Source organism: Physcomitrium patens, chromosome 3 (genome assembly GCF_059467195.1).
Source record: "Physcomitrium patens ecotype Gransden chromosome 3, ASM5946719v1, whole genome shotgun sequence".
Lineage (NCBI taxonomy): Eukaryota > Viridiplantae > Streptophyta > Bryopsida > Funariales > Funariaceae > Physcomitrium > Physcomitrium patens.
This window is the reverse complement of record NC_143412.1, coordinates 18,748,586-18,892,764: the sequence shown is the minus strand read 5'-3', so window position 1 is coordinate 18,892,764 and position 144,179 is coordinate 18,748,586. Positions and strand designations below refer to the sequence as shown.

The following is a 144,179-nucleotide window of genomic DNA, read 5'->3' as shown; positions in this document are numbered from 1 at the left end:
ATCTGTTTAAATTTCCTATAGAAGAAAAAATTATAGATGCTATTATTGAAAAAAATAAAAATAGATTTGTAACTATTATAGATCTTTACAAGCTTATAAATATTTTTAGGATAAAAATCTCATATATTTTTAATATGAATCATGGAGATATTATTCCTACATCTATGGACGAAGTATCATAGACATACATAGGTACTCTAGTAAATACCTATATGATTAAGTAGGAATAGATAAAAATAAATAAAATTAGATTAATTTCATAAGACCTTCTTGAGAAGCTTTTTAGAAACTTCATAGATGCTGCTTTGACTTTACATATGTTTGTAGTTGATTGATAGGTTAAAAACTTAGTCAACAAGTTAATTGCAAGTTGATAGCTTGTAAAATAAGCTAATTATGTAGTCACATATAGAAAACTTGCCTTGCAAGTTAATATACGTGTCTTATAAAGTCAATAAGTTTTAGAGGTCCTATAGGACATTGCCACATAGCTTCTAGTTAAGAGTATACATGGAGGCAAGAGTGAAGTCTTCTTCATTCTTGTCAATGCCTTTCTAGTCTTTAGTCTTGTTCTAAGACTTTTTAGTCTTCTTGTTTTTGGCAATAGCCATTCTAGTTTAATATTATATCATCTTTGAGTAACTTTCTAGTTCCTTTCAGTGATACATTAGTATATTAAAGATTTTTTTTTCTCTAGATTCATGTCTTTGATAATTTGATAAGAGTGCTAACTTACTGTTTTTGTCTTGTTTTAGAAGTGTGTAGATTATTCCACTTCTATTGTTGTATTTTGGAGGTTGTGGACTATCCACCTTTAAACATTTATTTATTTATTTATTTATTTATTTATTTTAATTGTGATCTTTTTCTTAAAGAGAGTGAATTATCCCTCTTTGTGAATTTTTTTATTAGTGGTTGCAGATTATCTTTCTCTAATTTAATTTTTTAAATTTGTTTGAATTGTCTATAGGAGAAAAGATTGTGGATGCTATTCTTAGTGAAAGTGAGAATAGATTTTTAACTATTATAGATCTTCATGAATTTTTCAACACTTTAAGAGTGGAAATTTTACGTATTTCCAATGTGATTTATGGAGGTACTATGCCTATGCCGATGGAAGAAGTTCAGAGTCTACAATAAGAAGTTATATAGTTAAAAGAAACAAATAGATTGACTTCATAACCAAATCTAGAGAATTTTTCTTCTACAAGTATGATGGGAACAAGGATTAATATGCTTGAGAAGTTTGATGAAACAAAATCAAAATTTCAAAGATTTTTATAATAACTCAAGCTCTATTTAAGATAGCAACTTTTCCAATATCTCGATGGATTTACTCAAGTCAGATTTGTAAAGGCACTTCTATCAAGAAGTGCTCTCTCTTGATTTGCACCTTCAATGGAAAAAGATTTGAGATTCTTTTATGTTTTGAATTCATTCCTAGAAGTATTTAGAACCATATTTGGAGAAAGTGATAAAAAAAAGAGTAATAGAAATCAAATTCTTATTTTTACAGCAAGGATCACGGTTAGCTATCATATATGCTATTGAATTCCAAAATCTTTCTTGTAACATGGACTAGAATAGAAAAGCCCTTATCAATCAATTTTGATATGGGTTGAAGGATAGTTTCAAAGACTTCTTACTAACAATGCCAAAGGAAAAATCATTAGAACAATTCATTGCTGAAGCCATTGCATGTAACAATTGATTATTAGAAAGACATTAAGAAAAAATATTTGGTTGGAGAAGAAAAAATCAAATAATAATTGCAGCTCCTAAATTTTCAAAAACTTATTCATCAAGGCCAAAACCAATGGAAATTGATATGATACATTTTAAATCCTTCACACAGGAAGAAAAGAGTTGACAACGTCAAGAAAGCTTATGTTTATATTATGGAGAAGCTAAACATACTGTTCAATATTGTCCAAAAAAACAATGCAATTGTAAAATGAGAAGTACGATTGCCAAAAAAGACAATGTGTCAAAAAATAAGTTGCTCCAATTACAATAGAGACCATGAGGCTAGAATCATATACAATATCTAGTAAAGATCCTATTCTCTCCTCAAATTGCTCACCTTGTTTTACAATAGAATTCTATTTAGGACCAAAAAATCACAAAATCTTAGCCTTGTTGGATTCAAGAGCCTCAATCTATTTTATAGATGAAAACTTTGTTTAAAAACAAGATATATTTTTAGTTAAGAAAATCAAACATATGCATATAGAAGTAATAGATGCACATTTATTATCTTTTGAGGATCTTACATATGAAACTATTCTTATAGAAGTAGCAACTAGTTGTTACAATAGTTTAATAATATTTAATATAATTAAATCTCCTTTTAATCCAATTATTTTAGGTTTATCGTGGCTAAAAAGATATAATCCTTTAGATAGAATAAATTTCTTGCAATCTTGGTTTTTTCCATAGTTTAGTCCAAGGTCTACCTACGCAAGTAGAAATCCATAAGTCTAGTACGTTCAAACCATTATTGGTAGGTAATAGAACTTTCATGCATGTCGCAAATAAAACAACATCTTTTGCTATATATGCCACGTCCATTGCTAATAGTGAGAAGATTTGAAGTGATATTCATGGCCAATATCAAGATTTTAAAGATGTTTTTGAAAAGAAAAATACAGATATTCTTTTAGAACAACATCTTTATGATTGTTCTATTGATCTTCAAGAAAAAACTCAACTACCATTTGGATCAATTTATAGCCTATCACAAAATGAATTGGCTATACTCAAAGAATACATTGATGAAAATTTGGCTAAGAACTTTATATGCTATTCTAAATCTCCAATCAAGGCTCATATCTTATTTGTGAAGAAAAATAATGGATCTCTATGGATGTGTGTGGATTATCAAGGATTTAATAAGAACACCATCAAGAATTTGTATCTTCTAAATTTGATTTCAAGACTTCATGATCAATTAAATCAAGCAAAGATCTATACAAAAATAGATCTATAAAGAGTATATAACTTGATCTACATCAAATAAGGAGATGAATAGAAGACTGCTTTTTAAACTAAGTATGGATATTTCAAATATAATGTCATGCCTTTTAGACTCACAAATGCACAAACTATTTTTTAACATCTAATAAATGATGTCTTTTGTAAACTTCTTCATGATTTTGTCATATGTTATTTGGATGATATTTTAATCTATTCTAAAAATACAGAAGAGCATAAACTTCATGTTCATTGTGTGTTACAAAAACTAAAAGATATAAGATTATATGCAAATATAGAAAAGTGTGTATTCTATACTATTCAAGTTGACTTTTTTGAATACATCATTTCTAATGAAGGCTTTATGATGGATCCAAAGAATTTCCAAATTATCATAGGTTGAAAGATTTGAAGAAAAGTAAAAGATATTTTTTGGACTTTGTTAATTATTATTGAATCTTTATCAAGATATTTTCTCAAGTTACAGCTCAATTTACACATTTGACTTGTAAAGACAAAATTTGAGTGGAATAAAGAAGCCAAAGCATTGATTGTTGTTTTGAAGAAGGAATTTATTTTTACACCAACTTTTTATTGCATCGACTTTTTTAAGATGTTATTTATGGAAAAAAATGTATTAGACTTTGCCTTTAGTATAATATTGTCATAAATGGGAATACATGATAAATTCCATCCAATAGCTTTCTATTCCAAGAAATTTTCAACAGCCAAGATTGACTATGAGATCCACAACAAAGAACTTCTTGTAATTGTGGATTTATTTTAAGAATGGAATTATTATTTAGAAGGTGCTTCAAGTCCAGTCATAGTATATACAGATCACAAAAACCTCAAGTATTTCATGTTGATACATGTTTTGAATCATTGCTAAGTCCATTAGATCATGCCATTATCAAGATTTGATTTCAAGATCACATATCTACCTAAAAAATAGTAAAATTTATCAAATACTATTTTTAGATACTCTTATCTTATACCAAATAAAAGAGATATATCTTTTGATTAACAAAGAATAATGTTCTTTAAGCCAAAGCATTTTCATCTTCAAGCAATGAAATCAATATTAACTATTGATTTGATCTTTGTCAAACAAATTCAATCACATATGTCCTCTAATCTTCTTGTTCATGATATCAAGAATCTTTTTTTTAAGTCTCATGATGTTTTAAAGTTTGAATTCAAAAACAACCTATTCTATTTTAAAAGACATTTATATGTTCAGGAGGGAGAAGCTTATTTATTTGTTCTTCAAGCACGTCACAACTTTCTAGTAGCAGGACATTTTGGATACAATAAGACTTTAGAGCTTATATCTAAAGATTTTTGATGGTTGTAAATATAGAAGGAGATAAAAGACTTTTTTCACTCATGTGATGTCTTTTTAAGATAAAAAACTCCTTGTCATTGATCCTGTAGACTTCTCAAACCATTGCCTATATCTGAACAACTATGGTCTTTTATTTCTATGGATTTTATTATAAAACTTCTAGGTTCAAGTTTATATAGCTCTACATTTGTAATTATAGATTGCTTCACCAAAATAGCATATTTTATATCATGTATAAAATCTATTTTAAGTAAAGAAATAATTAAACTTTTTATTGATAATATCTATTGCTATCATAAATTGCCAATGGATATTATATCAGATAGAAGGACTCAATTTATATCAAGATTTTAGAGAACCCTATTCAAACGAAACATGTGAATCAAGTTATAGAGCAGTATTTGAGATATATCATCAATTATCATGAAGGTGATTGAATAACTCTTTTGCTATTGATAGAGTTTGTATATAATAATTTGATATATTCTTCTACTCAATAAATACCTTTCTTTGCTAATTATAATTATCATCTACAATTCGATACTTTTGACTTTTCAAAAGTTGATAATCTTGTGGCAAAAGATTTAACAAATTATTTTTCAAAACTATATATACAATGAAGACACAATTAAAAGAAGCTCAAGAATGACAAAAGATCAACTTAGATGCTTATTGCAAGGAGCAACCACAATTCAATGTAGGTGACAAGATATGGTTACTTTGTCACAATATCAAGACTACTCATCTTTGTGATAAGTTGGACTATTATAGGTTGAGACTTTTTTCTATTTGTGAAGAAGTCAATTTTGCTACTTATCAATTACATCTACCAGAGTCTATGAAGATCCATCTTATATTTATTATGTCTCTTTTTGAGCCATATAAGATAGTGAATATCTCGAGAAGAAGACAAATGCTACCTCCTCCTATAGAAGTGAATAATAATCAAGAGTTCGAGGTAGAAGAAGACTTAAATTTAAGGCAATACCAAAATAAGTTAGAATATCTTGTTCATTGGTGTGGATATGATATTAGTGAATGCACATGGTAGTCAGAAAAAAAATCTTTTAAATGCGGCAAAGAGAGTTGAAGCTTTTCATCAATGACATCCATCAAAACCAAAATTAACAATGACAAATCTTTGTTATAAAAGAAATAAGATTAAAGAAAGATAATATTCTATCCTCTATCTTTCTTTGTAGCTTCTATATATTTGTGATTCTAAAGAGATGGAAAACCAACAACTAGTAGATTCAATTCAAGAGCTTTCATTTATGGACTTACTAGATGAAATATTTTCATTGTCACAACCTTCAAGTCAATAAAATTGAGATGAAGATCCTCAAGAACAACTTATCCTTTCTCAAATAGATGGCAAAATATAACGTGTTTGGTATCATGACCTTAGAAGAGAGTCCCAATGTTTGGTGATTTTATTAGAGATAAGAACAATTCTTGATAGTATTTCAAATGTTTTATTTGAAAAAAGTTGCAAAGGCTTCAACAATGATCAAATAATAAGGTAGTCTTCTTGCTTTGGTATGGAATACTATTGATGGATGAGAGGACATATCAACCATCTTTGAAGTAAATAAAGATCAAAGTATGTGACAAATATAATTTGTGACATCTTAGATTTCTTCAACAGATAAAGACCACTGATCATAGAATTCATTCCTAGAAGGGAGGATAATATCATGGATATATATAGGTATTTTAATAAATATCTATATAATTAAGTAAGAATAGATAAAATTAGATAAAAGTAAGTTAATTTCATAAGATCTTCTTGAGAAGTTTTTTAGAAATTTCATAGATGTTGCTTTAACTTTATATATGTTTGTAGTTGATTGGTAGATTAGAAACTTAGTCAACAAGTTAGCCATGTGTTGGTAGCTTGCAAAATAAGCTAATTATGTGGTCACATATAGAAAACTTACCTTACAAGTTAAGATACATGTTTTGTAAAGTCAACAAGTTTTGGAGGTCGTATAGGACATTGCTTCATAGCTCCTAATTAAGAGTATATATGGAGGTAAGAGTGAAGCCTTCTTCACTCTTGCCAATGCCTTTCTAATCCTTAGTCTTATTTTAAGACTTTTTAGTCTTCTTGTTTTTGGCAATAGCTATTCTAGTTTAATATTATATCATCTTTGAGTAACTTTCTAATTCCTTTCAGTGACATATGAGTGTATTAAGGATTTTCTTCCCTCCAAATTTATGTCCTTGATAAGAAGTTAATAATAAAGTTCAAAGTTTGTGCCAAGAAGTTGTTTAATTAAGAGAAGCAAATAGATCAAGTTTAAAACTAAATTTGAAGAATCTTACTATTATAAATATAAAAGAGATAATGATAAGTATATTAGAGAATTATGATAGAAGAACATCAAAGTTTCAAGGATTTTTACAACAAATAAAGTTATATCTAAGATTACATCTTTCTCAATATTTTAATGGATTTATTTAAGTTGGATTCATAAGAACACTTTTCTTTGAGAGTATTCTTTCTTAGTTTATACTTTTGATGGAAAAAAATTCACAACTATTCTATAATTTGAATTCATTTTTGGAAGTGTTTACGGCTATATTTTAAAAAAATAATTCAAAAAGATAATAGAAACCAAGCTCATATTTCTACAATAAGAATCACATTCAATTATTACATATATTGCTAAATTCCAAAACCTTGTTTGTAATGTGGATTGAAATGATAAAGCTCTTATTAATTAATTTCAATATAGATTAAAAGATAATATTAAAGATTTATTATTGACAATGACAAGAACAAATTCATTAGAATAATTTATTATTGAAGCTATTGCATGTAAAAAATTGTTTCTTTGAAAGATGCCAAGAACAAAGATTTGGTTGTAGAAATATAAGTCAAGCCATGGTGACACCTTCTAAGTTTTCAGAAGCTTACTTATCTAAATAAAATCCAATGAAAATTGATATAATTTATTTTAAACTTTTTACTAAGCAAAAAAAGACTTATTATTGTTAAAAAAGTTTATACATATATTGTAGAGAATCTAAATACATTGCTCAATATTATAAAAAAAAACAAAAAAATCACAAAATAAGGAGCATGGTTGCTAAAAGAAATAAAGTATCAAAAAATGACTTTTTCTAGCTAGAATAGGGACTATCCAGCTAAAATCTTGTATAACATCCAATAAAGGTCTTATTTTCTCCTCAAATCTTTTACCTTGTTTTATATTAGAAGTTTTTTTAGGACCAAAAAATCACAAAGGCTTAGCCTTATTAGATTTAAGAGCCTCAGCTTGTTATATAGATAAATTTTTTGTGAAAAAATAAGAAATATTTTTAATTAAAAAAATCAAATTTATTTATGCATATAGAAGTAATATATGATTTTTTTTGTCATTTGTTCATATTATACATAAAATTATTTTTTTAGATATAGCAACTAGTGGTTATAATAGTTTCATAATATTTAATGTGATTGGATCTACTTTTAATTTAATTATTTTAGGATTATTGTGGTTAGAAAAGTATAATCTTCAAACAGATTAAAATTCTTATAACCATATTTTTTCCATAGTTTAGTCCAAGATTTTTCTAGGTATATAAAAAATCCATAAGACCAATATAATCGAAACCATTATTGGCAAGTACAAGAATTTTTATGCATGGTGAAAAAAAATGATCAACTTTTGCTATTTAAGTTATACCTATTTTTGATAGAAAAAGATTCAAGTAATATTTCAAGCCAGTATTAATTTTATTGAGACATTTTTGAAAAAAAATGCAAAAATTCTTTTAGAGCATAATCCATATGTTTGTTCTATCAATCTTCCAAAAAGAGCTCAACTATCATTTAGACCAGTTTATAGCCTATTACAAAATCAATTGATTGCACTTAAAGAGTATATTGATAAAAATTTGATTAAAAACTTCATATGCCATTCTAAATCTCTAGCTAGGGCTCCTATCTTGTATGTGAAGAAAAAAGATGGATTTTTGTGGATGTGTGTAGAGTATCAAAGACCCAATAAGATTATCATTAAGAATAGGTACCCTCTATCTTTAATTTTAGGACTTCTTGATCAACTCAATCAAACAAAGATCTATACAAAAATAAATCTACAAGGAACATATAACATGATATGCATTATAAAAGAGATGAATAAAAACTATATTTTGACCATTTATAAAAATATTTTAAATATAATATCATACCTTTTGGACTCATGAATATATCAACTGCTTTTGAATATCTAATAAATGATATCTTTTGTAGGTTTCTTGATGATTTTTTTGTGTATTATTTAGACAACATCTTAATGGTGTTAAACTTTGTTATATGTGATTTTTTCAAGAATTGAATATTTTGGATACAATAAGACTTTGGAGCTAATATCAAGAGATTTTTAGTAGCATCAAATGTCAAAGGCAGTTAAAGACTTTATACAATTATGTGACATTTTTTTGAAGATCGAAAACTCCTTGTCATCAACCTTATGGACTTTTTGTCACAGACATACTCATGTAAGCCAATAATTACATATATAAATAAGTAGAAGAAAATAAAAGTAGATAAAAGTAAGTTAATTCTATAGTATTTGATATGGAAGCTTTTTAGAAGCTTCATAGATACTGCTTTGATTTTATAGATTTCTTTAATTAACTTTTTGGATTAGAAACGTGGTCAACAAGTTGGCTATGTGCCACACATGTTGTTAGCTTGAAGATCAAGCTAATTATGTGGCCCACACGTAGAAAAGTCTTGCCTTGTAAGTTAAGGCATGTGTCATACAAAGTCAACACATATTCGAGGTCCTATAAATCGTTGCCACGTAGCCCCTAGTTAAATAGTATATATAGAAATAAGAGTGAAGCCTTCTTCACTCTTGTCAACTCTTTTCTTGCTTCCATTCTAATTTCAAGGATCTCTAGTTTTCTTGGCTTTTGACAATAGCCATTTCAGTTTCTTTCTTAATATATATATATATATATATATATATATATATATATATATATATATATATATATATATATATATATATATATATATATATCAAGTTATTTCTATTTTGTCATCTTTTTTTGAGAGAAGTCTCACTTATTTATTATTCTTTATCATATTCTTGTCCTTGACAAATTGACAAGAGTACACTTACAATATCAGAGCTTTTTCTAATCTTGATTAAGAGTGGATTACGTCTTTTTCTTGATAAGACATAAGCATATTAGAAGTTGTAGATTACCCTCTTCTAAACTGATATTGTCCTTAGTATTTTCTTTGATCTAAAGTCCTATCTTCTATTTGTCTTGAGCGATATTAGATATCTTCTCTTTTTTAAGTATTATCATGACAGAACTTGCTGAAATGAAGAGTGCAATGGCACAAATGCAAGAGCAATTGAAGAAATTAATGCTTGCGATGCATCAACTCAATTTACCACCACAAGAAGCAACAAGATTGGCAAGAAGTGAAGATATAGAAGTGATTGGAGCTGCTTCAACATTTGCACCAAATCATATCCCTTCTCCTATCGTAGAACGCCCTTTCAGTATTAGAGAATCAAGAATTACCCTATCCAAGAAGTTTGATGGCACTATATCAAAGTTTAGAGGATTTATCAATCAAGTACAATTTATGATTGAACTTCAACTCCAAAGCTATCCAACTCCAGGATCGTAAGTTAGATTCATTGATATGCTTCTTTTAGGTTCAGCATTATTATGGTTTTTATATTTTCTTGAACAATGAGATTCAATATTGGATAATCTCGAGGCTTTTTTGGCAAAGTTTAGATCCATGTATGGAGAACATGATGTAATTCGTATTGCAACCAATAAGATCCATATTTTATGACAAGACAATCGATCAATAACGTTGTATGTTTCACAATTTTGACAACTTGTAACTAATATCAAGTAGGATGATGCTGCACTTATTAGCCAATTTTTCTACGGATTACAATATGAGGTAAAAAAAATTGAGACTCAACTTACCTGATCCTCAAACATTCACTCAAGCAATTGATTTTGCTATGAAATGTGACAATCATCTTTTTGGATTTAGATCTGAGAACCATACAAATGGACCTCAATGTTACTATAATTCAATAGCAACACCAACACCTCTTCAACACATACATTTGAAAGTAGAGGATATGGAAATTGATGCAGTACATTTCAAATCTCTTACTAAGTAAGAAAAGACTCGTCGTCGTTAAGAAGGATTGAGCTTATATTGTAGAGAACCTAAGCACAATGCTCAATATTGTCCAAAGAAGCGACGCAACTATAAAATGAAGAGTACGGCGATCAAAGAAGATAGCATGTCGGAAAATGAATTTGTCCAGTTACAATAGGGACCGTGCAGTTGGAACCTTGTACAATGCTTAGTGAAGGTCCTATCCTCTCCTCAAAACCCTCTCCATATTTTACAATAAATATTATTTTAGGACCTAAACATCTCAAAGCCTGTGCCTTGCTAGATTCAGGAGCCTCATCATGTTTCTTAGATGAAAAATTTGCTAAAAGACATAACATATTTTTAGTAAAGAAAACTAAACCTATTCATGTAGAAGTCATAGATGGTCGTCCATTATCTTCAAGAGATGTTACTCATGAAACTCTTCCTATAGAAATAACAACTAATGGTTATAGTAGCTTTATAATATTTAATATCATTAGATCTCCTTTTAATCCAGTCATTTTAGGTTTATCATGGCTAGAAAAATATAATCCTAAAATAGATTGGACTTCTCGTAGTCTTAACTTTTCTGAAAGTATAACTAAGAGTATAGTTAATTAAGTAGAAATTCATAAGTCTAGTATAATTAAACCTATATTTGTAGGTACAAGTGCTTTCTTGTATGCTGCAAAAGAAGGATCACCTTGTGTCATTTATGCCACACCTGTTTCTACTGGTGGAAAGACTTCAAGTGGCATTCTAAACCAATATCAAGATTTTAAAGATGTATTTGAGAAAAAGAATGCGGATACTCTTCCAGAACATCGTTCCTATGATTGTTCAATTGACCTTTAAGAAGGAACACAACCACCATTTGGACCAATCTATAATTTATCTCAAAATGAGTTGGCTGAACTCAAGGAGTACATTGAAGAAAATTTGGCTAAGAACTTCATATGTAAATCCAAATTTCCAGATAGAGGTCCAATTTTATTTGTGAAGAAAAAAGATGGGTCATTGTAGATGTGGATTGATTATCGAGGATTTAATAAAATCACTATAAAAAATAGGTACTTGCTACCTTTGATATCTTGACTTCTTGATCAGTTGAATCAAGCTAAGATCTATATAAAAATAAATCTATGAGAAGCATACAAATTGATACATATCAAAGAAGGAGATGAATAGAAGACTGCGTTTCAAACAAGGTATGGACATTTTGAATACAATGTCATGCCTTTTGGACTTATAAATGCACCAACAACATTCCAACATCTAATGAATGATGTTTTTCAGGAGTTATTAGATGATTTTGTTGCCTGTTACCTAAACGACATCTTAATCTATTCTAAGAACTTAGAAGAACATGAACTTCATGTTCGCCAAGTATTACAAAAACTAAGAGATGTAGGACTCTATGCCAAGATAAAAAAGTGTATATTTTACACTACTCAAGTCGACTTCTTAGGATACATCATTTCAAATGATGGACTTATGATGGATCCTAAGAAAGTTCAAACTATTATGGATTGAAAGATCCCAAAAATGGTAAGAGATGTCCAATGCTTTTTAGGATTTGCCAACTACTATCGGATCTTCACCAAAAACTTCTCTCAAGTTGCAGCTCCACTTACACATTTGACTTGTAAAGTCAAACTTCAATGGAATCAAGAAGCAGAAGTAGCATTTGAAGCTTTGAAGATAGCCTTTGTTTCTGCATCAATCTTGTATCGCATTGGTTTTTCTAAGCCATTTTTTTATAGAAACAGATGCATCAGACTTTGCTTTGGATGTTGTTGTTGTGATGTAACATGTTTAATAAGTAAAAGATTGAAGAAAATATCATGTTTTGAGGATCTCACTTCAAAAATATTGTAGCAAATTATCTTGGAAAAATAGATATTAGTCAAAAGGTAGAAAAATTAAAAGTGCTAATGCTGCCTATTTGCAAATTATGCTTCTATTTACTTTATAAGGCCATAAATAAGGCAAAACAAGGTAGATTAGAAAAATAAAGGATATAAGCATATGTAGGGAGGAGTTAGGAGTGCAAATTAATAAAAATTACTTCAAGAAGACGAAAGTTGATACCCGAAGAAGGCTGGTTATGAACTAGGGTCGAAATAAGAACAAAACCGAGTCTTCACGATGACTTTGGGATTCTTTGGCAGATTGGAAAGTAGGATTTGATAGAAGATTGGATAGGGTTTCTATGGGCATTGATTTTGGGTGATTTGGAGTTGTTATGACTTTGTAAGAGCTTTGCAAAGTCAAGGTTTGTTTCGGATGACTTGGATTTTATGAAATAAAATAGGATTTACGTTTTGGGTGATTTTGAGAGTTTTTAGTAGATCTATGGATGAAATTTTGTGGGTTTATGGTTATAGTTTTTTTCAATATGTGTTGTGAATTTGAGCTCGATTTAATCGTTGAATTGAAGAATATTGAGATTTAAGTGGGTCAAGGTCTGAGAAGGTAGAATTTAAGGTCCAGTGAGGGTTTTTAAGATTTCTTACAATCTATTAGTTGGATTGGAGTGAAACTTATGTGAGAAGATATTAGACTTTTTTTTTTTATGTGTATGAGAATTTTGAGATCTATCAAACTGTGCAAAAGAGAGATATTGGCTCTGAAAAACTGGCATCAAGATTGGAGAAGGAGGCCGACGAATACCCGAGCATATTTTTGAGGTTATTGTCAATTTAATCACTCTAATCCTTTTCAATTTTTTTGTGCTTATTTTCAAATTAGTTTTTAAGAAGTGTACAAAATGTGAATTAAGATCAATGATTTATTCATTCGTTATTAAGGTTTAAATCTATTATAGGAATTACTAGGATTTGGTTTAGGATTTGGTTAGGATTTGGTTTAGGGTTTGGTTAGGATTTGGTTTAGGGTTTGGTTAGGATTTGGTTTAGGATTTAGGATTTAGTTTAGGATTTAGGATTTAAATTAGGATTTGATTTAGGATTTAGGATTTGATTAGGATTTGGTTTAGGATTTGGTTAGGGTTTGGTTTAGGATTTAGGATTTGGATTAAGGTTTGGATTAGGGTTTGGTTTAGGGTTTAGGATTTGGTTAGGATTTGATTTAGGATTTAGAGTTTGGTTAGGATTTTATTTAGGATTTAGGATTTGGTTTAGGATTTAAGATTTTATTAGGATTTAAGATTTAATTATTTTTGGCCTAAAGTTTGAATGAAGTCCAATAGGATTTTAACTAGAATTAAATTAAGATTGAATTGAGATGTATTTGAGTGATATTTGTCAACCTTTTAATATTTCTTTAAGAATTTTTTATTGTTGTTTGAAATTTCTTTGAGGTTTTTTTGAATTTGATTAAGCTTGCTTAGCATTATTATGGTCTAATTAAAGCATTCATAGTATTCTATTAGAATTAGGATTTTGTTATTACAATTTCCATTCTTCTTTCTACAGCCAAGTGCTCAGAGCATTTTCAAGCAACACTTCACGTATTACGACATCGTATTGTCACAAATGGGAGAAAATGATAAACTTCATCCAATAGCTTTTTATTCCAAAAAATTTTCAACTGCCAAGATTAACTACGAGATCCACGACAAAGAACTTCTTGCAATTATGGATTCGTTTCAAGAATAGCGCCATTATCTAGAAGGTGCTTTTAGCTTAGTCACAGTGTATAGGGATCATAAGAACCTTGAATATTTTATGTGAGTACGTATTTTGAATCGTCATCAAGTCCGTTGGAGTATGTCTTTGTCAAGATTCAAATTCAAGATCACTTATCGACTAGGAAAATAACAAGGTTTGTCAGATGTATTCTCTAAACGATCTTATCTTGCACCAAAAGAAGGAGATGTTACTTTTGATCAACAATGAATAATTCTCTTAAAGCTAGAGCATCTTCATCTTTGAGTAATGAAATCAACACTATTTGTTGATTCAACTTTCATTAAGCAAGTTCAATCAAGTATGTCTTTTGATCCTCTTATTCGTGATATTAAGAGAAATCCTTCAAAGTCTCATGATACTTCTAAGTTAGAATTCAAGAAGAATCTACTATATTTTGAGGGATGCCTATATATTCCAGAAGGTGAAGTTCAATCATGTGTTCTTTAAGCTCGTCTTGACTTTTCAGTAGTAGGATATTTTGGGTACAATAAAACTTTGGAACTAATATCCATGGACTTTTGGTGGCCACAAATGTGGAAAGCAGTCAAAGATTTTGTATAATCTTGTGATATTTCTTTGAGATCAAAAATTCCTTGTCATTGACCTTACAGACTTCTTCAGCCATTACCCATTCCAGAACAACCATGGTCTTCTATTTCTATGGATTTCATCACGAATCTTCTAATCTCAGGTTCTTATGACTCTATATTCGTGATAGTGGATCGTTTTACAAAGATGGCACATTTTGTACTATGTACAAAATCTATCACAGGTGAAGAAACAACTAAGCTCTTTCTTAACAATATCTATTGCTATCATGGATTACCCAAGGATATTACATCAGATAGGAGAACTCAATTTGTATCAAGATTTTGGCAGACTCTTTTCAAGATTCTAAAAGTGGATATAAAACTATCTTCGACATTCCATCCTCAAACTGATGGAAAAACGGAGCGTGTTAATCAAGTTTTGGAGTAGTATTTATGATGTACCATTAACTACCATCAAGATGATTGGACAACTCTTTTGCCATTGGCAGAGTTTACTTACAATAACACAATACATTCTTCTACAAAACAAACTACTTTCTTTGCTAATTATGGTTACCATCCATGACTTGATACTTTTGACTTTTCAAAAGTTGATAATTCTACTACAAAAGATTTGGCAATTCATTTGTCAAAGCTACATGCAACGATGAAGGCGTAGTTAAAAGAAGCTCAAGAACAACAAAAGGTCAATGCAGATGTCTATCGAAAGGAACAACCACCATTCCACATAGATGATAAGATATAGTTACTTTGTCGCAATATCAAGACCACTCGTCCTTGTGACAAGTTGGACTATCAAAAGATTGGACTATTTTCTATTTCTCTACAAATCAATCTAGTTGTATTTCGTTTACACCTACTAGAGTCAATAAAAATCCATCCAATATTCCATGTGTCTCTTCTTGAACCATACAAGACTATGGATATACCAAGAAGAAGACAAGCTCCACCTCCTCTTATAGAAGTGGACAATAATAAAGAATTTGAAGTGGAAGAAGTCTTAGATTTAAGGCGACGCGGAAATAAATTGGAATATCTTGTCCATTAGCACGGATATGATATTAGTGAACGCACATGGGAGCCAATAAAGAATCTTGCAAATGCAACAAAGGCGGTGGAGGCTTTTCATCAACGACATCCATCAAAATCAAGATAAAACCTTCTTTATAAAAGAAACAAGATTTAGGCAAGATAACATTCTACTTTCAATCCTTGTTTGTATCTTCTTTGTAGTTGTGATGCTCAGGAGATAGATAACCAACCACTAGCGGATTTGACTCAAGAGCCTTCATTTATTGATTTACTGGACAAGACATTACGATTGTCACAACCTTCAAGATAACACAATCGGGATAAAGATCTTCAAGAACGACATGTTTTTCTTTGAATAGATGGCGAGATACAACGCGTTTGGTATCATGATCTTGGAAGGGACTCTCAATGTTTGGTGATTTTACTAGAAGTAGAAACAACTCCTAACAATGTTCCAAATATTTTATTTGAAGGAAGTTATGAAGGTCTCAACAATGATCAAATAATTGAGTGGTTTTCCCGCCTTAGTATGAGATACTGTTGATGGTTGAGAGGCCCTATCAATCATCTTCAAAGAGAACAAAGATCAGAGTATGTGGCAAATATAATTTGTCACATCATAGATTTTCTCAACATATGATGACTAATCCTCATGAAACTCGTCTCTAGAAGGAGAGGTAATGTCACAAATATATGCATGTAAGCTAGTAATTACATGTATAAATAAGTAGAAGTAAGTGAAAGTAGATAAAAGTAAGTTAATTTTATAATATTTGCTATGAAAGCTTTCTAGAAGCTTCATAGATGGTGCTTTGATTTTATAGGTGTCTTTAATTGACTTTTTGGATTAGAAATGTGGTCAACAAGTTGGCTATGTGCCACACATGTTGTTAGCTTGAAGACCAAGCTAACTATATGGCCCACACATAGAAAAAACTTGCCTTGTAAGTCAAGGCATGTGTCCTACAAAGTCAACATATATTCGAGGTCCTATAAAACGTCACCATGTAACCCCTAGTTAGATAGTATATATAGAGACAAGAATGAAGCCTTCTTCACTCTTGTCAACTCCTTTCTTGCTTCTAGTCTAGTTTCAAGGGTCTCTAGTTTTCTTGGCTTTTGGGAATAGCCATTCCAATTTCTTTCTTAATATATATATATATCAAGTTATTTCTATTTTGTCATCTTTCTTTGAGAGAAGTCTCACTTGTTTATTTCTCTTTATCATGTTCTTGTCCTTGACACTTCTTCAACCATTATCTTTTTTAAAACAATTATGGTCTTTTGTTGCTACGGATTTTATCATAGATCTTTCAGTTTTAAGTTAATATGATTTTATACTTATGATAGTAGATCATCTTATTAAAATATTATATTTTATATCATATACAAAATCTATTATAAAAAAAAAAATAGTTAAGTTTTTTCCTAACAAAATCTATTTCTATCATGGATTATGTAAAGATATTATATTAATTAGAGAGATTCAATTTGTATCAAGATTTTATAGAATCTTTTTTAAGATTTTAAAGATAGATATAAAATTATCTTTGGCTTTTCATCCTCAAATGAATGGATATATGGAGCTAATAAATTAAGTTTTGGAGTAGTATTTAAGATGTATCATCAATTAGCAATAAGATGATTGGATAAATCTTTTGCCATTGGTAGAGTTGTCTTATAGTAATTCAACTCATTCTTGTATGTAACAAATATATTTCTTTGTTAATTATGGTTATCATCTATGATTTGATGATTTTGACTTTTTAAAAGTTGATAATTCTATGGCAAGAGATTTAACAAATTATTCTCTAAGCTATATATAATAATAAAGGCATAATTAAAAGAAGCTTAAGAATGACAAAAGACCAATAGAGATGCCTATTGTAAAGAATAATCTCAATTCTACATTGGTGGCAAGATATGATTACTTCATCATAATATCAAACTAGCTTCTTTTGTGACAAGTTGGATTATCATAGGCTTGGACTATTTTCTATTTCTAAAGAAGTCAATTTAGTTGCTTATCAATTATAAAACTATTAAAGTCTATCAAGGTCCATCCCATTGCTGTAATATAAGACAATTAATAGATAAAAGAGATGAAGAATCTATTATATTATAGAAGTTCTTATTTCAAATATTATAAAAAATTATCTTGGTAAATAGACAATAATCCAAAAGAAATTTGAATTAAAATTTTAATTACTATCTTTTTGTAAAGTAGGATTTTGTAAAATTAGGAGTTGATTGGAACAAAAATTAATTCAAAAGAGCAAAATTTGATATCCAAAGAGGACCAGTTATCAACCTAGGTCGAAATCAGATCTCGAGACACAAAATCAAGAATTTACAGCAATTTGAAGAGTCTTTTGTAGATAGAAGAGTGGAGTTTGAGAGAAAACTTAATAAATTTCTTTAGACATTGATTTTGAGTGATTTGAGTATGTAATGACTTTGCAAGAGCTTTGCCAAGCCACAGTTGTTTTGAGTGACTTTGGAATTTGTGAAATAAAAAGAAAATTATGTTTTGGAGAATTTTGTAAGTTTAGTAGTAGATCTACAGTTTAAATTTTGAAAACTTATGAAAGTAGTTGTCTAAAGTATATGCTATAAGTTTGAGCTTAATCAAACAATTGAATTGACGGTTATTGATTTTTAAGTAGGTTGAGGTTTTAAAAATTGGACTTTGAGAGGCAATTAGGATTTCTAAGATCTTGAGCAATCTACTTGTGTGATTGGAATAAAATTTATGTATAAAAATAATAGACTTAAATAGCTATACAAATAGGAAATTTGAGAAAAATTGAATAGTTTAATAAAGAAATATTACTATTAGAAGTTCAACATTCACATTGGAATAGGAGGCTAGCCAACACCCGAATAGAATTTAGGATTTTTCTTCCATTTGATAATGCAATCATCTTCAAAATTTGTGTACTTGTTGTCAATTTTGATTTTGAAAGTTGTGTAGATTTTTTTGTAAGATCAATGGTTTAATTGTTAGCTATTGAGGTTCTAAACTATAGTAGAGTTAGATTGAGTAGGATTAGGATTTGATTTAGGATTTAGGATTTATCTAGGATTTGATTTAGGATTTGGTTTAGGATCTAGGATTTGATCTAAGATTTGATTTAGGATTTAGGATTTGTCTAGGATTTGATTTGAGGTCTAAGGTTTGTTTTAGATTTTAGAGTTTGTCTAGGATTTGATTTAGGATTTGATTTAAGATCTAGGATTTGTTTTAGAATTTAAGATTTGTCTAAGGTTTGATTTAGGATTTAATTTAGGAATTAAGATTTGATTTAGAGTTTGATTTAAGATCTAAGATTTGATCTAGAGATTGATTTAGGATTTAAGATTTGATTAAAATTTGATTAAAGTCCATTAGGATTTTAAGTGGGATTAAATTAAAAATTTGTTGAAATTTATTAAAGATATATTTGTGATTATTTTAATATTTTTTTAGGACTTCTTAAGAATTTTTTTAAGATTTATTGTAGATTTTTTTCAAAATTCCTTTAAGATTTATTATTATTTCTTTTGTAAATTTTTAAAGATTTTTTTTGAATCTAATTAAAGCTTATTTAGTATTTTTAAGATTTAATTAGAATTTATTTAGTATTTGATTAGAATTAGGATTTTGTTGTTGTAATTTCCATTCTATCTTCTACAGCCGGGTGCTTAGAGTACTTTCGAGGAAGTCTTCATGTAATACAACATAATATTCTACATATCTCTTCTTGAGTCATAAAAGATAGTAAATATTTTAGAAAGAAGTTAATTGCCACCTCCTCCTATAAAAGTGGATAATAATGAAAAATTTGAGGTAGAAGAAGCCTTAGATTTAAGGAAATACTAAAATAGATTAAAATATCTTATTTATTTGTATAGATATAATATAAGTAAATGCACGTGGGAGCATATCAAGAATCTTAAAAATGAATTAAAAAAAGTTGATGATTTTTATTGATGACATCCATCAAAAAAAAGATAAAGAATAATAAGATCTATAAAAGACATTGCTTGTAGAACTCATCTCTAGAAGGGAAGGTAATATCATGGACATATATATTTACTTAGATAAGAAGTATTAGATAGAAAATAAATATAAGTAGATTTGATATTATCTTATGATGAAGCTTCTTTGAAGCTACATAGATGCATATTTGATTTTATACATATTTTTAGTTAATTGATAGATTAAAAACTTGATCAACAAGCTAACTTTGATTTATATATATTAGTAACTTGTAATACAAGTTATTGATGTAGTGTACATATATGAAGCTTGTATTACAAATTAAAATATTTGTCTTGTAAAATTAACATATATAGGAAGTTTTATAGAACATTGCTATATAGCTCTTAGTTAGATAGAAATTCTTACTCAAAAAATAAAGAATCATATTGCTTTAGCATTAATTTGGGATTTTGTAGATTTTTTATTTATTTATTTTTTATTTTATGTTAAAGCATTCAACTCAGCCAATGAAGCATGGCTAGCCTTTGAAAATATATACTTTGTCAGTGGCATAGTCACTGAAGCCCACCTATAAAAAAAATTCATCATACAAAAGATGAAAGTAAAAAAATCAACAACTCAATATATATATATATATATATATATATATATATATAATTTCAAAAATCTACTTTAACAATGTAATTTTGTAAAAGTTATCATCTCTCCTCAAATAAAATTTTTTACTCTCATAAAATCCATGCTATTTCAATATGGCACTATAATTCAAATAATTTACATAATAGAAATTATAACACTCTTAAAGTTGATTTCAATTTTCTTACAAGAAGTAGCAATGAAAGACTCTTCTTTTGACTCACATGCCTTTTGTGAGTATAAAATTCACTCCTTAATTCAATTACAAGATGGCTTCAATTAAGAGTTTTTTATAATGGGTGATATAAAGTAAAAGTAGTAAGAATAAGAAAAAAATAAGAAAAATACAAAACAAGTGGAACAAGTGTAATGAAGCAATTATATACTACAAAACTAGTCATAGTCTATTTATTAAGTTTTTACCTAATTAAAAGTAAAAAATAAAATTAAAAAATATTTTTAAAAAGTTTTTTTTTTTTTTTTTTTTTTTTTTTTTTTTTAAATTTATAATTAAATTTTTATCTTTTCAATGGTATAAGAACACATGTAAATCCGAGTTACTATGAGTAAGTTATGAAGGTTTAAAAAATAATAAGTAAATGAATGAAAAGTTAAATAAATAATTTTATTTCAAGGGTAACTTGCTTAAGAGATTTGGAATTTGAGCCTCACCAAGGCTCATAAGTAGTATATATGGATTGTCTAAAGACGCCTTGAAGCCTTAGTCTTGTCTTCCTACCTATACCTAAGGTGCTACAACCCATATGACATTTGTATACCTCCCTTCCTACAAAGACTAGACTAGCTGCTGGTCTTCCTATTTTCTACTAGTAAAACTCATTTTTTTCATTTTTAACTTCATCATAGTGTTTAAAAATACCTTATTAGCCTGTAAACCTTGTATAGCCTTCAAATCTTGCTTCATTTCGTCATAATGGCTTCAAAGGTGGTAAAACTCATTTTTATTGAAGTCTTGGAAATTGCTCTAAAAATTCCTAAAAAAATATAAAAAATACTGAAAAAATTCTCAATTTCTATAATATTTTAATAATAATAATATAAATTTAAAAATATAATTTCCTATCTTGGTGATTTTTTATAATAATAAAATTAATTTAAATCTACTATAAATCTTGCTTTTTATATAATTAACTAAAAAGACATGAGGTTCTTTCTCATGTTTCTTCTAACTACTAACTAAAATTTATAGTTTTTTCTTATAAATAATATATATAGATAGGAGGCCAATATAAATATTGGCCTTAATAAATATTCTTCAATATTCAATGATAAATAAAAAATACTAAACCAACTAAGATAATTGCTTCAAAGACTTACTAAGGCTCCATTTCTTCTCCACTAATAATATTTTCCTTTATTTAACATCCTCTAAGTACATCTTCACCTAAAAATTATAATTTTGGCACTATACATGTATTCTTTTGTCTTAAAACAACTAGTGAGTCAATTTGATGATTCACACCCTCTTTATAGGATGCAAAGAAAAGACTAAATGACAACCTTACAAATCCATCCAAAAGAACCATTAGCTTTTAAAACTTCAAAACAAATCCACAATTTCTTATCCACATTACAAGAAAATAAGGTATTTGGATTTTAAATGTTTCAAAAATAAGAGAAGAGTTACTACAATTTTAATAACAACAAATCATGATAATAAAAAAAACAAAAAAATATGGAAGCAAGAAAAAATAGAGGAATTAGCTCCGACTATTGTATTACATATTGTTTTGTTTGAAAATACATTGGATACTTGGCTGTAGAAGATGAAGTTGTGTTTTACAAATATTGAAGAAACTTTAATAGATTTCATCCACCTAAGAAGAATAAAATTTAAATTTAAATTAAAAAGTGCTTAAAGTCAATATAAAGTACTCAAAAACATTTTTTATATTAACCTCAATTATACACAAACTCCAATTACCTTATCACTTTCAAAATTAGGTGATTTTGATTTTTTTAGAAGTCCTAATCATAGTGAGTGAATTTTAGTAAGTTGTAATTCCTAATTTGATTGTCTAATTAATGAAAAATTTTAAATAAAAATATTAATTTAAGTCTTGTACATTCTCAAAAAAATTCAATCTAATTCAACTTACAAATTGTGAAAAAACATCTAAAAAAGCCACATAGATGTCACTTTGCCGCCAACTTGAAAGTTGATATAGATGTTCTAATAGCAATTTCTTTTTTTTCAACTATTATCTTTAGCTTAAAATTGGTGTATAACTTGATATTCAAGTCTTCTAATACTATACCAAATTTCACATTGTGACAACTAGTAGAACTTCAAATATCATAGGAACCCTATCTGACTTCAAACTACTAACTTCTAATATTCTCTTCTATCAAAATCTGAAAATCTCTCAATCCTTCTATTAAATTAACAAAAAAATTTATGCACTCTTAGTACACACAATCGACCAAGTATTGGCAAATTTTGAATTATAGATGTAATACCAATTGCATGAATTAGCTAAGAATGCTAATCCTAATTGTATTGCATAAATCCAAAGTCACGAATATAAATTGTGATTTTAGAAAATAATTGCAAAGTCATTCCAAAACCTATAAAAATAAGCCTTATGCTTCTAAAACAAGGTTGAAGCTAGCTCTCTGGTCTTACTTGTTGATCTCCAAATGCCTCCATACTTTCTCCTAGGTATTAATTTTAGTGGCTTAAGATTTCATTTCAACCCTATCCCACAAACGGTCAATCCTCAAGTATTAATCCAATCAATCTTAGGGATTATTTAGCCTAATTCTATCTTTAATTTAATTTTAATATAAAATATATTAATTATTTATCTCTTCTATTCTTTTTTTATTAATATATGGTCTTTTTAAAGTAATAAAAGAGTTTCTATAGCCTAGAAGATAAAATTATCAATCAACCTTTAATCTATTAGCTATTAAGATAAGAAAATAAATTAAGAGGCTTTTATGAAGCCATGTTTAAATATCTTGAATTATTATTGAACTAAGATGATTATAAATTATTTAGAAATTTATTTTTGATTATATTTTCATGGTATAGTTGTATTACAATCCGACATGGCTTTCTATATCCATGTGTATATTACTTAAATATTTTGCTTAGAAAATTTTCCTAAGCTTGGAACCATCAAAGACATATAATGGTTCATTGATACTTGTACCATCCATGACTTGATATATGATAAAAGACAATTCATCAACTTCAAACTGTTTGTAAATGGTGATAAAAAAAATCTATTTTAGTAATGATACAACCTTATCTATCTATGACTAAATAGAAGTAGAGATTTTAATGGCAAATGGCGAGATACTTTGTCTCTCTAATATATTATATGTATCATATTTTTGTATTTTTTACATCTTCTTAATTTGTCACTGCATATAGTACTAATAAAGGCCTCATGGTACAACCTTCTCGAATGGTGCTCCCTATTCTTGATCATGCATGGTGGCCACCTTAGCTTTTTCTTGCAATATCTTCCACTACTAAATGCAACTTTGTATATTAGATAGTGGCTATTGTCACGGCCATAATCATGTAAGCTAATAATTACATATAGAAATAGGTAGAAGTAAGTAAAAGTAGATAAAAGTAAGTTAATTCTATAATATTTAATATAGAAGCTTCCTAGAAACTTCCTAGACGCTGCTTTGACTTCATAGGTATCTTTAATTGACTTTTTGGATTAGAAACATCGTCAACAAGTTGGCCATGTGCCACACATGTTGTTAGCTTGAAGATCAAGCTAACTATGTGGCCCACACATAGAAAAACTTGCCTTATAAGTCAAGGCATGTGTCCTACAAAGTCAACACATATTGAAGGTCCTATAGAACGTCGCCACGTAGCCCCTAGTTAGATAGTATATATAGAGACAAGAGTGAAGGCTTCTTCACTCTTGTCAACTCCTTTCTTGCTTCTAGTCTAGTTTCAAGGGTCTCTAGTTTTCGTGTCTTTTGGCAATAGCCATTCTAGTTTCTCTTTTCAATATACATACTTATTATTCATATTTTGTTACTTTTCTTTGAGTGAAGGCTTACTTGTCTGAATTGTTTTTTCATCGAGTTCTTGTCCTTGACAAATTGACAAGAGTACACCTACAATATCAGAGCTTTGTCTAATCTTGATTAATAGTGGATTACCCCTTTTTTCTATCCAATCATCTATTTAATATCATCTTTGAAGAAGATTCCAATCTTTTTTTTTCAATAAGTTGCAACTCCTTGCTAATCCACATGTATATGAATCTTTGAGTTAGAAATCCCAAAGGCTTTCTATTGCTCTATATATGCCTTTTGATCAGCATCCACAATTCCTTTTAGAGCTATTTTAGCATCTTATTATTAATAAATCTATGTCTATGACTTTACATACACACTTATTAGCTATTCTACTTGTATTTACTAATTTGTATCAATATCCACTTGATACTCAGCCCATGTATGCTATTCTACCACAAAATATTATTTTTATTTATTAAATTCTAACTTTTTATCCTCATCATCGACTACTAAGTTCTTGCTATATATCCTCAATTTCAAATAATGACTCTAGTGTAGCCAAAATGCCCCTAGCATAGATTGATGAATTTTTATGTTATGTCTCTCTTGTCTTTAAATTTTTTCTATGCACAATTTAGACTTATATTTGAAATTTTCTCCAAAGAATACCTTCTATTCCAACTTCATCTATCTCTATAGCATTTTGTCTAATCTTCTACTAGCTTGGCCTTCATGCCTTTTTTAGGTAATTATATTCATGAGCATTTATTTTTATTTTTATCTATAATGTTCTTTTTTTTTGATAATTTCTTGTATGATATTTTTATACCAATCTATGAATTGTATCAACAAAGAGGTATTTCTTTTGCAAGCTCCATCCAAATACTATGATCTTTGTTCTCTTTGGTCATGGAGTCCTCTATCTCAACCTTCTAAAACAAAACAAGCCTTCCTCACCCTTACTATACTACTTTTGGAACCAACTTTCTATGCATAAGCAATGATATCTTCTAAGAGCCACTATTGGCAATCTATCATAGTTGAAGAACTTAATTTCCACATGGTGAATAAAAAATAGATTTTTTTGGCCTTCCCTATGCATCAAAAAGTGATAACTTCTAAGTAGATTTTCAAACTATCAATTTTAGTTTGAAAATCTTCAAGCATGTATCGACCTCAATAGCCCCTAGGATGCACTTTTTAGCATCCAGCTATCTAACTTCTCCTACCAAAATTGCATTAAGTATTACTTTCTTCTATGCAATTGCCTTGGACTTGTTGAATTGGGCCAACTTGTGCACTTGCCCAAATCTATTCTTTACAATCGGTGTTCTTGTATAATATATGAATACCTCCAACAGTGTCCATGTTTGCACTTGTAAATATATTTTTTTGTTATTTCTATGGTACTATCAATCTATACTTGGAGTATTGATGCATCTTTGCTATTCCACACCTTCTTTACAGCTTTACAGCTTCAGTGATGTCAACTAGGCAGTTGAAATCGATCAACACCGCTCGACTTTTGGGTACATCTTCCTTCTATCCCATTGAGCCATTAGTTAGAGCTCTACATGCCAAAAATTGGCAGTCTTTAGTATTGAAGCTGAGTATGTTGCCATGGCGATAGTAGTGTCCGAGCTCATGTGGCTGCAACTACTCCTCCACAATCTTCACTGTGCTAAAACCCTAAAAACTCCAACCCTTGTGTACTGTGACAATCAGTCCGCATTAGCATTAGTAGATACTATTTGTTTTCATTCTATTAGATACTATTTGTTTACAAAGTACATCTTTACATGCTACCACTTCATACACCAACTTGCAGCTCAAAACAAGGTTGTGTTCCACTACTGCTCCACACACCATGCGTGTCGACATCCTCACAAAATCACTCTCTGGGCCAAAGCTTGCCCAACACTAATCCATGCTTGGCCTGATTGGAGGAGAAATCCCACATTCATGATACTTTGGTTAAGCGGCCGTGTTGGAAACAATCACAAACAATAACCAAACATAACTAACTGAATGAGAATGAAACATCGCACACTGTCAAAGGAGCGCGACCTAATCAGTTGCTCCTCTGATAAGGTAAAAACAATGTATACTCATTTTAACAATTAATTTGATTATTAAATTCAATCTAAAACCCTCAGATTACTTACTTCTAATATACTGCCCGATTTGACACTAGAAATGGCGAAGGATAATTGTTATTGAATTGCGCACAGTTGAAAAACACTCCCACTTTGTCAAAATTTACCTCAGGGGAGCTCTGACTCGTAGCAATGTTCTCGTTGCTCGGACGTAATGAGACAATGTTCAAAGAACGGTTAGAGGGTGAAAGAAAGATATAGTGTCGCATTTTCTAGCTAATTCGTGGTCTAAATGATCACTGCGAAGAAAAGTTCACACATTACAGAAGCTGCACCTAGCTTCGATGCGAATTTAGCATATTCTCGAAGAAATCTTAAGGATTTATTGTCTCTAGTTTATCAGTTGGTACGTCCTTCCTCTCGTGGCCCCAAACTTGCTATCAATAATGGCACTGTGTCCTTGAACAAGATGGAATCTCCCGTCTCGTAAGAAACTTCACAGATCGGGTCTAAGAGCATTTTTAGACATATCATTTTACTTGTATTGATCTTCGTTGAGGAATTACTTACAATGTTGAGTATGAGGCTTTGTCAAATAGGCTCATGATGAATAATTCCAATAACTACGTTAGATTTTCGTAATTTCAATAACTTCGTTAGATTCAAACATGATACATAAACTTCTTCAAGGGATCGAGAGCAGGAGTGATAAGTTTCATGATTTAAGGAGCATACTGTTAACTTACTTTTGGACTTTTACAAGCACAAGTCGATGTATTCCATCACGAATGGGAAACCGCTCTTCTTCATTTCATCTTTGCTTTTCAAGTAGGATCCGGCTATTAATGTTACTCATTCTAACCAATGAATGATCAGTCCTTTCACAGCGGCTGTATTGTTCTCCTTGACTGAAATTCCAAGGGTCGATCTAACATACTTGGGCATTCTCAAAGCAGTTGGGGTGAAGTCTTTCTATGATTGTGAGATGTTCTCGCAAAAGAAAAGGTTTCAATATCAGAACAGCTTGACTGCGTTGGAGAAAGTGTGTAGATGTGCTGAAGAGCAAGACGAACACTACACGACCACCACAATTTCGGTCCATGTCTTTGGCAAGGATTCACGTTGAGCATCGCCAGTGCTGGAAGCCAAGCGTCTCCGTAGAGCCAAAAGTGCGGAATTGTCTTTCATGCGCAAGGTACACATGGTCAACCATACTGCCTGTTTCCTCGTTATTAGCGGTGGTAATTTTCGCCCCAGATAAATTCGAAAAGATAGAATATGATCAAAGATGACAAAAACAAGATGAATACAGCCACGGTCTTAAATCAGCTACAAAGTTACCTGATCATTCCTAGGCCACGAACCTTCAAAAAACAATTTTCGAAATGGCAATACATCCTATGAAACTATACCTCAATCCCACGAATTGCGAACAGTTAAGTAACTCCAGAGTCGAAGTTTGCACTTGATTGGAGATCTAGTAACTTAGAGGTTTCACATCATTTTCTTCCTTGGTTTCAAAAGTGCCCAGTAGCTCATCATCCTTCTCACTGCTGGAGTTCAAGTTCGAGTCATGCCGTAGTTTTTACAAACAGTCTTTGCAACGCTGTACGCAAAGATCACCCACATATCCCACAGCGTTGCGCATGGGTGCATTCGTAAAGTTTTCACAAAAAAAAATTCCTATTTTTTTGGTCTCCTCGTGGCTGTTCAATCGGAGAATATGATGTCAGTCTCAATCTTGATCAAGAATGGTGTGCTTCTGAAAGGTAGGTTGCCTGTCAATTTTCCATGACATTCTGCGGATGTTCGAGTCACATTTCCTTCCAGTGGCTTCACAGCTCGAAATAATTTAAGGAATTAGTGCAACACATTCCTGGTCTGTGGCAGCATCAGAGTAGAAGAGAATGTTATGATCACCTGTAGTTGTCGGCAATTAACTGGGACCTAGATTTAGTGATGCATCTCATGTTACAATGCTGAGAAGGGGTGAATCTTAGCGTCCATGGTACTTCCGTTTGAGAGTAAAAAAAGGTAATGTAAACAACATGAGCACAGAAAGAATGACAGAGTCAAACAAGCCACTGGTGAATGAACCGAGTATGCAGGAAACGGTTGGAGCTTACGAATTCTTAGATGGATCTTGCCCAATTCTTAGTTACATACTGGAACACACGTAAGTCGAGATTAACGTCTGGAACTACCCTCCTGAACTAATCCATGTAGCCGGGGGGTTTTCACATCGGAGCGCTATAGATGTTGAGATATTGATATGGTAAAAGACTTAGAGAAGCCGGGAGCTGAAGGAAGCATCCTCTGATCTTCTCCACAACTGTAACAGTATAGATATTTGAGGTAGAATATTTTTGTTGGGAATGTTGTTGGATACCAGGAGCAGAGTACCTTTACTCCACAGATGTCCATTCTTCTTTGGGGATGGGAGTCGACGAACAAGTGAACAGGAAGATTTCTTTTCTTTGTGATGGTTTGGCGGCGTGGGTTTAATGATCATGGATGTCAATAGCGGCGACCAACAGCAAGCTCACTCAACACACCAACAACAGGAGCATTGACATAAGTCGCGGGCTCCATTTGAGCGTAGTTGCTGCGGGAATCGTAGATGTTATCGCCCTGGTCGGGACCACCAATCACAGCTCCCGTGGCGACGTTGGGATTCGGATTCCACGAGTTGAACCAGTTGAAACCTAGTTTGCACTCGATCTTCTGGGGGCTAGTTCTGATAGAGGGCAGCGATGCTGCGCGATGGTGCACTCGTGTGGGATTTCTCCCAAAGCCGATCATGTAGGACAAGCCCCTCGGGTTACGCCCCAGCATGTAGTCCACCTGCCGCTGGGCTGCGGAAAAGAGCTGGGCAGCGGTTACCTGGCGCCCTCCGCAGTTCACAGTTCTCCGCGCTGCAGAGAGATATCGTGCGTACGTTGTGAGCAGGAAACTGGAACTTGTCACATACTGCATGTTAAGTTGGCCCATTGTGTACAACATACCACCCGGTGAAAACTGCAATTGGGAGCTCCAACTGATGCTCCGTGGCAACACGGCGCAAATGTAGCTATCCGCGCGGTCATTATATCCTTGCAGCCCGTTCACGCCTTGCATAACAAACTGAGCAAGCAGCACTTGCGCTCCAGCGTATTTGTTGTCCCAGCTGAACTGGTTGACAGACTGTGTGCTGCCACCGAGGGCATTGCCGTTGCGAATCAGGTATTTCAGATAGCCATTCTCACGGGTAGCCCTATACAACCATGCGGCGCCCCACACGAGCTCATCCATGTACCCCGAGTAGGAGCAGTAGAAGGGGCACACCACTCCTCCGAGCACGTCGCTGTACTTGCCTCGGTATCTATCCGCGAAGGCGAACACCTACTCCAATTATTCAACGAAACATTGTAAATACAAGATCGTTTGAACCGAAAGACAGATTTAGAATAAGTTGGATTTGGGAAGTTTTTCTGGGTCATACTTGTCTGGCCCTGGAGAGGAGGCGCGCAGAATAGGCATTGTCGATGTCCCGAAACGCAATCGAGGCCGAGGCTAGCGCAGCGGCCGTCTCACCAGCGACATCGGATCCAGGGCGGACCGCGTCCACTTTGTATGCATTTCGGGGCGTGTCCATCTCCTCTGGTCTCTGCCAGCACTGGTGGTCACTGTTGGGATCGCCAACCTGCACCCAGAGCTCATTGGGACGCGCACTGGCTTTTAGTAGATAATCTGTACCCCAACGGATGGCATTCAGTGTGTTCCCCCGCTGCCCGGTCATCCTCAACGCATCGCCAAACTCCACCGCTCCCCAAGACAACATGGAGACGCTGAATGCCATTGGAAGCCCGAACTTAACGTTGTCTCCCGCGTCGTAGTACCCTCCACTCAAATCAACCTGCACAAGAGTCCACCATCGTCAAGGTCAATTTTACAATTTCAGCAGAGGTCCAATTTCGCGGATAAAAAGTGTACAGGCACATGAATTTGCAATGAAATTGCTGCGTAAAGTTTCTGCCTCTACTTCTGGAAGAATCTATTTAGCATACATTGTTGGAGCGGCCATCGTTTAGTGCCGAATTCCCCCTCCACCTGAGCCGCTGCCAGCTTGGGAGCCTCCCCGATCGTTGAAGGTCGAAGAAAATGATGGACTTGTCCAGCGCGTCTGCGTAATCAGCTCTCGAGAACGCCAGTGCCATTGATACCAAGCTCGGCCATGCAAGGGCTGCCACGACCAGAAGGTGAAGATTCGACAGCCTCATGTTGGTCAGATCTGATCTTCCAAGCAATGGACTGGAGACCAACAGTCTCTTGAGAGGATTGTGGTGGAATAGATCACCTCGGCAACCACCAATCCGATTATGGTAGAACCTGTGAATACTGCGCTGTGACATGAACTGGACACTTATGTACGTATGCATTCTGCGATTGGTGTCGGTCAGATTTGCTGAATTGCAGGAACTCGGCGTTGGGACTGATTAAATCAAAGGAGATGGTACGTTCCACATCCATCTGCTTAAGATAATATTTTTGGATTACTGTATTATCTTTTAACACCTAATGACATATCCAGAGTTCAGAAGTCGAATCCTTCGAGGAATGGTTAGATCGATGAATGCAACCACAATGAGACCACTCAGAGTACCTGTTGCTTCCCGTTGACCTAAGTACCGGAATTTCATGACTTTCAGATTAGTTCCCCCGAGAATGTGCCGTCATGCTAGTAAGATTTAATTTTCATATTAATAATATTAACTTTGGAATTTTTTTTGACTTTAGAAGATTTTTTGATATCACTTGGAATGGTTTTAGGAGCTTGGAGGAGTAATTTATCATAAACGCATGTTCTAAGAACCAGAGGTGGCCCTCGGATGCGAGAGCAAGGGGTCGCCAGTAAATGCGGCAGTGAAAGTTGATCCCAACAGAAAATCGCGCACGTCGAGCTTTTCGAAAAGGGTCCACTTCCCAATCGATCAATTCCATCTGCTATTCCAGGGAACAGATCTCCACATCACCTTAGCTAGTGAGCCGCAATTTCCAATTTGCCACCGAATACCCCAACCGATGCAGTTATGACCTGCAGGACCCTGAGGAAGGTATTGTTGGTAACTCGCTGCTCGGAGTAGGTTATAAGATTCTCCGGAACAAAGTCAAGTAGCGGTGCAAAATTGAGTACTTATTTTGACCGCATAATCGTGCTGAGCCTACCCCGAAACAGTCTCGAAGTCTCCATGTCATGATCCACGCCGCAAAGCATCTGGAAGTCGCTGGTACTCGACTGCGAAGTAAAGCAATTTAGCATGGACGGCGTTGACAGACTGCGCAGAGCGCAAGCAGATGTGTCGTCGGAGAAGGAGGAACCTGCTCAACACAATCCAGGACACAAGCCTGCGGCACAATTTACTGCGCACAGACCGGCCGTTGTCACTGCAAGGTCAACCGCCGAACTCCGGGCCTAAGACGCCGACATCACCGAATGAACTTCGAACCCGATCGACTCGAGGGTGGTCTAGATTTCGTGTTGCGGTTGCAAGTCGTCGTGTGATCGTGGATGGTATTGGAGGATTTGCGTGCTCCAGTGGTCGATGCGATCTCCGCCGCACCATGTCGATGGCGCGACCTGAGACCCCGTTACCGCGGACTCAGAAGTGCTCTTTCGGTGCAATCTGTCTAGATCCTTCGGACAACCCTAGGATCGCCTTTTACTTTATTCCTTCGGCGAAAGCATACTTTTTATTTAGAAGATAGAATTGGATTTTTATTACTTTAGAGGAATAGGGAAGTTGCTATTGTGAACACCTTTTAGGCTTCCTTTAGACAAATCTTATCACCCTTCGGGTTACAGGCTATTAAATCAAACAAACATGTTATTTTATTTATTTTTGTTTTTTTGGATCTACCTAATTTCCAGATTTGATTATATATATATTCATCTTTTTAAGTGCCAATTTTAGGAATTAATTCTTGGTAGGTTGGAAAAAAAAAAATGTCAAATTTCAACAAAAAAGTAATAAAAACCTAAATGATATATTTAATTGGAGCCAATATGAAAGATAATATTTAGTTACTTTATTGTATTAAAAAATATTATAGATGGAGAAATAATTATCATGCATTTTGTATCAGGTCTAAAGAAGCATAATTATACATCAAATAATTTGATATATAATTATGTAATATTTAAGCAATAGAGTTGTTTTGATGACAATTATAGGATTAAAATCTACACCTTGTAAGATCATTGTTAAGATTTCTAAAATTTTTAGGCCTAACTATTATATAGATAAATCTTTATTTTTCTACTTACTTAGAAGTAATTATTTTCACAATATATGAAGAGAATTTATATTTCTATCTATTTATTTAGTAATTCTAGCCATCACTTAATAACAATATGTTGCTACAAATGTATTTCTTGCCTTTTTATGTGTATATATATATATATATATATATATATATGTATATTTAATAGTATTACCTACTCTTTTAATAGAATCTAGGGTAAAAAATGAGACATCTAATTTTTTAATCATATATATATATATATATATATATATTTATTTTGGTCCATAATATATACTTCCACCTAATACCACATATATTAGGTGTATTTGTGAATGAGTTGATTGTAATTGATTGATGTAATAGTTCTAAATAACATACATAATAACTTTTTTAGCTTTCAAAATTTTCTTCACTTTTGTTGTTTTTTCCCTCTTCTCTTGTCTTACTATATAATTTGGTAATATCCATATTTTTGCAAACTACAACAACTTCATTGCCTATATCTGCAATCAATATTACCAATTTGGGTACAATGTTTTGATTGTGCAATCTGATAAGCATCAGCAAATTATATTGGGATGTAATATGAGTGGTTAATATTGCAATCCTTATAGTTTGGATTTGGAAGAGAGACAATGCAAAATGAAACATGCCTTATTGGATGCAAATGGTAGGCTAGGAATTGAAAGTACATAATAATAAGCATAACTATGAATCTTTGATGAATATGACAACATAGTTGTTGCCAACTATCAAGAGCCAAAAAATAGGCAATAGAAAGGCTTGCCTTAAGATGTATCTTTCCATATCAAAGACTAGTGGTTTGATAATATGAATATAAATTACTAATTGGTATAGTGAAGAGATACTATAATGCCACTATATAAGCTTATTGTAAGTAATTGAAGAGCTATTTATTAATGCATGCTCTAACAAATGAATTAAAAAGAATAGATTAGAAATATACAATGTAATGTGATATTGGCATCTATATTACATACTTAAACTTAGCTTATTTAATATTTGTCAATATAACAAAAAAAAATACTATAATATATTACTTTTGGATTGCAAATATAAAAGAAACTACTTCAAGATGCTGCTTTTAAGTATTGAGGGCCAAACATGATTAAAGTCAATATTTTTTTCTTAGTCAAAGAAGAAAAAAGAGACTATAAGTGGATATTTGCATAAATTTGTGGTTTTTTTTTATGGCATTGCAATACCAAACATGATCATTACAAATTATAATTTAGCCTTTAGTCTTTGTAGTTGCAACTATCTTATCTAATACTTAGTATTTTTTGTATCTTTGGCATGTAGAAAAAAAATTCCTCATAAATTGAAAGAAGCACTTCACTTCAAATAATAAGTTCTAGGAGTTCTTAAAAGCTTTGAAAATCCTTTATTCTATATTTGAAGCTCAATGGTGTATTATAAGATAACTTTTAAGACATCTATGCTACCACATTGGTAACTTATTTAAAAGAAGTTTGTAGGAGCATTGTATGATATATATATATATATATATATATATATATATATATATATATATATATATATATTCTAATATTTTCTTATATGATTAAGAAGTATATAAGGTAGATTCATTTTATAATATTTTTTAGAGATATTGCTTTGACTTTATATGTGTTTGTAGTTGATTGGTAGGTTAGAAACTTGGTCAATAAGTTAACCATGTGTTGATAGCTTGTGGAACAAGCTAAATATGTAGTAGACATATAGAAAACTTGCTTTATAAGTTAAGATATATCTCTTATAAAATCAACATATTTTGGAGGTCCTATAAGATATCGCTATGTAGTTCTTAGTTGAGAGTATATATGGAGACAAGAGTGAAGCCTTCTTTATCCTTGTCAATGCTTTTCTAATCTTTAGTCTTCTTTGAAGACTTTCTAATCTTCTTGTCTTTGGCAATAGCCATTCTAATTTAATACTATATTATCTTTGAGTGATTTTCTAGTCTTTTTGAGTGACACAAGAATGTATTGACATTTTAGTTTTTTGAGATTTATATCTTTAACAGTTTGACAAGAGTGCTAACTCATTATTTTTATCTTATTTTAGACTTTAGGAATTTTTTCACTTTTATTGTTGAGTTTTGAAGGTTACAGATTACCTACTTTTAAACAAATTGTTTGGTTTTCTAATATTGATATCTTCTTTAAAGAGAGCAGATTATCCCTCTTTGTAGAAATTTTCATTTGATGGTAGAGGTTACAAATTATCCTACTCTAATTTGACTTGTGGATTTATTAAGTTATTTGAAATGGAAGGAAATATCATGGATGCTATACTTGGCAAAATTGAGAATAAAATTGTAACTATTGATAATCTTCAAGAACTTATCAATACTCTTAGGGTTGAAATTTCATGCATCACAAGCCTCAACCATGGAAATACTAATCTTACGCCTATGAAAGAAATTTAGAGTCTATATCAAAAAGTTATACAATTGAAAGAAAGAAGTAAATCAACCTCATAACTTAATTTAAATTTTTTTTTTTCTATAAGTATGAAAAGGACAAGGATTAGTATGCCCAAGAAGTTTAATGGAACAAGATCAAAATTTTGAGGATTGTTCAAAGAAGCAACACAATCACAAAATGAAGAGCACAATTACCAAAGAAAATAATGTATCAAAAAATAAGTTTTTTTTAGTTATAATAGGGACCATGCAACTGGAATTATATATAATATCTAGTAAAGATCCTATTTTCTCCTTAGATCTTCACCTTCTTTTATAATAGATGTATATTTCAATATTAAAAAATACAAAGTCTTTATATTATTAGATTCATGAGTCTCAATCTCTTTTATAGACAAAGACTTTGTTAAAAAATAAGAAATATTTTAAGTCAAAAAAACTAAATTCAAACATATAAAATTCATAAATAGTTGTTTATCATCTTCTAGAGACGTTACTTATGAGAATGTTCCTTTAGATATAGCAATTAAAGATCATAATAGTGTAGTAATATTTAATGTCATAAGATCTCTTTTTAATCCAATTATTTTATGATTATTTTGATTAAAAAAATATAATCCTTAAATAGATTTAATTTTTTATAATCTTAACTTTTCTTATAGTTTAATCTAAAATCTTAATAGTGAAGTAAAAATAGATAAGCTTAGTATATCCAAACTCTTATTGATAGGTACAAGAGCTTTTATACATGTGGCAAAAAAAAGGTCATCTTTTGCTATATATGTCATACCTATTTTTGATGGTAGAAAGATGTCAAGTAATATTCCTAGCCAGTATCAAGATTTCTAGGATGTTTTTGAAAAGAAGAATGAAGATATTCTTCCAAAATATCAATCCTATGGTTGTATAATTGATCTACAAGAAGGAGCTCAACCACCCTTTAGATCAATCCACAACTGATTGCAAAATAAGTTGGCTATATTAAAAGAGTATATTGATGAGAACTTAGCTAAGAACTTCATATGCCATTTGAAATCTCCAGCAGGAGCTCCTATCTTATTTGTGAAGAAAAAAACGGATCTCTACAAATGTGCAAAGACCTTTGAAGACTTAATAAGATCACCATTAATAATAGGTATCTCATATCTTTAATTTCAAGACTTTTTGAACAACTCAATCAAATAAAGATCTATGCAAAAATAGATCTACAAGGAGCATATAACTTCGTCCACATTAAAGAAAAAAATGAATCTAAGCTTGTTTTTTGAACTAGGTATGGACATTTTGAATATAATGTCATGCCTTTTGGACTCATGAATGCACCAGTTGCTTTTTAATATTTCATAAATGATATCTTTCATGAATTTTTTGATGATTTTCTTGTCCATTACTTAGACAATATTCTAATTTATTCTAAGAATATAAAAAATTATGAACTTCATATTTGTCATATATTACAAAAACTTAGAGATGTAGGATTATATGCAAAGATTAAAAAGTATATATTCTACACTATTCAAGTTGATTTTTTAACATACATCATTTCCAATAAAGAATTAATGATGGATCTTAAGAAAGTCAAGACTATCATGGATTAGAAGGTTCCAAGAATAGTCAAAGATGTGTAATATTTTTTAAGATTTTTTAATTATTATTGAATCTTCATCAAGAACTTTTTTTAAATTATAGCTCTTCTTATACATTTGACATGTAAAGACAAACTTGAGTGGAACAAGGAAGTTCAAATATCTTTTGAAGTCTTAAAGACAATATTTATTTCTGTACCAATTTTATATTGTGTCAATTTTTTTAAGGCATTCTTTATAGAAATAGATGCATCAAATTTTACTATGGATGTTGTTTTATTACAAATAAAAGTAAATAATAAGCTCCATGTAGTAGCTTTTTATTCTAAGAAATTTTTAGCAGCTGAGATTAATTATGAGATCGACAATAAAGAACTTGTTGTAATTACAAATTCATTTTAAGAATGGTGTCATTATCTAAAAGGTACTTTTATTCTAATTATAATATATACAGACCACAAGAACCTCAAGAACTTGATATAAGCAAGTATTTTGAATTATTGCCAAGCATTATAGAATATATCTTTATGAATATTTGATTTTAAGATCACCTTAAATCTAAAAAATAATAAATTTTTTTAGATGCCTTTTTTAGATTTTTTTATCTTGTATTAAAAGAAAAAAATGCAACTTTTGATCAACAAAGAATGATTTTCTTCAAACTAAAGCATTTTCATCTTTGAGAAATAAAATCAATATTGATTGTTAATTCAATCTTTGTTAAGTAAATTCAATCAAGTATGTCTTTTGTTCCTCTTATTTATGAATCAAGAATAATTCTTCTATGTCTCATAATACTTTTAACTTCAACTTCTAGAATAATCTATTCCACTTCAAGGGATGATTATATATTCCAAAAGATAAAATACAACTATATATTCTTCAAGCTCATCATGACTTTCCAACAATTAGATATTTTAGATACAACAAGACTTTGGAATTAATATCTAAGGATTTTTGGTGGTATCAAATATGAAAGGCATTTAAAGACTTTGTATAATTATATGATATTTTCTCAAGTCTCAAATCTCCTTGTAATCAACCTTATGAACTTTTTAAGCCATTACCAATTTTGAAACAATCATGATTTTCTATTTCTATCAATTTTATCATGGATCTTTTAACCTCAAGTTTATATGATTCTGTACTTGTGATAGTAGATTGTTTTATCAAGATGGCATATTTTGTATAATATACAAAATCTATCAAAGGTGAAGAAATAGTTAAATTTTTTTTAACAATATCTATTGCTATTATGAATTGCACAAGGATATTATATCAAATAAGGAGATTCAATTTATATCAAGATTTTAGAGAATTCTTTTTAAGATTTTAAAGATAGATATTAAGTTCTTTTTGGCTTTTCATCCTTAAATTGATAGACAAATAAAAAGGATGAATCAAGTTTTGGAGCAATATTTTAAGGTTTACCATTAATTATTATTAAGATGAATAGACAACTCTCATGTCATTAGTAGAGTTTGCATACAATAATTTGATATTTATTTTTACTCAACAAGCATCTTTTTTTGTCAATTATGATATTAGATATTATCATCTACGACTTGATACTTTTGACTTTTTAAAAGTTGATAATCCTGCAACAAAAGATTTAGCAAATCGTTTGTTAAAGCTACATACAACAATAAAGGTACAATTAAAAAAAGCTCGATAATGACAAAAATTTAATGGAGATGCCTATCAAAAGGATCAACTACAATTCAACATGGATGACAAGATATGGCTACTTCATCACAATATCAAGACTACTTATTCTTGTGATAAGTTGGACTATCATAGGCTTCAATCTTTTTCTATTAGTGAACAAGTCAATTCTATTGCTTATTGATTATATCTATCAGAGTCTATGAAGATCCATCCCATATTCCATATATCTCTTCTTAAGCCATGTAAGAAAATGAATATCTTGAGAAGTAGACAAATGCCACCTCATCCTATAAAAATAAATAATAATTAAGAGTTTGAGGTAGAAGAAGTTTTACATTCAAAGTAATATCAAAATAGATTATAATATCTTGTTCATTGGCAAGGATATGATATTAATGAATGCACATGGAAGCTAGAAAAGAATCTTGCAAATGCAACAAAGAAGGTTGAAGCTTTTCATTGTCAACATCTATCAAAATCATGATAAAAAATTAAAAAAATCTTTTTTGTAAAAGAAACAAGATTTAAGGAAGATAGCATTCTATCTTCTAATCTTGTTTGTAACTTTTGTATATTTGTGACACTAAAGAGATGGAGAATCCTCAACCAATAGATTTAACTTAAGAACTATTACTTACTGACTTATTAGATGAGATATTACAATTGTTACAACCTTCAAAATGACATAATTGAAATGAAGATCCTAAATAATGACATGTCTTTCTTCAAATAGTTGGCGAGATACAATGTGTTTGGTATCACGATCTTGGAAGAGACTCCATATGTTTGATAATTTTATTAGAAATAGAAACAACTCTTGAAGGTATTCTACATGTTTTATATGAAGGGAGTTATGAAGGCCTCAACAATAATCAAATAATAAGGTGGTTTTCTTGTCCCAAAATGAGACACTATCTATGATTGAGAGGACCTATCAACTATCTTCAAAGAGAATAAAGATCAGAGTATGTGGCAAATATAATTTAGTGCATCTTAGATTTTTTCAATATATAATGACCGCTTCTTATAGAATCCATCCTTAAAAGGAGGGATAATGTCATGGACATACATATTTATTCTAATATTTACTTATATAATAAAAAAGAAGTATGTAAAAATAGATTTATTTCATGATATTTTTTAGAGATACTTCCTAAAAGCTTCATAGACAATGTTTTGACTTTATATGTATTTATAGTTGATTAGTAGGTTAAAAACTTGATCAATAAGTTAACCACGTATTGATAGCTTGCAGAACAAGTCAACTATGTGGTATATATATAAAAAACTTGCCTTGCAAATTAAGATATGTGTCTTGCAAAGTCAATATGTTTTTGAGGTCCTATAGGACATCACTATGTAGCTCCTAGTTAAGAGTATATATGGAGGTAAGAATGAAGCCTTCTTCATTCTTGTCAATGCCTTTCTAGTTCTTAGTATAATAAAGTATGAATAAGATATTTGTATTATTTGTATATAGAAATATATAGTTGGAATTATTTTTGGAAACTTTTTAGAATTAAGGTTAGAATGGCGGTTTATGAAGGATCTACTATAAAATCTTTTAAAAAGATTTAGGGCAATTATCATAGTAGAATCTATCTCTAAAATCTTCTAGAAGAGCAGTTATTTTAATAGAGCCCATCATTAGAGACACTCTAAAAAGTTCCAAGGATAGTTGAACAAAGTATAAATAGGACTGGCTGAGGCTATTTGAACATTCAGTCATATATGGCTTCAAATTCTTTTTCTTAGTAAAGTTTGATTACTTTTTCTTGTTTTGTTTTATTTGATTTTATTTGATTCTATTTTTTTTTTTATTTAGTCCTATCTTTTATGTTCCATTCCATTTAATTACTTTCAATTTTGTTCTCGTATATTTGGTCTTATGTTATGTCAAGATTTTTATTGTTATAAAATTAGTAAGGTTTTAGAGCTTAGAGAATTTAGTCATGTTTCACATAGTCTTGTTTCAAGACTTTCTAGTCTTCTTGTCTTTGACTATAGCCATTCTAATTTAAAACTATATCATCTTTAAGTGATTTTCTAATCTTTTTGAGTGACATAAGAATAAATTGATATTTTAGTTCTTTGAGATGCATGTCCTTGATACATAGACTTGTAAAATTATGCATTTTGATAATACCTCAATGTTACTATTAAAGAAATGTATCTTATATTAAAAAACATTATATAAGTATCAATTGATGATTTACATAGAGCACAAGAATAAATGGCTGATATAGTTGTATATCAAATAAAAGATTACAAAGTTGCTATTATTCATCAATACATATGAATATCTACTACTTGTACATGCCAATGAACTCAAACCTTATGAATTCAATCATAGTGTTTGTACTTAAATAAATTGAGAAAAAAATCCATCTAATAAACAAAGTTTTTTTATGGTTCTATGACTATTTATTTATACAATCATGGACTTGTTGTATACTCATCAGTTAAAAAAACTAAGAAACAAATCATTAATAATAGATCATATCTATTAAAATTAGTATCTCAGGGATATATTGAAGCATGTAGAAAAGACTAATGATGGGCATAGCTTGCTTATTTAGTTCTAATAACACTTATATATATTAGAATTTTTTTGTAATATGGACCTTTACTTGTCAAGGTTTGAATGCATTTCAAAACATCAATGATAACATGAAAAGAAGGGATAGAAATATGCAAAGGAATAGATCACCATATGCAAAAGTGCTTTTGTAAGTTAAAACAATTATATCAATTTGCAAAGGCATGAATTATTGGAAGGTAAGAATGAAGTGGGCAAAGTTAGAAAAGTATAGATCATAGTTGTACATATATAATGGATGGAAATAAAAAATAATATTGATGAAAAAAAAATATAAATTCTATTTTTTGCCTCCGAGGCTTACATCTTCAATTCCTTCTCAAGACATTGCTACTTTTTTTAAAACCCCTAACTTAGGACTAGTATGCTAACTTAAGACTTTATAGGATAAGTAAGTGATACTTCCAAAATATAAATAAATATGATGATAGGAAATTACATAGATAGATAGATAGATAGATAGATAGATAGATAGATAGATAAATAAATAAATAAATAAATAAATAAATAATTATAAAAAATATAGATGACATATTTGTAAAACTATATTATTGTTAGGTGATGGGCGGGATCAATAAATATATTGATAGAAATATCAATATATATATAAATGAATATCTGAAATTTCTAATTAAATCATATAATCACATATATGTTTTTAAAATTTAACAATCATAGAATAAATAATAAATAATTAAATACTACTTCATAAATACTTAAATAAATTTAAATAAATTATTTATTGAAATTTTGGCTATTTAATATTTAAATATTTAATTATTCAAAGTGATTATAAACAATCAAGTATATTTGTTTTGGTTATATTGTCAAAATAATTACATACATAAATAAATTATAGATGATATATAATTTAGTTATGTATAATATTAAAATATGTAATATTATTTATTAATGATATGACTAAATTATATAACCCATTTATTTTTAAAAATATATAATATTAATTTAATATATAATAAATATATCATAAGTTTAGTCAAATTTCTTTTTTTTGACTTTATTTTTTAGAAATCATACATATTTTAATTAAAATTAAAATAAATTGAAATATAATTAAAGTATTAATAAAATTAAAATACTAAATATATATTTTAATAAAATTTAAGAAAAATAAAAAATTACAAATTTGATTTTCTATAACTTATATGAGAAATTAAAAAAATAATATAAATATATTATTATATAATGAATATTATATATATATATATAATAATTTATTTTAATTACATATATATATAAAAACAAATAAATATGCACAAAAAGAAAAAGATATATAATTTCAAGAATTATTATCTTATAAAATTTTAAAAATTATAATTTATAATATTTTTTAAATAGTAAAATAGTTTATTTAATTTAAAAAAAATGTAAAATAAAAAATTATAAAAATTAATAATTATTAATTTATTTAAATATTTATTGTTATAAGATTTATTGTAAAGCATAAGAACTTAAAAAAGATATGTAAACAAGTCAGAAGTAAATCAAAGAGATGACTAAATAGAAATAAGAAATTAAATATATTTAATAAGAAATTAGAATAGATATTACCAAAGATTAGGAAGCTAGAGACTTTTGAAATTAGATTGGAAGTAAAAAAAGAACTGACAAGAGTGAAAAAGGCTTCATTCTTGCCTCTATATATATTATCTATACAAGACCTACATTGTAACATTATATATGACTTCCAACACGTGTCCAATTTGTAAGCTATGTGTCTAACTTAAAAAATAAGTTTCTTATATGTACTCCATATAGTTAGCTTGTTGTATAAGTTATTATTACATGTAATATATGGCTAATTTGTTGACTAAGTTTTTAACCTATTAATCACTTATAGACATATAAAAAGATGAAAACACATCTATAAAGCTTCTAAGAAGCTTCTCTATATGATATTATGAACTTAATTTATTTTTATCTACTTCTATCTATTCATATTATTAACAGAATTATTAGAATAAATATGTTTTTGACAATACTTTTCCTTCTAGGAATGAGTTCCATGAAGAGCAATGATCACATATTAATTAAGTCTAAGATATGAAAAATTATATTTGTTTCATACTATGATTGTTGTTTCCTTCAAAGGTAGTTATAGGTTCTGTCAACCATCAATAATGTTTTATTCTACGACCGATAGACTACCTTGTTATTTAATTATTATTGGCTTCTGTAGAATAGGTAGAAATTCGTTTTTGTAAGATATTAATAAAGTAGATTAATCATTTTTAGGATAGTCAATTCAATAGGTCAGATGATTGAATTAGATGTGCAAAATTGTTAGTAGAGAATGACCAGTTAGAATCTGGAATTTCAAGGATAAGTACATAGCAGTTGAAGTAGATTTTGAAAGGGCCAAATTGTGATAGTCATGATTTGGGATAAGCTTGGTGCTATTTCTTATTTATTTTGTTATTTTAGATTTTGATTATTATGAAGTGAATCTATGGAATAAATCAAAGATTAATTTATAAGATATTGAGTATGTAATAGGAGTACTATGTGATTGAATTATTATGAGAAGATATTAGAAGATTGTTATCAGATATTGTGAAAATTGATTATGGATGGAAGATTATAATCCATTGTTTGTTGAGAGTTGTATGTTTTGACAAAAAAAATCTTTGATTACAAAAATTGTATGAAGCGAGATTGATTGGAGTAGAAGTTTGTTATTTCTGGTATTGGAGGCAATATATGTGTGCTTTTTGCAGTCTTTTGAGAGAGTGCAGGGTTGTACTTTGTTGTTATCAACTCATGAAGGAATATTACTAGTGGAAGAAAGCATTGTGGTGTTCCTTGGTATTTTAGTGGTTCAAAATATGGTTAATTGTGTGATTCTAACATGTAAGCTCATGTTGTTAGTCTTTTCCTATGTTCGAATCCCCATCTATAGGTTTATTTTGAAAGAAATTTGTAGAATAAGTAAAACGACAATCACATTTTGGAGCTGCTATTAGGGATTGACAATAGTATTGAAAGTTAGGAATTAACTGCCAATCTTTAAATAATAATAATAATAATAAATTGAAGAGGTTGAAAAGTTTAAAAAAGATATTTGGGAAAGACAGTGGTTATTTTAAAAAGAGATTAAGCGGCATATTATTATCTTCATTGATAACGAGTGGTCCAACAGTTCTAATAGTAGTTCAAATAGATGTCGAGGGTAATCGCATAATTAGCATGGTTCCATTATCTACCTTTAGGGGCTTGCCAAGTACAGATTTAGATCAACACTTGTCTTAGTTTTTGACTGCATATATAGCTAGTAATGGCAAAATTGAAGATATTTGGTTGCGATGACTGCTAGCGACCTTAAAAGATATGACATTTGAATAATATAACTGCCAAACAGTAAATCACTTTTCTAATTGGAAAGCATTAAAGAATACATTTTTAATCCATTTTTGTCCAATTGGTTTTGAGGATCGACTTTGAGAAAGATTAATGAATTGTAAAATGAGTCCAAGAGAGGCAGTGGAATTGTACTATGGCCATGTGGCAGATATACTCCGCAAGTGGCTAAATCACCAAATGCTAGAGGCTTTTGTATTCTCTACATTAATCAATAGATTGCACGCACTTGAACTAAAAATATTTGTAAAAGAGACTCAACCAAATACGGTAACAACATCTCTTAATCGAGCCAAGATTTGGAAGGAATTCCATTTTGACCAATTTTTAACTAAAAGAGCCATTTTGATTCTAGTTCAAGGAGGTTATCAAATCTTGGCATGAAATAGAGTAGTAGTTAGTTACTCGAGAATGTTCGATACAAGGGCCAATTCAAGTGCCAATATACAAGAAACAGTTAATGCCATCCTATCGCAAGCTATACTATCAAATATGGCAACATTACAGTCTTTATACTTCTCTTATCAACAGCAACCATTGACTATGAAAGAATTACCAATAGTATCAGCTCCAAAGGATTCTAATGAAACCTTGTTATTAAATTTGACTAAGAAAATAGAAGAAATGGCAGTCAATATAGCAAAGGATAAAAAAAAAAAAAAAACAAAAACCTATCAATACTAGGTCCAATGTATAATGTAGTAATTGTAAAGGCCAAGGTCATTTGGTGACAGAATGCCCCTCTCCTCTGCAAATGATGGTACAATGTACATTCTATGGAGGAAAGCATTTGGTAGCTAATTCTTCGAATTAGAAAAAGTAACAACAGTTTGGTAATCAAACTAAGATCCCACCCACTCAATGGAATATCAATCAAGTTCAAACAAATTATAGGTTTGGCTGGAACGAGAATCATTCAAATAGGCAAAATTGGGCCTTTAATAACCTTCAAGGTCCAAATTACAATCCAAGTTCTGCATCAAACATTGATAACTATGTAAAAAAATAGTCAAGATATCACCAATATTTACCATCATTGCAATCGATTCGAGTGTCTTCCGCACCAATAGGACAATCAGGATCATTTACCAATTCAACTTAGAACAAGCCCAGTCAGTATATACTGGTGGAAACACTCAATATGCCTGATGGAAGTAGAAGAAGACTACTTCATTGTTATCATTGCAGATAGATTGGTCATTATGCTAGTAAATGTCCTAATCCAAGAGCCAGTTATGACTGTGCTCTAGTTTGTAGAAATTATAAATAGTTGGTGCATACATATCAGCAGTATAATGCTCCGTTCAATTTCAACAATCATGATTAGTATATCCAGCTACAAACTTAGATCAATGATAATAATCGAGTTTCTTAACATTTTTTGATAAATTGGATGGAATGTGTCAAAGCAGTACTCACTAAGAGACAATAAAAGGAAAAATGATCAATTCAACACTTGAGTGAACTAATTGCAAAGGACCAATTCAAACCATTATGGGAATGTCAAATCTAGTTCCTATAATGGACATCTTATCAATAATGAGACCTGATCCATCTACGCAAATCAATGAGGGTCCAACCTTCTAGGTTTTGGCTCAGTCTAAACTAGTTCCATCCTTTGTGTAGTTCTAGGAGACATCTTACCCATTAAAAGATCTTCTCATTGACGGATATTCCAAGAAAGCTCTTCCAATTGTTCCAATTTTGAGTCTAGGAAAGAAAAATATATTACGTCAAGGAATAAAGCTGAAAAAAATGAAAAGAAAGCAAGCATTGGGAATTGCTTTAAACATGGAGCCTTATAACATTTTGAAAGATCTACATGCTGTCAGAATAAAGGGTGTCCCTCAAGAAAGCACTGCATTCATGGCTGCCACTAATTGCTTAATTAAGTCTTGAGATAAGAAAGACCAAGTTTATATATATATATATATATATATATATATATATATATATATATATATATATATATATATATATATATATATATATATACTTTTAGGAGCAATTATACTAAATATTTAAATCTTGAGTTTCCAAAACATCTAAAATATGATTAAAAAAACTCTAAATCCTTGTATATCCTTATGAGGTATTATTTCCAAACTTCAAAAAATCATATCTTTCAATTGGACCATTCAAATATACTCAAATTTTACATGAGGTACTGATATACTTCTAACAACTACCACAAAAAATTTTAATTGCAAATTCATTGCAAATTTTGAGATATCTTGAAAACCCTAACATTAACTTCAAACCCTAGTTTTTATACACCTATGTGTAATTTTCTTCATATCTCACAAATTAAGCATTTAAATACCACAAAATTTATATGTATATCTTTTTAACACAATTATCTATCTTTTTTAAAAAGTTTAAGGCAAAAATTCATCAAAAAACTCAAGATATGGCTCCAACCATTACTATAAACAAAACCGCTCACTTACTACCTTTGATTTAGAAGCATCGCCTTCAACTCCTTATATCTCCTTTATATGAATTTCAAAAGCAACAATTCTTTTATAAAAGATATAGGCCTTGAAATCACTATTCTAGCCGCATCTTTTGATCTTCAAAAACTATTGTACAACTTCTCGTATTCACAAAAGAGTAAAAATATATCTTAAATTAATATCTTAACTTTAAACGTCTATAACTTCTTCACCCTAACTCCAAATCCTCTAGTTTATGTACATAAATTGTAATTCAAATTCTAAACTTTATAATCTTCTCTTTTAATTTCTAAATGCTCTCTTTGAAGTCTTTGAAACCCTTGTTAAGATCGTAGGCAGCCTCCTCAAAGCACATTGGACATGGTATTTGACCAATAGGGATGAAGTTCCCCATTCCTTGCCTTCATCTGACCATGTCTTACTTTCATCTCTCCCAATTAGCCTTCCACTAGTTTGAATTTTCTTTCTTAGGCTTCTACCTTCTTCCAAGGCTTCATATTATATATCTATATATATCTATATATATATATATATATATATATATATATATATAGATATAAATATTTTTTGCCAAAATCAAAATAAGTAAAAAAAAACAAAGTAAGGTTTCTTATACCAACTCTTTTTAATTTAATCTACTAACCACTCTAATACACATCTAGATTTTTCAACATATAATATGTTTTAACTATATTTTACGTATTGTAAGCATTTATAGTATGATAACGCTATTCAGCCTTCTATTTTAATGAAGCAACTTTTAGTAGTAGCACCGGAGTATCGTTCTATATTGAAATCATTGTTAATATGGCATCGACAATGCAACAAAGAAGTTTATGAGGTCAATTTGAACCCTGACCCAAGCATGCCTACCATCGACATATTGATAGATGACATTATGATTTTTGGAGTTCAAGTGGATGGTGGCTCTAGCGTCAATTTAATAAACGCACATACAATGGATGCTTTAGATTTAGTACATTTAGTATCCAAGACATTGATATTACAGATGGCAAATCATAGCTAAGTTAAACCAATGCATATCTTACATAATATTCAAACCATAATTACCGGTATTGAATACAAAATAGACTATATCATTTTTTGGTTATAACATTCAACTCTATCATATTCAATTTTATTGAGATGACCTTGGCTTTATCAAGTAAAAGCTAAGAATGATTGTAGTCATGGTGCTTTGACGATTGAGAGAAGCGAAGACAAGATGTTGTTACAAATGTATCCGGTATACTATCATGGAGAATCTCAAATGCTAGCATCTGAATTGACATTTGACGATGAACTTAGTTCTGATAAAGACGTCATCGCACCAAAGGAAGGAGCATCCTTCAAGACAACTCAGCTCCATGGAATGGTATATCAATGTGAAGGAATGAGAGAATATTTGATATACTTTTTGAATATAGAAAATTTTGATCATATTATTACAGATTGGATGAGCAAATATGATATGTACCAAATTAGTACACTAGAATCAGAATTGAGTACCTCCAATATGTCAAACTTGACGAATGGATCACAACTAGTGAGAGAATTGAAATAAAAAAAAAAAAAAAAAAAAAAAAAAAAAACCAGTGAATCTTTATGTCGAATTATTAACTTAGGAATAAATGAAATGCCTCGAACAATTAAAATTTATAAAGGTATTTAAGATCAGGAATTGACATGTTGGAAAGAATTTTTAATTCACCATAAATCCGCTTTTGCTTGAACTTATGCTGATTTGAAAGGTATCCCTGTCGAAGTCTATGAGCATTGGATCATTTTGGAGGAGGATGCTAAAGCTACCTATCAGAGGTAACATCGACTTAATCCAAAATATTTTCTAATGGTGAAGGAAGAATTAGAGAAGCTTATTGAGATTAGTTTTATTTATTTGGTACCAAACAGTTTATCGGTTTTTTCAATCGTGATAGTGCTGAAGAAGAATAGAAAAACTAGAATTTGTCAGGACTTTCAAAAACTAAATGTGGCTACTAAGAAAGATTACTTTCTATTATCTTTCATGGATAGTATATTAAACACCATTGTAAGGCATGAATGTTATTCTTTCCTAGATGGATTTTTTGGTTATAATCAAGTTAAAATTGCAAAGGAAGATCAACTAAAGACTACTTTCACTATGGACTGGGGAACATTTGCTTATTACGTTATGCCATTTGGGTTATGCAATGCTCTAGCCACATTTTAGAAGGTGATGATTCAAGCATTTTAGAATTATTTATAAATATTTATGGAGATATTTTTAGATGACTTTTATACTTTTAGTATAAAATAGAATCATTTGAAATGCCTAGGCAAATATTTGGATCAATATGCTACATACGGGATATCATTGAACTTTAATAAATGCCAATTTGGTGTTCCGTTTGGAAAACTCTTGAGACATAGTCTCCAAAAGCGGTATTGCCAGTGATCCAAATAAATTTCAGTACATAATGAACTTGACAAGACTAGAGACAATGTTCGGTGTTTGTGGTTTTCTCGGCCATGTCACTTATTATCAACAATTTATTCATTCATTTGCAATCATCTATCAACTTCTGACTAATCTTTTAAAGGAACTTTTATTGGATGAGACCAGTCCAATTTGGACCAATATCTTGGGCAATGAACCTATCCTTGATTTTTTTGACGTTGATTTATTTGTTGTAGATGTGATTTTACCAAAGTATAGTGAAATAATTCAATTTTTGACATTCCAAATATTTCCACGTGCATTTAGCGAGAAGCTTAAGAAATGCTTAATTTTGAAAAGTACCTCATATATAATGATTGGTAGTGCTTTGTATAATCAAGGAAAGGATGGCATTTTACAACAATATATTTTTCAAAGTGAAGTAAAATTGATATTTGATGGTTGCCACTTGGATAGTTGTGGTGGACATTTTGACAGTGATAATACTATTCAAAAAACTTTAATGGCCGGATATTGGTAGCCAATAATGTTTTCAGATGCACACCAATATGTTCATCGATGTGATCCATGTCAAAGAATTGGTTGACCAATTGGCACTTCTATCATGCCATTAGTACCAATTTTGACCCAAGCACTGTTTGAAAAATGGGGAATTGATTTTGTTGGACCAATTGCAACACCATTGAGACATGGACAAAAGCGGTATATTTTAGTTGCCATGGACTATGTAACAAAATGGACAGAGGTTGTTGCAACATGATATGATAATGCAAACATTGTCATTTTTTTTTATATGAGAATATTATCACTTGATTTGAATGTCCTAAAGAATTGGTTAGTAATCAAAGAACTCATTTCACTAATTATACAATTGTAGCTCTAATGGACATGTTCAAAATCAAGTAGAAGAAAACAACTCTATATCATCCTAGAACCAATGGACAAATGAAAAAGACCAGCAGTATTTCATGCAAGATCTTAACTAAGACTTTTTTGGTGATAGACATAGATTGGAATATCAAATTATTTGCAGCCTTATGGACATATCGTACAGTGTATAAAGTAACAACTGATTCCATCTTGTTCAAATTGATTTATGGGCAAGAAATGATCTTACTAATCGAATTAGAAGTCCAGAGTTTACGGATTGTATTGGATGAATAACTGAGTGATAAAGAGTTAGTGCAATACCAATTGGCAAAATTAGAAGAATTAGATGAAATTTGAGCTATTATTCTTTTAACAATAGAAGCTATCTAGAAATGATGGAAGAGTTATTACGATGGTAAACTAAGACCTAAGAGTTTTATGCCCAATGATTTGGTCTTGCTTTATGATAGTCATTTTAATAATTTTCCAAAAAAATTTCAAGTCCAATGGCATGGTTCATATCGGGTGGTTGAAGGATTTTCCAATGAGTCAGTCCAATTGGAAGATTTTATGGACCATCAATTTAGTACACGTATTAATGGGAATCGATTATGGGTATATTATACTTAAAACTCGAGACGGATTTCAATTTTTTCTTGGGCTATAATTATTGGTATAGGTAGATTTGAGTATAGAAGTAGCTGAAAAGATAGTTAAAGATGTAATTAGTAGTAGGTCAGATGGGATGGCAAGAGAAACGAACAATATGGGTAACATGTTGTTATTATCACCACTAGATAAAAGAATAGGAGTAGCGCAATCATTCAAGGTGATTTTGTGGTATTGCATTCTATTGTTATTTTTCTCTATTACAATTTCTTGTGTTTCAGGAGTACTAGAGAGTAGCATTGAGGGTTAAGAGCTTAAAAGAGTATACGCCATGGCAATTGAGAGTGCAAAGAGAGCTATGGATAGAAAGAAAAGTGGCCAAAATGTGAAAGCTAAATGTAATTTGGAACCACCATTCGTAGTAACTATTACCAATATGGAGTCTATGAAATTGGAGATATATTGGATGCCAAGAAGAATATGAGATTTTTGAAAAATACAAATGTTTCAATTATTGCAAAAGTCAGATAGCTTGCCACGAATTAATGTAATATTAGTGGAAGAATACATCGCAAACTATGACTTAGAAGATACATCAAGCATAGTAGAAGGATGCATTATCGGTATTGATGAGAAGATCCTAGAAAAGCTGTTGTATCTTTCAATTAGAAAATTTGTGGTGGAGGCGCTTGACTCAAGTGATTTCAGCCAAAGGAAGATTTTTCAAAGGTAGAATGTCATCATTTGAAAAGAATCAAAGTTGGCAAATAATTGAGGTAATTATATCAAAGCTCATGGAATGGTTGCACTTCATACTAAGGCTTTTAGGCTTGTATTGACACAACACGTATATGTCAAGATGGTTATTGTTTGCAATGATAGGGATGCTTGATAGGATGGTGTTCAATTAGGCAGCTTATGTAGCAACCTGTATTCATGTAAAAATGGGAGCTAAGCAAAAAATAGAAAAGTTTATAATGTTGCTCTATTTCAACTATGTATATGTCGTGATTGCATTTACATTGAATTAAGCAATGCCAATAGCAAAGAGAATTGTATCCTTATTAGTACTTCAACAAGGTGAATGAAATTTATTAGCACTGATTGCCAATTCAAGGAATTTAGTACATAAAATTGGAGAATCCAGTTGTACATTGGCACAGGAGGCAATTCCAAAAATTACACTAGAATTGGCTTTGATTCGTTTGATATTGAAAGAAGAGAATGAAGTCTTGATTATGTTAAATATCAATAAATTGGCGTTTCGACAAAGTCCACTATCGAAAGGTACATACCTTAAGAATGCTTTATTGAAGTACATTTTGTAAATATATTGCATGGTACGAGCATTGGATGTAGAAGGCAGTGTCAAACAAGAATTGGAAGCAAGCAAAAATGTGATATTGGAGTAGAATCAAAGAATTGTAGAGAAAGAACAAATCATCCAAGAGAATGCAAAGTCCAAGTTGACATTGAAACAAAGGTTTTTACAAATACAAGAAGCTTGCATGAAAGATAAAGAAAACATCTTACGGATTGTGGATGGTCAATGAGAAGAATTGCTCCAGAATCGTCAGACATAGGATTTGAAACATGAAAAAGTTATGTGCCAATTGCAAGTAGAAGGAAAAAAGGCAGAGTTATTAGCGCAAGAAAAAGCGATATTGAGTGACCAATACAGATGTAAAACAGAACGATTGAAGGCTGAAATTGAAGCCTTGAATGCTGAGGTGACAAAATTGGTAAATAATTTAGTTAATATTGATCAATCACAAATATTGATGATGCTAGTTTTTGAAGTTCTAGAATAGATGAGCCAACATCATCACGAGTTGGAATTGAGAGATGCCTAGATCTTAAAATTGGAGGCTCAAGTCCGTGAATTGAGAGAGTACAATGAAGACCTTTCAACCCACTTGAGGAAGGAGCTAATGGAAGGATTGGAGGAAGATGAAAGTTTGTACTTGGAACTAGAATCGGTGGAACCAACAACGGATAATGCAAAAGTTGATCCTTAAGGTGGACTAGAGAAATAGTAATTTTGTAGAGTTTTGTTAAGTAGTTTTTTTTCAGATATGTATCAATGCTATGTTTACAAGGATGCTATACAGTTAGAAATGGGATTATGTAGAATGGATAGAAATTCATTTTTATAAGATATTGATAAAGTAGATTAATCATTCTTAGGATAGTTAATTCACTAGGTTAGATGATTGAATTAGATATACAAAATTATTAAATAGGGAATGATGGTTAGAATCTAAGATTTCAAGGATAAGTATATAGTAATTGAAGTAGATTTTGAAAAGGCCAAACTATAATAGTCATCAGCCAGGATAAGCTTAGTGCTATCTCTTGTTTATTTTTTTGTTTTAGATTTTGATTATTGTGAAGTGAATCTATAGAATAAATCAAAAATTAATTTATAAGATATTGAGTATGTAATAGGAGTATTATGTGATTGAATTATTATGAGAAGATATAAGAAGATTGTTATCAGATTTTGTGAAGATTAATTATGGATGAAAGATTATGATTTGTTGTTTGTTATGAGTTATATGTTTTGATAAAAGAAGTTTGTGATTACAGAAATTGTCTGAAGCCAAATTGGTTGGAGTGAAAGTCTATTATTTCTAGTATTGGAGGGAATATATGTATGCTTTGAGCGGGCTTTTGAGACAGTGGAAGGTTGCACTTTGTTATTATCAATTGGTGAAGGAGTATTGCTAGTGGGAGAAAGCATTGTGGTGTTCTTTGGTATTTTAGTGGTTTGGAATATGGTAAATTGTGTGATCCTAACATATAAGCTCATGTCGTTAGACTTTTCTTGTATTCAAATCTTCTTCTATATGTTTATTTTGAAATTTTTTTGTAGAATAAGTAAAACAACAATTATAGCTTCATAGCTAATATTGAAGACCTTAAGTATATAAAATCAAGTACCTTGCTTTCTTATTATGTACAAAAATATATTTACATGTTTAATTAAAAAATTATTATATTAGTATGATAGAATCACATTTAGAATCCATGCTTTAGAATATGTAATCATTTAATTATAAACAAAGCTATCAAGATGGCAATACATAGAAGACTATCTTAAATGTATAAGTTCAATAACAGGACTTTGTACTATTGTCACCGCTTATGTGTCACACTTATAATATGCCTTTGCTGAACAATGAATGAATATACTTAGATGGATGAATATAAGCTAAATGTTCCAATTTCAATTTTCAAACTTTACATTAAAGATGCATGCTGAAGTTCATTTCTTCAAGCACAACTTCAAATCATTAGTTTTGTATTATCCACTCAAATTCTAAAACATTTCTTCAAAATATCATATTAGCATGAAAAAAATTCAATAAAATAATTTTAAAATATTATAATTTTTTCCTATTACTTTATTTTTTAAAAAATATTATGAAAAGAACCAAGATCTCAAACATTATCAAAAAACTATTTAAGAATTATGAAAAAAATTTGAAATCAATTAATAGAGTGATTCTATTTTATCATATAACTTTTGAATCTTTTATTATTTAGAATAAAAATAAAAAGAGACTTTAATTTTTACAAATATCTTATTCAAGCTATAAATTTTTCAATATAATTGTATTAAGTTATCTAATATATTCTTTTAATTGAATTTTTTATAATATAAAAATATAATTTTTAAGCTATTAAATACACTCTTTTAATAGAACTTTTTATAATATAGAAACATAGTTGCAACAATATAATTTTGTATTATAAAAGCTTTTGTAATATAATCTAATTAGATCTATAATGATTCTAATTGGAAAGCTCTAAGAATGTTTTTAAGCATTTTAAAAAATAACTTAGAAATTTTAAAGATTTATTTTTTATTTTTAAAATATTATTACAAAATAGAATATAAAAATTATAAAAATATTGTTATTATCTTTCTAAGATTGATATAAAAAAATTATACATTTATATTATTAAATTATATAATTATAATATATATATATATATATATATATATATATAATTAAGTTTTTTATTTTTTTATAATAAATATCTAAAAAGCTCTTATAATACATATTTGATATATAAGATTTTTTAGATATGGTCTATGGCCATAAGAACTTCTTTAAGATATACTTTTGTATTTTAAAAGTCATTAGAAAAATAATCCATAATTTAGAAACTTAATCCTTAAGCTTCATAAGTTTTTCTATAAGACTTTTGATACGTGTCCAACTTGCAAGACACATATCTAACTTATAAGACAAATTTCTTATATGTAGGCTATGTAGTTAGCTTGTTCCACAAGCTACTAGAATGTAGAATATGTGGCTAACTTATTGGCCAAGTTTTTAATCTATCAATCAGTTAAAACATATTTAAAGTCAAATACATGTCTATGAAGCTTCTTAAAATCTTTGCCACAAGATAATATCAAATCTACTTACATTTATTTTCTATCTAATACTTCTTATTTAGATGTATATATATATATATATATATATATATATATATATATATATATATGTTTGTGATATTATCCTCCCTTTTAGAGACAAGTTCCATAAGAAATGGCAATCATATGTAAAGAAAGTCTAAAATGGAATAAATTGTATTTGACACATACTCTAATCTTTATTATCTTTGAAGGTTGTGGATAGGTCGTCTCAGCCATTATATTCCATACCAAAGCAAGAAAACCACTGTATTATTTGATCATTATTTAGGCCTTTGTAACTTCTTTAGAATAAAATATTTGAAATATTTTTGAAGACAGTTCCTACCTCCAATAATATGACCAAGCATCAAGACTCTCTTCTAAAGTTGTGATATCAAATGTATTATATTTTACTATTTATTTGAAGAAGAATATATTATTCTTCAAAGTCTTTATCTTTATTATGTCATTTTGAAGGTTGTGATAGTCATAATATCTTATCCAATAACTCAACAAATGATAGCTTTTGAGTTGAATCTACTAATGATTGATTTTTTATCTCTTTAGTACTAAAAATATACAAAAACTACAAATAAGGATAGAAGATAGAATGAAATCTTTCCTAAACCTCATTTCTTTTATAATAAAGATTTGATATTTTTTATCTTGATTTGGATGGATTTCATTAATAAAAAGTATCAATGTTTTTTGTTGTGTTTGTAAGATTCTTAGTTGGCTTCTATATGTATTTACTAATATCATATTTTCACTAATGAAAAAATTATTTTAACCTATTTTGGTGCCGCCTTGAATGTAAGACTTCTTCAAACTCATATTTTTAAATATTATTTATTTTTATATAAAAAAATATATTTATTATCTTTTTGATATATCTATTATCTTATATGGCTCAAGAAGAGACACATGAAATATAAAATGGATCTTTATAGACTTTGATATGTACAATTGATAAGCAATTGAATTTATTTATTTATATATAAGAAATAGTCTAAATCTATAGTAATTCAATTTATCACAAAAGAAAATAGTCTTGATATTATGATGAAATAACTATGCTTTGTTGTTAATATGAAATTGAGGTTGTTCTTTGTGATAAGTATTTGCATTGATCTTTTGTCATTCTTGAGCTTCTTTAAGTTGTGCCTTCATTATTACATGTAGCTCTGAGAAGAGATTTATCAAATCTTTTACTGTAGGATTATTAACTTTTCAAAAGTCAAAAGTATTAAGTCATGGATGATAGCCATAATTGGCAAAAAAAAGTTATTTATTAAATAGAAAAACATACCATATTATTATAAGCAAGCTCTATCAATGGCAAAAGAGTTGTCTAATCATCTTGTTGATAGTTGATGGTATACTTTAAATACTATTTTAGAACTTGATTTCAATTACTTTATTTGTCTATTAATTTGGAGATGAAATATCAAAGATAGTTTTATGTCTACCTTTAAAATATTGAAAAGAATTTCTTAAAATCTTGATATAAATTACATATTTATATCAAATATAATATTCTTTAATAATCCATAATAATAATAAATATTATTAAGAAAAAGCTTGGTTATTTCTTTACTTTTAATAGATTTTTTACATGGCACAAAATATGCCATCTTAGTGAATCAACGTACTATCATGAATATAGAATCAAAAGCACTTCAGATTGAAAGATTTGTAATAAAATCCATAGAAATAAAAGACTATGGTTGTTTTGAAATAAGTTATGGCTAAAAAAGTCCATAAGATTGATAATAAGGAGTTTTTTTTTTTTTTTTTTTTTTTTTTATCTTGAAAAAATCTCACATGATTATACAAAGTCTTTAACTGCTTTTTATATTTAAGGCCATTGAAAATTTTAGATATTATCTCTAAAATTTTATTGTATCTAAAATATCTGGCTATTGAAAAGTCGTGACAAGCTTAAAAAATGCATACTTATGTTTTTTCTTTTAGAATATATAATGATCTCTCAAAATAGAATAGATTATTTTTAAATTTAAAATTAAGCATATCATGTGACTTAGAAAAATTATTCTTACTATCATGAACAAGAGGATCAAAGGACATACTTGATTGAACTAACTTCATAAAGATTAAAATAAAAATTAATGTTAATTTCATTACTTGAAGATGGAAATATTTTAGCTTCAAGAAAATAATTCTTTGTTGATCAAAAGATACATCTCTTTCTTTTGATACAAGATAAGATTATATAGAAAGGGCATTTAACAAACCTTGTTTTTATTTGGATTGTTAAGTAGCCTTAAAATCAAATCTTAATAAAGACATGTTCTATCAAACTTGGTAATAATTCTAAACACATGCTCACATGAAATACTTAAGATTCTCGTAACTTATATATATAGTGATTGGATTGAAATTACCTTCAAGATAATAATGCCATTCTTGAAATGAATCCATGATTATAAAAATTTCTTTGTTGTAGATTTAGTAATTAAATTTGATTTTAGAAAAAAATAGAATAAAAAGAATTAAATGACAAAGTTATTAAGCAACTCAAAAAAAACATCATTTATTAGATATTAAAAAGTAGCTAGTGCATTCATGAATCCAAATGACATAGCATTATATTTGAAATATCCATACTTGATTCAAAACATAGTTTTTTTTTATTTATTTCTTTTTTTAATACATACCACATTGTATGCTCCTTATAGATCTATTTTGGTATAGATCTTTATTTCATTGAGCTAATCAAGAAGTCTTAAAATCAAAGATAGATGGTATCTATTCTTGATGGTAATCTTATTGAATCCTAAATAGGCCACATACATTTTTAGAGATCTATATTTTTTCTTTATAAATAAGATATGAGCCCATGTTGGAGATTTAAAATGGTATATGAAGTTCTAAGCCAAGTCCTAGTCAATGTACTTTTTGAGTGCAACTAACTCGTTTTGTGATATGGTATAGATTGGTCCAAATGGTAATTGAGTTATTTCTTAAAAATTGATGGAACAATCATAGAGATGATGTTTTTAAAGAATATATAGATTCTTCTTGTCATAAATATCTTAATAATCTCAGTATTGGCTTGAAATACTACTTGAAATCTTTTTCTATCATGAATAGATGTGGTATATATGGCAAAGGTTGACCTTTTTTTGTAGTATGTATAAAAGCTTTCATACCTACCAATAAAAAAATTGGGCACATTGGACTTATGGATTTTTATTTGACTAAAAAAATCCTAAACTAAACTACAAAAAAAATCAAGGTTACAAGAAATATAGTTTATTTGAGGATTATATTTTTTTAGCCATAATAATCCTAAAATAATTAGATTAAAAAGAGATTTAATTCCATTAAATATTACTAAATTATAGTAATGACTAATTTCTACATCAATTGGAATAGTTTCATAGATGACATCTTTGAAAGACAATAACCAACCATCTATTATTTCTACGTGCTTAAGTTTGATTTTTTTAATTAAAGATATTTCTTATTATTTGAAAAAGTCTTTGTCTATAAAACATGTTGAGGCTCTTGAATCTAATAAGACTAAGACTTTGTGATTTTTTGGTTCTTAAAAAATTTCTATTATAAATTCAAATAAAAGATCTATAAAGAAGATAGGACCTTTACTAGGTATTGCACAAGATTTTAGCTACATAGTCTATATTATAATTGGAGAAACTTATTTTCTAATATTATAAGGTAACACAATTATATAGTAAAAAATAAAAATATTGATGTTATTATAGAAGAGCCTAGTAGACAGATATAATAGAAAATAAGAAAAAATGATAGAAAGGTAGTAAAAGATTTAATCTTCAAGTTGTCTTTTTGTAGAAGAAACTTCTATTTACTTTGTAGAGGCATAAATGAGCCAAATTAAAGTAAATGAGATAAAAAATGATATAAGAAGGTATAAAAGGGAGTTAAGAGTAGTTTTTAGAAAAAATTACTTGAAGAAGCCAAAAATTGATATCTAAAGAAGATCAATTGTCAACCTAGGCCAAAATCAAACCTTGAGGCACAAAACTACATACTTCTAGTGACTTCGAGGTTCTTTGCTAGATTAGAGAGTGAAATTTGAGAATAAACTTGAAGAGAGTTTTTTAGACATTGATTTTATATCAATCAAGTCAATATTAAGTTTTTAAGGAATTTTCAAAATTAATAATGTTCTTGGTTGGTTTGGATTTTTGAAAAATAAAAATATATTTACAAATTTGAAGGTTTCTTGAATTCCGAGGTGTGTGTACAAGTGAATTTTGGATAATGTGTTGATGTTCTAGTTGTTAATGTGTACACAAATTTTGAAGACAATTACACAATTAGATCGAAGTATATGAAGTTTTTTGTGGATTGAGGTCTCAAAAATTGGAGTTTGATGGTGAGTGAATATTTCTTAGATCTTCGGTGAGCTATTAATTAGATTGAAGTGATTTTTTTTTATAGATACTAGATTCAATTTTCAACATTTTAGATAAAATTTGGAAGTAATTAAATAATTTAAAAAAGAGATATTGGCACTAGAAGTTCAATATTTAGATTGGAGTAGGATGCTACTTAACATCCAATTGGATTATCTTGCTTTTCTTTCAATTGGTAAGTGTAATTGATTTCATCTTTCTTGTACTTATTTCTATCTAAGACATTAAGAAGTTTACAAAATTTGAGTTGACATCAATTATTAATTGTTGAGATTCTATTTGCTGTAGAGTTTATTAAGAATTTGTTTAAAATTTAGGGTTTCATTAGGATTGGTTTCAAATTTTGTCTACAATTTGCTTAGAATTTGATTTAGAATTAATCTAAGATTTGTTTAGGATTTCGGATTTTATTAGGATTTCAATTAAGATTTGATCTAAGATTTGATTAAAGTTCAATTAGGATTTCAATTAGAATTTGATCTAGAGTTTGATCTATAATTTGATTAAGATTCAATTAAGATTTTAATTAAGATTATATTAGGATTTATATATTTAATATTTCTTTAATATTATTTTAGAGGTTTCTATTTCTAATAATTCTTTAAGATTAATATTATTTCTTTAATATTTCTTATTATTTTTATTTGATATTAGTTTGGAACTTCTTTGTGTTTCTTTTATAACTTCTTTTAAATTTATTTATAATTGATCAAAGTTCAATTAGGATTATTAAGGTCTACTTAAGGTTATTTAAGATTTTACTAGACTTGATAGGATTTTTCTTGCATTTCTACTTACCTTCCACAACTAGGCACTTGGTGCATTCTCAAGCAAGAACTTATATAATACAACATTGACACATTGTCTTCTTTGGAAACCATATTCTTTATTTTATAGTTGTATTGCTTCTTTGAATAATTTTAAAAAATATGCTTAGGTTCTCTATAATATAAATACAATCTTTTTTTATGGTGATAAGTCTTTTTTTTCTCAGTAAGAGGTTTGAAATGTATCATAACAATTTGCATAGGTTCTAATCTTGATGAATAAGCTTCTATAAACTTAGAAGCTATTTCCATGACTTGACTTGTACCTCTTTAATTAAATTTATTCTTGATATCTTTCAAAGAGCCAATTGTCATATATAATGGTTTAAGTAATAAACTGCTCTAATGAGTCTGATCTCGACATTGTCAATAATAAATATTTGATGTTATCTTAATTTTATGCCAAAATTGATTGATAAGGGCCTTGTCATTTTAATCCATGTTTCAAGCAAGGTTTTTGAATTCAACAATACATATGGTGGTTGAATGTGATCTTTGTTGTAAAGATATGATTTTGGTCTTTGTTACGCTTTTTTATTACTTTCTTCAAATGTATCTATGAATACTTTAAAGAATGGATTTAAATCATAAAATAGTTATGAATCTTTTCTATCAAAGATGCAAAGTAAGAGAGAACACTCCTAGATAGAAATGCACCTATGAATCCAACTTTAATAAATCTATCAAGGTATTGAGAAGGATGCAACCTTAGGTATAGTTTTATTTGTTATAAAAATCTTCAAAACTTTGATCTTGTTCTATCAAACTTATTTGATATATTTATCTTTACTTCCTCCATATTTATAGTAGCAAGACTTTTTGGATTTAGTTGTGAACTTAATTTCAATTACACAATTTTTTAGCATAGATTTTAAACTTCATTTTTGACCTCTTCTATAGGCATTAGAATACTACTTCCATGGTTGATGTTAGTAATACGTGAAATTTCCATCCTAAGAGTATTAACAAGCTCAAGAAGATTTGCAATGGTTGCAAATCTATTTCCATTTCCACCAAGCGTAGCATCCATAATTTTTTCTTCGATAGGCAATTCAAACAAATCTATACATCAAATTAGAGGAAGATAATCTATAATCTCTAATATCAAATGAAAATTTTGACAAAAGAGAATAGTCTATTTTCTTTAACAAAACAATCATTATTGGGAAATTAAAATGTTAGATTGAAGGTGGATAGTCCACAACCTTCAAAACACAAGAATAGAAGTAGGATAGTCCATTCACTTCTAAAAATAAGACAAGAATAATAAATTAGTATTCTTGTCAAATTATCAAAGACATGAATTCTAAAGAATTAAAAGATCAATATACTCTTGTCTTATTTAAAAAAACTAAAAAATCACTTAATGATGGTATGATAATAAATTAAAATAACTATTACAAAAGTAAAAGAATTTAAAAAGTCATAAAAAAATACCAAAGACTACAAAAGCATTGACAAGAATGAAGAAGGCTTTACTCTTATCTCTCTCTCTCTCTCTCTCTCTCTCTCTCTCTATTTATATATATATATATATATTATTTAACTAAAAACTATGTGGAGACATTCTAAAAGACCTTCAACACATGTCCAATTTGTAAGACATGTGTCTTAGTTACAAGACAAGTTTCTTATATGTAGGCCATGTAATTAGCTTGTTCTACTAGCTACTCACACATGCAACACATGACTAACTTGTTGGCCAAGTTTCTAACCTATCAATCAATTATAAACACGTCTAAAGTCAAATACGTATCTATGAAGCTTCTAAGAAGCTATGCCATAAGATAAAATCAAATCTACTTACATTCATCTTCTATCTAATACTTCTTATTTAAGTAAATATGTATGTGTCATGGACATACATTGGAAGATTCTTCGAATATTCTTCTAGAATATTATCTAAAGATTCTCTAAAGATTCCTTTAGAAGGTTCTAGAATATTCTTAGAACATTCCCTAAAGATTCTCTTAGAAGGTTCTAGAATATTCTTAGAAGGTTCTAGAATATTCTAATAGATTCTAAGAAGTTGCTCGAGAAGTTTCCTAATTAGTAGAAGTTGTTGGAGAAGCATCCTAGTTAGCGGAAGTAGCTCGAGAAGCTTCCTATTCAGTAGTATATATAGGAGTCGAGGCTGAAGGGTTCTTCAGTCTCGACAATACATCTCTTGGAGTTCTAGCTCACTTTTCTGGTGTTGTTCTTGTACTCATCTGTTTAATCTAGTTCTGCCACTTCTTCTTGAACTTCTTGTTAGATTTCAAGTCTGTATTTTGTGTCTATGACAGTTTGTCGAGACTGCATTTTCACTGGTATCAGAGCTAGTTCCTTCTTGTTAGAGAGTGGATTACCCCTCTTCTTGAAGGTGTGCTAGTGTTTTAGAGGTTGCGGATTACCCTCTTCTAAACTGATATCTCTTCTTTCTCAATATTGGAGCCTTATTCTTCTTGGAGAGAGTGGATTACCCCTCATCTTGGAGTCTTAAGGCGTTTTAGAGGTTGCGGAGTACTCTCCTCTGAACCAATATTGTCCACTTGTCAAAACTCTTTTTTCTTCTTTCTGAAGGTTAGCCGAAGGTTAAGACGTTAAAATGGCTGAAAGTTTGGAATCCAAACTAGACGCCATCATAAATGCTCTTGCTTTGTTGTCACACATGACAACAGAGATCGAAGGAGTCATGGTAGGACTCCATAATAATGGAGCATCTGGGATAGCGCCATCTAAAGCATATCAGCCTCAAACTTCTGCGCCAGAAGAAGTAGTTTTACCTTCAGTTCAACAAGATCGAGTAGTCCTACAACGAAAGGAGCCTCGAGTTAGTCTTCCGGATAAGTTTGATGGAACTCGTTCCAAGTTTCGAGGTTTTGTCAACCAAATCAGGTTGATAACAATTTTACAGCCCGAACGTTATCCGACGGAGGAAGCGCGTGTTGGGCTTGTTGGAACCTTGCTTACAGCACAAGCTCTGTCTTGGTTTACTCCCTTGTTCGAGAAGCGATCGCCAATCCTGAGCAACTTTGAAACGTTCTTGGAGGCGTTTGCAGAAGCATTTGGCGAGCATGATAAAGTTCGATGGGCTACAACAAAGATCCGATCGCTACGACAAGGAACACGCTCTGCATCAGTCTATGCCTCGGATTTCAGACAATTGGCAAGTGACATTAATTGGGGTGAAGAGGCGTTGGTGAGTCAGTTTTATTGGGGCTTGAAGGATGATGTGAAGGACTTGCTGTTATCTCTTTCTAATCCTCAAACGCTCAACGAAGCTATTAGCCAAGCTGTAAAGTGTGACAACCGCCTATTCCAACGTCGCCAAGACCAACGTCCAAGACACCAAATGACTCGTTACGACGTGACTATGTCTGCAAATAGCTTAAACTCACATTCGAAGGCAACAGACATGTAAATCGACACGGCGCGTGTCCGATCTCTTACTCCAACAGAGAAGAAACGGCGTATGAAGGAAGGGTTATGTTTGTACTGTGGAGAAGAAGGTCACAAGGTTGGAAATTGCCCAAAGAAGCAAAATTGGCACCCTGTCAAGACTAGAAGTGCGATGATTTCGAAAAACGACGACGCCCAGTCACAGTAGGAACCGTGCGGCTGGACAATCTAATATCACGACAACAATCAGGTTCCTCCTTCTCTGTCCAACCTGCCCGTTGCTTTACAATTCCTTTGTTTTTAGGCCCTCAAAAACAAAAAACTTTAGCTTTATTGGATTCGGGGGCATCTACTTGTTTTTTAGATAAAGAGTTTGCTAAACGCCACAAGATCCGTTTAGTACAGAAGTCCAAACCTGTTCACGTAGAGGTGATAGATGGACGACCCTTATTGTCAGGCAACGTTACCCACGAATCAGAACCTATAGAAGTGGTGTTTAAGGACCATAGTAGTCACGTTGTTTTTAATATTATTAGAATCCCATCAAGCCCTGTTATCCTTGGTCTTTCTTGGTTAGAAGATCATAATCCGTCCATTGATTGGAGGCTACGAAGGATAACATTTCCTGAAAAAAATAATAATAAACCTATTGGTAGAACCTACATGAAGAAATCCATGTTTATTGGAGCGAGAGCGTTCCTAAGATCGTCCAAGGAAGGCGCACCATTTGTCATTTATGCAGCTCCAACTAGCGGCGAGAATATCTCAACATCGAATATACCAGAGCAATATAGGGATTTTGAAGACGTGTTTCAGAAGAAGAACGCCGATATACTGCCGGAACATCGACCATATGATTGCGCCATAGACTTGGAGGAAGGAGCGCAACCACCTTTTGGTCCAATATACAACCTATCGCAGACGGAGTTGGCAGAATTGCGGAAGTACATCGATGAGAATCTAGCCAAGAATTTTATTCGACATTCAAAGTCGCCAGCTGGAGCACCAATCCTATTCGTGAAGAAAAAGGATGGCTCACTGCGGATGTGCGTGGACTACCGAGGACTCAACAAGGTGACCAAGAAAAATTGCTATCCCTTACCTTTGATCTCCGGCCTCCTAGATCAACTTGGACGTGCAAGGATTTTTACAAAGATTGATTTAAGAGGAGCCTACAACCTTGTGCGAATCAAAGAAGGAGATGAATGGAAGACAGCCTTTCGTACAAGGTATGGCCATTTTGAGTACAATGTCATGCCTTTTGGTCTTACCAATGCTCCAGCGGTCTTTCAACATATGATGAATGACATCTTTCGGGAGTACCTCGATGACTTTGTTGTCATCTATCTGAATGATATTTTGATATTTTTCAAGAATGAAGAAGAACATGAGAAGCACGTTTGTTTGGTTCTTGAAAAACTACGCGAACGAGGACTCTACGCCAAGTTGGAGAAGTGTCAATTTCACCAGAATGAGATGGAATTTTTGGGCTTCATTGCGACTACAGAGGGCTTGAAGATGGATCCAAAAAAGGTAGAAGCAATTATATCTTGGGAAGTTTCGAAGACGGTTAGAGATGTTCAGTGTTTTCTTGGATTTCCTAACTTCTATCGGATCTTCATCAAGAAGTATTCTCAAGTTGCTGCACCACTCACGCGTCTAACAAGCAAAGACAAGCTCGAATGGGGATCACAAGCAGCAAAAGCATTTCAAGATCTCAAGACGGCATTCACTACGGCTCCAATCTTGGTACACCCTGACTTTGCAAAGGCTTTCTATTTAGAGACCGATGCTTCAGATTTTGCTTTGGGAGCTGTGCTTTCACAGATGGGCTTAGACAAGAAGCTTCACCCAGTTGCGTTCTATTCACGGAAGTTCTCTGCTGCTGAGATCAACTACGAGATCCACGACAAAGAGCTGCTTGCTATAGTGGATGCCTTCCAAGAGTGGCGTCACTTCCTCGAAGGAGCTGTACATCCAGTGACTGTTTATACGGACCACAAGAATTTGGAGTACTTCATGACAGCTCGAATTTTGAATCGTCGTCAAGCTCGATGGAATATGTCTCTATCACGATTTGACTTTATTATCACCTACCGCCCTGGAAAACAGCAAGGATTATCTGACGCATTATTGAGGAGATCGTATCTTGCGCCAAAGGCTGGAGAAGCAGCGTTTGATCAACAATGTAGAACATTGTTGAAACCAGAAAAATTCAGGATTTTTGCTACTGTTGCAACTATCGATGACGGCTTCCTCAGCGAGGTACGTACTGCGACCATTGAGGATTCTATAGCTCTTGACATCAAACAACGTGTCGATAATGACAAGTTTAAGGTGGAGGGAGATCTTCTGTATTTTGAGGAGCGGTTGTATATCCCGAAAGGACCAACTCGACTCCGAGTACTTCAATCTCGCTACGACTTTCCAGCTGCGGGACATTTTGGATTCAACAAGACTTTGGAGCTCATTTCACGAGATTTTTGGTGGCCCCAAATGTGGAAGGATGTGAAGGAATTTGTCCTTTCTTGTGATGTTTGTTCAAGATCCAAGATCCCTCGACATCGTCCGTATGGACTTCTCCAGCCATTGCCTATTCCGCACCTACCATGGTCTTCAGTTTCTATGGACTTCATTACGGACCTACCGCCATCGAATTCATTTGACAGCATCTTTGTTGTGGTAGATCGATTTACCAAGATGGCGCATTTCGTGCCTTGCAAGAAAACATCGTCAAGTGAAGACACCGCTAGACTCTTTCTTAATAACATACATCGTTATCATGGCCTACCAGATGATATCGTGTCGGATCGAGGTACTCAGTTTGTATCCAAGTTTTGGAGGTCCCTCTTTGAGATATTGAAGGTGGATATTAAGCTCTCTTCGGCTTTTCATCCTCAAACTGACGGTCAAACGGAGCGGGTGAATCAAGTTTTGGAGCAATATTTACGATGCACCATCAACTATCAACAAGATGATTGGACTGCATATCTACTGCTTGCTGAGTTCGCATATAACAACACTCTTCATGCGTCAACTCAACAAACACCATTCTTCTCCAACTACGGATACCACCCCAAGCTCGATTTATTGAGTTCTTCAGCAAATAACAACCCAGTAGCTGAAGGATTTGTGAAGCAACTATCGGAGCTTCAAGCGACGTTGAAGCTTCAATTGCAATCTGCCCAAGAGAGTTAAAAGGCATCTGCAGATAAATATCGAAATGAGGTGCCTACTTTTAAAGTTGGAAGTAAAGTATGGCTTCTTCGACGGAATATCAAGACCAAGCGGCCATGTGACAAATTGGACTATCGGAGATTAGGGCCATTTGTTATCGGGAAGCAGATCAATCCGGTGGCATATCGTCTGGAGTTACCAGCTACTATGAAGGTACATCCAGTCTTTCACGTGTCTTTGTTGGAACCTTATCGAGAGTCAGCTTTTCCCCAAAGAGTACAAAGTCCGCCACCAAGTATCAAAATTGAAAACCATGAGGAATACGAGGTGGAAAAGGTACTAGATTCACGGCGTAATAGAAGAAAATTGGAGTATTTAGTGCATTGGAGTGGATACGACATCAATGAACGAACGTGGGAGCGTGCCGAAAATCTTGCCAATGCGCCAAAAAAGGTACAAGAATTTCATCAACGATATCCTCATAAACCTAAGCCGATTCAACGATAGCTTCTTGCTGAAGCTTGCTCATCAAGTAGCATAAAAAGGGAGGAGGGCACCTCCAAAACCCATAGTTCGATAGTGTAGAACTTTGTTAGCAACTATAGTTTGCTCTCATCATTTTAGCCTTTAGACATGGATAGTCAAGATACTACACTTATTATGTCATCTTAAGCGACTAGCTCACGAAGATGACCGCGAGATGAAGAACCGCCTGCACCACGACGACGTCGGAGGATACCGAGCAACAGATCGCTAGTAATTGTATTTGAGGTCGAGCCTGCCTACGACGGTCAGCCAGAAGGTGTGTTTGGAGGACAGTTTCACAATGAAGACACAGAAGTCCACGCTTGGTCAGAGGTTGAAGGTGTTGGTCACTACCGTTGGCTCCAAGGGCCGATGAATCATTTGCCTCGCGAACAACAATTAGAATTCATAGCGGATGTGATGCGACAGATTTTCATTTTCTTGCGTTGGTATTGACTGATAACAACATTGCTTCTCGGAGACCTCGAAGCTAGAAGAGGAGGTGATGTCATGGACATACATTGGAAGATTCTTCGAATATTCTTCTAGAATATTATCTAAAGATTCTCTAAAGATTCCTTTATAAGGTTCTAGAAGATTCTTAGAACATTCCCTAAAGATTCTCTTAGAAGGTTCTAGAATATTCTTAGAAGGTTCTAAAATATTCTAATAGATTCTAGGAAGTTGCTCGAGAAGTTTCCTAATTAGTAGAAGTTGTTGGAGAAGCGTCGTAGTTAGCGGAAGTAGCTCGAGAAGCTTCCTATTCAGTAGTATATATAGGAGTCGAGGCTGAAGGGTTCTTCAGTCTCGACAACACATCTCTTGGAGTTCTAGCTCACCTTTCTGGTATTGTTCTTGTACTCATCTGTTTAATCTAGTTTTGCCACTTCTTCTTGAACTTCTTGTTAGATTTCAAGTCTGTATTTTGTGTCCGTGACAGTATGTCCATGATATATGATCATCTTCTTAATTAGTATATATAGGAGTAAGACTTTAAGCATTTGTAATCTTATCAATGTCTTTCTTACAATCTTATCTTGGTTTAAGATTCTTAAATTACTTTGTGTTTAGAAATAATAATGATAATGCATTATTTTTATGTATATAAACATAAATATATATATATCAATGGCAATTAATCAAAATTTTGAGATTCTATGGCCAATAACACATGTTTCTAGTAACATATATATATATATATATATATATATATATATAGAGAGAGAGAGAGAGAGAGAGAGAGAGAGAGTTTTAATAGTATATAGTAAATAAATACATAAATAAATAAAACATAATCTTAAAGTAGCCAAATTTCAAGAATAACATGCCAAATCTTTTAGTTTAGAAATACAACACTACATCTTATCTTTTCATGAATAAATATATATATATATATATATATATATATATATATATATATATATATATTAGTTTTTTATTTTAATTTTTAATTTTTATTAATTTTATTTCATTTTATTAAAGAAACACTTTGTATTATGATATTATAATATAGCTTATTTTAATAAAAATAATAAATTAAATATTTTTAATTATTTATTTTAAAAAATCTAAAAGTATAAATTTTAGAAAAAAATATCTTATTCAACATCTTATTTGCTTAAATTGACTTCAAAAAAATATTGAAATAAAATTCTTATGCTAATATTAATAATTATTGATATGTTTATTATAAGATAATACTTTAAAAAGACTATAATATAAAAGCCTTAAAAAATTTCTTAAAAAAAAATTTAAAAAAAAAACTTAATTTTGGAGATAATATAAAATAATAAGAAGCAATAAATTTTACTAAATTTTTATTTTTATTACAAAATCAAATACATTAATTTATGTTTTAACTTTAAATTTTTGAATACCAAGTATATTTACATATATATAGTAATTTTCAACATATTTTGTGTGAAGCATAATAAACCCTCACTAGTTGAGAGTCTATTCTAATTCACAACTATTAACTGGCTTCCAATATAATTATTTAAATTGTCTTCTGCTTTGTCTTGAATTCTCAATTTTCTTAAATAGTAAAAGCCACTTTTCCATACCACAAAAACAACACAAGGCATTCAAATAACTCAACTTAAAACACACATTTGAAAGACATTTTTTTAAATGATTTAATTTAAGTCTATACAATTTTTTTTTTATTTATTTTTTATTTTTTTTATCTAGTATTAATTATCATCCAAAATTATTATCCATGAATGAATTTTCATCCACAAATGAAAATTCATCCAATTTCACTCATCCTTCATCTACAAAAGTTTTTGTACAACTTGCTTCTAATTCATCATTGAATTTATCCCAATAAATTTTTCCAAAACCTAATCTAACATCAGTCCTGATTACTTGCCTTAAATTGCATTTAATTTAACTTGGTTGCCTACACCCACTGGCCGTCAGAAGGTCTCACAGAGTGCTGAAGAATCATTGGTGAATCTGCTGAAAAATGAAGTGCGCCTCCACTTCTTGCTCATCCTAGGAACTTCACTCCAGTCTCAACACTTGGGCTTCACAATTCAATGCTCTAGCTCATTGATGAATACCTCCTTGTCAATACGGATGAGGTAGATGCATCCATCGGCAACAAGGCTTGAGCTAGAACAATACGACCTTTATATCGCCTTCATCGAATTAGCAGGAACTTCAACTATTCTCTCTGTAGTGAATGCTCTATCGAGGCTGAATTAAGGATTCGATGTGAAGATCGTGAAGATTGCTGTTATTGGTGAATACTCGGTTGCTTGTATTCCCAGGAGTACATAGCCTCTTCCATCCCCCTCGACATCACGTGGTTCGATAGCATCGGAGTTTGTCATTACCAATTGAGAGCTCACAATTTCCATCAAGATCGTGAAGATCTTCGTACAGAATAGCCGCCGCAAGTCAATCTCGTTGTGCACAACAGCAAACACCCAGATCGAGATCCCTTGTTCAGTCGCACAATTCTAGGTCGGAATACGCCGCACTTTGCCGACTAGTGTACACCGCCAGTAGCAAGTACGCCAAGAACACCGCTATTCGGCTTTCTGGTAACAATAGCACCGACATAAATTTGGAAACAGTAACCAAACCAGGGACTGTGGCAAGATAACAAAGAAGCCACTCGCCCTTGTGATTATCTTCCATTTTCTCTTTACTTTTCTTTTCTTTTCTTTTTCTTTTATCTTTTTCTTTCTCTTCTTCTCCTTTTCTTCTTTTGATTTCTTTTTCTCCTTTTCTTTTTTGAATTTTTTTGAATAAGGGATTCTATTTTCGCTCTCAGCCGATTAAATTTTTAATAACAATTATTAGAGAGAAAATATTTATTTTAAAATTCCTTCTCGAGGGAATTCTACAAGAGACCTAATCTTGTATTGAAATCCTATTTTTTGCTATTTATCTCAAAACTTCTGCACTAACTAACTAAAATAATGATAAAATGCACCAGAAGTGCATCTTTTATACTAAAACACACCAGTGTGTCAATTTCGTGACTCACATTTTCATAGAAATTTTTAGATTTTTTTAAAAACCATCTCAAAAATACTAATTTCAAAAATACAACACTATTCATGCTTTACATAGGGGGAAAATAAATAAATAAATAAATAAATAAATCATTTTAATTTATGTTCTGTTTTTGTATTGCTGCGACCATAACGTACTCATGTCAACACATTCGCCTTGTGTAAGACTCTAAAACTCTTTACTACAACTTCTTTTCAAGAGGATCAATGTCAACACTCCCTACACAATTTGATGCAAGCACAAGAGCAATCCACTCCACAAAACTCGGTATTCTTTGTTGTGAAACTCATGGGAAACTAACTGACGGGCGAAGCGAGAACTTGCACTTATCAAAGTTACTAGCAATGGTGCAGCTGGACCTTCCCCAGGAATTCTAAATTTCACTTTTTGAAGCAAATTTCACAACAAAAATAACAGAATAAAGTAAACAAACAGACGGTCCAAGCGGCAGATTACAGTATTATAGGTACCAAGTAATGCCTGCAGAGATCTGTACAACACATAATTGTGCACCTTCTCCAAAATCAGAGGAGGAGTCCATTATCATGGTTCGAGCAGTTTTTAAGGAGTGTCTAGATCAGTACTAGGATTTCGAGCCATGCGAGATGTCGCTGTTGGATTAGTTGTGGTAGTATTCATCTGACCCCAGCATATCCCATGCTTGCACGCTGGAGTTGTCATTCCTCAGGATTAAAATTGCAGCCGCATAGATCCCGATCATTCCGATAACCCATATATACATTGTGGAAATCAAGGGCCAGCTGCCCGTGCAAAATTGTTCGAGACGTAAGAGTAAGATCTGTCGCCAACAACTTCATTTATGTTTGTGTATGAACCACAACTTAGAGGAAGGGAGCATAATAAAAGAGCTGGTAGCTGTTGGTGGACAAGCTTGAACGGTTGATTCCCGTTGCCGTGATAAACATTTTTCACCATGAATTGAGTGGCTGTCCCCGATCACTCACATTTCTAGAACGACAACTGTTCGCACACAAGATGGAATGCAGTGTTAGAAAGATGAAAGCTCGGCGGTAACCACGAAGATGGTGGTCCAAGCCATGATGAGAAATCATTCGATGGATCATGAATGCTACATACACAAGCGGCAACAGAATGATCATAGAAGGCGATGCTTACACTCAGAGTCTGTTCGAATCCACTTTCCGTTATGGTTGCAAGCCCAGCCCTTGCCTAAGCTAGCACCTCGTCTTCTCGACAGCTCCCCCGTCAAATCAGCGGCCTGATTTGGTTCTTTTTGTGGACAGTGTGGCAGCGGCGATGAGTTTGGCGTTGACGAGGTTGATGTTGCTCCGCTGTCAACGTTTGCAATGCACGGAGGCCCCTGAAGATTTGTTTCAATTGGATCGAATCACTGTTAATACCTGCTTACGAAACTAAGTCTTCCATTCTTGTGAAGATATGAAGTATGAATGTACCTGCTTCCGGAATTCTCTCTCGGCGGTCAGAAAATTCTGCTTTTTGACTGGAGCAACTTTAGCTGTAACACAAAGGCTGCACCCTGACCGCCATAGCCGCTTGATTCCTCTCGAGGCACGATTTTTACCATCAGCTCTCATGTGCAGCTCGCGATCGACGTTGTCCAGCTGCTTCTCAGGTGGCTTCTTCCGCTTCGATTTAATGTCCGATTTCGACGTCCGCCATCTGGAAAGCACAACGCCGCACCTTCGCTGTGAGAAGGTTTCTTCATCAGAATGATCATCAGTTGGGGAGGTCCCCACATGAAGCTGCTTTCCAGGTCGACTCTCTAACTGGGTCTCCACTTCTTTTCGTGGATCTATGGCTGCTTGCAAGAGGACTGCGGGAATGTCTCTTCCGACAGAGGAGAATAACTGCAGGTAATTCCTTGCTGCGTGGCCAACCGATACTACTCCAAAAGATGCATCATGGTCGCCGAAGACTGGGAGATCCTTCCTCGTGATGGTGGTACTGGAAGCGCATGCTGGAAGAGGATCTCGTGACGCCGACTGACAGGATTCGGCTTCGTCTTCGGAGCTTCGGACTTCGCGATCAACGAGTGGCACATTGGGCACACTGTTGCGTCGCAAATTGCTCTGAGAAGGTTTGCGTGGGCGACCATCAAGGCTATTACGCACTCCCGCAAGCTGGTCCAAGGCGAACGTCCCAATAGCAAGCAAACCCTCCTGTTCGTGGCTGAACACGAACTGGATTGTCTCCTGCAACCTGTTTTCCCATTCAGAGCTCAAATCATTAGCTCCACGAGACAAGTACTGATCTCCTAACCCAGAATCTTCTACATGATGTCCAGAGAAATCCTTCGAAGTTCGACGAAGACCTACGTCCGTCTTCTGACGCAGCGATGATTCGAACCATCCACCCCTCTCCGATTGACATTGATCAGCAGTTTCAGGGCTATGGGTGCGCCTTGTGGCGTCAGAAGATAGAAACCAGAAAGGTACTTTACCTGCACAACATTGCTAGACATGATGAGCAGCTCAGTAACATAATTGACCGACATAGTATGATTGAATTGGGCACGTATATCTGTAAATATGTCAGGAAATACTTGATAAGCTCGAAACAACCATGTATTATCTATCATTTGATTTTCAGGTTATTTAGTTTATTAATCAGTAATTTATTTTTGATTATTGAGCGCGAACGGGAGCACGTCGTTTTTCCTCTTGAATTAGCCTCTTAAATTTGCACCATGAGGAGTCAGACATGACCAGTGACTGCAGTAATCGAAACTAGCTTTCAGCGTCTTGAAGTTTTTGGTCTGATTTGAGTAGGTTCTGTTAGGATTCAAAGGCAAATAAGAGCCGAGTCGAGCTTCATGCTGGATGATCAAAGCAGATTTGTAGTTACTTACTAATTTAAACTTGGCCCAAGTCTTCGGAAAAGCACTAGCTGCGCTATTACTGTGTAGGGATTTAAAAAAAAAAAAAAAAAAAAAAAAAAAAACCTGGTTTCTGAAATTCTTTGGCGCTCGTCTGGAGAGGTGGGGGATCCTGATTCTTTCCCCACCCGAATAACTGCACAATAATAAATGATTTTTAATTAGTATAATCCTTCTTCAAGGATCTTGCCTGTAAAGGCTGTCATGCAGCAGGTACTTAAAATTTGCACATGCAATTCCTTCAAAGCTGGGCCGCATACCTTCATGATGGGAGGGTCGTGCTTGATCCAGCTGTTTGAGTTGATCGATCAAGAATGGATAAGAACTGGTAACGGCGCCAATGAAGACTTCGTGATTAGCTCCAGAGCTAGCATCTTGTGTCACAAAAAAAATACTCCACTGTCAGTTTCTATTCTGCACAAGATCACCCTGAGTTCATTTGTAGCCCAGGGTGCCCTGAACCAAGACGAAGCAGCTAGAATGTCATAAACAGTCCAGGTAGTTGGAACAATAAGGACAGTACTTTATCATACATTTCGAAGAGGGAGGGATTGATTCAATGTGGATTGTAGAGATTGAACAGAAAGTAGTTGTCGAAGACCGAGCCTCCATCTTCCAGAAGAACGATGCGACAAGCATGTTGGCTACAAGAAATCAGAACGAGATGGTAGCACCAGCGTGACACCACAGTTATCACCCACCTGATGCAACGTGAAATGCGTGCTTCCAGTACTTGGCGCCTGGCTGAGAGTGCAGCCTGTAACAATCGTGCACCACAGTTTAGCAGAGAAGGACTCAGGACGGCTTGGGCCAGGTGGCTAGACATGCTCTTAGTAGTGGGCGTTCTGCATTACCGAGCGAAAAATTAGCTTACACGCACCTTCGACAAAGGGCTTGGAGTTTAAGTATGGTCGCAGTCGCTTCTCGTCGCTTATCAAGCTAGATTCCCGAAGAGCTGGCTGATTCTGAAGAAGCTGTGCGTCGATCGATTACTGGAATGAATACTCATGAGGCACATTGAAGACGTGTCGCCACGCGCTGACGTCGTCGTCCGCGGACTAGCTTCTGGGGGAAGGAGCTGAGGGTCTGACAATACGGGATCAAGACTTGTACCAGAGCCGGTGCATCATTTGTAGAAATGACCCCACAACAGAAGTCCTTTACGAAGGGTGGCATAAATCCCATACCCTGTCTTTACAAATGAGGACCAGCACACTATTAATCTACCAATAAGGATCAAAGACTAAAACTTCACAACGCTCAAACAGAAAACACGTACATCTGTGTCAACCTCCCCTAATAATGTGCCGGCAACAGATGCATCATGCAATCGACGTCATGGCAGGAGATATATATATATATATATATATATAGAAATAGATATAGAACAAAGATATGTACATATACCCCAGAAGAGGAATAAATCTGATCAGCTGAAGATCCATGTTGACCGAGGTTGATATGTTTTCCCCAGAAGAACCCCACCAAAATCCTTACAAGATCGCTGTTCTGACCAGTCTAAGTAGAATACTCCGCCCTGTGTTGCACTTTGCAAATCCAATTCCAGATTCAGACGTGTTTCAGTTATTACAGTTTCACAATAGAATGTAGAGAGCCTGGCAAGTCCCCGTCGCTGCTATTAAAAAAAAAAAGCGAAATCCTACTAAACTTGTAGAGATCCGTGAGTGATTGGAGCGTGCGGAGGGGGCCACCTCACAGCCAGCTTTGGAGCTTTGCCTCTTTGGATTTCATGCTGCACACAGCCAACCGTCAGGCACGGCTCCCACCGATCTCTGCACACTACTTGCTCGTTGTGGTATCGTGCCAAATGCATCCCAGAACCCCAATTTGCAGAGGAACCTGATATTCTGGGTGGTTTTTCCCTCTAGCCTAGGCCAGACTCCACTCACAATCTCTCTTTGAAGTGATCTCATGCGATCGATAGCATGCAAAATGGTTCGCGTTCCTTGATGCACCAGAGAGCAGAACTAGATGATGCAACTGTAGAAAACTTGATGCATGCTCTTTTTATTCGTTTGGATCAAGCACACCGTTGTGAAGTGCACATCTCGGAGCACATTTCAGAGCACAATTGCTTCCCCTATTTTAAACTTCATTTCATTTTTTCTGTTTTTTCTAACTATTTCATTTGTTTAGATATGCCAATTGTAAGCGTTTGCAACACACTAGTAAAAAATGAACACTAGAAGAAATGCGATCGGATAGCTATCGTATCAAGAGTTTATGTGGTTGTACATATTACTGGTGGTTTCTTCTACTATTCGCACCTTCTAATTCATAGGGTTGAAAATAGGAATATAAAGCTGTATGAAAGATTTCAAAACATTTTCAAGAATATGATTCTCTTTGTATTGTTCTTGTTTCACAAAGATATTATGCCATATTTTTAAACTTAATTATGGCTTTAGTGGAATGGGCACCCAACTTATATCTAGTATTGGATAAATAGAAAATCTTTGTGGTTCCTTGTACAGAAATATTTTAATAATCCTAAACCATTGATTTTTCTAATTGTTGATAAATAATTTTGTGTTTTTTTCTTTTAAAAACTCAAAATTTTAACCATGCACCTCTCCTACCGATATATTATGGACTCCCAAAAATTGGTTGCCATCAATAAGATGCTCATAAAATTTGAGGTAGCTAATTGGCAACTAACTGTTGGGAATCTCTAAGATATTGAGAGAAGAGTTGCAATGTTAAGGATTTGGGGTTTTAACAATAATACCCAATACCATTGATTGGATTGGATTAGATTGGATTAAGCAATTAGATTGGATTAAGAGCTTTAAGTTTATTAAAATGTTCTAACACAAAGAGCCATTTGGATATTTTGTTCATTCATTACCAGTTGGGTACCTATTTCGCCAGTGCAAGCTGGGTACTGTTCTGAAAAATTGCTCAATTATCCCTTCTGTAACCCCATCTTTCTCCTCTGTACACAGTTTGTTACATTTTGTAAAGAATGCACAAATGACCCAGTCTCCTTTCCTTGTAAATTGTAAAATTAACTCCATTCTTGTGGTCTGATACTCTCTAATACAGATAATGTTAAACTCATAGCCCACATGGAGGGAGGAATGTAGCAGCTCTGATGAATTATTCCCTTGGTTTTTTTTTTCCTCCCCCCTCTGCCACTTTCAGGAAGCTCCTATTCCAAAGCATCATTTTGACTTTGTACCTTAAAGTGCTAGAGGCCAGTGCTGAGCCTAGTGGAGGAGATGATGGTGAGGAGTAAACACCTCAGGCTCCTTTCTCAATATAGCATGCCAAAGCAGCTGTATCCCAGTGTTTTTGTTGCTGTGCCACCACTCTGAATTGAAACCTTCTTTTCTTCCCTTTCTTTCCTAGTTTCTGGTTGTAAATATATTCTGTGTTTGTCCAAATGCTTTGTGGATGATGAACTACTCAGTGGGAGGAACCAAGTGCAAGCAAGCAAGTGGAGCCCAAGCCACAGATTTAAGCCTCTTGTGTGTCACTGGGGCTGAGCTGTACTTTGCACTGCTGCACTGTACTGACTGGCTGACTGTTGTTGCCATCCTGCCCGCATTTGTGCTGTGATTTTAACAGTTAATTGTGTTATGTGGCCATGGAGCCAGAAAAGGGAAGGGCCAAGTGAGGGCAAGAGGGAAGAGAGTTGTTTTGGGAGTAGAGGTAGTGGCTGGAGAGAGGCAGAGACTGAGGGGCTGCTGGTGTCAGAACAGGGGCACTCAAGTGTCCCAACTACCAGGCTTGATGCAGCATGAAGGTCCAGATTTGGGGCAGGGACTGGAATTGAAGTGAAAGACTTTCTATATTACACTAAAATTCTCCCTTCCTATCTTTAGAGGCCTGCATTGTTTGTGGGTCTCCCAGTTCAAAATTGGCAAAGCTGTTAGTGTGGGCTTGTGGGTGGGATCGGGTGGAGTGGGGGAGAAGACATAGGCTGGACGAGGGCTGAATCACATGGGGGGAGACAAACCCCCTATCAAGACTGCAAGTAAGCCTCCCCTCTGCAATGCTCTCTTCTTCTTCTGGTGGTGGTCTTTGAATTCCTACTTGGGCTGTGGTTCAGAGCTACTGGAGTGCATAGAAAACAGTTCTAAAAACTGTGTCCATGATGTGGGACCTCAGGGCATGCAACATGGAACATGCCTGATTTGTGAGTGAACAAATGGGTGACTTGTGGATCTTAGAGATGGCCCCCCATCTTGTTTAGTTTTGGAGTTCAGTGTTTTTTTGTTTTTTTTTTTTTCGGTTTTTTTTTAAAACAAGAGCATAAGAAGATCCTTGCATCCTGTCCTGTGCCTGACCCATGAGCTGTGAAGACGTCCATCCACTCATGCATTAATCCATACTGAGTGGAGTGATTGGGAGTGTAAATTGCCCCAAGGACTGAGCTGCCAAGTCTGTTCTACCCCCTTGCAAAGCACACTCTATTGTCCTGCAAGGAGATTCTGGGTTAGCTGGTTTTGTCGTCTTTCTGTGGGGAGTGTGGCATTATCTGTGTTCTTGTGCCCATTTCTCTCAACATCAGAAGGGGGGAGAAGAGAAGGGGCACTGGTGAGCTCACTGACTGACTGACAGGTGTTTGTCACACTTAAAAGAAGTCTTTGGCACCTGCCTCTCTTTCTCTCTTCCAGATGCATGAGTCACACTACCATCAAGAGCTCTTACATTTCCAGACAACAGAACATGATACAAACTACATTACTATGTACTACAGCTCCTTCTCTGTGATCTGCAACAGTGATTTTTTTTTTTGCATGTGGCTATTGCCACAACACCTTTTACTTGGCACACAGAAACCCTAAAATCTGGAATGACCCAAATTTTTGTGCTAGTAGTCTAATTATCTGTGCGCTTAGCAGATGTGTGTGGATAGCAGAAATTTTTGTGCACTTAACTACAATGCACATTTCGAGCCATGTCAGTTGTCATGTCTTTCTTTGTTGAAGGCAGGCTGTGATTTACCAAGGATCGAACCAACTTGGGCATACAGGTGTACTGCACAAGCGAGGAACTGAGAGTCATTGTTTGGGGAATGAATTGGGAAATTATTGGGTGAGGGCAGCACCACTATGGAGACAATGAATGAAGACAATGGACAGATGGTTAATTTTTAGATTTTGAGTTTTGTGCGCTTAGCCTGTTTATTTGTGTGATTAGCAGAAATAGCATTTTTTTTGTGCACTTAGCATATTTTCTATGAGCTCCTAAAAAATTTGTGTGCAGAGTAAAAGGTGTTGTAGCAATAGCCATTCCTTTTTTTCTTTTCTTTTTTTTTTCATATGCCTAACCTTCTAACATTAAATTCAGTCACATGCAGTAACTTATCCAAATCTTGTTTGATGTGCAGTATTCACTGAATGGAGTTTCAAATCTCTTCTCTCTCTGAATGTATTGTTCAATTTTGTGAGCATAGCCAAGCATCACAACTCCAATGTACAAATTATATAGCTACATATTACAGCATGTGATACATTACTAGATGTCAATTATTACATACAAACATTGGGGTTTAGAGTGCATGGTGAGATCAGGATGTGAGGGCTCCACAAGGGTGTGAGGAGCTGTAAGAAACACACAAAAGGTTCATGTTGCATGGAGTAGAAGCAGGCACTAGTTGGTCCTTGCTGGGAACATGTGATAGGAGGGGGGAAGACAAGGGACAGCAGGAAGAGGAGAAGAAGGGGAGACTTAGGACATTTCCACTGCAAGCAACATGGTTTCTCCCCCCCTCTTCCTCACAATTAACCAAGCTCAAGCACAGGGTGTGAGCTCAACTGGACATGAGGCAGGCAGAGGAGGAAAATGTGATTGGTGCATGGTGTCGGTGGGCTGCCACAAATATTAAAAACAAGAGACAACAAACAAAGAAGGGCAGCAATAATGGCCTACCCTCATGGGTTTGGCCGAGAAGACCCTTCAAAGTGGGAGGAAGGCCGAGGGCAATTGTAACCATTGCAGAATTTGCCACATACCCAGCTCCCTCTATTGATCTCTCATTGTGCACTGTAGCCCAATTCACTCCCATTCAAGTATTTTCCCTTTGGCAGCTTTACTTGTCAGTGCATCTGGGCTTGCTCAGGGACCTTCCCATCACAGCCAAGCGCCTCAGTGGCTTTGTCTTCACTGCCCATAATCAACTGCCGCTTCAGCTCTCTTTGTGTGCTGCAGTGAACTGTCAGAGATCAAACAAAGAAGAAGTGGTACAAGAAAGAATGAGAAGCAACTGAAGGATGGAGAGACAAAGACAAAAAGGAAGGCAACAGCTGCTGGGAAGGGCAGTGCATTTTTGGACTCTTCAAGCTCTTCTTTGGGAAGCTTCTGGAGCTTTTGGACTCCTCAGCCCCAATTCTGTGTCCTTGGCAGGTTTACTTTTGGCTTCGAATTTTGGATGGCACTGGAAGTTACTGTCTCCACATGGAAGCTTCTCCCTCCTCCCTCATTCTGACGCGTTCCCTCTCTCTGTTTGCTGCACGGCTTCTTGTCTCATGCTCTGGCCCACAAATGATGGTGATCATGAGGTGGCATTCTTTTTAAATACTAGAACATCCTTTAGAGTTGATTTTGCAGAATAAGTGCCCAGTTTGCACTCTGACATTTTTACTTCCTTTGTCCTTCATCCTTGAGTATTCACAGACATAGATGTTGGGTTGTTGCTGCAAATTTTGTCAGCAGCTTACTACCGTCCAACGAATTGTTAGGAGTCCCTAAAACATTGGTGAGAAGGATACAGAGTGTAGAGTTTGAGGGTTTTTGTGTGTATATATATATATAGATAGATAAACGTAATATCATTTTTGAACAATTAGACACAATGAAAAATTTAAGGTGTATTAAAATGCTCTTGTGCAAGGAACCATTAGGATTTTCTATTTTTCCAGTACAAGATACCAGCTCGGTACCTATTCCACAATGGCCCTTGAGAATGCAGTGGATTTTCTATTGCTTTCTTCCATTAGAGAAATCTTGGATGTTTTTACTTTGACCCACAATATAATTGCTTTTGGTTTTAATAAGCTTATCTAAGGCTCCTGTGGTTGTAGTCCAAGCTTGCTACTTAAACAATTTCAAATGAGGGATTGAAGTTGTTCATTTTATCACAGAATACACAAAATACTGGAGGAAACATGACTGCACGAATCTGCTATTGTGGGTGGTTCATCCATTGACAAGTTCACCATTGAAGAGGTTGATCCAAATTTCATTCTACACCTTCGGTACAATTTTGGTTCACAAACACTTGAAACGACAATTTTACATATTCAAGGCAGGTTTTAGTCAGGTGATGAGCAATCTTCGTTCTGCTCTCGTTTCAAAGAGTTTAGCTTAATTATTGATTTTTATACGTGGGTTTACTGGACACAATGCATTGTAACCATGGAGATTGCAGAGATTCAAATGAATCATACATGTATGTATTTTTTTGCTCAAAATACTTGCATCATCAATCCCTTCATTGTAATTTTTCGGAACAAGGATGGCAAGAGAGAGGATTTGATGTGTTGTCTCTCAGCCAATGAGGAGTTCATTCCTCGGTGAAGCTCTGTCGCGGAGCCGTGTCAGTTAGAATCAGATTCGTCATCTTTCTCACGCGCACATGAAACGCTCATTCTGATGCGCGCGAAGTGTCTCGTGCTCCAGTTAGCATCGTCTGCTCTGCCACAGCGGGAATGCCCTGCCACCGCGCCGTCTCGCTCCTCCGTAAGATCTCACTTGCGTCATGGTGAATCGATTCGTGCACTTCTGCTGTGTTCATGACCCTTGACTGTGCTTGGTTGCACTAATCTGTTTGACTCGTCGTGATCAGCGCACTTCATTACTATTTTATAGGAATGGGTTTTGCATTTGTCTGTCATGATTGTAACAAGGGTTTCTAGTCTGAGTGAGGTATGTGCGATCAGACTATGTTGTTTGTTGTGTTGTGTGATCATACTCGGATCATTTAACCCCGAAGTTTGGTGTCCTGCTTCAGTTGTTGAAGATCAGAGTGGGGTGTTGCACCTGAGCTTATTCTGTTGTACCAAGCAGAGATGATGAGAGGGATGAGTTGGGGATGGAGGTTTAGGAGAAGTTCGTGGTAATGATGATGATGATGATGGCGGGGAACGCGACAGAGATCAAGAGTTGTGTAGGGACATGGGTGCTGCGACACTATTATGGATGGACTACCTGCTGCAGAGAGCAATTTGTCGAGTCCCACATCGGTTGGGTTTATCTCCGTGTTCTTCGAGCAGGATGTGCTGTGCTGAAATGCTTCGCTAGGGTATATGCTGCCGGCCATTTTCAAGGATAATCGCCCTTACCTTGTGCTCGGACAACCATGATTAAGGCAGCATCATTGCTATATGAACGTTTCAGCTAGACTGGCGGTGTGAGCAAATCCGATGGCTGAGAAAATTGTCGTATCCATAAGCTCTGTAAAGCATTACTTTGTGATTCATGAAGTCCTTGCTTTCTCGAAACTGTGTTTCCAGAAAGAATCCTATCTCAAAGAGGTAGGTACTCTGAAATGGGTCATCATCTGCGTGCACATCGACTTGTGTGATTGTACAGGGCGGAGTAGCTTTTGGACTCTGGTGTAAATCCGGAGCCAACACTATTGGTGCTGAATCGTGCTGGGCGTTGCTGAGGTGTACTTCGTGCAATGATGAATTCTTGTTGCTTGTAAGCTGTTTACAAAGTGGGCAGATTCGAACCATCGTATTAACGAGACTAATAAGATCCCGAGCGAAAGAGCCTTTTCATATATGGTAAGACGATTGACTGCAGAATGTCGCCGTTCTGCATCATCAATATGAATGCAAAGCCTTGCCGATTTTTTAGTTTCCTGACGGATGCTTTTGGGATTAAACTCGAAATCTAATGTTAGCGAAGAAGTGGGTAGCGATTTAAAGCATAATTCTCTCAAATCTTGTCTCTTTCTTGTGTTGGGCGAGAAATCTGGCACTCAAAAGATCATGATCGCTCCTGAAAGAAGCAGAAATAATTTGAAGAATATTCCGAAATGCTCTGCTGCTACTGTCAAAAAAAACCTAGAGGAAGTTGATTAGAAAGATCAGTGGTGTTAATATTAGGTCATACAAGGTAAACAAATGAGTATCATTCCAACATTCGGATGAACAGACTGGATATAGAACCTTACATGTCATAGTCTAGATTTCATTCAAACTTATTGTGCACATCAAATTTCACTATGTTTACTACAACAAGCTATCAAAATGCACACAGTGTTTGATAGAAACAAGTGAGTTGAGAGGCATAGTCTCTAATTAGATAAGGATTGTAGAGCTATTCAAATAGAGTCCTAGTTTAGGATAAGAACAATTTTATTTATATACACTATTCATAGGTATGGATTTGGTAGTCACAAATGAATTAATGAAGTTGGAGGGACACTCTAACTATTTGATATGGAGTTGCAAGGTTAAGATGAACTTGATGCAAGAGGATCTATGGAAATACATAGAATCAACAAAAAGGGCTTCAAGCTTAACAACATTTAATAGAAGAGTTTCTCAAATAAGAATCTAAACAACCATCATAGTAGAAGCAAGCATTGTTGTGCCATAGTTTCTTACAAACACACAAGCATAATGTATTAGAATTGGACAAATCATAACATCTATGCTATGTGATTTAATTCTTTCCAATGTCTTACATATCACAAAATCGAAAGGCCTTTGGTTACAATTATAATAACTATATGATATCAAAAACAATTTATGATGACTATCTTTGAAGGAAAAACTCTTCTCATTACAACTAGCAAAAAAGAAGTCAATTAAAATTTACCTTTATAAAATCAACAACTTATTAAATCAATTAGCAAGTTTTGCCATACTTATAACTGACAAATATTTAATCAATCTTACCTTGTAAAGTTTTCAAAAGTCTTGGTCGACCTTCAGACAAATTCAAAGAAGTAAACATCAACCAACTTTTATAAACTTGAAGGTTTATTAATATGAGAAGAAACAACCAAGGCTATTAAAAAAAAATTGGAAAGAAGCAAAAGAAGTTTTGTACATAAGGATTATGTCACGAACAAAGAAATACAGACTCGAGATCTAACAAGAAGTTCAAGAAGAGCTGGCAAGAATTAGATTAATCAGATGAGAACAACACCAGAGACGTGAGCTAGAGCTCCAAGAGATGTGTTGTCAAGACTAAAGAACTCTTCAGCCTCAATTCCAATATATACTTCTATTTAGGAAGCTTCTCAAGCAACTTCTACCAACTAGGAAGCTTCTAGAAGGTTCTAGAGACTTGCTTCTAGAAGGTTCTAGAAACTTATCTCTAGAAGGTTCTAAGGACTATGTCCCTAATATCTTCTGCCAACTAAGAAGCTTCTAGAAGGTTCCAGAGACTTGCTTCTAGAAGGTTCTAGAAACTTGTCTCTAGAAGTTTCTAAGGATTATGTTCCTAACATCACCCCCTCCTTTAGCTTCGAGGTCTCTGAGAAGCAATGTTGTTGATCAGTACCAACGCAAGAAAATGAAGATCTGTCACATAACGTCTGCTATGAACTCCAATTGTTGTTCACGAGGCAAGTGGTTCATCGGCCCTTGAAGCCAACGGTAGTGGCCGACTCCTTCAACTTTTGACCAAGCATGAACTTTCGTGTCCTCATTATGAAATTGTCCTGCAAACACGCCTTCTGGCTGACCATCGTAAGCAGGCTCGGACTCAAATACAATCACCAGTGATCGATTACTTGATATCGTCTATCGTCGTCGTAGTATAGGCAGTTCTTCATCTCGGGGTCACCTTCGTGAGCTAGTCGGTTGAGATAATCTGACTGGCATAGTATCTATCTCTTGGCTATCCATATCAGAAGACCAAACTATGGCTACTGAAAAAATTCTATTTTATCTTGGAAAAAATAACTACATCAACTACGAATTTTGGTGGTGCTCTTTCCCTTTCTTATATTCTTGGGTGAGCAAGCTTCAGAAGGAAGCTATTGTCAATTTGGCTTCGGTTTATGAGGATGTTGTTGATGAAACTCCTGTACCTTTTGCGGCACATTGGCGAGATTTTTAGTTGGCCCCAACGTTCGCTCATTAATGTCGTAGCCGCACCAATAAACAAGATACTCCAACTTGCCCCACCTTCGCAGTGAATCCAGTACCTTTTCAACCTCGTATTCCTCATGGTTCTCGATCTCAATACTAAGTGGCAGACATTATACTCTTCTAGGAAAAGATGACTCTCGATAAGGCTCTAATAGAGAAATATGAAAGACTGGATGAACCTTCATAGAAGCCAGTAATTCCAGACAGTACGCCATTGGATTGATTTGCTTCTCGATGATAAATGGTTCCAATCTTCGATAGTCCAACTTATCACATGGTCGCTTAGTCTTGATATTCTGTTGAAGAAGCCATGCTTTATCTCCAATTTTGAAAGTAGGTGCTTGATTCCGAAATCTATCTGCAGACGCCTTGTAGGATTCTTGAGCGGATTGTAATTGAAGCTTCAACGTATTTTGAAGCTCTGATAGTTGTTTCGCAAATCCTTCAGTTGCTGGATTGTTATTTGTTGACGGACTCAATAAATCAAGCTTCGGATGATATCCATAGTTGAAAAAGAATGGTGTGTATTGAGTCGATGCATGGAGGGTGTTGTTATATACAAACTCGGCTAATGGTAGATATGTCGTCCAATTGTCTTGCTGATAGTTGATGCTGCATCGTAAGTATTGTTCCAAGACTTAGTTCACCCGTTCCGTTTGGCCGTCAGTTTGAGGATGAAGAGCCGAAGAAAGCTTGATATCCACCTTCAGTATCTCAAAGAGAGATCTCCAAAACTTTGATATGAACTGGGTTCCTCGATCTGATACAATATCATCTGGTAGTCCATGATATCGATACACATTATTGAGAAAGAGCCTTACTGTGACTTCACTAGATGATGTCTTCTTGCAAGGAATAAAGTGTGCCATCTTTGTAAGCCAATCTACCATGACCAAGATGCTGTCAAATGAGTTCGATGATGGAAGGTCCTTGATGAAGTCCATGGAAACTGAAGACCATGGTCGACGTGGAATCGACAATGGTTGTAGGAGTCCATAAGGGCGATGCCGAGGATTCTTGGATCTTGAACAGATGTTGCAGGAGAGGACAAAATCTTTCACATCCTTCCACATTTAGGGCCACTAAAAATGTCGAGAAATAAGCTCCAAGGTCTTGTTGAATCCAAAATGTCCCGCAGGTGGAAAATCGTGGCGAGATTGAAGAACTCAGAGTCGTGCTGGTCCTTTTGGAATATACAACCGCTCTTCAAAGTATAAAAGATCTCTCTCCACCTTAAATTTGTCGTCATTGGCACGCTGCTTGATATCAATGGCTACTGAATCTTTAATGGTCGCGACACGTACCTGATTCAAGAAGTCAGCATCAATTGGCACAATAGTAGCGCAAAGCTAAAATTGCTCTGGCTTCAATAACGTCATACATTGTTGATCAAACGCTGCTTCTCCAACCTTTGGTACGAGATACGATCTCTTCGATAAGGCATCAGATAGTCCTTGCTGCTTTCCAAGTCGATAAGTGATAACAAAATTGAACCTAGATAGCAACATACTCCACCAAGCTTGACGTTGATTTAAAACTTGAGCTGACATAAAATACTCCAAATTCTTGTGATCTATGTATATGATCAGTAGGTGTGCAACTCCTTCAAGAAAATGAAGCCATTCTTGAAAAGAATCCACTATAGCAAGAAGTTCCTTATCGTGGATCTCATAATTAATTTTAGCAGTAGAGAACTTTCGAGAATAGAATGCAATTGGATGGAGCTTCTTGTCTTCTCCCATTTGTGAAAGTATAGCTCCCAAAGCAAAATCCGAAGCATCAGTTTCTAAATAAAAGGCCTTTGTAAAGTCTGCGTGTACCAAGATTGGAGCCATAGTAAATGCGATTTTTAGGTCTTGAAATGCCTTCTCTGCTACAGGTCCCCATTTCAGCTTATCCTTGCATGTCAACCGAGTGAAAGGAGCAGCAACTTGAGAGTAATTCTTGATGAAGATCCAATAGAAGTTAGCAAAGCCAAGAAAGTATTGTACGTCTCTCACCGTCTTCGGAACCTCCCAGGACACGATTGCTTCCACCTTCTTGGGGTCCATCTTTAAGCCTTCCGTAGTCGCAATGAATCCCAAAAACTCCATCTCTATTTGGTGAAATAAATACTTCTCCAACTTGGCATATAGTCCTCGCTTGCATAGTTTTTTCAAGACCAAACGAACGTGCTTTTTATGCTCTTCCTCATTTTTGGAGAATATCAAAATATCATCCAAATAGATGACAAAAAAATCGTCAAGGTACTCTCGGAAAATATCATTCATCATATGTTGAAAGACTACTGGAGCATTGGTAAGACCAAAGGGCATGACATTATACTCAAAGTGGCCATACCTTGTACGGAACGCGGTCTTCCACTCATCTCCTTCCTTGATTCGTACGAGGTTGTAAGCTCTCCTTAGATCAATTTTTGTAAAAATCCTTGCACGTCCAAGTTGTTCAAAGAGACCAAAAATCAAGGGTAACGGGTAAAGATTCTTCTTTGTTACCTTATTGAGGCCTCGATAGTCCACGCACATCCGCAATGAGCCATCTTTCTTCTTCACAAATAAGATGGGTGCTCCAGCCGATGATTTTGAATGAGGGATGAAGTTCTTGGCTAGATTCTCGTCGATGTACTTTCGCAACTCCGCCAACTATGTCTGCGATAGATTGTAGATTAGGCCAAAAGGCGGTTGTGCTCCTTCTTGTAAGTCTATGGTACAATCATATGGTCTGTATTCCGGTAGCATGTCGGCATTTTTCTTTTGAAACACATCTTTAAAATCCTTATATTACTCCGATATACTTGTTGTTGAGATCTTCTCCCCGGTAGTTGGAGCCACATAAAGGACAAACGGTGTGCCTTCCTTTGACGATCTTATAAACGCTCTTGCTCCAATAAATAAGGATTTCTCTGTTCGGGGTTTTCTACTAGGCTTGCTCTTGGATGGTTTTGTGGGAAAAGTCATCTTCCGCAACTTCCAATCTATGGATGGGTTATGCTTTTCCAATCAGGAAAGACCATGAATAACAGGATTTGATGGAGTTCTAATAATATTGAAAATAATATGACTACTATGGCCCTTAAACGTCACTTCTATAGGTTTTGATTCATGGGTGACACTACTAGATAATAAAGGTCGCCCATCTAAGACCTCAACGTGAACAGGTTTGGATTTTTGTACTAAAGGGATCTTATGATACTTTGCAAATTCTTCGTCTAAAAAACAAGCAGATGCTCTTGTATCTAATAATGCTAAGATTCTCAGTTTCTGAGGGCCAATAAGTAAAGGGATTGTAAAACAAAGGGTAGGTTGAGCGGAAAGAAAGGAACCTAGTTGTTGTTGCGATATTTCACTATCCAGCCGCCCAGTTCCTATTGTGGCTGGGCATCCTCGTTTTCTTGAATAAACGTGCTCCTAGTCTTGACAATATGTCAATTTTGCTTCTTGGGGCAGTTTCTAACTTTGTGGCCTTCTTCACCGCAATACAAGCATAGACCTTCCTCCATACGCCGCTTTTTTTATTCTACAGTAAGGGATTTGAGACGTATCGCATCAATTTGCATGTCTTCTACTTGTGAATATGAATTCATGCTGCTTGACAACATAGTTGGGGCGTGGCGAACCGTATTTTGTCTTGAACGTTGGTCTTGGCGGCGTTGGAATAGGCGGTTATCGCACTTCATGTCAGGGACAAGAACTCGATGAAAGCTAAAGAGTAAGTGAGACTTTTCTCAAAAAGAAATAAGACAAAATAGAAATATGTATATTAAGAAAGAAACTGGAATGGCTATTGCCAAAATACAAGAAAACTAGAGACCCTTGAAACTAGACTAGAAGCAAGAAAGGAGTTGACAAGAGTGAAGAGGGCTTCACTCTTGCCTCTATATATACTATCTAACTAGAAGCCACGTGGCGATGTTCTATAAGACCTCCAATATATGTTGACTTTCTAGGCCACATGCCTTTGCTTGCAAGGCAAGTTTTCTATGGATGGACCACGTAGTTAGCTTGTTCTTTAAGCTTCCAACATGCGTGGCACATGGCTAACTTGTTGACCAAGTTTCTAACCTAAAAGTCAACTATAGACTCCTATAAAATCAAAGCAGCGTCTATGAAGCTTCTAAGAAGCTTCTCTAGAAGATATTACACAATTAACCTACTTTTACATACTTTTATCTATTCATATAGGTAATTATATGTATGTCCGTGACATTACCCCCCCTTCTAGGGACGAGTTCCACGAGGAGCGGTGATTATATATTGAGAAAATCTAATATGCGGCGAATTGTATTTGCTACATACTCTGATCTTTGTTCTCTTCGAAGATAGTTGATGGGTCCTCTTAGCCATCGATAGTGTCCCATTCCAGGGCGAAAAGACCACCCTGTTATTTGATCACTATTGAGGCCTTCATAACTTCCTTCAAATAATACATTTGAAACACCATCAGGAGTCGTTCCTATCTCCAATAATATCACCAAACATCGAGAATCTCTTCCAAGGTCGTGATACCAAACGCGTTGTATCTCACCATCTATTCGAGGAAGAACATGTCGTTCTTGAGGGTCTTCATTTCGGTTGCGTCGTCTTGAAGGTTGTGACAATCGCAATGTCTCATCCGGTAAGTCAGCAAACGAAGGTTCTTGAGTTGAATCCGCTGGTTGTTGGCTCTCCATCTAATTAGCGTCACAAAATGCAAAGAAGTTACAAACAAGGATAGGAAATTGAATGTTATCTTGCCTCAATCTTGTCTCTTTTATAAGAGAGGTTTTCATCTTGGTTTTGATGGATGTCGTTGATGAAAAACTTTGACTTTAGCTGATGCATTTGCTAGATTCCTGGATGGCTCCCATGTGCGCTCACTAATATCATATCCGCACCAATGAACAAGATATTCCAGCTTATTTCGGCGCCGCCTTGAGTCTAATATCTCTTCCACCTCAAATTCTTCATTATTATCTACTTCTATAGGAGGCGGTGGCATTTGTCTTCTTCTTTGTATATCCACTGTCTTATATGGTTCAAGGAGAGACACGTGGAATACAGGATGGATCTTCATTGACTCCGGTAGATGTAACCGATATGCAACTGGGTTGATCTGTTCAGAAACAGAAAAGGGGCCAAGCCTACGATAGTCCAACTTGTCACAAGGTCGAGTAGTCTTGATATTGCGACGAAGTAGCCATACCTTATCACCCACGTTGAGTTGTGGTTGCTCTTTACGATATACATCTGCATTTATCTTTTGTCGTTCTTGAGCTTTCTTCAACTGCGCCTTCATTATTGCATGTAACTCTGACAACCGATTTGCCATATCTTCTGCTGCAGGATTATCAACTTTTGAAAAATCAAAAGTATCAAGTCGTGGATGATAGCCATAATTGGCAAAGAAAGGTGTTTGTTGCGTGGAGGAATGTACCGTATTATTATAAGCAAACTCTGCCAATGGCAAAAGGTTTGTCCAATCATCTTGTTGGTAATTGATGGTACACCTTAAATACTGTTCCAAGACTTGGTTTACGCGCTCTGTTTGTCCATCAGTTTGAGGATGGAAAGCTGAAGATAGCTTTATGTCCACTTTTAAAATCTTGAAAAGAGTCCTCCAGAATCTCGACACAAATTGAGTTCCCCTATCCGATATGATATCTTTAGGTAATCCATGATAGCGATAGATATTATCAATGAAAAGCTTAGCTGTTTCTTCACCTGTGATAGATTTTGTACATGGCATAAAATGTGCCATCTTGGTGAAACGATCTACTATCACAAATATAGAATCATAAGATCTTGAGTTTGGAAGATCTGTGATGAAATCCATAGAAACAGAAGACCATGGTTGTTCTGGTATAGGTAATGGCTGAAGAAGTCCGTAAGGTCGATGTCGAGGAATTTTTGATCTTGAACAAATATCACATGATTGTACAAAGTCTTTGACTGACTTCCACATTTGTGGCCACCAAAAATCTCTTGATATGAGTTCCAGAGTCTTATTATATCCAAAGTGCCCTGCTGCTGGAAAGTCATGACGTGCTTGAAGAACACGCAAACGTGCTTTTCCTTCTGGAACATATAGGCGTCCTTCAAAATATAATAGATTATTCTTGAACTCGAACTTAAAAGAATCATGAGACTTGGAAGAATTATTCTCGATATCATGAACAAGAGGGTCTGAGGACATACTGGACTGGATTTGCTTGAGAAAAGTTGAATCAACAGTCAATGTTGATTTCATTGCTCGGAGATGAAATTGCTCCGGTTTCAAGAGGACCGTTCTTTGTTGCTCAAAAGCTGCATCTCCTTCTTTTGGTGCAAAATAAGAACGTCTAGACAGGGCATCGGATAAACCTTGTTGTTTTCCTGGCCGATAAGTGATAATGAAGTCGAATCTTGACAAAGACATACTCCAACGAGCTTGACGACGATTCAACACGCGTGCTGACATGAAATACTCGAGGTTCTTGTGATCTGTATACACAGTGACTGGACTAGAAGCACCTTCTAGATAATGACGCCATTCTTGAAAGGAATCCACGATTGCAAGAAGTTCTTTATCGTGGATCTCATAATTGATCTCGGCTGCTGAGAATTTTCTTGAATGAAAAGCTATCGGATGAAGTTTGTCATCTGTTCCCATTTGTGATAAAACTGCACCCAAGGCAAAATCCGATGCGTCTGTTTCCATAAAAAATGCCTTGGAAAAATCAACACGATATAAGACTGGTGCAGAGACAAACGATGTCTTCAAGGCTTCAAATGCTGCTTCCGCTTCTTGATTCCATTGGAATTTATCTTTACTAGTCAAGCGTGTAAGTGGAGCTGCAACTCGTGAGAAGTCTTTGATGAAGATCCAATAGTAATTGGCAAATCCCAAGAAACATTGGACATCTCTCACAGTCTTTGGAATCTTCCAATCCATGATTGTTTGGACTTTCTTAGAATCCATCATAAGACCATCATTTGAAATGATGTATCCTAAAAAGTCAACTTGAGTAGTGTGAAATACACACTTTTCCATCTTGGCGTACAATCCTGCATCTCTGAGTTTTTGTAATACTTGACGAACATGTATTTCATGTTCTTCAACATTCTTAGAATAAATCAGGATATCGTCTAGGTAGCAGACGACAAAATTGTCTAAGAATTCACGAAATACATCATTCATGAGATGTTGAAAAGCAGCTGGTGCATTCGTGAGTCCAAAAGGCATGACATTATATTCAAAATGCTCGTACCTGGTTCGAAACGCAGTCTTCCATTCATCTCCTTCTTTGATCCGTACTAGATTATATGCTCCTCTTAGATCTATTTTTGTATAGATCTTAGCTTGATTTAACTGGTCAAGGAGTCCTGATATCAAAGGTAATGGATACCTGTTCTTGATAGTGATCTTGTTGAGTCCTCGATAGTCAACACACATTCGTAAAGATCCATCTTTTTTCTTTACGAATAAAATTGGAGCTCCTGCTGGAGATTTTGAATGGCGTATGAAATTCTTCGCTAAATTCTCGTCAATATATGTCTTGAGTTCAGCCAACTCATCTTGCGATAAACTGTAAATTGGTCCAAATGGTGGCTGAGTTCTTTCCTTGAGATCGATTGAACAATCGTATGGGTGATGCTCAGGAAGAATATCTGCATTTTTTTTCTCAAAAACGTCTTGATAATCCTGATATTGACTTGGAATGCCACTTGAAGTCTTTACGCTTTCAGAAATAGGTGCAACATAAATAGCAAAAGTTGATCCTTCTTTTGCTGCGTGTATAAATGCTTTTCCACCTATAGGTGTGAGTTTTACTATACTAGACTCATGGTTTTTTACTTGGTTAATAGAACTGTTACTAATGCTCTGAGGAAAATCAAGTTTACGAGAAATCCAATCTATTCGAGGATTATACTTTTCTAACCATGATAAGCCTAAAATTACTGGATTAGAGGGAGATCTAATTATATTAAAAATTACGCAACTACTATGACCATTTATTACTACATCTACAGGAAGTGTTTCGTGAGTTACATCTCCAAAAGACAACGGACGACCATCTATGACTTCTACGTGTACAGGTTTAGTTTTTTGTATTAATGATATTCTATGACATCTAGCAAATTCTTCATCTAAAAAACAAGATGAGGCTCCTGAATCTACCAAGGCAGAGGCTTTGTAATTATTAGGTCCTAAACGCACATCTATTATAAAACAAGGAGATGGTTTTGAGGAGAGGATAGGACCTTTATTAGAAGTTGTACAAGATTCCAGCCACACGGTCCCTATTGTAGCTGGACGTATTCGTTTTCCAACATATTGTCTTCTTTGACAGCCGTACTCCTCATTTTGTAGTTACGTCGCTTCTTTGGACAATGTTGAGCAGTGTGCTTAGGTTCTCCACAATATAAGCACAATCCTTCTTGTCGACGACGAGACTTTTTTTGCTCAGTAAGAAGTTTGAAACGTACCGCATCAATTTGCATATCCTCTACTTCCGAAGGTATGTGTTGAGGAGACGTCGGTGTTGCCATTGAATTGTAGTAACGTTGAGGCCCACTTGTGCGACTCTCGGATCAAAATTCAAAAAGTCGATTGTTGCACTTCACAACAAAGTCAATTGCTTGACTCAATGTTTGAGGATCAGGTAAATTAAGCATCAATTTCTTTACCTCATATTGTAATCCGTAGAGAAATTGACTCACAAGTGCGGCATCATCCGACTTGATATCAGTTGCAAGTTGTCGAAATTGCGAAGCATATAATGTTACTGATCGATTGCCTTGTCGCAAAATACGGATCTTGTTGGTTGCAACACGAATTGCATCATGTTCTCCAAACATGGATCGAAACTCCGCCAAAAAAGCCTCCAGATTATCCAATATTGGATCTCGTCGTTCAAGAAAAGATGAAAACCATGACAATGCTGAACCTGAAAGAAGTGTACCAATGAATCTTACTTGTGACCCTGGAGTTGGATAGCTCTGGGATTGAAGTTCAATCACTAGTTGGACCTGATTGATGAATCCTCGAAACTTGGATCTGGTACCATCAAACTTCTCGGGCAAGGCAACTCTCGGTTCTCTAACACTCGAAGGGTGTTCCATTCTGGGAGAAGGGACATGGTTTGGTGCAGATGTTGAAGCAGCCCCAATCATCTCTATATCTTCACTTCCTACCATTCTTGTTGCTTCTTGTGGTGGTAAATTGAGTTGATGCATCGCAAGCATTAACTCCCTCAATTGTTCTTGCATCTGTGCCATTGCACTCTTCATTTCAACAAGCTCTGCCATAGTAGCACTTAGAAAAGAGAAGATGTCTAACAACGCTCAAAACAAATAGAAGAGAGGAATTGATAACAAAGAAAATACTAAGAACAATATCAGTTTAAAAGAGGGTAATCCGCAACTTCTAATGCGCTTATGTCTTATCAAGAAAAAGGGGTAATCCACTCTTAATCAAGAAAAGACAAAGCTCTGATATTGTAAGTGTACTCTTGTCAATCTGTCAGGGACAAGAACTCGATGAAAGCTAAAGAGTAAGTGAGAATTTTCTCAAAAAGAAATAGGACAAAATAGAAATATGTATATTAAGAAAGAAACTGGAATGGCTATTGCCAAAATACAAGAAAACTAGAGACCCTTGAAACTAGACTAGAAGCAAGAAAGGAGTTGACAAGAGTGAAGAGGGCTTCACTCTTGCCTCTATATATACTATCTAACTAGAAGCCACGTGGCGATGTTCTATAAGACCTCCAATATATGTTGACTTTCTAGGCCACATGCCTTTGCTTGCAAGGCAAGTTTTCTATGGATGGACCACGTAGTTAGCTTGTTCTTTAAGCTTCCAACATGCGTGGCACATGGCTAACTTGTTGACCAAGTTTCTAACCTAAAAGTCAACTATAGACTCCTATAAAGTCAAAGCAGCGTCTATGAAGCTTCTAAGAAGCTTCTCTAGAAGATATTACACAATTAACCTACTTTTACATACTTTTATCTATTCATATAGGTAATTATATGTATGTCCGTGACATTAACCTACTTTTACATACTTTTATCTATTCATATAGGTAATTATATGTATGTCCGTGACACTTCACAACTTGGCTAATAGCTTCGTTGAGCGTTTGTGGATCAGAAAGAGTTAACAGCAAATCCTTCACATCGTCCTTTAAACTCCAATAGAATTGACTCATCAACGCTTCTTTGTCCCAATTGATATCACATGCTAATTGCCTAAAATCCGATGCATAGACTGATATAGAGCACATCCTTTGTGGTAGTGACCAGATCTTTGTTGTAGCCCATCAAACCTTGTCGTGTTCACCAAATGCTTCCACAAACGCCTCCAAAAAGGTTTCAAAGTTGTTTAGTATGGACAATCGTTTCTCAAACAAAGGAGCAAACTATGATAGAGCTTGTCCTATAAGTAAGGTTCCAACAAGCCCAACATGTGACTCCTCCGTTAGATAGTGTTCGGGCTGTAAAACTGTTATCAACCTGATTTGGTTGACGAATCCTCAAAACTTAGAATGCGTACCATCAAACTTGTCTGGAAGGCTAACTCGAAGCTCCTTATGTTGTAGAACTAGAAGTGCTTGTCAAACTTGAGGCAAAGTTGCTTCTCCAAGTGCAGAAGTTTGAGCCTTGTGCAACCTAGATTGTGCCATCCCAGATGCTCCATCATTATGAAGCCTTGCCATGACTCCTTGAATCTCTGCAGTTCTTTGCGATAATGTAGCGAGGACATTCGTGATAGCATTAAACTTAGACACCGAACTTTTTGTCATACTAATGTCTTGGCTCCCGGCCATTCTAAGAGAAGGACAGAAATGACTCTACAAAAAGATAATATTGGTTTAGAGGAGGGTACTCCGCAACCTCTAAAATGTCTTAAGAGCTTCAAGAAAAGGGATAATCCACTCTCTCCAAGAAGAATAAGACTCCAATATTGTAACAAAAGAAGTATCAGTTTAGAGGAGGGTAATCTGCAACCTCTAAAATGCTAGTACACTTCCAAGCAGAGGGGTAATCTACACTCTAACAAAGAAGAAACTAGCTCTGATATCTGAGGTGAGTGCAGTCTCGACAAACTGTCACGGACACAAAAATACAGACTCGAGATCTAACAAGTAGTTCAAGAAGAACTGGCAAGAATTAGATTAATCAGATGAGAACAACACCAGAGAGGTGAGCTAGAGCTCCAAGAGATGTATTGTCAAGACTAAAGAACTCTTCAGCCTCAATTCCAATATATAATTCTATTTAGGAAGCTTCTCAAGCAACTTCTACCAACTAAGAAGCTTCTAGAAGGTTCCAGAGACTTGCTTCTAGAAGGTTCTAGAAACTTATCTCTAGAAGGTTCTAAGGACTATGTCCCTAATATCTTCTGCCAACTAAGAAGCTTCTAGAAGGTTCCAGAGACTTGCTTCTAGAAGGTTCTAGAAACTTGTCTCTAGAAGGTTCTAAGGATTATGTCCCTAACAGATTAACAATTGAGGAACAAATTTTACTAGAAAAAATGATTATTGTAGTAGAAGCTTTAGTAAACAAAGCTTTAGAAGACAATTAAACTTTTAAACCACTCTTAAGTTGATATGTCAAAAATTTAGCTCTACAAAAGTCATAAATTTGGCCATATGCACATTGTAAGATAATTGAAATAAAAGAAAAAATTAAAGACATGTAAGTTTAATTGGTCAAATTAAAAGGCAAACAAGCCTCGACTCTAATATATACTAGGTCCTAGAAAGCTTCTTAAGAAGTTTTTATGAGGCTTGAAAACAAAGCAAGCTTAAGATCCTTCTTAGGCAACTTCTTAAATCATCTAAAGTCTCCTAGAATCTTCTTTGATCTCCTATGACCTTCTAGAACTTTCTTAGAAGCTACTGGAATCTTCAAGAACCTTCTAGGATCTACAAGAACCTTCTTAGAACCTCCTAGAACCTTCTCTTTTTCAATTGTATGTTTGTGACATACATCACATGGACATAAGAACAATATTTTTGAATAGTTGTTTTTAAAAAGATGTACATATATACCAATCTTGAAGCTTTATTTCTCTAAGAGAATAACATTTGGTTTGTAAACTTTAGAAAAATTTATACGATCTAAATGAATCAATTCAAACATAGTATAAAACAATAGATAAAATTCTATAAAACAAAAGAATGAATTTTAGCAACTATGATGCTAATATGTACTACATGGATCAAAATTGAGAGATCTTTGTCTTAATGCTTTATGTCAATGATTTATTTGTCACTGGCAGTAGTGAAAATTAATCATGTGGTTCAAATCTTTCTTGCATAATACCTTCAATATGATTGTCTTTAGGGAAATAAAAAGATATCTTAGTATAAATTTCATCCGAACTCTACACGGTAGATTTTTCTATCAAAAAAATAGTCCTCGTGTGAAAATACAAAAATACATTAAATTATTTTAAAGTTTTTACCAACACTGTATCACAATGCATTGTAATAACCAAGGCTCCATCAAATTGGTATAAAATCTTGTTTTTCATGCAAGCGTCAAATATGTAGAAATACATTATTATGTTATCTTAGAGTAAGTTTTAAAAGAAAAAATTATACTTCAATATATTGCTACAAATGCCCAATCAACAAATATATGTACAAAACTGTAAAGAAGAATCAAGCATCCAAACTCACTAAGATGCTTTAAACATCCAAAGTCTTAACAATATAAACAAAACCTATATACAAAAATAAATTAAAAATAAAAAAACTCACTTTTAACAAATATTGATATCTACACTTTAGGAAAAAAAAACAGTATTAAATAAACCTATTGCCAATAATTGTTAAAATTTATGAATCTACATATTGGACCTTTTCAAAAGTGTAATAATAATGGAACAAAAATTCGAAGGCACAAAGGGTATTGTCTACCACCAACGACAATGTTAAAAAGACATGGACTTTTGTAGAATAACTCAATTCATGCATGGATTGTTACCAAAGAGCTTATTGGAATCAAAATTTGAAATTAAAATGAAGGAGTTAAAAACACATCCACAGTTCAGGAACGTCCGGGACATCTATGTCTCTCTAATGGTTACAAAAACATTGGATGTATTTTTGAAGTGATTTAATTTGATTTTTAAAATTTTAAAATTTTAAAAACTGTTTCATTGTTTATGTTGAGTTGAATTGATGTGCGGTTATTCATCTCGATCTTGCAATGGAACTCCTACACAAACCAGCTCTTTCTCACTCTCCCTATGCTCATTTTTAAAATTTAAAATAATTGCACAGATGATGGATTTCATTGGAAGCTTAAAAGAAATGGGAAAGGAATCCAGTAAAGAAAAACACTTGCTCCATCGTCTTTATTTCTATGCAGAAAGTATGAAAGAAGGAAAGAAAGAAGTGGATGAATGTATCAGAAGCATAAAAGGATGGATGGGTGTGTGGATGGATGAATCAGAAGCAGTGCGCGACGCGGCACCTTCCGCCGCGGCGGAGGCGGCCCTCGCAGGCGAGGAGGTCGAGCCAGCCATCGGGATACTCGTCAGCCTCGGTCTCCACCTCCTCCCGCACCCGATGCCGCTTCATGTGCCGTAGGTACCGACAATGCAACCCCGCCGGATGCTCGTCTTCCAGCAGCGCCTCAGCAATTCGCTTGTCCATCGTCGCCTTGTCCCCCCCCTCCTTACTGCCGCCGCTCTCTGCCGTGGCCTCCACGATCTCCTCCACGCGACGACGTGCCAGTCGCACGCGAAACACCGCCAGGCTGAACGTCGACTGCCCACTTCCCATGAATGACACCGCACGCGAGCATAGCTCTTGCTCCACTAGTGCAATCTGTGCGCCGTTCAGGTCCTGCACGGGTTTCAACCCACACGATATGAGAACCAACATAGAGCTGTTACTTGATGAGAGGAATGCTAGTTTGTTTCGTGATTGTGAGCTGGGGTACATTGGCTTCGATCTGCGTTGGATCGGTGCCCGTTTGTTGTCTTCCTGCCCTTGGTGGATAGGAGAATTGAAAACTGATGGTTGACTCTTTCTGGAAAGCTTTGGCTGCGGGTGGTGATGGGACCTGTTGTGGTTGCGTACCTGGTTGACCTTGCCCAATGTTTTTACTGGGTCGAAGTAAGTGCCGTCGGCGAAATTGGGCAACTCAGTTAATTTCCAAAGCCCAACTACCGTGAGCCCACGCTTCCGAAGAGATTCGACAATCTCTGTCAAAAGAGAGATGCTGTGGTGCCCGCGCATCCATCCATCTGTCGCAAGGTAGATGGTGTTGACGCTGTGGTTTGATGCACGCTCTTCAATTGCTTCTATGATATCCTTTTGATGCAATATGACACCTCGGAAATGGCCATCCCTGTTACACGGAGTCTCTGCTGCCTTGATCCACTCTTTGGCTTCAGGATGCAGGCCGGAATTGATCACTGAACCATCGTCGCAGCGCACAAAGCAGAGTCCGACATGATGGGCCGCGCATTCCGACTCCTCAAACCTCCAGTGAACTGCAGATTGTCAGAGCATGTAGATCAGGTCACCGCTCAACCTTTGCGGCTACGGAATCTTCCTATCCAATGTTGAGAATATCAGTTCGCCGGATTGTATTACGGATATGTAGTTAGGTAAATACCTGCCAAGTACCTAGTGCCATTACCAAGAGCATACTGCTGTAGCATATCGGCAATTTTTTTAATTCGAGGAGCTGGCCGTAAGAACGCTGAGACGGCTAAAAATGCACCCCTCCACCTCAATCCTGGAAACAAGCCCATGATACCGACACATCGTTCATTGCGGTTGCCCAGAGAGGCGAAGATGTCTTGTGGTTTAGTCCACTTTACATAGTCCCAGTTCAGGTTCAACGCTTCCTGCATCCCGCCAAAGGAAATTGTCCAGTATTGTCAAGACCACAAAATTGCGCAATTACGTTAGCTACACGTGACCCTCATGATTGCACTTGCAAAGCTCCGGAAAGAACTTAGAGTTGATCGTATCAGAAAATGAAAAAAAGGAAAGGATGGGAGAAGAGTAATGTCGAAGTGACGCACGTTGTTATTGGGGTATCTCTTCCAGCTTGGCATGCGCGCTTCTCGAGAGTTTTTCAACATGATCTTGAGATTCATGGTGTCGTCGCATTCTTTCAAGCAATGCATTAAGCTTGCAACTTGTGTGAATCTTGAGAGTGAGGATACTTCGTATCGATCTTCCCACGCCAATCCCGATGTTACTCGCCCTGTGCATTACAGGGGCAAAAACAGCGATCTCAAACTCGGCGTGATACGATCTGGTTGAACGACCGAGACAGCGGCTACTCGATTAAGCTACATGACCTTCAACTAAAAATCAACTAAAAATCTAATCGGTTAATACAGAATAAACCCTTTCTCGCCTCCGATCCATTATTCACCAATATTTTGGCATCGTCATGTAAAACAATCTGTCAACTTCGAAACAGCACGATTATGAACAATTTCAGCTCACTTCATACTTTCCAGAGAAGATGCAAGATTATTTTAGGCACAGAAAATAGCGAGGTGATACTCATCGATTCTTCAATAGATTACCTGTGTGCCTCGATGGTCCGGGGAAGAAAGGGCTAAGGCACAACGTCCGGTTGAGCGATCGGGCAATGACAGCGGCCGAAAGGTATTCCATAAATTGATTACCCGCTCCTACTTGCCAACTCAAGATTGGAACAAGGAACTTCTCTCGGGTATCCACCTGAAAACAAAACACCATCACTTTGAGTACATTTACATCAAAGTTCAGTGCAAGTGCACCTGACTTCGTGTCTGCAAAAGATCGTCAAAATTCCCCTCTCCTCAAATTGCACGAGATGATTCGGACACTTGCCGAATAATATCTGAATCAGGATTTGGGTACAAGGGCTTACAGACACCAAGGCGGGTGATGGCATCAGTATTGCATCCGATACAGCAGTATTTTCGTATCTTGCAGGTGAAATCTCCGAGTCAAGTGTGTTCAGTAAATGCATATTCTCATTCTGGGGAGAGCTTGAGGGTGAGTTTTGCTCGATTGTAGAAGACTCTAATGATTCAGAAACTCCCAGCTCCGATGTATGCTCTCTGCTTTGCAGGAATTCAACATCCTGATCGCTAGGACCTATAGGTGAAGATGCTAAGGTTGGATCATCATCGTTGGGTGCCTGGAAGCTCAAACCTACTGGCAATTCAGACGCATCGAGATCGCCAGAGAAGGATTGGGAGAGGGTTGCGGTGTCTGTGGTAATGTTCGTTGTGTAAGGGTAAACATCAGCTAGCACGATGCCGAAGTAGTCAACCCAAGTCCTCTTCGACATTACTTGTAAGCTAACAGTAGTTAGCAACATCACAAGGCCGAAACAGATACATACCACCTGAATTGAAACGGACATGCGATTTGAAAAACGCAATTTCGAAAGCATGCCCATTTTCTACGAATTATAGAAGTCTCCTACGCGCATCTCTCAAATCTGCATGCAGCCTCCCCCTTCTATTTGAATCACCATTCTGAACAGTTTCTAGTGGAGTACTGAGGTGTTGTTGATTAACGCGTAATCAAACACTTCTTGAGCTCCGCAATTGTTCGTCTAGCAGAATTGACGAGAGGTTTTGCATAATATCGAAGGAGATTGGAGAAGTTCGATTGAGCAGCGACGAAGAAATCCTTGGCACAGCCGTTTCTACTCTGTCGGTTATGAGATGATCATGAAGCCTTAATATATACGAGCCGCCTTTCAAAATTTATCTTGAATATTTTGCAGACCTTCGTGTGCGTGCGCAGACCACACGGATCGGCTCTACGTTACACTTATCGCGACACAAGTGCTGCTACCCCCACTTCCATCACAAATCAATTCTCATCCTTGTGCTACCAAGAGCACAGAATTAGGCGGAGAAATTATTGTGGTTACTGGCCGTATGCAGAAACCTCGCGACTAGTGGAACAATTCAAAAATCTCAAGCTACCTTCTGATTCAACTCCCATGGGACGCTGGCCTCTGATTCCCTGCCATTTCTATCTCTGCGAATTCCAAGGACGCAACCTTTTCCATGTGAGCATCCCGAACTAGCAACACGAATTATGCTCAGTGAAAGCCACCTTCCGATCATAGTCACAAACTCTTTCCAAAACCGTCAACCAAGTTTCACGAACGACGCTCTGGTTTCAAAACCATGAGCTAATTCCACACCTCACGCTCAGCACTGTGGCTAATTCTTCTGCGGCTACCACCATCTATTGGGCATCGTGAGCTTGTCATCAGTAGAGCGTCAGCTACACCTCAAAGGACGATTTAGCCACCACAGATCGAGCTTTCCGCTGGATTTTCCCCAATTGGCAACTACTTTTGTGCTTTGCTCGAATTTTTTTTCTACGATTGTTAATGCCGTGTTGCATCCTCTCTCTGACTGGAACCGCACAAGACATGGCATGCCATAAGCAAAAGGAGATTCGAAGATTTTCACATGACACGCGTCCTAAGTTCCATAGCTTATATTTCGTTTCTAATCGATTGGAAAATGTCCTCAACAGCCCCCAAGTTTTAGCACCACGTATTCAAGCCTTGAAAGCCTAGTCCACGCATGGTGTAGCTCCTCACTTTCCTCCGGGCGTCAACACTTCTGCTTCGATCTAATCGACACAAACCATTTATTCATCATTTTTATTGCCTATTTGGTCTGTTGCTACCCATACCACCTACAAAAAAGTTAAAATAGAAAAACAGAAAAAAGAAAAAAAGGTCACTCTTTCTTTGCCAAACCAAAACATGGTCTAGAACGGATCCGAATCTTTTACAAAGCCAGGTTACAAGTTGACAATTTTTTATTAATTTTCCTTCTGAATCCATGCAGAGTGTTTTTTTTTGAAGCTGTATCCACTCAAGACGGATCATGAGAATTGAACAGTATCAAAGTCCGATTATGCATGTGTCTCCGGAGAGAAATTTGAAGAAGCATCAGCGAAGATCTCCTATTTCATGGCCAGTCGGAAGCGTAATGTTCTCCCTCCGCTCACAGTCCCTGCAAGTCCTTCAGCGTAGAGTTTGATGAATTGTTCATCACGACAGTTTTAAAACTGCATCGGTAAATTTGGCAATCCATCCGGTTCCCGGACATTCAGCAGAGGAGGCCAGGACTGGTGTCAACGTGTGGCCACCTGCCAGAGGATTCTTGTCAACGTGGATGAATCTCTCAAGAATTTAGGGGAACCTTCAAACCCCAAAATACAGGCTCAACCCCTCAAATGCAGACAAAATCGAGAGAGAAAGCCACGGCGCCCTTACCCTTTACTCCGCACAGATTTCCAATATCGAAACCCACAAGTATTGTACTAAAAAGCAAACTAATGGGCTACGTCGTTCTTCGGTAGAGCGCTGGTATTTGCGCAATACTTGGCGAAGTCGTCCACACCACGCTCGATTCCTTTACAAAATTAATATTGTCTGTAATTATGGACAAATTGAGGCTCATCTTGGATAGCTCGACGTCGGAATCTCAAAACGAATCATTGTTGTTCTGAGATCTATACACAGAGCGTAGAAAATGAAAAGTGATGGGTCATCGCACAGCTTAACATATGTATATATCTATATATATATACTAACAACAGAAACACATTTCTCCAGTGGATAAACAATAACTTGGTGGTGGTTGACATGCCGGGCAACGCAATGGGCAGCTTTTGGAAAGGCGTGATTTCTTGGTCGCCGTGGACTTTGACAGGTGGAGAGGCGCAAGTAGCCACACATGTTAGCACAAGTGGAAATCTTCAAACCCTAAAAAACTTCAAACCCTAAGCAACCAAAATTGTTATTTTTCCCTTGTTACATTGCAGTGGAGCTCCATGCCCCTGCTCTCTTCGTCGTCGTCGTCGTCTTCTTCTTCTTCTTCGCTTTCTTCATTGCCTTCTTCGTCTTCCTTGTCGTCTTGGGGTCAATGACATGAAAGCCGCTTTCAAAACCCTTTCAGCTTTTCCACGGTACAGCATTGACAAAGAAGTGAGCCCCACAACACACGCACTCACACAAAAGAATCGCTGGATTCTGCTTCATCGGTGCATCCTGCCGGTGCCTGTAGTTTTCATGACGCACTGTTGGGTTGTGGGATTTGTAGGGTTGTGTTGTGGAGGGAGGAGCCCAAACAACCAGTCAAACAAAAGGAGCAAGTGGGGCGATAGAGTGATAGGTCTTGTTGTCGTTCTTATTTTGACTTTGAAGTTTTGAATGTGTGTCAACTCTCTTTTGGAAATCATTACATCTTCTTTCACTTTAAAAGACCAATGGAAGATGGCTCTTATTGAACATAAAAGTCCATAAGAATGAAGGGTTCTTTATATATATATAAAGCCTACTCTGAAAAGCTATAGATTAGAAGCCTTATTAAATTCTCTTGCTTGATGAAATAACTAATAAATAAATAAATAAATAAATATTCTTTTAGAAATCTACTTTAGATACAATACAGGTTGTGCCAATTTCATTAAATAGACCAAGTTATTTTTTATTTATTATAAATAAAAATATATCAAATTATATCTTTATTTTAAAAAATTAAGAAATATAAATAAGTTAATTTAGTATTATTAATGGTTATTTTTAGTAATTTTAATACAAATTTTTTATTTTTTCTAAAAACTACTACTTCAAATTAGTCTTATAAGTATTCTAAAAACAACACTATCCATGCCATGGGAAAAAAAAAAAAAAAAAAAAAAAAAAAAACCAATAATTGTCTACTATGTCATTTATCTCTAAAGCCTTAGATGTACCTATTAATATAGTTCTTGCTTCTTTCTAATTGTCATAGAACACTAAGTGTCATATTAATTGTTGCAATATTTACAACACATACAATTTTATTGATAATTCTTTTTATTTTGCAAGGACTTTGTTACTTGGACTATTGGAACAACAAACAAGCACAAGACAAAGCTCTATAAAGTATCAAGAACTAGTAATATTCACACCAATTAACAATAATGAACTTTGTAAATTGTACATGCTTGAAATACATAGCCTCTAGCTCAATACTACTCTATTACAAGTTGATTATGTCCACTACCAACATATGCTCTACAATGGTTTAGGATTGCATAATGTGTTGACTAATCCATTTTTAAGTAGTCTATCTTCTCTAGCCCAACCTCAAGTTGTTCCTCTAGGTTTAGTGATGATACTATGAATGTCTTTCTTATCTTCTTCAACCATTGTTCTTGCACTTCAGCTGACCTTGTGTCATTAGGCTTGTGTGTTTGTTTTGATAGATAACAAACTTGCTAATTAATGCATCCATTTATGGATTAGATTTCATATCCTTTCTTTTATAAATACAATAATATGCCTAAAAAACTTAAGTTGTTTCTTACAAAAGAGAATTCATTACTACATTTGTTAATAAGTTTTCTCTCTTAATGTACAAAAGACTATATATAGATTATTTATTTATTTATTGATATTTTCTTTTGAACTAAAAAAACTTAAAATTTATTCATGTATACTATCAAATATACATTATCTTCTTAATAGAAGATAGAACTTTTTGTAGTAGTAAAGGTAATTTGGATATTATATAATGGAAAACAAATCACAACAAGCTCATTTAAGTCATATCTAATTTAGCAAAATTATCTTTTCTACATTTCTCTCTACAATACAATTTTTTAAACGAGTCAAATTCTTGAAGAACTAACATTTTAAACAATTGTTATCTATGAAAGTCTCTTTGGTCTTCTTAACTTATAAAGAGATAATAATTTATATTAAAAATAATATATATATATATATATATATATATATATATATATATTTCTTATAGTATATTTTGCTTCACTTAATATACTTTAAACTTATTTAACATTGAAAATATAAAAGAAAGAGAGTGATATTGGTTTCTTTAAATTTCTTATCATAACCATTTGTGTTTTAGATTACCATTTAAATTCAATTTTATAGTATTTTAATAAAATATTTGTTACAAATATGTCTATTTGAAAAAGGTCATAGACAAAAAAAAAAAAAAAAAAAAAAAAAAAAAAACTTTTGATCTTGCCTTTTGACTTATATATATATATATATATTCTTTTCAAGTCTTTATGCTTTTCTAACTTTTTTTGTAAAAAAAAAAAAAAAAAAAAAAAAAAAAATGTAAAGATAAAATAAAATAATATATAATAAGAAAAAAAAATGCCCAAAATTTGTGAGAAATCTTTACTATAATTTCTATACTTTAAATCTAAGGGAGTTGAAGGACATGGTTCGAATTTCCCAAAAACATTATACCAAAAACAGGAACCTAATAGTGTTATTAAAAGAGAATATATATTAGATAGGTGGAAATATGAAATATGCAAAATTTGAACTCAAATTTGAGTTCACAAAGTTAAGTTGAAATAGTTGGACATGAAGCAAAACAAATGGTTTGCTCAACTTATAAATTTTCATTCTAAGAAACTTTTCAATTTACTTTCTTTTATGTCACAACTTAACATGATTTTCTTCTACCAATTTCAAACCTCACATAATGTTGAAATACCTTAAACGACCAATTTAAGGTTTTTCAACTACCTCAAGCCGGTTTTATATGGATTTTTTTTTTTTTTTTTTTTTTTTTGGTGGAGACATAAGGTTCTAATGTGCTCTCAAAGAAAAAAATTTCAAAAACCTTAGTGGTTAATTGATATTAAATTTCAAAATGCTTTACACTTTGAGCCCCTAAACCAACACATAGACTTGGCCAAAAACATCCATAAAAACATGTTAAACCACCACCTATATCACACTAAACCACCAATTTCATCCTTATAAAATTTGCTTATCATTGGTGGGTTTAGAATGTATTTGGACGAATAGGGCTTTTGACAAGTATACGTGTGACACGGTTTAAGATATTCGAACTTGGATCCAATTGCTAGCAACCAGCAACCAATCACTCGCAGTCCCAAATTCACTTGTATTCACACCAAATGCCACAACCACAAGAATGTCGCAGCAGCGCCAAAAACAAATAAATTCATATCCTGTTCTCTACCAAGGTTTTGAGCCCCAGTGCCTCAGCCCTGGTGCAAATTCGAGAGTCTTGGTGCGCGACATTCACAATCTCGATTCCTCTGTGAGTTCCTTGTCTACGGAAGCGATCTCTTCCGGATCTCATGCAGCGATGTATAAACACCAAGGAATGTGCAGCACGTTGCTGAATCTCACACTCTTCCGAATTTTAGTGCAACAGATTTTCGCCCTTCGTTGGGATTAAAACCACGTTAGATCGTGTCGCGTAAATTTTCGGAATGTTACCTGGACATTAGGTTTGCTGCAATGGTTGAACTACACCATCTAACATTTTTGATTGCTGCCTGTCAGTGTTGGCTAGATTAGAGACATGAGATTTGCTTTATAGGTGTGAGCATTTTTTTATGTCCAAGGACAGCACTTAGCAGCAGGAGATGCGTGGTTTTGCTTGGTTTGTTTTCAAAATAATGAATTCGAGATAGGCGTTGTGTGGTTAGGAGGATGTGATGCAGTTCTTCTAGGTTGTGGAACTGTCACATGCGATTGATCTCACGGTTTTGAATGTTCAATTTCAGTCGTGGACATGAATCCTGGGCAATGGAGGTGAGCATCAACCACCTGCGAATCTGTCTACGCAAAGGTCATGGAGAGATCTCTGGGTTAGGGTGTTGGTCTTGGTCATGTGGCGTCCTGACGTAAATTGTCCTACAAGGATTCTCACCGTATAACATAAAAATCCAAATAATCCCCTAGAATTTTGTTAGTGGTGCTTTGCGTATCTTTTCATTTTTGAACAATATGAAGTACATAGATTTGGGCATGGATATTGATTCCTGTTCAAGTCGATTAATAGCGTGTTTGTATAACAGCTTTGATTCCCTCTGCTGTCCTGTTCAGTTTGCTTGTTCTGAGCACACTTGTATGTGGCAATTTATTCATGGTGTGCAATGATGAGAACTGATTCTTATCCTGCATCCTGGCTTTAGATGTGACTTAGTGACAAAAAGTCCCAAATCACATAGAATGGGATCTTGCTGTTTTGTTATCCTGATTTCCTAGTCATGACCATGTTAGTACGAGAATTTCCTCTGAGCACGCTGACACACTAGGACACGAATTTCTTAAATGGGTGCGTAGATTTTCTTACTTGTTGCTTACTATTTTAAGTAGTCCTAAATTCCAGGAATCCGTTCTTCTGTTTACGACTAGTTAGCACCTCCACATTCCATGGCGTTTTTCACAGTGAGCAAAATTTATGACAATATCAAAAGACAGAAGTCTGACGAAACTGGAAACCCCACAGTCCATGCAGAGAAGGTTTTGCTATCTCTCTTCCCTACAGGAGAATCGTTCATTAGGGTTTCAACAGTTTTAACGAAAGACCAAGCTTTCCTATTGCGCATATTACGCATGTTTTTTAAACAATCCGTAGACGGTTGAATGTATGTCATGACAGAAGCTGATAAGTGTTGCGAAGATGCCGCAAAACTCCGCTTCACTCTTCTAGCAGAGTCCTTTTGCTTTGTAATTGAAAGTTGATAATGGATAGATTCCAAGCATGGTGGATAGATGGATACCAGTTGTATTCAGGGGTAGAGGATCGTGACAGAAATTAGCTGCCTCTACAATGCTCGATAACTTTATTATGAAATTTAGGGAGCGGTTCCAACTTAGGTGGGCGCTGATAATCTCGTCCGCGTTTGTAGTCTTCGGCCCCTTTTCTCTTGTTCAATGTTTTATTCGATAGTTTTCTTGGCTAGAACACACCTAGTGGGAGGCCCTGAATATTGAACATCGAAGCACAAAGTCACGAAGTATATGGTTCATGGGGTTTGCAGAATCATTCGCTCGCATGTGAGTATAAGTTCTACTTCATACGGTAGTTTTATGGAATATCTTGATCTAATCTGAGACAATAAGGAGGGTCTTTCGTAATTTAATTTCATCTCTTTCAGGAGGCCTCGAGGATTACGACGAGTTCCACAATCCACGAACTAAGCGGGACATGAATAAGGTTGTCTTTGGTGGTGATGCTGGAGCGGAAGTGGCTGATATGCGTCATTCATATTTTTTCCTGTCTATGCGGTTGCGTTGGTGATCATCTCGAGCTTATCCGGTCTTTCGGTATATACATATATGCGCTTGCTTGTGTGGGGTTCAGCGAATTTAGGATCCATTGGTTGTGTTGTTCAGGAAAATTCAAGTTACATGAACGTTGAATATACCAACAGTTGTGATCCAGTATACTTTGCATTGGTGTCAACTTGTAGGATTATTCTTTCCTATGCACGCGATCTGCTGTGAGAATATTGATGAATGCTACAAAGCGCTTGAGTTAATTCTTTTGGGCCATAGCTGATTTCTTGCAGACATGTGTAAGCGGAAACCTTCGAATTTGTGAAAATTACTCTGGTCTTGTACTTCTTTCACTTGCTCTTGGGAGAGTCCATTACCAAAATGATAATGATTTGATTTGATTATTACTCCAATTCGGCTTTCACGCAATCCGTGTGATCAGGGACTTAGATTGATTCGTCCATGTGGAGGCAGGAGAAGAAGAATCGCCTGACATGAGACTGGTTAAGCAAAGCGCATAGGAACCAAATGTACCTTCGCTGGGTTAGGAATTAGGACCTCACGAGGTGGTTCATCCAGCCCCTCTGAGACGGGACAATACCAATTGGAAGCTTGTTCAACCCTTCAACATTCTTGCGACATTTGGCATCGTTCAAAATGTGAATTCTTTTACAGGATATGAATGCTCTAGGTCTTCTAGAAGTGTTCACGGATTCCCACAATCCACACTGAATGCTCAGTGTCTACTTCGGTTTACCGATGGGGGATACCATCTCTGCATTTCAGCTCCTGTAACTTGGCGATATTATCCAATTCCTACCATTGGTCTTGCTTCTTCAGCAACGGATTTCTTCCAGACCCCACCCATGAAATATCATAATATTGTCTACTTGAAGACAGTTACCCATATCTGACAATCATTCGAATGACTCAGTTAGATGTGGGCTCTCTACTGTCTCATCCAGTTTCACTATTTCATTTAAAATCAGCTTCTGAAATTAACTCCCTGGCAAAATTACTGCGCTCTGCAACTTCCGTCTTTGTGATATCACAGAAAGGTTTTCATTTTTGCGCTGGCCCTTGATGAAGGAATTGTATTGAAGTGGTTGCCAGGACATTCATCGCATGAGCAGACTAAAGTGCTCCTGATCGAGTAACGAGACTTCACAATCTGTATCGATCCAGCAGTAGCCATTGAAGAACCACTTCAGCCCTTAATTTCATGGTTCCTCTTGAATAGATTCGTCGGTGCAGATTAGCATTCCCTGCACGAGATCACCATCGTGTTGTTAAGCTTAGGTATTTAGCACCTCACTCAATCTCTTCGTTTGCAGGGATCTCTACGTCTACATAGAGCAATACGTTGGTCATAGCTTCAGACTCGATTTACTTGCAACTCTTGCATGATTATTCACTTCCCGTTCGTGCAGATGATCATTGCAGCATTGGCGCACATTGTGTTCACCTAGTGAACCATATCGGAGGGGTTTTAAATCAAAAATACAAATAAAAAGCTTGAACAAGATTGACAGTGTTGCTAATGAGTTAAAAGAAGGCATTGAAATTGCCGCCAACAATGTGAAGTGTGATATTAGAAGCCGTGGGTGGCGGTGAACACATAAGTGAACTGTTGTCTTTGCCGAAAAGGCACAGTGCTGTCGAGTTCTTAAATCTTTTTATAACTTTTATCGCAGCCTCTTGCTCTTGCCCCTCCAACCATTCATATTGTAAATAGCCATAATCCCAGTAATGAAAATAGCGGTGAGCCAGCAGGAGGAGGTATCATCAATGCCAGAAATACACACACACTGACAGACAGGGAGAGTGAGAGAGAGAGAGAGAGCGAGGGAGAGTGGTTGCTAAAGCCGAAAGAGAAGGGAGAGCGTGGGGGATGGACAGAGGGAGACAAATATCAGCAAGGCTGGCTGCAGCAACATGATCCGCCTCCCGTCGAGAGATCCAGGCACGACTCTCGAGATCCGCCCCCGCGCTTTCGCATTAACTATCAGAGTTGCAGTGATGTGATGTATCCTAGGATCCGTTGCGGGGCAGAATCTTTTTTTAGTAATTTTGGTGTGGATGTAACGGTGCCGGTGTGCTGCAGGGGGCAGGTGATGTGTTGGGGAGGGCAACGTGGAGTAAATTGGGGGGGGGGGAGTGGCTGTTGTTCGGATCATGCGGAGGGAGGCAAATTTTGTAATCAGGGTGACAATGATTTGCGTGGAGTTGAGGGATTGGCAGTGCTGTGAGGGTGTGTGTGTTTGCGAGGAAGGGTGCGCATATTGATGAGCGGGTAGTATGTCTGGTTGTGGTTTAAGAGGTGAACATGGAAAGCGATAAGTTGTAAAGGGGAGGGGAAGCGAAAGGAATAGAGGTGATGCAGTGTCGGCAGTATGAGGAGGAAAAAGGGAAGGCGGACTTGGGAAAGAGAGTGAGAAAACAGAAGCAGAAGCTGCTCAAACAGAAGTCAAAAGAAAAAGGGAAAGTGCACATGGAAGTGGGTGCAGGAATGTGGGGACGTTGGAGCCGCGTGCGCTGCATTCCGCTGCCCAGTGCTGTGTGTTCCAGTATTCGCACTCACATTGCGCATCCTGTGCCTCAGGTTTGTCTCCAATCTGGGGTCTGTCTGATTTCTCCTCCTCCACCTCCTCTTCTCACTCTTTATGTTTTTCTTATCTTATTAGATGAATGCAGTGTTTCTTATCTTATTAGATGAATACACTTCTTTGTGATCCTAACTGTAATCATCGTGCTATATCAACCAGCTCCGAGTGATCGATTACCAAGTCCACTGGTACATATGCGTGGTGATCTTTTGAGATTCTTTACCAGCAAACTTGAGGGTGATGTAGAAGGATTTGCAGGTGACCTCAGAGTACATGTAGCGCACGCAAGAAAGGACAGTAGTTAAATGAACAGGATTTTGAGTGAATTCCTTACATCCATGAACGTGTGCATCGGCCTCTCAACATCTCTGCAAGGACCACATCAAACCTGGCATCTTTACAAGCCATCTCTAGCTTAAATGTTGGAGACTGTTAATCCACAAACTTGTGGGGGTCCACCCAAGCGAATTTGTTGGGGTCACCACTCAAGCGCTTAACCGCATCCCGCATCGCAGCTAGATCGAAATTTAGATCGTCGTGGACGATTATATCCTCAGAGTTGTTTGCGAGCATACCGTCCTCCGGAGTGTTGGTTGCGTATGCAATTGTAGCCGCTCACATGGTTTCTATTAAGGTTATGTGTCTAAGATTCGTTATTATATTGAATGTGCCGTGAAAACATTTCCCTCGACTCCCCTACACGCTTTTGGATAATATGACTGGAAGATAATGTGTTCATTTTTTAGCAGGTGGTTGGAGCACCTGTTAAGGAGCACTCAGAATTCGCCAGCTGGTTACACTCACGTGGTGAAGTGGATACCTGCCATGCTCTTACCGTTGGCATGTCAAATCACGGCCGGTAAACTCCTCCATCTTGTTGACCCGCAATTTTCTTTTGCGTCTGTTTGAATTGCTGTTGCGACTGGGTGCAGCTTGCTTGCTTTAGAGTGATTTCCGCATGACTACGTGGGGAAATTTTGTATGTGCTGAATGGTTAAGTGATGTGGAGCTTCACCGTTTAGAACTTACAAGCGTGAGTTCGCTGTCATTTATCGTTAGTTGAGCACATCAGAAAACTCGATCGTTGTTCTCCCCACTTCACCTCTCTACAGCGTTGTAATACCTGCCCTCATTAATGTACATGGTCAAATACCTCTGTCTATTGGACGTTTGACGCACCTACTAGTCTTGTTGTGATGGGAGTGTAGGACACTTTTTGCGGCACGGCCGATTGAAGTAGGAGAACAGGTATTGCGTGTGTCGGGCGACCTTGTACGTACCATTTGATCTCCACGCTCTCCACAGCCATGTATACCTTGTTCTCAGTGGTGTTCTTCAATTTTTGTTTTTAATTTCAGATTAAATGCTGGTCATATTTGAACATTGTGCAAGTTTCTTCGTCTAAAAGAATTCGTTGGAATTCCTCATGACTTGTATCTTTTGTCATAATGACTACAGATGATTACTCCGAATAAGTTGCCGACCGAGGTCAAAGAGCTTCTTCCTACTGGAGTGACTGAGTGGGCACGCCTTGCCCTTTTCATTCTTGTCGAACAGCACCTTGGTCAGGTATATCTTATTAGGCCAGGCATGTGTCGTAGAGAGTAAGCTATCAAGGTCCAGTGTGTAGTTACAAGATTACTATTACAAGATTACTGTTACTTGAATAGGGTCCTGCCTAATTGCCACAGTAGAGGAATTGGTTGGAATGATGCCTGGGCCGCGTTGATTTTAGGCGCATCCTAGAATATTGATCAACTCTTGTGCATCAGATGACGTAGAAATGGAAACCAAGTAGCAGTTTCTAATTTAATTTAACTTTTACTTCATTTTTTTGGGGGGGGGGGGGGGGTGCAGGCATCACAATGGGCACCTTACATTAATTGTTTACCCACTTGCGGGGCTCTCCACAGCACGGTATGTTCTTTGTAGCACACGTCTGGAGAATCAGTCCCTGAAATTTTCAGAATTTGGCACCGCGGATATGAAAGAGATCTTCCTCTTGTAAACCTGCGTTTTTTTGTCTTTCTTCCGAAGTATTGTGGCGATCCAATCATGTATGCAGGTATTTTGGAAAAAGGAGGAATTGGAGTTAGTGCGGTTTACCTCGTTGCACCGTGAAACGATGCAGAGAAGAGCTGTTATCGGATCCGAATTTGCATCCGTTCTGCCTGTATGTAGCCGAGACCTTTCATCAAATAACTCTATAAGGGGTTTATTGTCACGGGTTCATTATCTTTGATGTCACGGGTTTGTCAAAGCGTGCATCGGGCTGCTCGTAACCTTGGTCTGCAGCTAATGTATGTACGTCTGTCCTTGCAGGTGTTACAGAAGTGTCCTCATATATTTGGGGAGCGTGTCTTGCATTCAAAATTCAAGCAAGCCTATGCTACAGGTAAATCTCTACGTCGCTCATCTAATACACGAATCCTGACAGTTTGGTGAAGGAATACCAGTAGGCAGTTTAAAATGTCTCAGTTTCACCAGTATGACCTGATAGACGAGAAGTTTGAGAATGAAAATCTGTCATAAACGTAAGAATCAATGAATCTTTTTGTACTGCAGTGGGTTGCTTTCATCTTCAATTCTGAGCTTCTGATTTAAGTTGGGGGGGGGGGGGGGGACTACGTTAGAGCTGCTGTAGAGTTCATCAAAACTAAATAATTGGTTGAGAGTGTTGCCTAGAAAAGAGCAGATGAATAGGATGGAAGTCTGTATGGAAATACGTTGGGCTGGGTGCAGTGGGAGCTAGGGTATCTTGATGGATGAGGAGGTGGCGTTGCGGTTGGTGCAGTTTGTTCGCGAGCTTGGGGAATCGAGGCTTTGCAAACTCTGGCATTGGTGAGAGTTCAAGTACCATGGAAATAGGGCTGTACTATTTAGAGATGTTCTAATGTAGCCTCTCTGTAGATGGTAACCATATTGCTGGAGTTGTCTTTATCTACATGAATGTCATTGATACTGACACTTCCTTTATGGAAGCAATTGGGTGGATGTAACTTAGTCATCAATAGTTCTCCCTTACTCTTTTTGTACGTGTCGCCCCTCTGTAAGTATCTATTGAGTTGGTTCGATGTTGTTCGGGACAGGTGCCATTTGTTGACTTCTTCAACCATGATTCCAACTGTCGTGCCCTGCTTTCGTATGATGAAGAGAGGGCTTGTGCCGAGGTAAAAGCGTGGATCAATGGTATATGCTTCTAGTTGTACAGATTCAATGAAGTCGCACTCATTTTGCTTCTCTGTGAGGATAGCGTTTTGAGTTACTGGTAGAATTACTTCTACTACGATGTCATGCTGGCAGTTTCGTGTGCGCAGCATGATTAGTAAAAGCTCTGATTATTAAGAACTTAACTTTTAATGGAATAACCATCAAAATGTTTCTTCATTAAAATACATTATGAGATCCTTATATGATCAAATATTTTTTCTCAGAGAAACTCATCCAAGAAACTCATCCAAGAAACTCTCAGTGATCGATAGGGTGGTTTGTACAGGTCATTGCAGACAAAAATTACGCTAGAGGAGAACAGGTATATGCGGATCTCTTGCCGGATATGCCCTAGTTATAATGTCTATATACTAGGGCACATTCTCTCTCATATGTATGAAATCACAATGAATTGAGATTATAGTCGAAAAAGTTTGCAGTTGCATAGCTTACGTTTAATGTAGCTCATGTTTGAATACCAAATCTCATTATACTTACTAAACCCGAAACCATCAATCGAGTAATGCTGGAAATAGTGCAGTCTGACCATTCGAGATACTTGCTGGACGCAGTAATTGTCAGGTATACACAACCAGTAGAAGATCAATACGATTAGAAAAACTTATTCGCTAGCAGATGATTCATATTTGAAAGCATGCGCAGGTGGTGATTAGCTACGGTCGTTTGCCTAATACAACTTTGGCTCTTGATTTCGGCTTTACAATTTCATGTAATCCTTATGATCAGGTATGAGTTTCTGTTCGCTATTCATCGTACGTGTACAGTACTACCAGTAATGGTCGCTGAACTATATATATATATATATATATATATAGATATAGATATATATATTATGGCCTCTAAATTTGTGTACTAAATGGTCATCAGGTGGAAGTGTGGATGGCATTGTCGCATCGTGACCCTTTGCGCAAGATGAAGTTGGCCCTTCTTCATGCTCATGGAATGCCTACAGTCGTTCATGCAGATGGATCTGACAGTGGTGGTAATGGATTTCACTTAAGGTAACGTTCATACCTTGAAGTGTAAAATCGTATTGTCAGTTTAAGTGTCAATTACAATTTCCTTCGATTGTAGAGTACAGCTCATTTTAATTTTTGAAGTGGTTTCCTCTCAAGTGTGCCCCGTATTTGAGCCATTTATACTCAGCGTCTACCTTCCTGATGTGCAGGGAGGTTAAGTCGGTCACAGGGCGAGGAAAAGGCATACCGCATGCTTTACGTGCGTTTGCACGTGTCCTTTGCGCAACCACCCCACAAGGTTTGTTTGATCCTCAAAGAACTGAATCTATATTTTTAATATAGCTACTAGCTACCTTTTGATAGCTGAGTCTCAGTTTAACATGGATCTAAGTCTGCAAATTTTATTTCTGTAGAACAATTACCCATCCATGTTCTAATCGAGAGTATATATGAATGCCATCTTTTATACGTAATGAGTTCGAAGTAGTGCTTCGTGAGTCCTTATGTACTTGCATGGAATTCAGAATTGTCAGAGATGGCCGCTGAGGCTATGAAATACGACGGGCGACTAGCTCGTCTGCCAGCCAAATCCAGAAACAAAGAGGCCCAAGTTATGAACTTGTTGCTTGCGCGCTTGGAGAGTTTAATAAATCAGCGAAGTCTAGCGGTTCGTATTACTTCACCTCTCAATGTTCTAGTTTTAAGCTGCAGCTGTTTCGCGTAATGAGAAAACTGTACTCACACTGGAACTTGCAGGCATTGAACATCTCCGAGTCCTGTCATGGGGTGAAGCAGTCTGCGTGGAAGCCGAGTGCAATTATGGCAAGCGATGTGATAGCTGGTGAAATTCGTGTGCTCCGGTCTGCTGCCGCTTGGCTTAGGCATCAGACTTCATCCAATTGTGTGTCTGTCGGATAGGGTCATGTTTCTCTCTACACATTAAACGCAGCATACGATCGATATGTTTGGTTGCAAGACTATCCCAGGTTGTGTTCGTAAAATCATCTGCAAACACTTTCAGAAAACTGAAATTATTAGTGCTCAGTAGATTCAGGAGGAAAGGCGATTTTTAGCTTCAAATTCTTTGTTGTTTTCTGTACATCGTATAGAATTTACCATGCTAGTAGACTTTATGGTTGCAACATAGATTGCAACGTAGACTTTATGCTTAACTTTGAGGCACATGAGGAGGATGGGTAAATTTCCTAGTCAAAATTTATGAAAGTCGATCTACAATTTTTGATCTTCCTTGTCTATTTGGTATATGTAATCACTATACCTCGCCGACTGGTATCAGTGCCAGTAGAATTTGGAATCTGCCTTTCCCTCTTGAATTGTTACGAAGTCAGAAGAGGATCTTTTAATCGAATTCATGGTGTCAAGTAATTGTGGTTTTCTTCACGTACCTTCTTGGTGGCTGTGTTACTTCTTCATGATGTCCTTGTGTTTCATTTTGATTTATCGTTTTTCAGAATGTGCACTAGTAGTTTAAAACAACTTCCAACTACTCAAAAACATTACTTTAAGAGGTTGGTGGTTTCAGCCTTGGTTTTGAATATTGTATTCTGCATGATAGATTCTAGTACAGGAGGAATCCATTCTAAGATTTGATTAGGAAAGTGAAAGTACAGGTGAATTTTTAATCTGAGTGGGCTAACTCGTTGGAGAAGGAACGATCTGTAGTAAGTATAAAACAAGGAAGAATGTAATATAGATGGAGAGCTGTGGTGGATTTCCATCCCATGTAAGGATTAGGACAACTCGAAAATTGCTTGACTTGCTTGCTTTGCTTGTTATTCTAAAAAATTGTTTGATCTTTGTTATCATATCACACTCACTTGCCATTTGATTATGGAATATAAATACAAAAATATAAAGAATTGTTAATGTGACATATTGCTACATCCCACTTGACCAAAAAGTGTGCTTCTATGCTTCAGATGCATGTGGCACCCAATATTTGACCCAAAAATAGAATAAATATAAAATAAGTATTTTTTGTTTTTGGTAGCCAAATGAAAATAAACATAAAATACAAAACAAATTTTGAAGTAAATAATTTTTGAGGCAAATATATAAATTTTTTAAAACAACAGCTCCCATATTTTTTTCACAAAATATTCACTATCTCCTCCCTCAACCACTACCCTTTCTTAAAGCAAAGGAAAAAAAAAAAAAATGCACAAAAAAAAAAAGGAGGCATATTATTAGTAAGTTATCCACAAAGTGGTGATATGACATAAGGTGTAGCCATATCAATTGGGGATGTAGAGTTAACAATTCTCTTTCTCTCACTATATATACATATACACACAAATTAGTTAGGATTTTTTTTTTCCAAATTATATATGTAAGAGTTTGTGTTTAAGAGCAGTATTTTCTACCAAAATCTACCAAAATATTTTTTATAGATGATCATGCATGTAATCAACTTCATCTATAAAAAAAACCTAATATGAACTGACTAAGTGTCTTGTCAATTTGCCTTTTGACAATCAAAACTTTTAATGAGATTGCAAAGAATTTTTTAAAAATAAATCCAAATTGTAACCATCTTAAATTATTATAAAAAATTTTCTATTGATTTTTATATTAAATTAATTAAATATATATAAATATTTTTAATTTATAATTTAGAAAAATAAATAAAATATGTATTAACTGCTATAATATTTGTACTTTTATTTTAATTTTGAGACTTTGTTGACTTGATTAAGAAATTTTTGTTTATTTAACTAATTTCTTTCTATTTGATTTTCTATTTTATTTTTAGTTTTTATCTTGCAATTTCTCATAGATTAGATAGAATACTTAAAATACAAAAATATTTTGTTTAACAAAAAAATCCTACAAAATTTGTACATTATAAGTTAATTCTAATGAATTTTCAAATATGTAGCTTTTAAAAGTCTTCTTTAAAAATCACATTTATTAGTAATTAGATGTACAAAAAACTATTATTTGTTTAAATATTTACTAATATTTTCCATCAATTTTATTATTTATAACCAAAAATATTTATTATTTAGAATAAAATACTTAAAAAATAATCAAAATCTTAAAATATATAAATACACATTTTAAATCTTTATTTAAAAATATTCTACAAAAAAAATATTTTATAGAATAAATGTAATTGTATCAAAATATTTAAAAACTAAAAAATAAATCTACTAAAAAAACTAGATAATAATACATATATTTATTATATTCTATATAAATAAATAATATAATATAATATGAGGTTTAATTGTTATCAAGCTTTCATATAAATATGGCATGCAAAATAAAAACTTCAAGAGAAGATGCAATGCAAATAGTGATGAATATTTTTTTTAGAATTAAATAATGTAGATAACAAAAAGATCTATTGTAGGTTAGGCATTTAAAGGCACCAAAAGAATTAAATAGATTGATAAAAATTTATCAAAGAAGATACATGCTTTTATGTTTTAAAAGTGATTTTAGACTACCAATAAAAAGACTTCAAATTTTTTCAAATAGTCAATACTTTAATGTGACTAATGCAAAGAGCATAGATGTTTTATGATTCAGCTCTAACATTAGCCATTCTAAAACTAAACATTAAAAAAAACCAAAATAAACATATACATAGTTTGTTCTCTTACTAGTAATTTAAACTTCTATTGATGCCCAGTTTAGAGGCTTCAATCTCTCCAAACATTGAAGATTCTAATGTGATTAATTTATAGAACTTAAATATTCTATAATGCATCTCTAACATAGGTCACTTTTAAAACTAAATATATAAAATATATTTGAATTTTTAATCTAAATATTTCTAAATATAAACATCTCATTATATTGTATAAATAAATATAAACATCATAGTATAATATTCTTTAAATGTGTATACATATATATATATATATATATATATAGAAGAATGATAAAGCAACCTAAATTTTTACTAAAGCAATCTATTCTATCTTAACCATCATTGCATCCTTATAGCCCCCATCCTTGTTCTCAGCTATTCCTTGTTGCCAGCCATTGCTAAAAACGGGGGCAAGGAACTAGGAACGTTCGGAACATGGGTGATAGTTGGAAATATGGGAACAACTAGGAACAAGGATGGGGTTGAGAAGGTACAATGATGGTTTAAACATGTGGATCAATTTAGTAGAAATTTGGGTCGCTTTATCATTTTCCTATATATATTATCTTCTTTGTGCCATTTGTAGGTGATAAATCATCACATCAAAAATTGGATTAACTCTTGTGGGTGATCTTGCATGAGGATTGTTTTATTCCACCATTATCATTTTCTTTATCTACCTGCATAGAACAAGCGCAAGAGTGGAAAAAAAATAAGAAGGGAGCATGGGTCTGCTAGCTGTTAACAGATGCAGGTTGTAGCCTAGTCCACAAACATTCTCAAAATGTTTGAACTTGGTCTTTGGAGGTGTTTGTTCCACCAACTACCATTTTCATTTTCGCACTTAGATTTTTTTCTCTTTTCATCAACACAAATTTGTCCTTTGTGAACATATAGATTTCCAATATGCTCGAGTTGTATGACTTGTACACGTGGTTTGGTGACCACTGGCCTAAGCCCTTTCCTGAAAGTGGAAAGTTATAAAGAACAAATATTATTTTGCCAGCTCAGCCGTTAGCATGCTGAGAGAAAAAGTTATGGCCATCCGTCAGAGCTTTTAAAAAGTGAACTAACCCTTTGCATCACAACAGCCGTCCTTTAAAGCGTCGGTTGTCAGGAGGTTGCCTAAGTACCAAGTTGCTCTGTAAATACGAAAGGAGTATGGTAACAAGTGCTAAAAGCCAAACTTCAATGCTCTGCATAAACAAAAGGAGTAAAGGAGTATTGTTTTTCTTTTGTTTTATGAATCTACTCATAATTAAATAAATGTCTCTGTGGGGGCAGGATTGAAATCAAGTATAAAATTTTGGTGAAACTACTTGAACTCAAATCTTCTGTAAAACCTTGCAATGTCGTTGAGAATTTTCCAATTCTGATGCAACCTTCGAAATAAGTCCACGAACTGTAGATAACCTTCCTGACCAACATGACATTATGTAAATCTCTACACCTTCAGCTTTTCAGCTATTTCCACCCTCCTCGGCTACCAAGACCACAAGACCCTGCCAATGGCCTGCACTTTGATAAGCATTAAACTGAACAAAATGTTGGTGATCTATTTACAGTAGTTCATCAACCTACGGATCTTGGGTTCAAAGTTCGATGGTGCCCACTCAACGGAGGCAATTTTGCTGAGGTAGCTACCATCTTCATAGCATTGAACTTAGTGATAAGTGAAGGTTTTCTTCAATACATATTATATGAAAACAATGTGATTGCAAACAGTATACAAATATGTTGGTTGTATCAGGAATTTTAGTTGGAGATAACGAAAGAACAACACACTGTACTGCTTCTCTTTTCATCTACTGCTTCAGAATTGTTCCATAGTTTGGGGGGGAAAAAAAAAAGAAAAAAAAAAAAAAAAAAAAAAGAAGAAGAAGAAAAAAGCTCGTCTTATATGATGCTTAATATCTCGTGAAAAAAAAAATACTGTCTGAAAGCATGAAAGTTAGTATTATAAAACTCTATCACTCACACAAACACAAGCTTGTAGACTTTACAAACTGATCCACGTTTTCTCTGTTGGAGGGGCATGAACAGTGGGAGATGGTAATCCATTGTGGTTAAAGCACACACCAATAATTGATGAAAGCACTGTAGTGTCGTAGTTTCTTCCTCTGGAGTGGCTCAGGTTCTAGGAGCCCTTTGGTCGTGGAGCATGATGACTACACTGTGAACTAGCAGGATGGGCAGTGGTGGGGGGGCGTGCAATTGATGACGAGTTCTTTAATAAGAAGTTCGACGAACATCTGCTTCAGCGGGATCAGTCCCAAATTCCTGCATCCTAATCCAGAAACTCACTTTATAATGGTAGCAGAACAGTTCAGTGAAGTTGGCCAGACTGCACACAAAATCAGGTGTGATGGTCTTGTGCAAAAACTAGAACCCACCATTCTTCCGGTAAACACAACTATGTTTTCACTCGATGCAGACTTGAACAGTGACCATCCTTAGGCCTATTTTAATCAACCAATACATAAGTTCATCTGCATGCCAAGCAGCTTCACAAGTTATGGACTTGTAACGAGATTCTAGCCACGATTGACCTCCTTTTATCACGCGACTGTGTATTGATCAACTCTCTGACCGTCAAGTTCGTCTTGTATTTAAACTGAGGATACCACCTTCAGTTTCTGAGCCAGTATACTTAACGTGTGCAGTCTCAATCTGATACGACACGGGGACCCAGAATACGCTCGTGTCTTTGCTCACTTGAATATAAGTCATTATAATGAGATAGATACGGTACCGTTCCTTACGTGCGTAGTAGTGTCGCACTGTTTGTGTCATCTTCCGGAGACTGCTTGGAACTATTTTTTCATTGTTTCCGATGACGTCCCCACGCAAACATCAGTCAGTGAAAAGTCGGCTCGGGATCCCATTTTAGAATAATTGCACGGTGAGCTGCAATGCCGCTGGTTCTGAAGAGTCATGGTGTCAACCTGTTCCCCACCACTTCGGTTGAACTTTTAATGACTGCAGTCGAAAGAACGCTATTACCCCCGTACTCGCGAATGAGCCGCTCGCACTAGTTTACGTCAATCTATGTCAGATGCCAGTTCATTCATAGCGCATCGGTATCCAAACATGTGAGGAATAGTCAGCTCAGGTAGTAGCTACTTTAAGTGAATAGCACTCTTCCTTTCAGTCTCTTCCCAATTGAAACCTGCACTTGTTCATGCCCTCTGCTGCATCTCTCTAGACCACCTTTGACGAGCACAAGTTGACAAGTGCTGAGCGCGTGATTTTTTGGAGAAGTCTAGAGCTGATATTGTGAATTTTAGTTGCTATTGGTTTTTTCTTTTTCTTTTTCTTTTTCTTTTATTTTTTAAGAACTTCCAACTCTTTCAGGTCTTGTCCCTGAAATAATAGAATTCGTTACTGCGTGGGGAGGACTCAAGTTTTGAGGCTTTCAGACTTCGTTAGAACAGATGTTTCACCTTTCGATTTGCTTCTCAGGACAAATTAGAACAATTTAGACGGAGACAAAGATATAGGGCCAATTATGTGGTTATCATCGGATTAAGAGACCTTCACCCTACTTCTCCATTTCTGAATTAGTTATCGAACCATTCGAGGTGATCATCAGAAGCTAGTCTAATTCATCGACGCGTCACTTAGCTGCAGTTTGCGGAATTGGCACTTATTCGTCACGGATCCACCTCGCGGCCGATTTTGTGTCAAGGTGCAGAATTATTCTAAGCCTCGTGAAGAATATGCCACTTCAAATCAGCTCATGCTGAAGTCTGTCAAGATGCACGATCAATTCTGGACAGCTCTTGCAGTGGGGACAATGTACCTCCTGCAACTCGCGAGCTTGACGAACGCACAAGGGACGTGGGAGCTTCTGCTTGACAACGCGGGGATTGCTTCGATGCACACAGCAGTGACGCACTATAACACAGTCATTTTTCTTGACCGCACCAACATCGGCAGGTCAGAGATTGACTTACCTAATGGAGAATGTCGGGAGAATGATGACGAGCTTGCTTTGAAGAAGGACTGTACAGCGCACTCAGTGATGTTCGACCCGAGCAGTAATTCGGTGCGGGCTTTATGGGTCCAGACCGATCCCTGGTGTTCTTCAGGGCAGTTTCAAGGTGATGGCACCATGGTCCAAACAGGAGGAGATTTTGAGGGCATCAAAAAAATTCGAACGTTGGTGCCATGCGGGAGAGATGATGAGTGTGACTGGGTTGAGGAGCGCACTGAGCTCTCGGAAGGGAGGTGGTACGCCACTAATCAGATACTTCCGGATGGGAAGACGCAGATTGTAATTGGAGGTCGAGACGCTTACACATATGAATTTGTGCCGAAGAGGAACAGAAACGAAGGTGTGTTCTATCTTAAGCTACTCGAGGATACTAACTCCGCCCAGGGTGATAACATGTACCCCTACGTCCATCTCCTTCCCAGTGGAGACTTGTACATATTCGCCAACCGCGACTCAATTGTCCTCAACTACAAAACCGATAAAGTGGTGAAAACATTTCCAAGAATTCCTGGAGAACCTCGAAATTATCCATCAGCAGGATCATCTGTAATGCTTCCCATTGACCAGGCATCTTCGTACACGGTCGTCGAAGTCCTCGTCTGCGGCGGCGCGAGGAATAGAGCCTTCACCAACTATCGTCAACAATACCCCGCTTCGCTGACTTGTGGTAGGATGGTAGTCACAGACAATGACCCCAAATGGGCCATGGAAGACATGCCTATGCCGCGCACAATGGGCGACATGATAATCTTGCCAATGGGCGAGGTGTTGATCATCAATGGCGCTGAAAATGGTTCTCAGGGATGGGGGAGGGCTAGTAATGCTGTGCTCACCCCTGTGAAGTACGCCACCTACAACGCGGGCAACAGATTCGAAACGCTCGCTGCGAGCGATATTCCTCGAGTGTACCATTCTACAGCAAATTTGCTAGTTGATGGCAGAATCTTGCTTGCCGGAAGCAACACGCACCAGTACTACACTTTCACGGGCAGATTTCCCACTGAGTTGCGAATCGACGCCTTTTCGCCTCCATATCTCTCCACCAGGTAATAAATCATCATTATCGACAACGTAAGTTTGCAGTTATGTAGAATGGCTAATTAAACTACACTGAACTAGAATCTTGACGTGGAGCGTGTCTACATCCCCCTCTCCTCCTCCCTCCTTATTTTTTAGTAACGGATCGAGAGTTGCCCTACAGATACACTTGGAGAGTGCAAGTTTTTTTCGTTTGTTTGTTTACTTGCCGCCTCACTTTGCTTGCAATCCGTTTGTTCTTTTCAGAAACAACAACATTCGGCCCACCATGACGAAGTCCCCAGGCAGTATCGGCTATGGTGAAAAATTCGCAATCACATTCACAGTTGCAGAACGGCATGGAGGCTTTGAATTGAACATGAAGAGTACTCCATTCGTCACACATTCATATGCCATGGGACAAAGGATGCTGAAGCTCGAAGTGACCGAGCCCGTTGCTTCCGCCGCGACACAAAATTCGTTCGCCGTGGATGTGATTGCCCCTCCAACTGCCGAATTAGCTCCCCCTGGGTACTACATGCTGTGGCCTGTGCAGGATTGGATTCCTGGAACTGCTGCTTGGGTGAAAATTGGGTGAAAATTCATCGAATTCGGATCCATTCATCTCTCCTAACTTCACCAAGGTTCAGCAGTTGATGCATAGATAGCTTCTCAACTAGAAAGAGCTCTGGATAATGCTCACAATTGCAAGCTTGATATCCAGTATTTACTTTTGTGTCCATCTCGTTCAAGGTTTGCTGGAAATCATCTGAGTCTCGCAAGAGCTGCATGGAAATCCGGTTGGTAAGAGATAAGTCCACGAGACAACTGATGTGGTCTAGCGGAATCAGGTTAACAAAATTTGGAATACAAAAAGAAATGCAGGGCAACATTTAAACAAAACAACACCTTGTACAAATAAAACCATCTCAGTTTATTTCCAGAAACCAGAACTGAGTAAAGATTTCAGAATTTGGTTACGATCACAACTGAGAATCGATTGAAAGTCCACAAGGTTCGAGTACAAGAAAGATGATTACTCATGTAATACTCATGCATTTACGCTGCATGCCTGATAATCCTAAAGATGTGGCTATCCGCTCTCCGTGGCTACTCCATTAAATCAGTTCATTAAATTAGGCTTTCAAGCTGAGCGGTCCGACTGATCTACCACCTGGTATTATAATTCCTCACTTTCTTAGCGAACCATCAGTCATTGATGTATTGTGTTTTTCAAGACGCTTACAAACCATCTCCCTAATCCAATTGATACTTGCTACATTCGCAACGTTCAGTTCGTCACGTAGTATTGGGTATCGCTTGAACCGGACGCACAAACGTTTATTCACATGTGCCCTAAAGTTTTCATGTTTGCAGGGATATGGACAGCTTTTTTAACAGCATTGGTCGAGTTACAATCCACCCTCATGACTGGTCTTTTTGTTCTCGTGTACATCCACGAACAGCAAGTGAAGAGCAATCAGAAGTTTCAAGCATTTGAGCATAAGTGACTGTGTCTTCTGATTCAAGGATTATGAGAATTTCGTATGAAACAAGAATTTCAGGACATCAGCGAGCTGCGGAACCATTAATATTGTTAAGGGAATATCATCCATAAGGCACCGCATCTAACTCGCTTCGCAACACTCTGAGGGCACCTGCTCGGAATTATACAAACATGCTTAGAATTTGTCTACATCACTTCGCAGAGCAATATTCATCTGCTCTAGGGCTTGAAATCAGCTCTGTTTACATCCAAGATTTGTGTCATGATTAAGATCATGGTTGAATCCAAAGTTCGATTTGGATTTGAAACAAATATTCAGGTTGAAATATTGACTGGAATCAGAACGAAAAAGAAGGCTTTGAACATGTTCATTTCTCAGAGACTGCAATGTGCGCTAGTAACAACAGTAGACAGATGCGGCGAAATTTCTTTTTGAGAAGTCCAATTTAATAAAATGTCTAAATCTTAATTAATTTTTTTACACTATGACTTCGTGATTCTGTAGGAGTGCATGTAAGAGCCCCAAGTAGGCACCCAGCTTCTCAGAATAAGCTTAGGAATGGTTCGCATTCGTGCAGCTCAAGGAGAAGAATGACCCCTCCAGTATCTCCATTTTACGTCCAAATTGTCATACAAGAAAAACAAAAAAGCGGCAAAAAACCTGGATCGTTTTCATCTAAAGCTTTTCTAGACTATCTTCGCACATCCTATTTTCCTCCTCTATCCACATGAAGCTCGGGTAATATCGTAACATTTCCAAGTTAAATTTCAAGCTGAGCAGACAGCTTGTGGCGCTCTATGGAGGGGCAGCATACACACACGCACATATAAATAAATAAATAAATATATATATATATATATATATCGAGAGAGCGACAGAGAGAGAGAGAGAGAGAGAGAGAGAGAGCTGTTTATTTTTCTTTTCTATAAGTGGAACGGTCTAGCTTTGTTTCAATCCCATAATCATTTGCGAATCGCAATTTAGTTGAGGGTGCCAATTCCCATTTGAGAAGATTCTAGAATTGTAGGAAAATAGGCACGAAGAGCCCCTAATGAAATTCATTGTCCGTAGCTGAAGTTTCATATCATTACATTGATACAGACTTCAACTAATGCTATCTAACTTCTACATCTTCGTCAAGTAGTTCTGATCTCGCATTCTCTGCAGTTGCCACAGTACTTGGGCCTTGGTTTTCATCGGCAACAGCAGTAACAGCACAATCTGAAAGGTGTTGGTCATAGAAGGCAATGTCAATTCCAGAATCCAGAAACTTCCACAATTCGACTGCAAACATTTCGGCATCCTCAAAGATGAATGATCTCATAGCCTCAGCAACTGCATTGCACCAACTTTTGGAGCTTGGCTCCTTCGCCGATCCAGAATCGGGCCGGAACATCGTCCCTCGAGACCGCTTTTGAAGGGACTGAACCACCCCGACAACATGATGAGTCACCATATTCACATCCTCATCCTGCATCAGTGCTTGCAATTCCCGCTGCACCCAGCACGGCAACCACTTGTTGGCCTTCACAACCCCGCTGATAGTCCGTGTTTTGGTGCCTTGAAGAGGAGAACCAACACCTGCATCCAAATCTGCCAAGGTCGATGAGTTTAATACTGTTTTCGAGCTTGCACCCGCTTTGAGAGCTGCATAAACTGCCAGCCGCCTTCGATGAGCCTCCGACAACCGGAACTGACTCCCATCCGGAGCAAGCAAAAAATGTCTCTGAAACTTCGTTCCTGCCACTAAGTCATGAATGATTGACGTGTAGTGGGTCTTACACAGCGGGCATTCAAGAGGCGTAACGCGTTTCGGGTCCCCTGTCTTCGCCAACGATGCTGCCATGACCATCTCTGACCATTGCAGGATGCAATGATAGCAAAACCGATGAAAACATTGATCCAGAAAGGCTTCTCCTGTTACGGATTCCAAGCATATTGAACAACTCTCCCCTACTTGAGCACCTGCAGCGCTTCCAGCCATCGCTCAACGGGTCCAAAACCTATCCTATGTACCTCAGCCCCTAAGCTACAAATCGAAAAATCCCAGGGTTCACTTCATCATCATCCCCAAGTCCAAACCGCACTAACCTCATGACATCAGTACAATTTCTTTCTGAACCCTAATTTCACCGAAATCCTTGCTTGATCTCCATCTTCTCACGCTGCTTCCCGGCCTGATTCCGACTTCGCAAACTCCAGCACAAAACATCCAGATGCCATTGCCACTATTCCAGAAACCCAGAACCCTAATAGCAAAACAGTCCAGCTATGGATAAAAAAAATCCTTTAATTCGTCCGCCACTCATCCCGATCAACCCCTGGCTCAGAAACCTCGACGAAGGGTGCAACATATTGATAAGCCACAATCAGTGTACAAAATGGCAACACGACGCTCAGCTACATTTTAAGCACTGACAATCGAACAATGGAGCTGAACCACTAGTGAACACTAGAAACAGGAGGTCTGATCGGTTTCTTGTGAGGATTCGGGACAATACATCACCGACTTAGAAGACCTAATTCGAGATTGACAAGAGAAGTCACCACCATGACCTCAATAACAAATGAAAGGTTCGATGCGAAGCTGCCAAGCAAATTCGCGACACGGGAAAAGGCCCCGCGCTCTTCGGGCTTCATGGCGGATTTCAAGGGGGCCCCATGAGCGTGGAGAAGGCCCAGGGGCCTCGTTGTCATCGTCGTCGTCGTCGTGTTGTTGGGGTTTGTGTGGTGGGCAGAGGGCGAAGAGTTGCCGAGGATTAGCCACAGCGCCGTGACAGGACACGACCTGGCGACGGGGTGTGGATAAGTTGGAGTAGTCCAGGATAAATTGTGCGAGTTTGGACCAATTTTGGAGCATGTCGGCTGCGCAGACTTTTCATTAGGGTTTTTACATGTCCAGCGCTAGATGGGTTCGGTCCTTTTGGTTTAGGTTTTGCAAAGGCATCATCCACTGGCATTAAAAAGGTCAGGCGAACTGTTTTTTGAGCTCCCAGACGAGCGGTGCTAGGCATGGCCGCGCCGCCGTCCTCCGCGTCCTCACATCAGGTTCCTTCGGGGTCCACCACGAGCGCTGGATCCAGCGGCGGAGCTACTGCTTCTTCGAAGCGGAAGCGTCGTCTCCATGACCTCTCTACCGATGAGGTATGCATCGACAATGTCTTCGTTTGGATGTACGGATTTGATTGCAGGTTTTAGGGTGAGAGAAAGAGGATGAGGGCAATTGGCTTGGCTTATTCTTCGTAGAGTGTTAACTGAGAAGGTTTCTCTTCGAATTGGATTGATCTCGACAGGGACGGGTGATGTAATTCCCTGGTGGTGAACTGGAGGGGATGTCGTAGAAAATTGTCTCTGCTTGTTGCTAAGGAGATACTACATTCGACATGTAACCCCGGAACTCTGTAGATTACTGGAAATTTTCTGTTCAATGAAGGCGTTCACGCATTCCGTTGAACAAGAAACTGTGATGTGAAGTACAGTAGGCAGTTCCGACAAGTTATCTGACATAGGTTCTAGCGAAAAGAAACGTTGACTTCCAAGAATTTCGATTCTGCTGGCATAATAATCATTGTACTTTGCTGGTGTGCAACATAGGTTGCAGTTTCGCGAATGTCTAGTTTGATTATAAGCACAGGCATTGATTCGATTTTAAAGGTGTGTCTGATACGATGTGTGGTCGTATGTATGAATGTAGATCAATGAAATAGTTGCTCTGAGAGGAAAGATGTCCCAAGCTGTCGTTGGGAAAAAGTATGGGATTGAGCAAACTGAAGTTAGCGCCATTCAACGAATGCAGCGTGTCAAAATTGCCCGCTTGGTGGATGATAATGATAAGAAGGTACTGCAACCACTCCTTCATGCGTACTTGGGTTTCTGATTCCTCTACTCTAGACTACGTGTCATTCACTAAGTAGCATCTTGTTTCGAATATGAACGCCGGAGCAAGACTATTACGTCAAAAAATTTCCAGGGTACACTCTCAGCGATGGACAAGAGCCAGATCTGTGTACATGACATAATTTAGACGGCATTGCTGGAAGCTGTGTCTATGCGCACTTTAACTCTCACAGGGGTCTTTTTAATCGTCTTCTGACACATGTATGTTTTGTGTGTAGCCCATGGTTGGAAGAATTAAAGGGGTGGAGATAACTGTTCCTATCGTGTATGGCTCCATTTCCTTTTGGCTTGGGAAGAAGGCGGCTGAGTAAGTACATGTTCACTTAAGCGTGTACATTTTGTAATGTATGATTGAAGCCTATTTTTTGTCATATCTTTACGAATTTCAGAAGCTACCCGCCACCTCTATGCATAGTTCAACATTACTTTTTTGTACATCAACCCATTCTTTGGCAGTCGTTATTACGAATGTTTGTTTGTTTGGATGGATTGCTGATTGAATGAATACTGGCTGCAGGAGCACACACAAGTGGACAACATATGTTCGAAGTGCTACTAATGAAGACCTGAGTGTCTTGATCAAGAAGGTTGTTTTCCAGCTGCATCCCAGCTTTGAGAAACCCACTAGAACAGCAGATGCAGCTCCGTTTGAGCTGTCGGAATCAGGATGGGGCGAATTTGAAATCGGTATCACTATCTATTTTCATCCCGATGTTGGAGAAAAACCTATGGAGTTGTACGTTAATTTCTGCCCTTGTACTGCGCTTTTAATGCAAATGTAGGAGTCTATTGGGGATGATGGAGGGAAAACCAGTCTAATTTTTCCAGTGAAAATTGATCACTGTGTTCATGAGTACTTCCTACCCAAATATGCATAGCGAGGTATAGAGTTGTCATTTGTAAGCTCCGGCTCCGTTTCCTTTCTTTCCAAATCTATTGAATGATAGGTTCTAAATTTTTGGGCTATTATACAACGATTTAGCCATTAAAGCAGGATTTTAAAAAGTAATAATTTGAAATTTGAAATTTGAAATTCATATGCATGAAGTTGTTCAAACGGTTCATCAAGTTGTAAGACTGTTTTTGGCCAGCACGTGTTAGCCCATGCTCTTTCATTGAATTAGAACGTCTGGATTCTTTGCGTCGTTGGATCTAATGCTTGGAAAGGTTTCAAGCAGGTTTCATCATCTGAAATTGTATGCTGACGATGAAACAATTCCGCAAACAACCAAGAAGCCTGTTGTTGTGGAGTCCTACGACGAGATAGTTCTTTCAGATCCCATGGAGGCATCATTTGGACGCTTACGTAATCATCCTGCCGTTCGAGTAACAGGGAATCCACCTTCGCAACTTGCTCTTCCAGGTTCGACACTGTTTGTGTTTGATTATTTATCAATGTGTCTACTTTTTAATCAACACGCAATTTTGACAAATTGCTAGGTGTCTACAATTTGACAACACACTTAGGGTATTTTAAATGATTTTTTTACCTGGAACAGAACTTATAGGATCCATTTCTTTAAGTAATTGAACTTCCTAGAGTCGAAGCGCGAGATTGAGAATCTTGCTTTTACTTTTATAATTTTGTTGCGATTCTATGCTTGAGGCTGTATCGTGTTTTGTCTGTTAGTGTCCCTGTTTTGAAAAAAAAAAAATCACTGGACTGTGGCAGTTGGAGAAAATTCCTTGGAAAGAAGAGGATGTGATACGAAGGATCATGCCCTTGCGCAGTGGTTCTTGAAACATTCCGAAACTGAGGATATGAACTCTCTTACAGCTGTTCGTCAACAGGTAAATCGACAGACTCTGCTAGAAGTATTTCTTGTTGTTCAATCTTTACTGCGATCATATTTTAGTGCGAGGGATGCAGACAGGGAAGCGCATTATGTATTGGGGATCAAACCTTTCTTTCCTGTACCCATGGTTTTATTTTGAATGTGGCGCCTCTTAGCGTTGGGAACGCTGGATCAGTGTCCTGAAGTGGGTATAATGAACTCATGGTTGTATTTGCTGTTGCAGGTATATGCAGCTGCTGCAAAGTTGAAGAAAGACCTTGGTTCATTGGAGGGTGAGATTTTACGCATACGAGCCACGACGCGTTAACATGTATATACAAATCTGTAACCTTGGGATTTGATTAATCACTGCAGGACCTGGCATGCACTGTACATTGAGATAATCAGGTAAGACCTTGTTATATTTCCACTTACAGGTGTGAAAAAATTAAATAATTGAACGTATAAGATTAGTCACTCTTAACCATGATGAAGTTGTTGTCGATTCTGCAGCGTCGGTTTAGAAATCAAATCGTCAGTCCTTGGTCCATCGCTCTGTTTGCTGCATATCAGGCTGGTCTTCATCCCAGCTATCCTTAATCAGGTGTTGCTGGAGGGCAGCCGGTAAGGTGAGAAATTTGTATCAAGATTATTGACATTAGCTTCGTTGTTGGCGTATATATTTTGGGTAAGTGTTTGGATAGTTGGCACCAAGTCAAGCTTCAAAGGGGATGCAAGATACGTTCTCAAAAAAATGAAGCATGGTATTTTCCTCCAACATTCAAGATTGTTGAGATGCTTATTTGTTTGTAGGTTTATTTTTTGGAGCGCTGTAACATAAACTCTTTAAGGTTGTAGGCGGGCACCACATCTCTTGTGAAACAAGTTTAATAAATTAAGGACTTTGACTCTGTACTTTCACAACTTGGCTCATTTCTTGCTCATCACCTTCCTTGATGTAATCCAACTTGTGAACTCAATCGACATCTGCTGCCCACTAAGTCACGTGCATTCGATCGGTCATCAATGTTGACTTGACCGTACCTGGTAGTTAACTTTGTATGTACCTTGAAGTATGGTTTCTCAAGCATACTTGAGTATAAGCATAAGTTGCAGTTAACACCTGTTTCCACCCTACATGACTTCAGCATTGTATGTTGGTGATAATGATGTCCTGGTACTACCACACTACTGGGTTGAAAGCATGGACCCACTTCATTGAATTATGTCTCGGTTTTACAAGTCTAGCAGTTGAAACTCATCACTGCTGATGTTTTGTTTTTCTGTGGCTGGATTCTTGAGGCTGAAAGCTATCCAACTTCGAGGAATCGTAATCCAAACCCTCAGTACAGCTATCTGTTTGTGGATACCCTGCAAGTCTTGTGACAACGTTTTTAACCACCGCTGGAAATACGATAACTAGTGGAGTACAAAGTACAATACCTTGAGCAACTGTCGACCAAGTCACAGATCTCGCATGAAATTCTCGAAAAGATGAAACTCCCGAACACCCAGTAAAATGTGCCGATTTCCTATCTCAGCACCATAAAATTACTAGCGCAAGAGGGCCCCTGCAAATATTTGAGAGTCTTGTGTGTCCCTCCAGCCCCAAGTAACAAATATACATCAACCCTCAAGTGACTACTGCATCATGATCGGGCTCTATCTCTCAACTGATGGGCATCTCATCGCTGACATCAATGCTGGAAGCAAAAAGAATATATTCTCAAGAGGAAGACTGGGTGCGGAATACTGAGCCAACGGTGATGTGGATTGTAGACAGTCGGAAAAGAGACGACGGTTCAAAGGATAAGGCATCCTGCGTGTCACGCAGGCTTCATGAATGCTCGTCATCTTCCTAGCCTCCTCCCAAGTAGGCGTTTCCGGTTCGTGCCTTTTCCCTCTAACGCACCGAACTGCTCACCACTCGACGCATCACCATGTCGCTTGCCAATCTCGGGACTGCTTGCGGCGCTTTATCACGCCCACTAATACTTTTTGACAGTTAGCAAAGGTTCGGCTCTCGATGTTCACTTGAATGTGTAGGCTTAAGTTGGTTCGTGTGCATTGGACGAGGAAAGGAGTCTGTATTCGATTACGTGATAAATTGCGCTAATAGTTGCAGTGTTAAGTTAGCAATGCTGGACACCTTTATGTTGTGTTTGAGCTTGGAGTAGTTGTGAAATTCGTTGAAGGATTGAAGAGCTCTTTTTTTATTTTAGAAGGCGAGGGGCGAGGGTTTATGGTTCGCTTGTTTGGTATGAGAGACTTGAGATCAATGTTGCGGGAGTCATGCTCTTATTCGCTTGATCCGATTGCGCTTTTTCAGTTGTGTAGCCGATTTTTGCATGGTATAGTTGTGGAATTTTTGGCAGTTTTTTTAGTCGTAATGCTTTCGATCGCAGGATTACAAATGTGGTTTCTAGGGTTTTGCACTGGAGCAGCTGAAATTTTCTCATGGTCCCTGAGAATTGATCATAGGCCTGCTTAAGAATAATTTCTTTGTTCCTTGTTTATTATGATCGCAACCATTTGGTGGCCTATCGCTCTTACGGTCTGTTGCTTTTTGGTTGGGTTCCTGTCTGGCTTCTTACAGCCCCAGCTGATCCTGCCTTGAATCCTCCACCTCCTGCATTGCGCGAGAGGGTGCGTCACTTTGATAAATAGTATGGCCGTCTTGTGCAATTCTGGTTGAAGTGTGTCGTTGTCACTTGGGCAGATTGATTGCTCTTTACGTTCTGGAATAGCTTGACGAGAAGGGTTAGGAGCGAGTGCATTGCAAATTACGGTTTATGCAGTAGTATGAATCCTGTCTTTGGTTTTTTTCCGCTTAGGCCGGCACGAATTGAAGCTGTGGATACACAGAGTCGAAGATATGATCCACATGGCTGGTTCTGGGACCACAAGTGATTGTTTATTTCTTCTTGAGCGTCCACTTTCAAAATTCAAGTTAACAAAATACGCTAATCTAAGCTACAAGGAATCATAATCTAGGCGTGGCTCTGACATGTGGGCACCTTGGCGGTGCCGAGGAGTTGGAGATTGGAGATTGGAGATTACTCTTGATTCTTGTTATAGACCGCAAAGATTGGTTTGAACCAGCTTTATAATGAGGAAGGGAGATATTGCAAATTGAGGCATTTGAAAGTATTAGAGAGTGGACGAAAGACGATGGTGGCAGTTAACGTAGGAGCTGCGCATTACTGGCTGGATCATCTGTATGGAGCCATCATGCACCGGATGCGGCTGGCCCCGCCATTCTTCTCAGGTGGATGGGGCGGTCGAAAGTTGGAGCTTCTAGAGCAAATGTCAAGGCAGCTGATAGCACAGGGACTGGCACAAGTTTCCTTGCAGCATTGGCCACCTCCTGCAATCAATCCAGTGTGGCGAACAGTGTGGGAGTCTAGGAAAGCAAAGCTACAGGAAGGCATTTTCACCACGCCTTGTGAAGATATGCTAAAACAGGTGTTGCCAATCGAGAGCCAAACTGCCCGTGTGCGACTGCTTAGCCCTCGCCATGTTCCCATCCACGAAACATCCTTTGTGGTACATTTGGCTGGTATACTTTCTGCACAAGCATCCAGTTCGAATGGAATGTTGTGGCTGATCATACACATCAATTTTTGTATCCGCATGAGGTTTGTTGAGTGGTGGTTTAGTCTAAGGGTACAGGAAATTTGTTCGTACTATCGGTCTTGTCCACTTGTCTCTATAAAGGCGGATTGAGGCGATAGCTAGGCATCGATCACCTTCCATACGCAGATTCTGTCGACTGATTAAAATGGAATTTCAAGTGGTTGACTTCTCTGTATTGGAATGGCTTAAGAATGTGTAAATATACGAGTGTGATTTTTCCAGGCACAGGTGATCACGGGTTTGATCGACGTTTGCGATTAGGTGGTCCGTTGCTGGAGAAGAATATTGCTACTTTGGTATTGGAAAGGTAAATTGGCAGACTCGCCTGCTTGATTGATTGTTCTGATGTTCAGGTAGCGCCGCAACTGGTGCGTACAATGACAATATGGAGTTGATTTTGCATCTGAAAATGTTGTCTGTCAAAATATCATATCTTGTTGAGGAATTTAATACCGTCCTTATTGAAAGTGCATATTCAAATAACATGCAGCATAAGTCAAAGGGCTATACTACGCAGGTACAAACAGTTGAGATAACAAAAGATTGATAAAGACTCACATTTTATAGAAGACTGGAGCTGTCAAAGGCCAGGTTTGGTAGGATATGAAGTTAAAATTGTACACCCAAGTTTCGCGCTGCCGCAGTAGGGTTCCAGGGTGGGGCAGAGAAATTATCACCATGAGTTCATTGGACTTACAAGAACTGTCTAAATGATACGCTGCTTCTCGTTGCATGAACGATTTATGTTTTACGTGCCGCTTGTGCCCTAGAGGTTTGACAATCAGCATCATTAGTCATGTAAACAGTTGAAGAATCATGGCTGCAGTCCTTACTATGGGAAACGGCGGCCGCCTTTGCAACGAGGAGCGAGGCTGTTGTGTGTGAGTGACTTGCTGTTGCTGGGAAGAACTACTATTGAAGAAGCACGTGCTCTTTTGTATTGGGCGGAGACAGAAGAAGGATACAAGAAGGTCGGGGTTTGCGGGCTTAGCATGGGTACATGGGCTTTCACATCCCGTCCTCTGACAAGCTTGAGAATGCAACCTGGCTTTTTTTTTGTCAATGCCTTCCTTTTCTTGTTACATTAATCTGATCAATGTTGCATGAGAATTAGTTGATTTAGTTTTCGTTCATACACAGATTGTATCGTTTGCACTCTTGGTTATGGAGTTGGAGCATCGCCGGCTGAAAGCTTCCATGATCGTATTTGTGCAGGAGGCGTACATGCTGCTATGGTGGGATCACTGCATAGATCACCTGTAGCGATCTTGCCCTTCTTAACCCCCCATTCTGCAGCTGTAGCTTTTTGCGAGGGTATACTGCAGTATGGCACTGCCTGGGAAGTCCTGATGCGTGATGAACTGCTCAGTGGCTCTATGACACGAGAGCAAGTAGTTGAGCGAATGCGGACTGTTTTATCTCTTACCGACGTGACACAGTTTCCTGCTCCACAAAATCCCAAGTCTGTTATCTTTGTGGCTGCTACGGTAAATTCTCTTGTCTGCTCTTATCAATTTTGTACCCTTCGCCTCTTTGAGATATTCTTTTCCTCCAGTTCCACTACCACCTAATCCGTTTAATTTATACCCTGGCTTGCTAATCTTCAGGATGATGGATATGTGCCGGACCACTCGGTGCTGAAATTACAGCAGGCTTGGCCAGGGTCAGAAGTTAGGTGGGTAAGAGGTGGCCATGTCTCCTCCTTCATTTTCCACAATAAGACATTCCAAAAGGCCATATTAGATGGTTTAGATCGGTTGCCTTGATTGTTTTTGCTATGTAGGTGTACTTTAGTCATTTACAGTCGCAGATTTGTTCTGGTTTAGGCCGCTCTACATTATTCATTCAGGTTGGTCTAATATCTATAATGAGGATTTGAGGCTATAGTAGAAAAGCGCATCCTCATTACAGAAGGTATTGAAAGGTGGATGACCAGGTATCTATTCTTTCTATTTTGAACATTTTTCTCTCACTGAGATGAGCTTTTGAATCAGGAGTCCATCTTTATGGCCATCTTCGTCTTCCTGCCGCAGCTCATACTAATTTATTTGACATATGTTTCATTGCCCTACGCTTTCTTTATGATACTGACTTGCAGGGTGCCACAAATCAGTATTGACCATAGGTTTCCATTTCTGACAACCTTCATAGCCGCATTTATTTTTCTACTATCCAACAACTTCAGGAAAAGTGGAACAATTTAATATTGAAATAAATGCATGTTGGAGGTGTGAGTATACATTTACAGATCGGAAATTTGAAAACTGCACATGTGGTTGTAAAGTAAGATCAATTACATTGAAAGTCATCTAATATAATCTGAAATGGATGTATCTGCCAAAAATGTTTCTCATCTTGTTTGTTTGTTTTGTTTTGTTTTTTTTTGTTTTTGTTTTGTTTTTGTTTTGTTTTTGTTTTTTTTTGTTTTTGTTTTTTTTAAAAAAAAATTAAATGTAACGTTTAATTAATTACATACAGTCACAACTAGACTATGACAAAAATATATTTTTTTATTGTATATTTGTACTTAAAATGACTTTTGAGGTTGTTCATTTCAACTTTTATTACTATCATATTCTTCACATCTTGTTTTTTGAAAGGTTGGTGAAGATAGAAGTTTTTACTTAAAGCTAGACAAAGAAAATTTGAATATATCACTACTTTATTTTTCTACTTGATCTTTTATATTTTTTTAAGTATTATTGATAAAAGTCTTATTGTGTTGAAAAAATTAATAAATATGTATATATATATATATATACAATATTGAAATAACCCACCTATTTACTAAATTTATCCACCTTATTGTAGGAAACAAAGGGATTGGGATGAAAGTTGAAAAGAGGAGGAGAATAGGGAGGTTGATACAAAGAAGGTTGAGAATAGGGAGGTTGGTACAAAGAAGGTTGAGAATAGAGAAAATGAGGGATAGAAACAAGTAGGATTGAGATAAAGGCTATGATTGTAATGATGATATCTTAAGATGATCCATTTTTCAAATAATGGTTATAATATGGTGGATTAATTTAATAAATGGTTGGATTATTTCTTATTTATCTGAATATATATATATATATATATATATATATTAAATTTATTATTCTTTTATTACTTTGAACTAACTAACAAAAAAGATTATTTTTTGTTATAGTGTTATTAATATAGGATGTTGGTGATAGTTATTATTAAATTTTAACAATGACAATCTCAATCACAAATAATAGAAAAAAATAGAAAGAAAATAATGAGTATATTTTTTTATAAAAATTGATTAAGTCTCTTCTTTTTTTAAAATTTGTTTATGAATTTTTTAAAAATAGAATTTAGTTTTTATCTAATAATAATAAATGGTTATATTCACCTATTATTTACTTATCTTCATCCTCGGCACTTTCTCTTAGGTATCTCATCTTGCTCATCTTCATTAATAATTATAGCCTTAGGTAGTTCATAATTTTTTTCTATCTCATACAAACAAAGTAGTATTTGTATATTAAGATCATTCAAGGAGACAAGTGGTGGCTCTTATGCAATGTATGCACCTTTCTTGGTTTTGATAAAAAAACTTAAAATTGTCTTGAATTCATAGGGTGTGTTACAATTGATCACAAGAGGTTCATAGAATTTACAAGAGATTTAAAACTTCCTCACATGTATAATGGTAGGTTGTTTTACTTGTCGTATTGTTTCAATTACAACTCAAAGCACACATAAGCTTTTTAATGTGCAGAAGGGGTGTTGATCAAAACTTTGCTGAAACTTGCTTAAGCTTGTTGAGGCATTGAAGTTAATTGAGGCACTTGTATGGAGGAAGACAACGCTAGAGCATGATTGTATTGAATCCATGGATTCATTATTATGTACATAGACAATAGAATATGAATTATGAGGCATTGTAAACTTCATGGTATATATAATGGCGGGTTGCCTTGCTAAACTTACTATTTCAATTGCATTTGATGGTTTTTATTTTATTGTTTGAATCGCAATTATTGATTTCTATTTTATTGTTTTAATCACATTTGATGGTTTTGATTGCATTTAATGGTTTATGTTTTTAAAGACCTTCACAATTCCATTAATCATGTTCCATTTCTCTTTCTAGTAACTTGTATAAGTCTAATATGAGTGATGAGGCAGTTTATTATTTTGTAACAAGCTCACTCCAAAAATGTAGCATATGACTTAGGCATTTGAAACAATGATGGCGAGCCTACTATGACCTTAGAAGAAGCATTGGATTGCAAAACATTGGATTATTTTGTCATTGTGAACCAAACCAAGGCCTTCAAACACATCTTCTACGACGGATCTCAATATAGTATGCTGGATAGTAATTGGGCAAGTAAGAAATTATAGTTCCAAAGAGGGGAGGGAGAGTCTATGCTAGGACGTATCTCCAAAGTACAATGTCTGATTGACCTTGTAAAAATATTAGAACATAGAAGGACTTCTTTTCCTTAATCATTGATCAAGACCAATGCCTTGCTCTCACGCCAATTGTTGTGATACTTGGCTGAGATGTGGAGCATACTTGGTCTATAGCTCAAAGTACACATAATTTTTTTGATGTGTAAGATGGACATTGATCATAACTTTGTTGAAGCTTACTGAGGCATTGAAGTTGACCAAGGCACTTATATAAAGGAAGATAAAACTAGTTCAATATTGAAAGAGGAGTTTTATATAGTCAAATAAGTATATGATTGTATTGAATCTATAGATTTTTTGTTGTATGCGTAAGCAATTGAATATGAATTATGAAGTAGTTTTCATGAACAAATGTAAAGATGTTACAAAAAAAAGTGTTCTTTGTCAAATTTTCAAATTTGGGCTTTATTTTATTACAATCAATGTTAAGTTTTATTGTGGATTGGATATTTTGGGCCATCTTGCTCCAAAGTAAGAAAATAAATTTATTTGCAATATTTTTATAACAATCAAAGTTCACTTATTCAATCCACGTCAAATTTACTTTTATTCACATCAAAATTACACTTTATAAATGATAAGCTATTGATAATAGAAAGGTTAATTAAATTAAAAAGTCAATTGAGAAGGAAATTTAAGCAATTATTATTTTTTAGTACTCTAGAGTATAAGTATGAAGACTAAATGTTTTTGTAAACCACAACTTTTTATAAACCACAACTTTTTGTAAACCATCATAAATAGAAGAATTTTGTATTTAACTTTTAAAATTTTACAATGTATGCATTTTATATCCTTTAATTATCATCTTTCTCTCTTCTATAACAAAAGTTAGGATAACAGTGTTAAACATATATTTATATAGGAATTTCAAAGTCATTTTATTATTTTATAATTTTATAATTTTATATTAATATTTTTTATCTTTAAAATTATTTTTTTTATAATTTTTATCTTTATAGTTATATTTATATTTTTATAGTTTTTATATTATATTTATTATATTATATTTTATATTATATTTTATATTATATCTTCATTGTCAAAAAAAATCTTAAAAAATAAAGTTTTATTGAAATTTTAGAAGTATTGCTAATTATACAACAAGAATTGTTGTATCAAAATTAAATTTTAGGAATTTCATTTCTTGCTCTTATATAAAATAATTTATATTCAACTTCATGCATATAAATATATACATATATCTATTTATATATAAAAATAAAATAATAAATTATGATACTTTTTTAATAAAAAAATAAATATTTATTTTATTTTTTATTTTTGAAAAATTGAATTTTTTGTTATAACAAGTTGTTAAAAAAAATTATAATTGTAATTAGTAGAAATGCATAGATATAAAATATTTTTGTATTAAAACTATGGCATTATAATTTGATTAATTAAGTTGTACATCATCATTTTATTTTACAGGTAGTATGTAATCATACTTAAGTAACAAGGTTTTATTGAAATTTTATAGAAATAAAATTTTGACACTTACAAGCTTACTTCAATTGTCTAGTGGAATCCATACCATTGTAAACAATCTAGCTTTAACAATGAATCAAAGAGCAATTGCTCAACAACAATGTAGGAAATGTGAGAGAATACAAAGAGAAGTTGAAATAGTTATAAGTATTGAAGCCATACATAATATAGGAAAGATGAATGTTTTGTATTCTCATTGTAACACATTGCATTGATTTGATGAACATTTAGTCCGGTTGCTAAGGAAGTTGCCATTATTTGGACAATGTTCATTAAGAAAAAGTTTCTCTACCATCTCTACCTTCTCCATCTTTGCTTTTGAGACGCTTATTCAAGGATTAAGATGCAAGAGGTGAGGAATTCCAAGAAAATATCTATCAATACAATGTTGTACATGTATTTACATCCTTAGATGCAAATATTGATTGATTTGTGCTTCAAATAAATGACCTATATAGTTTTAGAATAAATAAAGAATTGTGCTATTTAGTAGGAGCATTGTTATCAAAAAAAGGTATTGTCACAACTTATGCACAATTTTATATCCATGACACATCATTTGTATAAGATAGAAGAATGAGTCGTAATTGTGGTTTATTGGGCTAAACTATGTGAGAAATTGGAGAAGTTTTGAAGGAAAATGATCCATTTATTGGATTATATAGATAGGAAGATGAAATATTATCTCAAGCGTAGAATAAAAGAATAGTAGAAGTAGATCTTGTTGTTTCTTTGCACTTCATGAATGAGAGCAATAGATGCTGATATAATCTCTCTACCATTTTTGAAGAAACTGCTATTATATTGCTTGGAGATGTATTGGAGCATAATGCTATTTGTGATATTATTATTTGCCTATGTAGTAATAGACTATTAGAAAAGATTCATGACACTCATTCAACTTATTTGATCTTTTATTATATCTATTTTTTCCACATAGAATCCTTGGGTGGCATCTTAATATAAGAATGTAAAATATACTAATGGATATTATTGAAGAAAGAGAAGGTCTTCGATAAGAAGATTGGAAAAACAACAACCTTATATAAATGGATTATTTTGCTTATTGACATTTTTAAAGACCTACCAAATATTCTACAATTTTGTGTAGAAAAAGCTATTACAAGAATTTATGATTGATGGATGAGCAACAATTGAGCAATTAAAGAAATCTACATGCTGATTTGTACTAATGATTGGTAGATGTTGTAACTCATCAAAGTATTGGGCCTAAAGAAAGATAATATGAATTATATAATTTAGGATAGAAAATCTTACTTCCATCATCACATATTGGAAGTGTAAGACATATGATAGAAATACTTTAAGATTTTACAGTTACAAGGTTTTATCAGCATCCGAATATTTTTATGATAATAATAGGAAATCTAAGATGGTCTAAAATCTAAAATAAATTACTTCAAATAAAACAAACAAGTAACCAATCAAATTTGATTACATGTATATTTGAGCTCAAGAAATATCCAATTATAGAAGATATAAAGAAAGGAATTATCTTTGGTTGTTTTTGCATATATTTATATTATTGAGTTTCAAAAGAGAGGTTTACTTCATATGCACAACTTGATTTTTTTGGATAGATGGATTGAAGATGTGGATCATATGATTTCTATAGAATTTCTAAATAAAGATAATAATAAAGAGCTATTTGAAGTTATCCTATAATATATAGTATATGGTCCATGTAGAATACAAAATCCTCAAGAACCTTGCATAGAAAATAATCGTTGTACAAAGCTGTATTCAAAGTTATTTGTCAAAGAAATAACAATAGATACCAATATATATCCTCAATATTGATGAAGAAATGATAGAAGAAGATTTGAAGTTCAAGAACTGGTTGTTGATAACAAGGATGTTGTTTTATTTTGTCTAAAACTATTTCAGAAGTACAATTGTTATATTAATGTTGAGGTATATGCATTTGTTCATACTATCAAGCATATCTACAAATACATCTATAAGAGCGAGATCACCTTATATTACAATTTAAAAACCAATAAGGTGAGATCAAATAATATTTGTATACAAGATACATTGGAGCTCCAAAAGCTACTTGGAGATATTTTGGCATGCAAATCCATGAAGAAAAACCAAATGTTCTTTGTTTGGCCATTCATCTTTTAAAAATATATCAAGTAGTATATGATTCAAATGACAAGGTAGCTATAATTTTAGAATGTACTAAAAGACAAAAGATAATATTAACTTCATTTTTTGAGATGTGTGCAATAATTCTAATGATAAGATAATATACATACCAATAATTTTTAAAATATTTTATTGAATACAAGATAAGAAAGACGCGGAGGTTAAAAAAATAAAGATTTTTTATTAAAAGATTATATTTTATAAATCTTATAATAGAAAAAAGATATTATTTTATACTTCTATTAATATACATTAAAGATCTATAATTATTTGAGCATTTAAAGACTATTCATGGAATTTTCCATCCAACATTTAAAAGTACATGTATAGCTTTAGGATTGCTCGAAGATGATAGAGAGTAGTAACAATGTTTGGAAGACGCATAAAGAATATAAATTGGATCTCAATTGAGAATATTATTTATTATTTTGCTATTGCATAAAAATCTACTAAGTCTATTCAATCTATAAAAAAGATTTTGAAAAAGCATATTTGATGATACAATACCTATTTGCAAAGAAAACATAGAATTAGCAATTCAACAAAAAAATAGATTAAGAATTTTGGACTTTTCTTACTAGATAAGATTTTGCAAGTCTCCAAAAAAATACTTGCATAGTTTCTTCCTATGCCATAACCAAGAAGGAATTGGAATGCAATAGTTAATAGAAATTGATTTGTTGCTATAGAAAGACCATAGAATATTCAATAATTAGAAGCAAATTTGGAGCATTATG

The 144,179-nt window shown here is 35.1% G+C and overlaps 8 protein-coding genes and 3 long non-coding RNA genes across 28 annotated transcripts; 6 read left to right on the top strand and 5 right to left on the bottom strand.

Annotated features, from left to right (window-relative positions):
• Positions 1-28,573: 28,573 nt before the first annotated feature.
• On the bottom strand, positions 28,574-30,965 carry LOC112280461 (endoglucanase 1). Its single transcript, XM_024515988.3, has 3 exons — positions 30,510-30,965; positions 29,945-30,358; positions 28,574-29,844 (listed from the first exon to the last, which is right to left on the bottom strand). Exons 1-3 carry the CDS (start codon positions 30,879-30,881, stop codon positions 28,981-28,983), a joined length of 1,650 nt encoding a protein of 549 aa, XP_024371756.2. The 5' UTR covers positions 30,882-30,965; the 3' UTR covers positions 28,574-28,980.
• A 40,332-nt stretch (positions 30,966-71,297) lies between these two features.
• Positions 71,298-74,959, bottom strand: LOC112279600 (uncharacterized). Of its 2 annotated transcripts, XM_024514210.3 has the most exons (7): positions 74,853-74,959; positions 74,674-74,729; positions 74,233-74,346; positions 74,039-74,108; positions 72,531-73,537; positions 72,232-72,436; positions 71,298-72,075 (listed from the first exon to the last, which is right to left on the bottom strand). In XM_024514210.3, exons 3-7 carry the CDS (start codon positions 74,236-74,238, stop codon positions 72,056-72,058), a joined length of 1,308 nt encoding a protein of 435 aa, XP_024369978.1. In that variant the 5' UTR covers positions 74,239-74,346; positions 74,674-74,729; positions 74,853-74,959; the 3' UTR covers positions 71,298-72,055. The 2 variants fall into 2 exon arrangements, with proteins under 2 accessions (XP_024369978.1, XP_024369979.1); XM_024514211.3 differs by lacking the exons at positions 74,674-74,729; positions 74,853-74,959 and adding an exon at positions 74,506-74,640.
• A 2,901-nt stretch (positions 74,960-77,860) lies between these two features.
• On the top strand, positions 77,861-80,867 carry LOC112279458 (uncharacterized). Its single transcript, XR_012217075.2, has 3 exons — positions 77,861-77,972; positions 78,844-79,036; positions 79,332-80,867. It is a non-coding gene; the product is annotated as an uncharacterized LOC112279458 (long non-coding RNA).
• Positions 80,868-81,515: 648 nt separating this feature from the next.
• Positions 81,516-82,443, top strand: LOC149989543 (uncharacterized). Its single transcript, XR_016502237.1, has 2 exons — positions 81,516-81,682; positions 81,954-82,443. It is a non-coding gene; the product is annotated as an uncharacterized LOC149989543 (long non-coding RNA).
• A 15,910-nt stretch (positions 82,444-98,353) lies between these two features.
• LOC112279396 (uncharacterized) lies at positions 98,354-102,405 on the bottom strand. The gene is made up of 6 exons (XM_024513788.3): positions 100,917-102,405; positions 100,588-100,744; positions 100,072-100,256; positions 99,657-99,891; positions 99,116-99,531; positions 98,354-98,878 (listed from the first exon to the last, which is right to left on the bottom strand). The coding sequence occupies exons 1-6, from the start codon at positions 101,451-101,453 to the stop codon at positions 98,480-98,482; spliced, it is 1,929 nt and encodes a 642-aa protein (XP_024369556.1). The 5' UTR covers positions 101,454-102,405; the 3' UTR covers positions 98,354-98,479.
• An 8,644-nt stretch (positions 102,406-111,049) lies between these two features.
• On the top strand, positions 111,050-117,144 carry LOC112280562 (ribulose-1,5 bisphosphate carboxylase/oxygenase large subunit N-methyltransferase, chloroplastic). 5 transcript variants are annotated; one of them, XM_024516181.3, is made up of 16 exons: positions 111,468-111,705; positions 111,869-111,967; positions 112,459-112,568; positions 112,918-112,981; positions 113,168-113,278; positions 113,567-113,626; positions 113,775-113,882; positions 114,032-114,104; positions 114,504-114,550; positions 114,799-114,879; positions 115,206-115,241; positions 115,583-115,666; positions 115,808-115,941; positions 116,109-116,197; positions 116,424-116,566; positions 116,656-117,144. In XM_024516181.3, exons 3-16 carry the CDS (start codon positions 112,552-112,554, stop codon positions 116,815-116,817), a joined length of 1,209 nt encoding a protein of 402 aa, XP_024371949.1. In that variant the 5' UTR covers positions 111,468-111,705; positions 111,869-111,967; positions 112,459-112,551; the 3' UTR covers positions 116,818-117,144. The 5 variants fall into 5 exon arrangements, with proteins under 5 accessions (XP_024371946.1, XP_090105246.1, XP_024371945.1 ...); XM_024516178.3 differs by lacking the exon at positions 111,869-111,967 and having other exon boundaries at positions 111,050-111,705; XM_090249120.1 differs by lacking the exon at positions 111,869-111,967 and having other exon boundaries at positions 111,345-111,705; positions 112,456-112,568; positions 112,918-112,957.
• A 5,047-nt stretch (positions 117,145-122,191) lies between these two features.
• Positions 122,192-125,521, top strand: LOC112280110 (aldehyde oxidase GLOX). Its single transcript, XM_024515179.3, has 2 exons — positions 122,192-124,561; positions 124,800-125,521. Exons 1-2 carry the CDS (start codon positions 123,258-123,260, stop codon positions 125,128-125,130), a joined length of 1,635 nt encoding a protein of 544 aa, XP_024370947.1. The 5' UTR covers positions 122,192-123,257; the 3' UTR covers positions 125,131-125,521.
• Positions 125,522-126,865: 1,344 nt separating this feature from the next.
• On the bottom strand, positions 126,866-128,614 carry LOC112280113 (uncharacterized). 2 transcript variants are annotated; one of them, XM_024515185.3, is made up of 2 exons: positions 127,823-128,614; positions 126,866-127,621 (listed from the first exon to the last, which is right to left on the bottom strand). In XM_024515185.3, exons 1-2 carry the CDS (start codon positions 128,022-128,024, stop codon positions 127,155-127,157), a joined length of 669 nt encoding a protein of 222 aa, XP_024370953.1. In that variant the 5' UTR covers positions 128,025-128,614; the 3' UTR covers positions 126,866-127,154. The 2 variants fall into 2 exon arrangements, with proteins under 2 accessions (XP_024370953.1, XP_024370951.1); XM_024515183.3 differs by having other exon boundaries at positions 126,866-128,613.
• Positions 128,615-128,906: 292 nt separating this feature from the next.
• On the top strand, positions 128,907-132,636 carry LOC112280112 (transcription initiation factor TFIID subunit 14b). Of its 6 annotated transcripts, none has more exons than XR_016502236.1 (9): positions 128,907-129,184; positions 129,334-129,425; positions 129,735-129,878; positions 130,156-130,244; positions 130,455-130,673; positions 131,116-131,300; positions 131,610-131,728; positions 131,957-132,120; positions 132,526-132,636. XR_016502236.1 is itself a non-coding variant. In XM_024515182.3 (8 exons), the coding sequence occupies exons 3-8, from the start codon at positions 129,765-129,767 to the stop codon at positions 132,038-132,040; spliced, it is 810 nt and encodes a 269-aa protein (XP_024370950.1). In that variant the 5' UTR covers positions 128,907-129,184; positions 129,334-129,425; positions 129,735-129,764; the 3' UTR covers positions 132,041-132,636. The 6 variants fall into 6 exon arrangements, 2 of the variants coding, with proteins under 2 accessions (XP_024370950.1, XP_024370949.1); XR_016502235.1 differs by having other exon boundaries at positions 132,406-132,636; XR_002969212.3 differs by lacking the exon at positions 129,334-129,425.
• Positions 132,408-133,294, bottom strand: LOC141045203 (uncharacterized). The gene is made up of 2 exons (XR_012217196.1): positions 133,156-133,294; positions 132,408-132,835 (listed from the first exon to the last, which is right to left on the bottom strand). It is a non-coding gene; the product is annotated as an uncharacterized LOC141045203 (long non-coding RNA).
• A 152-nt stretch (positions 133,295-133,446) lies between these two features.
• On the top strand, positions 133,447-138,400 carry LOC112280111 (uncharacterized). Of its 7 annotated transcripts, none has more exons than XR_012217194.2 (8): positions 133,447-133,598; positions 134,547-135,271; positions 135,571-135,655; positions 136,175-136,344; positions 136,564-136,835; positions 136,956-137,023; positions 137,447-137,631; positions 138,160-138,400. XR_012217194.2 is itself a non-coding variant. In XM_090249117.1 (7 exons), exons 1-6 carry the CDS (start codon positions 134,884-134,886, stop codon positions 137,233-137,235), a joined length of 1,044 nt encoding a protein of 347 aa, XP_090105243.1. In that variant the 5' UTR covers positions 133,569-134,883; the 3' UTR covers positions 137,236-137,284; positions 137,462-137,585. The 7 variants fall into 7 exon arrangements, 4 of the variants coding, with proteins under 4 accessions (XP_090105243.1, XP_090105244.1, XP_090105245.1 ...); XR_012217193.1 differs by having other exon boundaries at positions 133,568-133,726; XR_016502234.1 differs by having other exon boundaries at positions 133,569-135,271; positions 137,462-137,631.
• Positions 138,401-144,179: the final 5,779 nt, after the last annotated feature.

Bases quoted from the DNA above. Each gene is read 5' to 3' on its own strand.
- LOC112280461 (XM_024515988.3), bottom strand. From the start codon at position 30,881: ATGCATACGTACATAAGTGTCCAGTTCATGTCACAGCGCAGTATTCAC. The intron at 30,359-30,509 runs GTATGCTAAATA...ACTCTTGTGCAG, and splicing joins ACGATGGCCGCTCCAACAAT to GTTGATTTGAGTGGAGGGTA. The intron at 29,845-29,944 runs GTATGACCCAGA...TAATTGGAGTAG, and splicing joins TCCTCTCCAGGGCCAGACAA to GTGTTCGCCTTCGCGGATAG.
- LOC112279600 (XM_024514210.3), bottom strand. The intron at 72,437-72,530 runs GTACATTCATAC...ACAAATCTTCAG, and splicing joins AGAGAGAATTCCGGAAGCAG to GGGCCTCCGTGCATTGCAAA. The intron at 72,076-72,231 runs GTAAGCATCGCC...GTGTGCGAACAG, and splicing joins GATTCGAACAGACTCTGAGT to TTGTCGTTCTAGAAATGTGA.
- LOC112279396 (XM_024513788.3), bottom strand. From the start codon at position 101,453: ATGGGCATGCTTTCGAAATTGCGTTTTTCAAATCGCATGTCCGTTTCA. The intron at 99,532-99,656 runs GTATTTACCTAA...GACAATCTGCAG, and splicing joins TGGCACTAGGTACTTGGCAG to TTCACTGGAGGTTTGAGGAG. The intron at 98,879-99,115 runs GTACGCAACCAC...AAACCCGTGCAG, and splicing joins CATTGGGCAAGGTCAACCAG to GACCTGAACGGCGCACAGAT.
- LOC112280562 (XM_024516177.3), top strand. From the start codon at position 111,481: ATGCAGTGTCGGCAGTATGAGGAGGAAAAAGGGAAGGCGGACTTGGGA. The intron at 112,982-113,167 runs GTACGTACCATT...TAATGACTACAG, and splicing joins TGCGTGTGTCGGGCGACCTT to ATGATTACTCCGAATAAGTT. The intron at 115,242-115,582 runs GTATATGCGGAT...AAGCATGCGCAG, and splicing joins ATTACGCTAGAGGAGAACAG to GTGGTGATTAGCTACGGTCG.
- LOC112280110 (XM_024515179.3), top strand. From the start codon at position 123,258: ATGCTGAAGTCTGTCAAGATGCACGATCAATTCTGGACAGCTCTTGCA. The intron at 124,562-124,799 runs GTAATAAATCAT...TGTTCTTTTCAG, and splicing joins CCTCCATATCTCTCCACCAG to AAACAACAACATTCGGCCCA.
- LOC112280113 (XM_024515183.3), bottom strand. From the start codon at position 128,024: ATGGCTGGAAGCGCTGCAGGTGCTCAAGTAGGGGAGAGTTGTTCAATA.
- LOC112280112 (XM_024515181.3), top strand. From the start codon at position 129,053: ATGGCCGCGCCGCCGTCCTCCGCGTCCTCACATCAGGTTCCTTCGGGG. The intron at 130,674-131,115 runs GTACGTTAATTT...GGTTTCAAGCAG, and splicing joins GGAGAAAAACCTATGGAGTT to GTTTCATCATCTGAAATTGT. The intron at 131,301-131,609 runs GTTCGACACTGT...GGACTGTGGCAG, and splicing joins TTCGCAACTTGCTCTTCCAG to TTGGAGAAAATTCCTTGGAA.
- LOC112280111 (XM_090249117.1), top strand. From the start codon at position 134,884: ATGGTGGCAGTTAACGTAGGAGCTGCGCATTACTGGCTGGATCATCTG. The intron at 135,656-136,174 runs GTAAATTGGCAG...TCATGGCTGCAG, and splicing joins GCTACTTTGGTATTGGAAAG to TCCTTACTATGGGAAACGGC. The intron at 136,836-136,955 runs GTAAATTCTCTT...GCTAATCTTCAG, and splicing joins TTATCTTTGTGGCTGCTACG to GATGATGGATATGTGCCGGA.